Source organism: Paramisgurnus dabryanus, chromosome 23, assembly GCF_030506205.2.
Source record: "Paramisgurnus dabryanus chromosome 23, PD_genome_1.1, whole genome shotgun sequence".
Classification (NCBI taxonomy): Eukaryota; Metazoa; Chordata; class Actinopteri; order Cypriniformes; family Cobitidae; genus Paramisgurnus; species Paramisgurnus dabryanus.
In genome coordinates this window covers 8,720,397-8,846,614 of record NC_133359.1, presented here as the reverse complement: position 1 = coordinate 8,846,614, position 126,218 = coordinate 8,720,397, and the positions used below count along the sequence as shown (strand labels likewise).

Here is a 126,218-nt window from a genome sequence, read left to right as displayed (position 1 = left end):
CTTGATTTCCTGTGGTTTTCCCCACACTAATCTGTGGTTCTGTAAAAACGACAAAGATATTAATATTAATCTTGTTGAGTGTTAATATAACAGTAAATTAACACAAATGGTTATATTACACTCTTTAAAATAAAGGTGGAAATAAAATCAAAGGGTTTCACAATGATGCCATTTTTCATCTTCATAGAAGAACCATTTTTGGTTTTTTAGAGCACCTCTCAAGTAACAAGTTTAAAAAAAATCACTTCTTACTTACACTTTAATCAGAGTTGTAAAATACTCAAGTATTTTTACTTTAATCAAGTAACATTTAAAATTTTTCATGTGTCTGTACTTCAAAAAAACATTACATTTAAATTAACTTTCCCTTTCAGGAACCAAAAATGATTCTTCTATGGCATCGCTGTGAAGAACATTTTAAGCCCCTTTGTTTTCAAGAGTATATGTGAATATTTAGGCTAAATATTGCAATTTTAATTAATACATAACATACTGTCTCCTATGCCAGCTCTGACAGACTACACGTTAACTATTTATCAGCTGACACAGAATACAGATGTAAATACAGTTATTATATTTGCAATTATGTTAATGCCAGTGACACTGAAATTGAACAAATGTTTAATTAAAGTGAGTTTTACAGGGACCGATTTGCTTATATTATTTTTAACCAATTCAGAGTGTAAATACAATTACATATTTCAGATGAGTGTCAAGAGATCTTGAGTCACCCGGTTTTGTTTAGAACAGGAAAAATCTTTTTCACAGTCTTTGTCTTCTCAGATTCCATTAGGGTGTACTTACAATTGGACCACGCAAACACAATCGGTTTCAGAATGGTTCATTTGTGTGTGTTACCTCCCCCATACGCTCATATGGAAATAGTATATACAGTCAGGCACGTACGCCTATATACACCCACGCTTGCATACACATGCACGAGCACATTTCTGGCACAGGCTCATTGACGTCAAGAAACACCATCCCCCATCGCTTCTCCAGTAGCTGCCATTCTTTACAAAGCAATGCTGGCTATTTAGGCCATATGCAGCTTTGGGTGTTGATTTGAACCCTGTGGCCCAGGAAAACTGTTCCCCATAATTAGGCTAGAAGTATCAGATTACAAAGTTGACGGGCTTGGCATTAAGTGAACTGAACCGTGCAATTTTTTATCAGTTGTCTCTCCTCTGCTTCAGTTGTTGGCTAACTTGCACTTTTGTCTCTTTAAGTATCAACTTAGTCTCAAATGTTTCTGGAAAAATTGCTCAGGAGAAACAAAAATAGAAACTAACGAAACAATTGTTACATTTTATGATAATTTTTTTTTCAAATTGAAATCTTCAATAATATTGACTTTTGAAAGTCAATATTATGAAACTCTAATGGAGACATTTGTGAGATTTCTAATTTACACCAACCGCGGTAAGGGCGTGAAGCGCGAGTGATATCAATGTTAAGTCAATGTGAAGACGCGTTGACGCGCGTCAGGAGGTCCCGCGGCGCGGAAGAGGCGTTCGGCGCGGAAGACGCGTTTCCGCCTCTTTCGCGCGTGAAGCTCGGGCGAAAGGCGCGAATTGAGCGTTGTGCGCGGTACGCGCGAATTGTGCTTTTTGTGCATCTTGCGGTTCACGCGAATTTGCGGCTGACGCCCGAGTTGAAATATTTGAACTTTGGCGGAATTTCGCGCTGCGTTAACCAATCAGGAGCCTGCTTGCTGCTGTGGTGGCAGCCCCGCCCGGAGTCACTCACTAAAGCAGTCAGTCGAAGCTATATGACACAAGTTGTTATTTCTATAGTGGAGACAGGAATAAAAATGACCTCGCTTGGAAGAGTGTCAGTAAGGACTTTGGGCAACTTGGTAAGTTGTAATACACGCTTCACTTTTGAGTCACGTGACGTTTATCTACCCGCACCGTTTATTTTTCCCCATAGTAAGGTTACCCAATACAAAACTGGTAACTCTCTTGATAAATGCACAAGTAACATCAGTCATCTTGCAAACAGACAATCGCACAGCAGTTGCCCCTCCCACAAGAAGCGGATTTTGCTTCGGACGCGCGTCAAATGCTTGCTTTTTCCGCGCGTCTACTCCGCTCTACACGCGCGAATGCATCCAAATTGTTCAAGCGGCAAACCACGCGCGGTAGACGCGATTTTGACGCCCAAACCGCGTTTGGTGTAAACTCAGCATAAGTCTTCTTCTCTTGAGAAATATCTTGGACAAAGTAGTCTTAAGTTAAATTTTCCATTAATTAATCTCACTGATGTCTAGAATGTTAAAGAGCACCTATTTCATTGCTAAAAACAACGCTATTTTGTGTATTTGGTGTAATACAATGTGTTTGCGTGGTTTATGGTGAAAAACATTATTTTCCACATATCGTATATTTTTGTAGCTCCAGATTTCACTTTCTTTCTGAAAGGCATGGATTTGAAAGCTCTGTGTCCCTGATTGAATCTGTACATTGTGATTTGCCTGAATAGCTCTGACGTCAGCAGGAAATGTAACGCTTCTTACCATGTTTGAAGGATTCGCGCACATGGCAATGCCTACAGGCGTTAACTTACAGGCGGTGAGTCCGAAGCAGGAGGAATAAATGTCGTTCTTGTCTACGACACCAATCCCAGCAAGTAAACTGTTGCCTACAATCCGTGTGTTTGTTGTAGTACAAGAAAATAGATTTACGTTGGAAACGATAACTCGCGTCATTGTTTACTTTGGGGTATTTACCTTTTGCATATCGTTAACATCTACTAATACACACTTACTCACCAAAGAAAATTAAAAAAAGTGAATCGGACAATAGGTGCTCTTTAAAGTAAGATGTTTAAAGTGATCACGTCTGTGTTTTTCTTATGGGAAAGTTTTCGGCACGTTTGGAGAAAAATTCGATACCTTTGTGACGTAAAAAATGTGAATGAGTGATTTGCTATTATATAAAAGTCTGATTATTATTTATTTTCAAATTTTATACTAAGCACTTTGGCTTTAGATTTGTGATCTTAGATCCAACAGAGATTTTGTTGGCTTTTATTCGTCATTCTTGCTGTGTAGAAGACATATGCTTCCTAATCCAGAATGAATAATTCTTACATTCTCCTAATGTAACCTTTCTCCAGAAATGCAACAAAACTAGAGCCAAACTGAACCTCAGTCGGTCAGACCAACCTACCCATCATCACCCCTGCACTAGACCTCACTAGCATACACAAATGCTTTCAAACCAAACCTAAGAACCTCCCCAATCCTGAATTTAACGACGAAAACCAAACCTTTGTTAATGGCTAAGGTCCTCTATGATTAACTGTGGGCTTTGGCCTTCCTTGTTGGCTTGCGGATGCCTAATTGGTGGTGTAAAACCACTTGCACGACAAGTTTTAGTGGAATTTTGACTTTGATGGAAAGGTTAACGGTAGGAGGGTGTGTGGTACGGATAAAATTAGGGTCAGATAGGGTGTGTCCTCACCTTGGGTGCGCCGCCTGACGTTCAGACCCCAGCGACCACATCGTTTCCTCCCCCATGGTCTTTCCTTTTTCTTTGTCAGGAATTCCTATGTCAGTGTGACCTAGTTGGTGAGTGTTTTGGGAAAGGCAGGGCGGTTAATGTGTAAGCTTATAACTTGCGTCCCAAATTATCACTCACCAACTTCCAAATGTGAATAAAATTGATGGATCAAGTAGCTGTATTGGGTCTGGTTCCCAAACTGCTCAAAAATGCAAAGAAACACCCACAATCTCAGAGAAAGAAGTACAAAAGTTGTCACTGGGGCGGTACCTTTTCAAAGAGTGCACTTTGGTACCTAAAGGTGCTTTTCCATTGCATAGTACCCCACGGTTTAGGTCGAGTCAGCTTACCTCACTTTTGCTTGGTAAGCTTTTCCATCAAGTTTGGTAACACTTCGGAGTGAGAGGGATTATAGGTGTGTCGTTATATTTGCGCTGCCTACTGCTTTGACATCATACAAGTCATATAGCAATGACGCTGGTAGAGACGATTCTCTCAGACCAATCAGTGATCTAAAGTGTTTTTGCGTCACTTTTTGGTATCAGCTCGGCACGCTTGAAACCCCAACTGAGGTGGTACTAAAAAAAGAATAGAGTACTACAAACTTCACCTAGTAGAAAAGCCCCCAAAAGTAAGCCGATCCGACCCAAACCGTGGGGTACGATGCAATGGAAAAGCACCATAAAAGGTACACATTGATACCTTAGAGGTAAATACTGGGACCTAAAATGTACATATACTATAACTGTATATACCAAAATGGTAAATATTAGGACATTTTTAAAAGGTTCTGTCCCAGTGACAACTTTTGCACAACTTTTACACAAACACTGTATTTCATCAATTGCAGGGTTTGGTTTGACCATGTGGTAGATAAATCAAAATCTAACAACAAACTTGGTCAAATGGTTTGTTTGCATTGTTAACCAGGCTTTAGAAACTGCAACGGTAAATGTTTTAAACTGAGTGTTAGTCTCACATGAGTGTTAGTCAAATCATATGAGCAGGAAGAGCTTTTTAACCTAGTTTAAATACAATTTGAATTATAGAAATTAACCACATCTTAACATTTTCTACCCCAAAATTGAGGGTGAATAAAAAGCTTGTGGATTTTATAAGTTGAAAAGAAACTGTCGTCGAGCCTCTGTGATATTTTGGTTCCTATAAACGGCTTTGCTCTCACCTTGAATGTAGGTCAATGAAAATTTACTGTATGTTTCATCATCCACAAGGTTAAAGTCAGAAATCAAAATACAAAAAAAAAAGAAATGGCACATCTCTTCTTAAAGGAAAACACCACCGTTTTTCAATATTTTACTATGTTCTTACCTCAACTTAGGAGAAAATACATACATATCTTTTTTTCAATCCATGCACTTTTAATCTTTGTACAGCGCCTCGTGAATGTGTTAGCATTTAGCCTAGCCCCATTCATTCATGGCTCCAAACAGGGATGAATTTAGAAGCCACCCAACACTTCCATGTTTTCCCTATTTAAAGACTGTTACATGAGTAGTTACACGAGTAAGTATGGTAGCACAAAATAAAACTTTTGTTTGGAGCCATAGGAATGAATGGGGCTAGGCTAAATGCCAACACATTCAAGAAGCGCAGTACAAAGATTAAAAGTGCACGCATTGAAAAATTATATGTGTATTAAATCATCTAAATTGAGGTAGGAACATAGTAAAATATTGAAAACAGTGGTGTTTTCCTTTAACAAGCCATGTGATTTGAGGAATTATTCATGTCTGCTGCATACATTTTGAGGGGCGAGTTAAACACTTATGGTTGTGTAGCAAGCACTGCAAATAAAATAGCCTCAAAATGCACAGAAATGCTTGTTTTGAAAAACATACAAATTGCTGTGAATATGATAAATGCAAAAGTGAATAATAATGTTTCACTTTAGAAGCAAAGCTACCCAATCTATACTATTCACTAGTATAGACTGATGAAACAAAGGCAGGCGTGTCAGGTTAAGCACATATGGTATACATTAAATGAAGTAATTTCTCCCATACTGTAAAAGTTAAACATTCTCTCGCTGCAGGCGCAGTTATGCATTGACATTGCGTGTTGGTGCTAGCGCGTATGTGTGTATTTGCATGTATGCGTGCACACACATCTTTGTCAGATTGCCAAAATGGAAATTCTGTCACAGTTTTCTCAACCTCATGTTGTTTTAAACCTGTATGACTCTTCTATTCAACACAAAATGGATGAGGAATATAACCTTACTGCTCTTTATTACATAAGCCTAGCGAAGACAATTTGCTTAAAAACGCCACTGTAAGAGTTTATAATATATTCCTGTGGTATATTATAAGCCTTCTAAAGTTGAGAAAGAAGATGGTTAACCATTGTAACTTGATCACTGATTCAGTAAGATTGAGAACCAGATCAGTCTGATTTCGAATCACTTACACTGTTTTTGTGAATTGAAAATGTAAATTTTTGTTTCTTTGGTACAGCTTCAAAAGTATTAAGTTGCATTAGTTGTTTGGACCACTTTTAGGACACTTTTATGGTGCTTTCTACAGTAGTGACAGCCATGGCCCCCATTCACTTCAACAGCAGTCAGGATATTCTGGAGCGGCATGAAGTTAAATTTAATTTCAATTGTGAACTGCCCCTTTAAAAGACAGACGGACAAATGCTGAGAGATGGATAAGATGGAGAGAGCAGACAGAGGAAGAGAGAGGGAGTGACTGAGACGGAGGCATCACGTGTATGCTGGAGAAGTGCGTAACCCCTCGCAGGGCAGTCCCTATAGACACAGCACCAGCGTGTGCCCAGACAAACACGTTTGTCACGTCCTGTGTATTTCAGTCTCATGCTGCTCAAACAGACTCCCTCTGCCCTGTTTTTTATCAGATCATTTCCTTTAGGCAAATTGCTGCTACGGACCCACAAAGCCTCAACCAGATGTGTCAGGTTAAACCCAGAGCAAACTTCAGATTTGCTCTGAGCTCTTGCTTAGCTCAGGGGTATTAGCTGTGTGTACATTGCATAAGTAAGCAAGAAGATACATGCTAATAATAATAAATATTAGTAAGCTGTATAGCACTAAGTTGAAATAACACCTCCAAATTCCAATGAGGAAAACCTCAAAGCAAGAGGTTAAGCATTTTTTTATGGAGAGCTTATGACTTGTTAGATAAGAACATTAGGATCATATTTAAACTACTTAGTTACAAACTAAGCAGTAGTTGATAAACACAAGTGTGAAATTCACAAATAATGCAACCCTACTTGAGATTTATCTCGAGATTGATCTCAGATGTTTCTCCTAAAATGCGTCATGAGAAAAAAACTGTGATACAGTAAGCATATTTTCATTAAATAAATCCTTTGTCATGGAGGAATGTAATGAGGAAATGTTTTATATTGAAATCTGATTGGGGATTTTAATTCCTGCAGATCTGAACACTGCTGAGATCTCTAAGACACATGAGAGGTCTTTATAAGGAGAGATATCTGACAAGCCAATGCAATCTCATAGCAATTCCTATGTATTTTTAAGAGGTGGCTAATTCGTATAAATTCGCAATTTGCTTTTATTAGCTTTTTTATGATAATTGTATGTGTATTGTTATGTGCAATTCACTTCGTACGAATTATTATGAAGTAGCCAACTTGTAAAATATGTACGAATTCCAGACTGGAAAAGCATTATGCCAATTAATTACATTCATGTTATTCATTTTATATAAATAGTGTCTACCGGAAACAACCGAGACATCAAAGAAAAGTCATTTGTTATCCCTTTTTCCTTTAGGAAACTGCACAAGTATTTCAATTGAACGTGCTTTTCATAAATGCGTTAAACAGGATCTGAAGATCTTAAGCATTGTGTGTAAGACAGGGGCACCAAAGGTCGAGGGAGTCTTGAGGGTTTCGTAAACAAAGCGCCTTCACATCCCTCTAAATTCGTTTTTCACACTCAGCAGGATGTATGTTTGAAAGAAAACTCTGCCTACGAGTCTCAAGGCTAAGCTACAGAACCGAGTACTGGAAGCGAGCCAGGAGAAGTTTAAAACGTGGGATAAGCTCCAAACAAATGAATTACAGCCTCCTAAAGTTATGTAAGTCTACGAGTGTAACAGCCCAATAAAAAACTGTAGAGAACTTATGTAAAGCTCTCATTATTCGTGCCCAGTAAGGAGGGGACTTGGAGTCACACAACAGGGGCTGAATGGCAGAACGTATTGTACGTTTCCCACAATGGCCATCTCCAGTTAAAAAAGTTTGCTTCTTTACTGAACGCAATCCTGTATGGAAAGTTTTGCAAAGTATTCAGGCTGTTTGCAAGCCTTGCTTATTTCTGTTCTGTTCTCTGCCCCTAAAACTATAAGTAAGCATCCTGAACACGAGCTTTTAATGCTCGCGCTATCTCCTGTGGAGACTGCTGGAAGCTCAAGGTTTTGGAAGGCAGGGTGCCGCCTATGCCAATCCACGGGCCGGGGGCGACTCTGCTTGCTTTGCTGTATCAGAAAAACCCATGGCCATGTAGCTCGGGTCTGATCTAGTAGCGGAAGAACCAGAATGGTATTTTCTGTCTCTGTGTATGCACTCCTGTAGTCTGCTGTTTACAGAGATCTTGTTATAAGGACATTCATACATCAACAGGTCTGTGCTGTCCAGATCAGATCGTTCCAAGCTGGAATCTGGAATATTTATGGAAACTGGAACGTTTCGAATGAAACTAAATTCTTTGAAAACGAAACATTTTGATATGTGATATCACTGGATGCCTGCCTAATGAATTAATACAAAGTCATTTTCGAATAACTACATTTATTTTTATGTCATTATTAGCTGCGATTTTTACTATCTCTTTCCAGAGTTATTATTTGATTAGTCTGTTGAAAAGGCGTTTTTACAAAAAATGTAAAAAAAAAATGCTATGATCCTTAAAGGATTAGTCCATTTTCTTTAAAAAAAAAATCCAGATAATTTACTCACCACCATGTCATCCAAACTGTTGACTTCTTTCTTTGTTCAGTCAAGAAGAAATTATGTTCTTTGAGGAAAACATTGCAGGATTTTTCTTATTTTAATGGACTTTAATGGACCCCAACACTTAATGCATTTTAAAAATTACAGTTTCAAAGTACCCAAACGAGGCATAAGGGTCTTATCTAGCGAAACGATTGTCATTTTTGGGAAAAAAAAAAATCACTTTTAAACCACAACTTCTCGTCTTCCTCCGGTCCTGTGACGCGCCAGCGCGACCTCACGTAATTGCGTGATGACGTAGAAAGGTCACGTGTTACATATATGAAACACACATTTGCGGACCATTTTAAACAATAAACCGACACAAAGACATTAATTAGTATCATTCGACACACAACCACATTGGAACGGTCCTCTTTCTCCACACTTGTAACAACTGGGGCGTAGTTTCGCATACGCCATCCATAACCTCTTGACATGATGACGAATTACGTGAGGTCGCACTGGCGCTTCACAGGACCGGTGAAAGACGAGAAGTTGTGGTTGAAAAGTGCATAATTGACAAATGACAATCGTTTCGCTAGATAAGACCCTTATGCCTCGTTTGAGATCATTTAGAGTTTAACTGCATTAAAACTGTTAAGTATTGGGGTCCATTAAAGTCCATTAAAATCCTCGAATGTTTTCCTCAAAAAACATAATTTCTTCTGGACTAAACAAAGAAAGACATCAACAGTTTAGACATTACATTTTATGGATTTGACAGATGTTTTTATTCAAAATAACTTATAGTGCATTGAAGTGATACATTTTATTAACAGTAACTGATTTACAAGATATTTGACAGTGAAATACCGTATAACAATGACTGTTAAATCTTACAAAAAAAATCACAAATAACGTCATACAATTGTCCAACGTCTAATCCCTTCTACCATGGTCTCCACAATAGCCACCCCTATCAATTCACCAGACCTCTGAATGAACCCATTGGTCGTGTCAGCTGTGATTAAATTAGGAGGATGCAGAAGGATTGTGGGTGATTAGTTTGGTGCTATGCACTGGTAGTGTTGTATCCTTTTCTGTATCAGTGTGCAGCTGACCATAAACACTTCTAATTGATCCAGGTTCATTTCACTTGACTTCACTTAACGCAAGAGTTCACCTCCCTTCACACCACAGGACAGGCGCTTCCACAGCCTTATAATTATGCAATGCTTAAAACGAATAAAAGCAATGATTCATTATAGGGGTGCCACACTTTAAATATAACATTAACAAAAATACTTTTGTCGGAAAATGTAAAACGTAAATTGGGGGTAAATGTTTAAGTAATTATTAAATGCTTTAGACACAAAACACACAAACTAGCCTAATTAATCCAACAATGGCGAGTGTTTTGAAATTTTGGTGGGGCCATATTACCCCCCTTTAACTGTAATTTCAGATATTAACCACTTTACATTTGTACATTTGGCAGATGCTTTTATCCAAAGCAGCTTACAGTGCATTCAATATATACCTTTTTATTACTATGTGTGTTAGCTGGAATCAAATCCATTATTTTTCGCAATGCAACGCAATGCCAATTGAGCTGCAGGAAAACTTAAAAATATTTTTATAGCAAAAGCAAACATTGTAAAAAAATACTGTCAAACAAACCCTACACAGAAATCATGTTTAAGCCTATGGTGTGTTGCAGCTCCAGGCTCTGAATTGTAAATGATCACTGCCAGAGCGCATGCACTTCTCTGAATCATGTATAGCCATCTTTATCTGTGCACCGTTCAAGACTCGGCCCGAGTGCTTACATAATCCAGTTAAAATACACCCCCAGTCACATGTAGCATTCAGCCCTGTGGAGCGATATCCTGCTGCCGCTAGGGCTGTGCTGGCAGCTGTTCAGACATTTACACACACACACACACACACACACACATAAACACATACACACTCGCACACAAAGCCATTAAAGATTCAACTGTGATTCGTTGCCAGTGTTTTAGTGCCCTGCCTGCATGTGAACTGAGCTGAGAGTTCTCCCTCTGAGCACTTCACATGTGACTGTGCTGTGTCTTTGCTGGGAAGTGATAGGAGCTGTGTTGCCAGGTCTTGCGAGAAAAAGCGGAGACCTGGTATGACATGCCAAAACGAAACATCTTGCCTCAAGTGTTTTTTAGTTTGAAGGGGTGTAATTATATTCAGGAGACTTTCTGAAGCATAAAATTTACCACAGGTAAGGGTTTTTCATAGCCACAAAGCCAAGCGTACAAGTTCAACATCCTAACTGTAGGCTGTTTGTGGTTGCCAGGCAACTTGCATTGATGTGAAATGTGTGGTCAAAGGGGAAATATTTTACAATGGTTTCAAATGTGCTTGATTGAATGACAGTAAACATCCATACATTTTATTGTGCCTGCAAAGAAAATATATTTTCGATAAACACCCTGCATGGAAACGCAGAAACACAAGAGGAAAGTGGTGATAAATTACGGCAGTTGGAAATGATACGCCTGAAAACTGCTGCTGCTGAAGTGTAATACATTTTTGTGCTATAGGAGCTAAGCACTAGCAAGCCCACATATATACAGTATAATGTAAACATGAAAACACTTATACTAAAAGTAAACTGAAAACAAACCAGAAATGCTTAAAAGCTGACATGGTAACACTGTGTACAAAAAAACACACCCATAGACATTGTAAGTGTAAAAATGAGGTACAATTGCTACTCAAAACCAGCCCAAAAACTAACCTAATCACGTTTCGAGGGGGTCTCCGGTAAAGATTTTGTTCTCGGGGTAAAATCTGCATTTTTGGCAAGGTTCAAAATCTGCATTCCTGGGGGCTAAATATCACATTATTGGGGTCGCCTCAACACACAGACAAGAAAAACAGTGGCAACAGTATTAAAGTACAGGGTTCCCACACCTTAGTTAACTTCAAATTTAAGGTCCTTTCAAGGACTTTCCAGGTTCAATACCCTCAAATACAAGGACTAAATGTGGGGACACATTTCAAGTGAGAGCAAGGTTACATTGTGTTACCTTTTAAGATACATTGTTACAGTTCCTTTCGAGGGAACTTGCGCTGCTTCACTGCGGTGACACTTTGGGGGCAAGTGCGTCTGAATGTGTATATCTAATTGAACCAATGGTGAGGCTTAATGTCAAAAACAGGGTGACGCGGGAGCCAGGAAGTATATCGCAATCTGAAATATTGCCAAAGATGGCGTTACAGTGATGCAGGAAGTATAGCAAGGGAGACGCAGCGTCTTGTTCCCTTCTCAACGAAAAGCAGTTACATACGTAACCCGAGACGTTTACATTGTCAAACACAACTATGCAAAAAAGCATTTGGGTATGAATCAACATTCCCATACAGAAGATATAATCATTTAAAGTGAACAGTTTAGCATGTGTGCTTAAAAAGTCTAGAATTTTTCTGACATTATCCTACACTACACAGGGACTAATATGGAATTTTTTCCCAGAAAACCTCTTGCATAAAATAGATTCAAGCACTCTCAATGACCTGTCTATGACTATGTAGATTTTCAAAAACTTCCCAGGGCCTTGAATTTTTTCCCCCAGATTCACAAACTTTTAAGGAATTCAAGGACCCGTGGGAACCCTGAAAGTAGCACAATTCTGCTGGAAAGCCATGAACTTGGCAACCCTGGGTACAATAGACAGGATACCCAGCACACATAAAATCATTTACATTGCATCTATGCATTTGGCGGTATGTGTGACCTTTGCACTGCTAACACAATGTTCTACCAGCTGAGTTATAGGAACACTACATGCTTTACTATAGTAAATAAATATTTTTATAGTCACAATAAGGCTTCCTGAAAGGGTAGGTTTCACTTCTATATCAACCAAACACCAAATAAATTATTGCTGTAAACCATACCTGTGAATAACCTAACATGTGGGAAACCACAAATTACATCAATTTAAAATATCAACTGTTTCTGCTAGCTAACCAGCAAGCATTGGCAGTCATTTTACCATCTAAGTTAACTATAGACCCAGCTGAGCAACCTTAATAAACTTAAATTTGGATATATGCCAATTCTGCCAAAAATAACTTGCAAGATGTATAATATTTCATCATGTAACCATATTCAAAAGTGATTACAAGGTGTTTGGTTTTATTTATTTTTTATCTATTTTTTGGCTATGGTTAGACATCTTCATGACATCCCAAATTTTGCCTATTAGGTTGTTAGACGTCTTTTGAATGCTAAATGGTTCAAATGATTAGTTAGAGAGCAACAGAGTCTCAGAGAGCTCAACAATGTCACCAAAAGATACCTAGAATAATTTGGACTTCAAATTTAGTATTTAAATAAGCAAACATTTTCATCCGTACTGGACAAATGTATCTGTTATGCTGTCTGCTTTCATTTCATAGCTTTGTCCTCATAGCTTGGTCTCATTTGTTTCAGTTTATACTGTACTAAATAACTGTAGGAACCGCATTCATGCTTTAGTGAAAATGGCATCAAATCTTAGCTCTGCAAGAGCGAATCCTTAACAATAACTTCACAGAGATTCATAACGTAGACACTTCGGTAAAATACATCTGAACATGTTCAGATTAGAATTAAAGGCGGGTGCACGATCTCTGAGAGGCTGTTTACACTTGGCATTAACATGCGTTTTCGTCGATCGGATCACAAGTGGACGGCGTTAATGCCAGGTGTAAACGGTGTTCAAACCGTTTTGAACGCGTCCACTTTAGACCACTTTCAACCACATTCAGAGGTAGTCGAAACCCCTTTCGATCGGATTGCTTTTTTAGTGTAAACGCACATGTGGTTAAATGTGTTCGAACAGCCACACGCGACCGCCTTCTCTCCGCCCGTTTATCTAATCTGAGGTACTAAACACACGTTTTACGTCTTTTCTGACTTCTGGCGTGAAGACACCGTGAACAGCGCTATTTTTAGCCTTTCATTGATAAAACCAAAGCGGCTGATCTCCGTAGTTGCGTTTTGAAAGCGTGTGAAAGTTGCGTGATCTGATTTCATCAATTGCGCTGAAAATTCAGATAAAGCTCTAACATATACATGTACAAAACTCTGTGCAGCATATGCGCGTCCATATAAACTCATAATTACTCCCGCTCGCGTTTGAATGACAGCAGAGCGACTCGCTCACCGTCTCACAGACCACCCCCTCACAGTATTCAGGACAGAAGCGGTTGAAAGTGGACAAAAGAGACGGATTTAAATAACAGGTGTAAACGTAATGTGTCTCTCTTGTCCACTTGTGATCCGATCGATGAAAACACATCTTAATACCAAGTGTAAACAGCCCCTGAAAGCCAATGTTGACATTTGAAATCACCTAAACAAACAAAAACTCTAGACTGTCTTTTGATAGACCTGCCCCACACATATGCAACCCAGGCAACAATGTTGGTTAGTAGACACGCCCCTAACTGCTGATTGGCTAAAAGTGTGTTTTGGTCCTCGGCCTGACTCCCTTTTCCAAAGCATTTCTCAGAAATTGTGCACCTTGCCTTTAAGATTTGTTTTTAAATTTGCAGAGATGCATAAAGGCAGTACAACAAATATCACAACATTTTATAAACTCTGCATAATTTAACAATAATTGTTTTTATTTCACATTCACAAACACAATAATGGGAATGTTTTCACTTTAAAATAATGTTACAATGTAGGAAGTCCTTAACGGTCTTATTCATTATGCAAAAGATAATTTGTTACAATTTTCAGTGTACTTTACAATATATGCGTCAGTCACACTCCTTTCTAGCCTGGCTCCGCCCTCCTACGTGCTTCCGCTTATTTTTAATTTCGCTTCAGCAGTACGTCTGGGATTTCTCTATAGAGTTTCGTTTTCTCCTGCAAAAATCTGCAGGACCAATCAGCGAACAGATGGGGGTGGCTAAGAACGATGACGTTGAGGTCGTGCGTCAGTTTGAGTTGTAGTTCAGTAATGGCAGCGGAGAAAGACGTGAGAAAAGCTATTCGGTCCGTTGTTGCAAAACTGCCGAATATACAGAAGTTAAAGCCGGAGCAAGAACCAGGTTTGCTAACTTTTGTTTGTCTGATTATTCTGACTTCTTGTTTCCGGACGGTTTCGGTGCATGATATACGTCACGACCACATGTTAGCGATTGGCTTTGGCAGATCCTGAGTGACTCTGGGCAGATCCAATAGTTTTAAACTTCAACAATGGACCCTCCTTAACGGAAGTAACGCTTTGCTATGGAGCGTGGCCAGACTCTCTGTACAAATGAAATGAATGTACGAGATTCTGGTTATACCAGGCTAACTCCTTTCTACAGCAAAACCACAATTTTTTTTCTGTCCACCTATGGAGTTTACAGAAATGATGTGGGCACCTACAGTGTTATCTTTTTGTAGTTTTATGAATGAGGAAGCCACCATTCCCCCGCAGCCCTCCATGCTACTGAATCAACAATGCCCATCTGACAGCACTTGTAAATCACCAAGCCAATTTTCACCTGTGACTCACTGCAGGCCTTCCTCAAGGACGAGGGACCGAACATCACTGTTCCATGTGAATATACTTGTAAGAGACACCAGTACAAAAAAACGTGTTGGAATGCGCACAAGTGCGCGAGAGACATTGTAATTTGCGGAGCGTGGAAGCAGTCACCCCATGACGCCATATCAAAGCAATTGTGATTCAGGGAGTGAAGAATATAGCTACTGTCTTCAGCTGTGAATGACAGTTCATGCTTATTAACCCTGCCAATGGAATGTGAGAGGTATAACAGCATGAATCTGGGAAATCAGATATGACCGGCTGTGCATGCATCAGTCCCTCGGGGGCAAGTAAGGATAAATCTAGTGTATCTAGTACACTATCTTTATCTAGTGAAACAACTGCAGTAAGATGTTTATTGCAACTGTTCTGTATTAGTAAATCAAAAAGGTGGTCTAGACACACATCATGTCCAGATAATGTGTGTGTGCACTGCAGAATAAATGTTTTACCGTGAGTTCAAACCAGCCGCGTTTGAGGCGTCAAATTTTTGTCTACCGCGTATAGTTTGCCGCTTGAACATTTTGAGTTTAATCGCTTCATTCACGCATGAAATTCTAGTTATCGAGACATTCGCGCGGAAATTCGCATCGTGGGAGGGGCTTCTGCGACTCCGCTCGCTTTCTGTAATCACGTCACTATTAGACGGCGTGTTTTTCCGCCAAAGTTCAAATTTTTCGGCAAAGCTAGACACGTGAATGAGGCGGAATCGCATCTACCGCACTGCGTTACACGCCTCATTCACGCCGCAAGACCTCCAGATGCGCGTCAACGCATCTTTACATTGACTTAACATTGAAATCACGAGCGCTTCACGCCTTTACCGCGGCTGGTCTGAACGCAGCATTAGGGTCAGTTTGAAAAAAAACTGTTTATTAAAACGGTTTATTAAAAGGCATTACAACTTATACTGTGATGTATAAATTATTAACTATTTGAATATTTAAAACACTGTTTAACTGAGATTTGTTGCATTATTGTAATACAACTTTTGGGTGTCCCTGTAACTCAACTGGTATATGCTATTTTCATCCTAACATTGGGTCAAAATAAAATAAAAAACGCTTTTAAATTAACCCAGGAAATATTTGCGTTTGACCCAACAATGGGATTAAACAAGCCAGCATAGGTTAAATAACAACCTAGTGGGTTGGGTTTGTCTCTTTTTGACCCAATGCTGCATTGAAAATAAGTGTACAGCATTGCATAATTCACAGGGAACACAAATAGTGAAAGAAATGCATATCTTGAAGGCATTTTTTATGTAGGCTACTTTGGATTAAAGCGCCTGCCAGATGCATAAATGTAAATAAAATCGGTTTTAATACTTAATTGTCAAAAATGCAAAACCAATGCCAAAAATATTAATGTTTCCAAATCAGGTCTCAGATTCTTTACAAAAAAGATTATAATTATAATGTAAGAAGAAATTAACATATTAAATTGACAATTATCTTAAAATTTCAGATAAATCACAAGTTGGTTCACCACTATAATATATACAAGTTTTAAAAAAAGGTAATCCAAATATTTCTTTAATACATATTTCGGAGTAATATAAATCATCACTGATTACCCCATTGCGGTAGAGAAATTACTTTAGAAACAATCTCTGAAGTTTCATGCCATGAAATGACACTAGACTTTAATCTTCACAAGTTGCTAGCTTAACTGGTGTGTCATTTGTTTAGTCTGTAATGATGAATCAGTCCATGTAGGACTTAGTGTTCTTGTTGTATTGTACATTTTAAAGCAGCCAAGCTGATTGGCTCAGAGAGAAGCCCTTGTGTAAACAAGCATCCAGTTGTTGGCGTTAAATCCTTTTTATGTGATATTCTGATGTCGTCAGGGTATTTTGGACACGTAACTGAGTAAAGAATGTCCAAATTTGGTCCAAACCACTGACAAAGTACTCTGAAGTCAACAAACAGTACTATGTGCACTGTGTTCCACTGAGTGGATAAGACTCAGATAGTAAGGATTGTGCCAACCAATAGCGTATTGTTCACGTTATCAGTGTTTTCGACTCACTCCCACAAACGAGTGTAACCTCAGCTGTTTTTAGCAGCTAATCGGTGTTTCTGACACACCTTTTTCACAACCAAGAGTGCTTGAGGATACAGTGGTGAGAAATACAGTTATTATTGGTTGTCTCTCTTTCGCTAACCTCAAACAGATTTGACGCAGATGAGCCACACCTATGACCTTGCCTACACCATCATCTTGTTCTGACAGTAAGACATTAATCAAAAGTCGCCGCCTAGTCATCACTCCATAATCTACAGTATTCACTATACAATGAACTTGGGAAACCCGCAAAGAGAGATTAAAGAACAATCACTTGGCTGGTTTATTATGGTCCACATTAGGACCTTTTCCAAAAAGACGGTACCAGACTGGTTTGCACACAACTGTTAATCAATCTGGGTGGTGTCTTTGGCTCAGCATAGAGTGCACAATGTTTTGTTTATGCTCTCTTGGCTATCAAACACTGTAAGAGTTGGACAGACATCGAAGAGACATTCAGGTGGCAGCTATTCTGATTTTTAATTGTGCAAAGCCAAAAAGAGAAACTGTGTGGGTTTTCTTGTTTTCTTCTCACATGTGATCACGTTTTCCGGGGAGGAGGACTATGAGTCATTGACTCCGGGCTGTGATTCTTTGTCTGGACTCCAATCAGAGATCCCACCCCCCAGTAAAAGATGCAGTGAACGTGTGCCCTTATATGCTCTCTCGTCGTCACATCCATCGGCCACAACATGAGCATGAAAATGCCACCGGACACAGACCACCTGCCTTGTCATTTTCTTCTCATTCCAGCTGTCTGATAAAACCAGTGTGTGGAAGGTAAAATGTGACACGCTGTCCTGTAATACAACAGCAGACAACTTCACCTGCTGTGGGGGTTTTAGAGAAGGTGCAACATTCTTCACAATGCAAATGTACTACTTTGGAATGCTTTCCTGCCACCCCTTCCCTCACCATGGAAACGGAGGGTTGTGTAAAAACAGCGTAAAAGACATCACGTGTGAAACCCCACACGAAACACGGTGGCCTATCACGTTCAGCCTCCTTCATTCATTCGGTTTGGTTCACATACGACCAGCTGCGCACATTGGAGTCAGTCAAGAGCAGGTAAGGATAAACCCAGCGACGGGGCTCCTGGGTATTCGATGATACCAGGGACCGCAGCAATGTACACACTGAATTGCTTCTTAGACACATGTAACACTGGCTCATGGTGCATGCAAATGTTTCCATATTGGTCTGTTTGCAGTTGCGAAATGATAAGTTACATGAAAGTATAGCAGAAGAACAATAATGGTGAATGTCAAATTCAATAAAATGTATATATTATATATCAGATTTCCTAGTCACATTTCATAATGCATTCAAACATAAACAGAAAACTTTATAATTATATGCAGCTTTTATAAATTCTCAAAAGTAATTGTTATTGCTTTAACTGTGATTGTTTTGCTTTGGAATAAATACTGTAATACATTTTTATTTCACATAATCACGTATTACATAAAAGGTGGTCAACAATACCATCACGATGTATAAAACTATTTTACAATGTATATCATATTGTTTTTGCAATATTGTAATGTTTCAAAATGCATTTTTATTTCATAGCTCATACTGTAAAAAACTGTTTAGATAAAATTATGTCTTTATACAATAATAAACTGTTATGAAGCATATTTATCTCACACAGATAGCAGTCTAAAAAACTCTAACATATTAGGAAGAGGTACATCACGCACAAAATATCTCACGTAATCCCATTCGAGCTAATGACGAATACAAACTTGGCAACTGCGAACAATAAAAAACACGGAGTTGACACTCTGTCCGCCTGCTGGAATGAAACCGATCCGCGTGTCCACGTGTTTTGGCAATTTGCATTTCATTTTAATATGTAAGCGCGTCTCCCCTATCAGCCGAAGCTGGCTTCAAACGCAAACTCCATTTGTCGGATTCGGGTGCGGACGCACAAATCGGAAAGCCCGGCGTTTTTGGACCCGCCCTCTCAGACACGTTGCCTTGGGAGAAGTAACACGGGGCCACACAACTGCAGGTCTACATCACTGAAACCACGTACACCTCTGAACAGAGGCTTGGTCGCGCGCTCCGGGTGTCTTTGGATATATTGCTGAAACAAAGGAAATTTAGGCAATTCGTCCCATCTGGCTTGAGGTAAGACAAACGATGTATATTATAGAGATTTGTTTTCTAAAATGTATTTTTGGGAGGTAAAAATCGCACGCGTGTTTAAATTAGGAAACATCACTGGGTTCATACAAGGCTTTATGTATATGTATGTAGCCTACGAGATGTGTAACGTTAGGCAGTGAAGATGCCGCTGTGGGAACAAAGACATCCACCCGTTTTGTAAAATGTGTAAATGATAAATTACGTTTAAATGTAAGGTAAACACTTTTAATGTTTGTTAGTTGTTGCCTGTAGTAAATAAAACAAAATAGATAGCGGATTTTGTTCACCGTACTGATATAAATTGTTTTGGTTTGTCGTTCCCGTTAAGCCCGACGACAATACATTCAGTTGAAAAATTATATATATTTTTAAATAATATAAAATTGCAATGGACTTAAATGATCGTATTAAGGTGTTAGTCATCAACACGGCCCCACCCTCGGTTATCATACAGGTACATAACGCTACTCTCGTTGTCTATTATAGCTACTAGATTTAGCGGTAATATACGTGTTGCACACAGCAACCGATTTTATAGGCAGCAGTACGGTAATAAGTCTCAGTAACATGACTTCCTACAATTGACGTTCAAATTGTTGCGCTAAACGGGGCTAATAAAAACTGTCACGTGCCCTTTGTCTACGGTTATGCTAGTGGCGTAAAAACTGAACTTACTCATTTCGATTTTTTTTTTAAAGGATACTGTGACAGTATATATTTTTTTTAAGTTAACTAATAAAGGACCTTTTCATTCCCCTCAGTGACTGTCGACAAAACTTAAACAAGTATTCAATATAGCAGTTTTCAGAAATGAAAGAAGAGTTTGTTCGCCATAAACTGCGTTTCTTCTATATGTTAAGTGTTGCATTTATTTGGCAGGTTTGCTTTTTATAACTTTAAGCGTAAAGTCAAGAAAAAGCTTGTCAGCAGTTACATATATTTGGAAAAGCTGATCTTTGCGACCGTTATAGAGCCAATTAGTCGCGTGCTTGAGGTAAAGCTATTACATAATGCCTTTATATTGGCAGGGGAAAACTCTTTGGCACAGCAGTTTATTTGTTTGCAATGATACCGACCAGCTGATGGATTAAATACCCAGTGAATGTGCTTGGTCAGTGTAAAAACCCAACACTGATTATATGTACATACATACTTACAGTTATAAGTTGTACAGCATTTATAGTTGAGTCAGAGATAGTTATAATTAGTGGTCCGATATGGTTTTTTTATGGCCGATACCGAAATTAAGAAAGCTGTATGGCCGATGTTAGGCCGATATAACTGAAATGTTATTACAGTAAATGCGAGATGATCAGAAAATTGGTGAAACAACAAAAAAATTGTTATGCATAACATTTATAAATATACCCTTTTAAAGTAGTTAAAACACATTTACAAGACATAAATAATCTGACACATCACAGTACTGTTTAAATAAGTGTGTTGAGCTATAACGTCATGTAAAAAAGTGAATAATGATTGTTTATTTTACTGTCTGTCAGTCAGACTTTATACATTGAGTGACATGGAGTTTCTTTTATATTACAAACATCAAATATAGGTGAAAGAGAAATTTACTGGCCGATTTATAGGATTTATCGGCCAATGGCAATAATAATAATAATTAAAAAAAACAGCCGATATATCGGCCTCTGCAATATATTGTCCTATCACTAGTTAAAATATGTAAAAGTTGTGTTGTCAGCTAGAATTTTCAATTTCAGATTGCAGTGAAAGAGTAATGCACACATTTTTTTTATATACAAACTGATATAGGGGGTCTTAATGAAATGTAATATTAAACGGTTAAAAGCTATTTCTACTTGGATGTATATAACCCAGTGGTTCTCAAACTTTTCAGCGTGCGCCCCCCTTGTGTAGGGTGCATCCCTTCGCACCCCTCCACAAAGAAAATTCATGATGACACAAAATAATTTCAAACTTAGAATTTAAATCAAACAAAACATATTAATTTATACAATGTACTGTAGTACTGTTGGTCGGTCACCATGGTTGCAGTGTTCTGGTCTCATTGCATAAACAAACAGGCCTTTGAATGTGTGCTTTTTAGTGTGTCACCTGCTTCATCACAGCATGATGTTCAGTACAGCTTCATTTTCAAGTGTTTTTCAATTAGATGCAATCAGAACAAACAGTCTATGCACTGCAAAAGGTACAGATGTCTGCCAAAGACCATGTAGCTATAAATAAAATAAAACCCCTTATCTCGGTTTTGCATAAAGATACTGACCCTGTTATGCTTTAACAAAAACAACTATTGCAGCATTCTTTTATGGTATGTTTTGATACAAATTATAGAATATACTTATTTTGCCATTGACTGTAGTATTATCTGTAATATCTGTAGTAGTAAATCTAGTAGTTTTTTTCACATTTTAGAAAGCTAACAGTAGATTTCCCGGCAATGTTTGTTAAACAGCAGTTAGTCTTTTTCAGTGGTTGCTGTTTATCTTTAGTCTGGGTCTGATGTTCAGGTGTTGTGACTGGAAAGCTGGCTGGTCTAAATGACACGAGTTTAGTATCCCGCTGGATTTTATTAGGGGCACATGCTTAGGTTGGCATGTTTGACCACTAGTGTCTGCTTGACTATAAATCTTCCAGATATATTTCAACACACTGCAGTTAGATTTTGTTGTTATGTTCCCGTCGAAGCAAAACATTCTTTCTCCATTATCCAATTTTACACCAGCTCATGTTCCATTCAGTGTAGTGATGTTCTTGTTGCATTATGGCAATTGAAGATTTTAATAGTCCACCCCTTTCCCTCCCACAGGTCAGTGATGGTCCGTTCTGGTTAGATCCTGCTTCCGAAGATGTCAGCTACAGATTCTGACTATTCCATTGACTGGCTGGCCAGTGATGATGAAGATAATGATAGTGAATTAGAGCCAGACTGTACCAAAGCACAGGGGAAAACCACACTGCCCAAAACCCCCTCTTTTGGGGTCATCCAGGTGGTCCAGACTTGTCAGTCACTCACAAAGAGAAATGGAGATAAAGGCGAGGTGAACGACAAAGAGAATATGAGCTCTCCTGGAAGTTCTCCTTCCAGCTGTGACGGATCGGAGTACAGCAAGGATGAGGGGCTTTCTCACCTGGGAAGAGAAGATCGGTCCAATTACAGCAAGTGCCCTGAGAGCCCTAAAGGCAAAACGAGGCAGGCATTGAAAAGAACACGGAGCTCCGTGGTGCTGGAGCAAAGGGAGAGGCAGCTCACACCCGAACAAATGGAGAAAGACAGGCTATTCGCATACAAGGTAAGACGTGCCACATTTGATTCTCTAGGCATGCCAGTGGAAAGCACATGGTGTTCTTAAAGAAACCCTTATCACCTACATGATCTATCGCCTCCCAAACAGCCTAAATAAAAAAGTACTCAGCAGAGCCATTTCCAGGAAGACCCCCTCCTCCTTTGTGTGTTTTTTTTCTAGGTGAAATGTGTCACAATTTTTTGATTTAAGAAACTGAGTTATCATACATAGTACAATTTCTGATAACACATTCCATTTAGATGTGTGTGAAAGGTTAGATGAGTCATTGTACTTAAGAAATAATAAGCTGTATGTCCTGATTTGAGATTGTCTGTGTATAGTATTTAGACAAGTGTAGTAAGTTTTTAATTGCTTCCTAAGTAATAAAAGTTAGAAATGCTGAATGACGTTCTTTGTTTTGCAGTGCTTGGAGCTGCAGTGTTACATTCATCCTCTATCCTCAATCCTTAATGGCCTCCGATCAGGCAGATACAGAGAACGTAAGTAATCCTCCATGCATCTGCCCTGATCACATCTACTTACTGTGTTGTATCAAAGTTTGCCTAGTTAGATTTTAGATTAGATTAAAGTATAAACTTCTCATGAGAACATTCAGACTAGTAGGTCACGAATGGCGATCTTAGGTGTCATATACATACATTACTTGACGCCGGACTGACCACAGTTATTTCCTCTGTCTACATGTGGCTGCCTGGCTTAGTCATAATGGAACGTATATGATTGAAAGGCACACGTCTATAACAATACAAACCAAAAATATACCAGAGCCATGACTGAAATACCTAAAGCATGGTATAGATGAGCTCAAGGGTGTCTCCTTTGTGCCCTCTACTGCTGGGGTGAAATATATTTAAAACTAAATTCTTTATTTTTACATGGACTTTGTAGGAGCAAATAATGTTACTTTGTAAAATCTGCACAAAGCTCAAGCAGCCATTGCTAAAAAAAACACAAACAGATGATATTTGAAATGTTAGGTGCTTAAAGATAAATTTTTATGGAATAATTTAAAGCCCCACACGTTCTAGAACGGACCCCATAGTGAGCGCTTGGTTTGGAATCACTGTCAGAACGAGCTCTTTGGGCGACCCCAAACTTCCTGGCCACAGAGACGGAGAGTCTGTCTTCCTACGCGCTTTATAGGAATCCATCTGCCTCACAGACGTACGACAGCCTGTTAGAGACAATGAGCTGGTACTTTTAAAAAAAGATGGTTTAAGCATTTTCTTCTTCTTCCATAGGCCTCAGCACTTTCCAGGAGAGTGTGGCCATGGACCGCATCCAGAGGATAATGGGGGTCCTGCAGAATCCATGCATGGGGTGAGTGTCCTGTTGTTTCTTCCTGCCTCACTCACAAGCTGCTTCAGGGTGGGCTTTAATCCGCACAGTACTCCATCGCGAATCGATCTGATGGATGTTGTGTCCATTTAGTTAATCTACTTCAATCCACCCTCTATTCCGTCTATTGTGCCTGCAAGCTGCTTTCTGTTAGTTGATAAAAGCTGTGAGGGAATTTTGCTTTGGTGCACGTATGTTTACACGCATTACCGATAAACCAAGGCTAAGTTGTTCCACATTGCTTGCAGATGACTTGTGCAGCCTCAGATGTGTCTTGGCTTTAAGGGGATAAGTGAGTGAGTCAAAATTTTAAAACACATGGCCTTGCAGCATGACACTTGATCCAAAGCGCCAGGCGGCCGCTGGCCAAATGCAGACCTGCAGATATAAGAGTGTCTGGGTAAGAATAGACTTTACAAACGTCCAAGCTCCTTTGAGGAAACCTGTTGTCTTCCTTTAGATAGATGGCGTAATGGCTGTAGCTACATTTCTGTTGTGTTAAATGACCTCATAATAGGTCAGGTTGGGTTTAGGTTGCAGAGTTTACTTTCCCACTTACTTTACATCACCCAGATATCTTTTCGTTTTGTCATTGTATTGTGCTAATTTGTAAAGTCCAATATTCACGTGTTAGTGCAGTGTCTAGAATATCAACTCCGTTGGTGTACTTTGGGATGCATCTAGCCATGTTGTAACCTGTGCAGTTTGAAATAATGGGGTTTTGGATGGAACCATGCAATGAGCAAAGATAGCCTTTGCTTATATATCTATGCTGCCACAGGTGACCACATGGAGGCATGGCTGCCTCCCACCAGCAACCTCAGAACTTCAACAGTAGTAGCAGTTTAAATGTAAAATCCTGAAAATAGGGCAACAGCGAATACTTTGTTCATGTGACTACTAATCCTCATTAACCATCTGTTGGGGGCTGGTTTGAGTCACCATGTGCTTGTATGCATGTGTATCAATGGTCCTCAGCACAACTATTTTTTTTCTCCTCCCCGTGACGTGGACGTCAGTGTCCTGCTGCAGGCTTATGTGTCTATATTTAGAGGTAGAGGAAACGGTTGCGCTCCATGCCACGTGTGGGTTCAAACATGTGTGAATCGACACGAGCTGTTCTCATTTTGAGAAACACGTTTGTGTGTTGGTGCTTATGATGCTGAGTACATGTGGTTAGATGATCTTTAAACTCGCTTGCCACCAAACAGGGTTACGGGACGTTTTGTAATTTAAGGTCAGATCTGGTAAACACCAGATCTGGCTAAATGTTTACACGTGTCGTTCTTTTTGTGGGTTGCTGAATAGCCAGACTTAAATGTTGATTTTTTTTTTTGCTACACAGAGAGCGATATGTCAACATTATTCTGAAAATGGAGGAGATGTTGAAGAACTGGTTCCCTCACATAAAACCCCAACGAAACAATGAAATCAACACCACAGAGCTTATGGAAGAGACGACCCTTTCTAAGAAACTCAAGGTAACGCTCTATTTTATAATCATTTCTTAGTTAAAATAAGTTAAAAATGAAAGTCTTATCTACCTATTCTAATCACTAGGCCAGCGCAGTCAAAAAGGATTCAATTTATTTTTAAAGGTATACATGTTCGCTAAAAATAATGACACAAATAAACAAGCTTTTAAAAGACGGATAAATGAAAGTAAAAGAACATTCACAAACAGATTTTAAACCTTTTCCAAAATATATTCAGTTATTGTTACTTCAATAAACAGTAGTAAGTTGATTTAGGTGTTCCTGTAGAACTTGTGGAGCATGATGCTAGCCCATACTCGATAAAATTTACCTTGAATACAACATTAAATAAAAGCATCTGTCTAATAAATAAATATAAATAAAGTATTTTTTAACTAAATATTTGCTGCCATTTTAACTAATAAACTAATTGAATAAATTGACAAGTATACATTTGTGTATGCTTTTTGTATTTGTCCATTTGTTGTGTTTTTTTAGTTAGAATACGTGTGCTAATGTTTTGTGCTAGGGATGCATAACAATTAATCGTGATTAATCTATAGCAGAATAAATGTTTTTGTTTAAATCATATGTGTGTGAACTGTATATAATAACTTTGTATAGATAAATGCATGTATACATTTAAGAAATGTTTACATGTGTATACATTTGCATAAATATTTATAATTTATGTTATGTAAATATAAATACTTAATATATAAATATAGTTTTTTTCTTAAAATTATATATGCATGTGTGCATATTTATATATACATAATTGTTATACACAGAACACACACATATATGATGTAAACAAAAACTTTTATTATGCTATATCGCTATTAACCGTTATGCATCCCTATTTTGTGCCGCTTATTTGGTCACCATTGCAATTATAATAAGAGACCAATCCATTTTGTTTGGTGAGCATATCATGTCCTTGAGATCCCTTTTTTTGAAAATCATACGAGCATACAACCGGTTGTTATTCCCCCACAAGGTGATCAGATTACTTAATGTATGGCGCTTGCAATTTTTAAAGTACACTTCTATACATTAATACTCTAATTTAGGGATTTATTTATCTGTAATAAGTAAAAAAAATTATTGCATATTGTTTTGGTTCTATAAAAAACAACATTGTCCGATTAGTTAAATTAAAATATTTAATTTGTCTATTAAGACCTGGCATGAGAAAAGATTTGAACAGAATGATTAAAAACATAAGCAGCACCTTTCAAGATGACTTGCAGTATTCGGATGAACGGTGTGTTATCAGTTTTAGAGGTTGGGAACAGACATTGTCACAACTGACCAATCAGATTCCACATAGACCTAATTATGTGTTTGAAGTATCAAACTTAGTATTATACAAATTTCTTGACATTCACATAATATATGCACATTTTAAAATTATATAAATTCATGAAGCAAAATTAGTAATTTTCTCTCCTTCATTACTTTACAGTTGTCTCCAGTTGCATCTCCCCTGCTCAACACCTTTGCAAACCCCACCACCACAAGTACCCCTATCATGGGTAACAAGGCAATGAGAGTCAGCGACCTCACCCCTCCTGGTCCCTACTCGGCAACCAACCTAAAATGGCTTCACACGTCACCCATATGCTCCCCAACGGCAGAACAGGCTCAGGGGACAGTTCGCAACTATTTAACAGCGCACAGGGAGAAGGACACAACACAAGACAACTCTGTGTCCTCCAGCACGGACAGTGCGTACACTAAGACAGACTCCACTCCCAACCGAGCACCTCCCGGCAAAATTAACGCCCCTTGCCTTGAGAGACTCCTTAAATCCACAGAGAGTATAATCACCCAGAAAGGGTCAGTGGGCATGGCAGCCAGCGGTTGGTCCTAGTCTTACGAAGGGGCTCCGGGAAGAGCCTTGCAAATGCGTGACTGCCCCCAACTGGTCTGGAGACAGTTGACTCCGGCACAATTCTTGCCTCCATTCTAGCCTTGGGGAGAGGCACAAACCACAGCAGAGGGAGTTCAGAAGTTCAGAGCGACACATTCAGTTACGTTTTGGAGTGTAATCTTTGTGCGTGTTTATCGCAACTGATGTGTACGTCTGCATCTGTTCCGTTCTGTTGGACTAAAGATGGAGTTGTAGCAGTGTGTGTGTGTGGTGGGGATTAGAAAGGTTCTTGATCTTGTACTTTGAGATGGTTTCCTTTGGAGTCGAACCCAGAGGATAAACCTCCCGTGGTGGCAGGATCCAACAAGACAGTGTTTCAGTATCTGTGAAAAGCAAATCTCTAGACAAAACAAAGCAGCCTTTTTTCAGAAAGGGAAGGGAATAGAGGGAGGAATTTATTCTGGGAACACTTCAGATATTCCAGCGTGTTAGTGATCTTTATTGTAGGTGTGATTGAATGTGAATTTGTTGCTTTAGTTTCCTCTTTAAATCCACTCTAGAGAGTTGACTGATGTGACTGTTACTTCTAGCTACGTTTTTGGTACAACGGTTCTACCTCAATCTGACACAGCATCTCCGGTAGTGTACAGATACTGTAAGAACGCACGTACACTTGTAGACTCAGAGCGAGGAAGCCTCAAAAAGTGCATAAATGCAGTGAGCCAAACATCCCTGTCATGCCAGGGTGTAAGTTGTTTGGTTAGGACTTCAAACAATAGGCTCCCTTCAAACAAGGAGCCCTGGAGGTGGGACTGGTGCCATTGTAAAGAATGTGAACTGAAAGTGAACTTTTTTTTAAGCCTCCCAGTTCAAGGGCATACAGTGCCTGTCAATTTGATGTCAAACTGTGCCTCTTCGCTAATTTTGAAGGGAGAATGAGAACCACCATGAGTACCTGACGCCTCTGAAGGATGTACAAAAAAAAATCAGGAACCTTCGAAACTCCTGCCATTCGTTGTTATTTTTTTGCTATCAAGTAAATTATTGAAACTCTTGCCAACTACTTCCTGTGGTCATGTGAGAAATTGACATTTCGGTTAGCCACATCTGGACAATATCTAAGAGGGAAAAGGTATTAACTGTGTACATATTTGGAAAAAGTTGTTAATTTACCCTTGCAAAGTGGCCTTTATAGTGTAATATTTTATACTTTCAGAAATAAATGTGGTTATATTTGTTTGCTGTATTCTGTTTGTCTTTAAGCGTTTTGTTTCTACTGATCAAAAAAAAGATTGACCAGTTTAGTAATTTTTAGTGATCAATACCAATGAACAGGCTGGCCAACACATGCAGACATGTGAAATACAGTCCCTTCAGAAAAACGAAGTTATGATTCAATGCATAATCAGCCAAAGTCCGTATATTTATACGGGGGCTGCATTTTTTTTTTAAATACGCCGCACTTTCGCCCCATAAATTGCAGATTTCTGCTAGCAAAATATGCGGGGCTTGCATGATTTCATAATCCCCGCATTTTCGTAGCAAAAAGTCAAATATATCTTAGCAGAAAGTTGAAAAATGTTGCATTTACTTCACACATGCACAGCCATGTTCCCTGTTGTAATGGGAATGTTAGGAAGTGATTAGGAATGCACCGATAGGATTTTTTGGGCCAATACCGATTTAAACAGACAACTTCTGGCCGATGCCGATATTAAACACTTGTATACAATACTATACAGCTGGTCTATAAGCTAGTTTATTTCTGCATCAAATTATTTTTACTGAACATGGATTTGATCTAATTAACATTCAACTGACCAACACAATAAGAGAGGCACAAATGAGCTAAAACAAATATAATAAGACAGCATGACAACCTTCAAAGGTGGTTTTTGCTATTCAGCATTTATTTTATTAACAACATTAACTCATTTTTTTTTTACATATAATGGATTTCTTTATGCAGTTAATTAATAAACAATCGGTATCAGCCTTGCTCGTGCTATTGCCGATATGCCGATGGTCTCAAATTCATCAAAAATCGGCCGATAAATATCGGCGGCCGATACATCAGTGCATCACTAGAAGTGACGTAATTACGCAACGTGAACATCAATGAAAAGCTACAAACAGCTTTTGCAAGTTTATGCAGTTTTTGCAAGTTCCTGCAATTTCATCACATAAAATTGCATAAATATCCATCGCACTTTTTAAGAAAACGTGCCGCAAGATCAAGGATTTTTGCCCGCAACAATCACAAAAAAAAAAAACTCTGCATTTCTCTGGATGGACTGGAAATTTACTGTTTATAAAAAATTACACGAGATGCATACACACAAATTAGAAAAACTAAGAAGGGCATTTTAGTTGGTATCATAATAACTGAAAATATCATGTCCAATACAAATATTATACAAGGATTAGCCATTAAAAGAATGTCACACAATGTCTAATTTGGCTGCCTGTGTGTCTGCATTGAATTCATTGCTTTGATATTCAACCAGGGGACAGCTGATCATAGACCGCTTTGTTTCCTGTTCTTATTGACATTCTGATGAGAAGACGTCTATTCAAATATCAAAGCCTTCTAGTCACTCTAGTCTGTATAAACAACCTCCCTAAAACGACAGAATCGAAACATAGCTTATACTATAACACATCTTGACCTTACAAATGGAATCTATTATCTGTCAGAGAATACCGAATAGTACAGAATTGGTCTCGGATGATTAACCGCTCTGGTTTCTGGGAAGGATGAGGTTGAAGATTGAATGGAGAAATGCGAAATACAACCCACATCCTCAGGAGTATAGAAAAGCAAACGTTTTTCTGGACAGTGAGTAATTCAAATGTGCCCCTCCTTGATCTCCCTTCCTTAAATTTCCCCACTGTGCACAAAATAAAAATCGAGCAAGCACGTTGTGCAACGGCACTCTCATTTCTCATTGCCGTTTTCAGGAAATCTTCTCAATAAGTCAACAGAACATTTGTAATGAGAATGTTCTTTGAGCAGATTAAAATTGTACTTGTTTAAAGGCAAAATAAAAGAAAGATGTACCCATCTTGTCTAACTGAAAAATGGGACTGGGAAACTGATTGTTCCTTATTCGTAGAATAAAAGCAGAACATGTTTCTGTGTAAATAAATTGTGACCCAGTCTGTGAAAACCTAGCTGAAGCCATTTCTTTTGTGATTTCCTTGATAACTTTAATATTGACTGTGACCATGTCAAAGATTAAAATTAATGGCTGAAATCATGGATTCAATGGATTTCACAGACTGACTCACATTTGTGAAACCACTCGTAAGTAAAGTTTTTCCATTACATAAACTATAATTTCAATGGTCAAGTAGCCTGTCATTTCTGTGCAATTGGATAAAGAGATAACCGCACCTCCAAACCCATGCTTTGATAAAGGCTTGTAGCAAATGTTGCTGTGTCAACCAATAGGCTTTACGCCCAGCTGCACTACTTCCTGAACTTCAACCAGCTCCTTGTTTCCTGTCTTCCATTATTGGACAAACTGATTAATCCAGGTGTGCCTGACCTCAGTAGTCACAACAACAATAATCAGACACACCTGCATTAATCAGTTTGTCCAATAATGGAAGACAGGAAACAAGGAGCTGGCTGAAGTTCAGGAAGTACTGCAGCTGGGCATAAAGCCTATTGGGTTGCTTAAGCAAACAGAATATGCTACCGCCACAAGAATATTTACATTTTTCAGGTATACATACAGCATACGTACTGTATATTAAAGTGCACCTATTTCATTGATAAAAAATGTATTTCGTGTATTTGGTAAAACACATTATTTTCCACATACCGTACATTTTTATAGCTTTAGATATACTGTCTTCCTCAAACGCATTGATTTTGTACAAAACTCATTGATCTGAAAGCGTTTTGTCCCTGATTGGCCAGCTAATCTATACGTTGTGATTGGCATGAACACCTTTGACGTCAGCCAGAAATGTGACGCTCCTTACCATGTTTGAAAGATTCGGTCCCAATGCTAAAAGGAGTTAACTTACAAGCTGAGAGTCCAAGCGGGAGGAATTATGATAATGCCGGTCCTGTCTACATCAACAGGCCAAGAAAGTAAACTGTTGCATACAATCCTTGTGTTTGTTTTAGTCAAAGAAAAGAGAATTACGTTGGAAACGAAAACTTGCGTCATCATTTACTTTGGGATATACCTTTTGCATATCGTTAACATGTACTAATACACACTTACACACAATGTAAAAATGTGAATCGGACGATAGTTGCTCTTTACGATGATGTAGGACAGAGGCATATATATTTTTATCAACTTTTTAGTCACTAAACCTAATTTCTTCAGGATACAGTGATTAACGTTATAAGACTGAATATGAACAGCTGCTCAAAATAAAATAACATCACAGAGCTCAGTTAGGGAAAATGTTCTTATAGGTTGGTCATTATCTTGTAATATGATTTCAGACAGGCCCTTAGGAACATCTATCTTTGGCGGATACAATTGAAGAGCTCAGATGAAAAACCCTCTAAGTGGGTCTGACATGTTTTCTTATAAATGAACAATTTTTTTAGTCTGTTAATAGATTCTGCCAAAAAAACGGCATCACTGAATGGTCTGAGGATGGGATTAAGCGGATTTGACGGGAAAGTTTTTGATAAACGTATAATACGTGCCGAGAGCATTCTGTTAAAAGGTGACATTTTAACTGATTTGCATCTGAGCTCCTAAATTGTTCCTCAGCTGGACTCCAGCCATGACAAATGTAATCAAATATTCCGATACTTTTTTGATAGAAGATGCATGAATGGACGTGTAATTATTGGCTTACAGGCTTTATGGGGAGTTTTGCGCATGCTGACTGTTAGATTTATACATCCCCACCAGGGTACAATTTAGTTCAAGCGTTTTAATGAAATGCCGAGATTAATTGAAATGCTGTGCTCTCCCTGTTCTTGAAAATGTACTGTTTATACTTACTTACATAACGGTAAATTATCAAATCAGATGCTAAGTGGTGCTAACATTTGGCTAGCTACAGAGGATCACATCTGTAAAAGGCCACTACCGCTGCCAACTCAGTCATATCACACGAGCTCAGATTAACAGTAGGAGGTGACTTTAGTTTCTGTTGGGATGAGGTCTTTTCACCATCAATTTGTATGCAACTCTTGCAAGGGCGCATGCAACTGTCACTAATAACCTAAGAAAAAGAAGGAAGTCCTTAGAAACAGGAGGAAGAGCGACACGCAGAAGTGAAATTGTTAGTCAGAAGTTTGCATTAGCTGCTTCCAGAAAACAACTGTTGTTTTGACATCGAGGGTTGCCTGAACGAAAAAACGCACTTCATTCTGAAAGAGGCCACAATTCAGAGGGCCGCTGGTGTAAGTGCTAACATCTGACATTTGTGTCGCCATGGAAACACCAATAAATTGACAAACTTCTCCAAAGGTCACTGCTTCTTTGAAGTTTTAAGTAACTACTGATTCCTGTATGTTTGGAAAAGTGAACGGAGAGTGTGGAGAAACTCAATAAAAAACATTTGGTGTTGAGAAATATCAACATCTGTTAACATTTGTTCAAACTACACGGGTACTTTTTAATGACTGTCATTTGAAAAACATACTTTATGCTTGCTCAACCACTAAAAAAAATGCTAGGTTATTTTCATCCTAGGGTTAAATTAACCCATAAAATGTTTAGATTTGACCCAACAATGTGTTAAAACGTTAAAATTACAACCCAACATGCTGGGTTTGTCCCTTTGTGACCCATAGTTGGGTTAAAATTAGAGCCGGACCGATAAAGGATTTTGAAGGCAGATACCGATTAGGGGTGGCACGGTCCATGAAAAAAATCCGAACCGTTCGGTTCGCTTGTCTCGGTCCGGAGCGCGTGTGTACCGCACGGTTCAACGGTTCATGGCATGCGCAATGTAGTCTCATGCCCTGTATGTGACCTCAGATAGCGTGTTTCCCTTTCGCGCGAAAGAAGAGGTGACTGGTTTCGAGTATAAGTACTGCAGGTTATGTTACGTGTAGAAATGGCAAGTGGGAGAGAAAAGGAAGTCTGCCCGCAGTTGGAGGATGCGTCAGCGTCGTATAAGTTTGGTGTGTGGAAACATATTTTTATTTCATGTTACCTATGATGACAGCGGAAATAAAACAATAGATTGAACTGCAGTCTATGGGTTGAATGTGCTCAAACAGCCGCAGGAGATCGCCTTCTCTCCGACCATTTATCTAATCTGAGGTACTGTTTTACGTCTTTAGCGCTATTTTTAGCCTTTCATTGATAAAATTAAAGCGGCTGATTTCCGCGTAGTTTCATTTTGCTAGCGTGTGAAAGTTGCGCGATCTTATTTCAGAAATTGCCCCTCAAAGTAATCAGGACAGAAGTGGTCAAAAGTGGACAAAAGAGACTTAAAGAGATTTTAATATTACAGGTGCAAAGGTTATGTTTCTCTCTCATCCACATATACTCTCTGCAGTATTAAAGCAGCCTCTCAGTGATAAATCTAAGAGCTACACTGAAGTTGGCATTTTAATAAATGCAAGTTATCTATGTGTGCTAAAAATGCTCATAAAGTTCATGTAGATGGCAATACACATTCTCTTTTTTGCCAAATAAATTAAAAGCATGTTGAAATCATCAATGTCTTCCCTCTTGCTGTATCAAAATCTCATCTGGCTTTCCTCAGGGATGGTCCCAATAATCAAATTCAGTTTGTGCATGATTACATGATATAACTTTTTTTTAATACTGTATCCTAAATTATGGATAACTAATACATTAATAAGATAATACATTTCTGAAGTGTTAAAAATTTAAAGAAAAAATAACAACAAGAACCGTACTGAACCGAGAACCGTGACCATAGAACCGTGATACGAACCGAACCGAGGGTTTTGTGAACCGTGCCACCCCTAATACCGATACAAATGTTTGTTGGTTTTAAAATCCGATATTCCGATATATCGCCCGATATTTTTTTTTCCAGCAACAAAACATTAACAGATTTCCCTAACATTAGTTATTTGTAGTTATTTATGAGTTTTAACTAAAATAATATGATAATGCACTTTAAAAAGAAACTTGTTTCTTTTATTGTCACAACAGAACAGAGGAACATCAAAATATATTAAAGTTCTGATAAATAAAATGTACAAAAATACAAACTTAAGATATGAAACGTAAAGGCCTTTGAACAAAAACACAAAAACAACAACCACCAAATCAAAGTTACCAGTTTTAAAAGACTTGGTTCATAAATATAACTTTGAATAGGACTGGAGACAAATTCTGTTAAGTTCTGATAAATAACAACAACAGCAAAATATAAATTGCTGATCGTTTAACTTGGCAGTGGCTAGACGCCTAAATCTGGACCCCACCAGCAGCTTCTCGTTTAGAGCGCTCTGTCAAAAACACCAACAATGAGGAAATATAATGAAGGCTGTTTCGTCCGGTTTTTTTTATATTCATTTATCGGCCATTATGATTGCCGATACCGATAGTTTGGAAAATTACTAATATCGGACAATAATATCGGCCTGCCGATATATCGGTCTGGCTGTAGTAAAAATATCCCACCATTATTCTTTCATGCTATTTTTGAAGGATGACCTTTAATTTCTCAGAATTAATATTAGTCTTAAGTTGTAACATTATAACTATTTTAATTCACAATTTTATCAGCCTGCCATCTTTTAAAATTTTCCACAAAACAGTATTGTTTACTAAATTGTAAACTATGTTGTATGCCAATATTCCACTTCAAACACATCATTACACATGTATCATGTTTTTATCTGGGTCATGATGCATTTGTGGATGTGGTTTGTTTCTATGTGTGTGATTATACTATGTCTTCATTGGCAGTAGCATTTAACACTGTTCTTTACTTCCTATTCTGTTATTGCATACTCAGTGCATGTTTCTCACGATATTTTCTGCATAAAGACCACTGTGAAGGCACAAAGCTGAACTGTTTATTTTGAATTGTCCTCATTGGTGCTCTTTCAGGTCTGAAATGACTGGTGGCCGGTGGTCTCATGTACTGATTGGTGAAAGAATTCATGAAGCATAAAAGAGGCAATTTGTCTCCTCTAAGCTCTATATTTGTTATAGGAACCCGAGAATGGCATTGGCTTTGGACACTCATCCATCTCGGTATATTCGGTTATGTTTGTATTTCAACAAAGGAAACTGGAAAAGCTCTACTTACTCAAATGAATATATATAAAAATCACCATTTAACACTGACTAAGAGCCAAAGGTAACATTAAAATTGATGCTATGACTACGGAAAGACCGCAGGAAAGACAAGAACGTATAACTCGGTTAGGTTTTGATGTTTATTCCATAGGCCCAATGCTCATGTATCAGTTTACATCAAAGCAGGATAATGAAAAGGACGCAGTTTGGATGTAAAAAAAAAAAACTATAAATCTGATTGATGGACATCACTTTGATGTTAACATAAATACATTTTGATTCAAAAGTCCATGCTATTTATATGAAAGTTTAAAATATAAAACAAAATACCTTTCTGCCTTTACGTAATATTGCTCTCTTTTGTCTGTGGGACGAAAGGCATCCCATCCATTATGTTAGAAAACTGTTCATTAACTTGTTAAGTAATTCAACAGGTAATTCATCCCCACCAGAGAGATAATGATCTCATTCGTCACATAGGACCCCTAAATAACTGAACTGGATCAGGTTCCTTTTACGGATACAAAAATAGCCCTGTCTGTTGTAATGATTACACCTTGCTTTCAGCACACCATAACTGCTCCTATTGACATAATTGCTACTTAATAACCTGCTTATTGGTAGACTTTGACAAGTTAAAGCACAAAGTAAATTCATACTTATATGCAATATATAATTATATACAGTATGAGGTGGTTTCCTGGACAAGGATTAGCTTAAGCCTTACTAAAAATATTGCTTGTGTGCATTTTGAGGCAAACAAAGGGCACTGATGTTTTTTTAGATATGTCAGTACAAGTTGTTTTCGATTTGGACAGCTCTTACATTTATTTTAGTCTAATCCCTGTTCGGGAAACCACCCCTATGTTTAGAAATAAACTAGGTGGAATACATTTTACATGTACTATTTTAAAAATAGATTAAGATTATAGCTTAATAGGTTATTTATGGCCGCTGTTAGTATCTTCTCTATATTAGTTGCATCTAAATCAACATAAACATTACAATACAGTGAGGACTGAGCTTATTTAGGTCAACATTTTCAAAGTTTTGAAGTCGGGGCTTAGTTTCAGTCGTGATGTCAGTGTGTTTATTATGGGCTCTGATCCAAACACAAAATCTATTAACAGGCAAACAGAATGATGATAAAAGAAAGATAAAATATCTGCATTAAAAGTTCACCCATTAAGCTTCAAAAGAAAGTTTTTTTCTCTGGAGAATGGTATTAAAGGATTAGTCCATTTTCTTAAAAAACAATCCAGATAATTTACTCACCATGTCATCCAAACTGTTGACGTCTTTCTTTGTTCAGTCGAGAAGAAATTATGTTTTTTGAGGAAAACATTGCAGGATTTTCTTATTTAAATGGACTTTAATGGACCCCAACACTTAACAGTTTTTTTTCAACAGAGTTTCAAAGGACTCTAAACGATCCCAAACATGGCATAAGGGTCTTATCTAGCGAAAAAAAATGTAAAATATGCACTTTTAAACCACAACTTCTTGTCTATCTCTGGTCCTGTGATGCGCCAGCGCGACCTCACGTAATTGCGTAATGACGTGGAAAGGTCACGTGTTACATATATGAAACACACATTTGCGGACCATTTTAAACAATAAACTGAAACAAAGACATTAATTAGTATAATTTCACATACAACAACATTGTAACGGTCCTCTTTCTCCACACTTGTAAACACTGGGGCGTAGTTTCGCATACATCATCCGTGACCTCTTGACGTGATGACGTATTGCGTGAGGTCGTGCTGGCGAATCATAGGACCGGAGATAGACGAGAAGTTGTGGTTTAAAAGTGCATATTTTTCTATTTTTCTTGTCAAAAATGACAATCGTTTCGCTAGACAAGACCCTTATATTGGATCGTTTAGAGTCCTTTAAAACTGTTAAGTGTTGGGATCCATTAAAGTGAGAAAAATCCTGGAATGTTTTCCTCAAAAAAACATAATTTCTTCTCGACTGAACAAAGAAGACATCAACATTTTGGATGACATGGTGGAGAGTAAATTATCTGGATTTTTTTTAAAGAAAATGGACTAATCCTTTAATAGGTCTAATAAAGGCCTCAAATCTACATTTAAAGTCTAGAAAATAATTTATACATTTTCTATACTTTATATTTTTTACAAAGTAGACTTTTTTAGGTGAGGGTTCTTTTGTATGCCTCTGAATGCGTTCAAAGAACTGAATGCCACTTGAGACCAATTAACAAAACACACAACCAATGACATCAACAATGACATCAGCACAGCTTGCGTTAGTAGTTCAGCTCTTCAGAAAAGCACAAGGACACAATGCCGTCTCCCAAAAAAACTAAAAGCTTCACTAAAGAAAGCCTGGATCAAAAGCCTGATTCAGTTTAGCTCCTTGTGTCTATTCTGATTAAAATCTAGTTGTGTGTCTGCAGGTGGATGCTCTCTGAGAAAAACAACTGTGTGTGTTCGTGCAAGTAATTATTTCCCAACAGAGCTAATTATCAAAGGGTTAATTACAGTTTCCCCTTCTGAATAAAGTTTATTTATATTATTGCAGTGTACCCAAAGCTTTTTTGCAAGGAGATTCACACAGCTATACCTTTAACCCAGAAAAAAGGCAAAAGGCCTAATGTGCCTTCAGAGATCTAATGTCCCAATTTCTGCCAGAGAAAAAACTCCAAATCAATGCTATTGGGAAACCAATTAATCAACTTTCGACTGGGTCAATAATGTAATCTTATCTCATACTGCGATGAAAGGAAAGTGCCCTGTCCCGAGACTGAACTTCTGGACAAATCTCCATGGGTGCGTGACTGTTATCAATAAAATCGACTGAATCGGTGCTAATATAAGATCAACCTCCCCTATTTTGAACCCTGCCTTTACTGGTAAGGCAAAAAAACAACAAGCAAATGCAACAAACCTGACTTGTGGCAAAGAAAAAACATATGCCATCAGTGATAAAGTATGTGAAGCATTAACAGGTAGGGAACATGACGATCTGAACAGATGTGCACATTAAGAAACAATTCTAAGAATAGGAGACACATTTGAGTCGTAAATGAGTAACGGAGAGCTCCCTATGGGAACTCATTTACTTATTGCCGTCATCCGAACAGAGCCCAACCTAATGATGACACACACAGAGCCAAATGATGTCTTGCATTATTAATGACGACCAGGTCATCATCTACAGATAACTGTAGCAGAAATCAAACATTTTTAAATATTATATAAATTTTAATCTCATGATGTCAGGATGATCGAGTAGCTATGCATCAGGAATATATATTTATTTATTTAAAGAAGCTTAAATGGTTTTTATTTGTGGTGCAACTTTAGCTGTGCTGAAATAAGTGTTTTTTAAAATATATCCCATAAAGTCGCTTTAATAATACACCCTTACATACATTTTTGTTGGGAATTATAAATGTAATTATTCCATAATGTTATGTTATGCATAATCTGCGCCTACTTTCTTGTGAGTGTTATAATAGTGCTGTACAGTAAAAATGTATATTTAGCTTCAGGGTTCTCATTCCTTAGTTAACTTCAAATTCAAGGAGGTTTCAAGAACTTTCCAGGTCCAATCCCCTCAAATTCAAGGACTAAATGTGGGGAGACATTTCAAGTGAGAGCAAGGTTACCTTGTGTTACCTTTTAAGATACATTGTTACAGTTCCCTTTCGAGGGAACTCGCGCTGCGTCACTGCAGTGACACTTTGGGGACATTTCCAGGAGTAAGTGCATCTGAATGTGTATATAAATTCAACCAATGGTGAGGCTTAACGACAAAGACAGCGTGATGCTGGAGCCAGGAAGTGTATCGCTATCTGAAATATTGCCATAGACGGCGATACAGGGACGCTGGAAGTATGGCAAGGGAGACGCAGCGTCTCATTCCCTTCTCAGGGAACAACAGTTACATACGTAACCCGAGCGTTTTTATGTGTCAAACACAACTATGCAAAAAAGCATTTTGGTATGAATCAACATTTTCGCATACAGAAGATATAAGCATTTAAAGCGAACAGTTTACCATGTGTGCTTAAAAGGCTTGAAATTTTATTATAATATGCTACAATATACAGGAAATTATATGGATTTGCATAAAATAGATTCAAGCACTTTCAATGACCTGTGTCTATGTATGTATATTTTCAAAAACTTCCCAGGTCCTTGAATTATTATCCCCAGATTCACAAACTTTCAAGGATTTCAAGGACCCGTGGGAACCCTGTAGCTTGCTTATTTGTTAAATATCTGTCAGTTTAAGGCCTATATTAAACTACAACATCTTCCCAGCATTTGGTGAATTTGCCCCTAAATCACACCTAAATCAGCACAGGGTACACAGGGTGTCCTTCAGTCAGACTAGTAGTATTGCACATTCCTAAAATCTGATATTGCTCACCTGAAATGAGTTTCTCAAAACCTGATGTTGTCTGGAGAACAGCGTAGCCTGTGGCTAATTTCTGTTCTGATGTAAAGAACAGAAAATTGCTGAAATTAAATAAACATTTATTAGTCAAATATATTTACTTAAATTTCACAAAAAATATCGAAGACAAAAAGTGCATTATCTTTGTATAAGAGTGCCAATTTAAAATGGCAGAAAATCAAACTGAATATAGGTTTATCACAAATAGTGTGCAGCTGTAACATAAATGCTATAAAATATGAAAGATTTTGAGTGACGCTTGTTTTACAATCATCTAATGTGGAAAATGTGTCATGATCTACTTAAAATTCACCCTATTTGTGGTTTATTTAAAATATATTTTTGCAACTGCTTCCTGATAAACAGGGCTTTTCTTCAGCATTTGTCAAATCTGGCAGTAAAGTTCATTGGTGGGATTTCCATGCCATCCAAATAACAGTAACAGTTGCTCACTAACATGCTGCCCACGTCCAGATGGCAGTCCAAGAGAAAGAGTGCACAGAGTGCGGCCCAATTTTACAATCTGGTGCCCTCAATCTCTATGAGTGACATAAGACCTATAAGATCGATTATATCCTGTTTCTACATTGACCATATAGTCTTTTTGATTTCCATTTCTATTACCATAGTTTTACTACGAATATGATGGTTAAACTATGGTTACGGATGGTTAAAACATGCTACAAATAACCATTTTCGTTATAGCTTATCTGTCCACCATTCTTCGAAACTTTCTACAGTAACTTATATCATAAAATAATTGCAATAATACTATGTTTTCTGGCTAACAAATGTTTTTGTTAGTAACATTAAATTAAATAGCATGATTCTTTTCCTGTGGTAAATCAGTTGAAGTGAGTCATTAAGGCACACAAACGGAAATGGCTCTGTTTTAACATAAGTTTTCTTATTGTAAATTACCTCTGTTGTAATGCGGCTTGTAGAGACGATGTAAATGAAGTTTGAAACGCTAAACCCGGTAAAAACAATTGAATGACCCTCAAGAACGCAACGTGTCACGTGACCCACAGAGAAGCGGGAAAGCCATCAGGAATTTAATCACGCGCTTCCGTTTCTGGCCAACAGAGGGAGACATTCATTATCGTTTCAGTGGAGAGAAAAAACTTCAAATTGGATCCTCGATTTTGTTTTAAAAATGTATAATTAAATATTTACAAGAAAAATATAGATTTTTAAAATATATTTTACGATCTCTACTTGCGCACCCGTGCGTACAATGTCAACCCAACCATACAATGTCAACCCACTAGATGTCGCTCTCTTCACACATATCATAACTCACATTTGGGTATAATCGTCTCATTTGATAATTGACAGGCTTACTCAAAATAAAATATAGAATTTTATGCAACAGCTAAAATATAAATAATTTTTATGTATATAAACGTATTTTTTAGACATTTATATTACTCTGTGGCTCAGAATTAATTGTTCAAAATGTATTCTTAGCAAAAAGGCCCATCCTTTGCCAAAGTATGTTGCCACTAATACATACAATGTAAAAATGTATGGTACCTTTATAGAAAAGTAAGGGTAGCCTACCTAGAATGTATTTGCAATGTTGTCTTATATATTTAGTGTGTATATATATTTTCCACATTTTTGGTTGCACAATCTATATACCAGATCCACATTTCACTATCGGATCTGTGTGACAAATAAAAATCTTAAATCTTGCTATCAAAGATCATATGTAAACAGTTGGTGAAACTGTTACAGGTTGTTATGTAAATGATGACTCACCTATTGTTTTAGGAATACACCTTCTCTTAGGACAATTAATGCCATACGACCTAGGGCAACTATCTGTTAACACTTTTGGCAAAAGCAACATTTTCACAGTAATCCACCCACAGTTTGAGGTTAAAGGCTATATTTCTCTCAACACATGTCATGCTTCTTGTAAAGCAGTAACAGATCTGCTAGAGGCACTGGGAAAGTAACATATCTAAGCAATTACGCGGACATCAGATTGAACATCTGTTAAGTATTTGTGAGTTTGTGAACCAAGAAGTTATTATTGAAACTTCTGCTTAAATAAATTTGCTTTGTGACAAAAGAGATTAACATCTTTAGTACAAAGATAAATTACAAGGACAGGTTACTGACGTATGTAGGCCAATGGAACAAACTGTAACGAATGGTTCATAATTTGCAATATTGAGTAATTAAATTAAATTATAGTAATTAAGATTTAAAACTTGAATGTTTACTAGTCTACCATTACCATGCCATTTATCACATAATAATCTCTACATTTTTTAAATTTTGCAAGGGCTTAAGTATTAAACACAAGAGCAATGGCCTACTTATCTAATGGAAAATAGTTTTGTTTACGTCATGTTTTCTTTGAAATTGCATTTAACTTAACCAAGCTTAAACAAACACAATTTTTAAGAGGATGTCTGACCGGTTGGCACAATTTTCTTACTAATAAAATGTGTGGCACAAAAGATCTGACCATGTAGAAATGGCTTAAGATAAATTTTTTTTAATAAAAATAAAAAATGCTATTTTAAGACCATAGTATTGGATTATCAATGACAAGAACAAGCAATGTAATAAATATAATAAGTATTTATTACTTTTTGTACAAAAGGGGGCATTTTATTTTTATATCTCGTACAGTGTCCACATATCCAGACATGACAGATATTTTTCTTAAAGCACTTTTACAAATACTTGACATTTCTTAGCAGATTTACAATTATAAACTTTATACTTGTAAACAATACTGTAGTCATCGCTCATTCAGTCATGTGGAAAAGATGATTGATGCACAGGAAGTGATGTAATGCAGGTGGAGATTAATGCGTGCATTCAACATAATCCTGCATACAAGTAAACAAAACATTTAAATACATTGTTCAAATATGAATTGTACAATTTGTGAAAACATTACAACCCCTTTTGTACAGAGCACATTCCTAAAAACAATAGGATACATCTTATCTTCCTGATGGTCACTTCGGTGGTACACAAAGTGCTGCGTATTGACCAATGAGAGATATCAGTTCAAAGGAACACTCACACAATTCAAATAACAGGTGTGCATGGCTCTACAATATGTAATACAATTATTATCATACTAAAGTTTTTATACTGTTAAAAATAAAAGCAAAATTGTAAATGATTAAATAAGAACATTCAGAGAGATTTCTCCAATTCCATAAACTTTCTAATGCTGAAATAAATGAAGAATATTGTACAGGAGTTCAAAACTGTTGAGTTCAACAGGTTACAGAAGCATAATCCCTTTATCCCGAAATTCAATAACACCAGATGAATTTTGTGATCATCCTCTAAACTCTAAGACGACTTTGATAATTGACCTACATTCAGGATCAGTAAATAAACACTATTTGCACTTTGCCAGAAGCAAACTTTAAGTCAATCTACAAAACAAAATGATTCATAAAACAGCTAATATCATACACAGTATAATACACAATAAAAAATAAAGTTGGCTATATATTTTGTGAACCTTCTGGCATCTGTACAGTCTTAGGACTTTTGATTACATTTATAAAAAGGAATGCACACGTGTGTTATGGCACACATTAAGACGACAGCCAATGACTGTAGATTGTGAAGATCCAAGAAAAAATGACACATTGTAGAGGTACATTTTACATACAATCTTCTAACGTAGCCACTAAACGCTTCCTCATTCCATTATGTACATGAATACAAGTATTTATTTGTCACAATTGCACGTTTACAGACTAATGAGTAATAATTAGACTCTCTATAAAGCCACACACAGATTACTGACACCCTGATGCCCTTTCTCAAAACAATTTAAAATGTGTGCATTGGACATAGGCACACTTGAAACCAGCGTGCACTGCAGGTGTGATGCTTGTGTAGCCGTGTGAAGAAGTGGGAGGTTTCAGGAGGTGCCGCTCCTCTTTCTGGTCATGGGTCTCCTATGCATAACCTCTTCCTCTTGATCGCTCTCACAATCTCTTTCAAACATGGCCCCATTGGAGCCAACATAGCCTATCTTGGGATTTTCCTGTGAGCAAAGACATGTTTACGCTTGTGTGTTGATGTATAGCAATGAAACGGTACTACAGTATAAAAGATATCAGCATTACCTGTGGTTTGGGATTGCCTTTCTTCATCAAGCGTGTCAAGTGGTTGCAGAGGGCCACGATTCTGAACGTAAACTATAGGAAATACATAAGTTAACTGTTAAACGGGACAGTCATACATTTTTATATGGGCTTTTGGACCACTGTATTTACTTAGATGATACTTAGAAGTGTATAATAAACTTTTACCTGCCACCTTCTCCTGGCATATTGTTTCCTGAAGTTCTCAATGTTGACCACAGATTGTCGCCGCACAAAAACTTGTCTGGGATTAAGAGGCTAAAGGAAAAATAATCACAATTAGTTCAGTTAAAACCATGGCAAGAAATGAGCGTGAATATAACAACCAGTGGGATAAGAGGTGATGAAGAAATTAACATTCAACCATCTGGCATCTTGGGAAAAAGCCGTCACACAGCATACACAGTAAAACTAGAATCTACATGATAACAGGTATCGTGGTTGATAACAGGTGTATGCATTGTTATGCAGTTGCTAATGTGTACTTTTTGGTGTGTAACTATGGTGTCCTGGTTGTTTGCTTGCTGTTCCAGGTCAAAAGAGACACTTTATGGCTTAGGTCCCTCATTACAATGAGGGGTTTGTTCAAATCCTTTAAAGGGGCCATGGCATGAAAATCAGACTTTTTCCATGTTTAAGTGCTATAATTGGGTCCCCAGTGCTTCTATCAAGCTAGAAAATGTGAAAAAGATCAACCCAGTAAACAATTCTCTGCAAGCATGTGAAAAAATAGGGCGTTGAAATTTGGCTCTCCTTATGATGTCATAAGGAGCTCTTGTTATAATAATACAGCCCCTTAATCTGCACTATCCAACCACAGCACTACCATTTAGTGCAGAGAGGGAGAAACAGAGAAAATACTTCACAGCACAATTAAGTTTCAATTTCAACAAACCACCATCATTGTGATCAGTGTTTGCACTTCATCCGCTAATTTGCATTTTAAAGGACACACCCAAAACGGCACATTTTTGCACACACCTACAAAGTGTCAATTTTAACATGCTATAATAAATTATGTATATGGTATTTTGAGCAAAAACTTGACATATGTGCTCTGGGGACACTGAATATTTATTTGACATCTTAAAAAAGTCTTGTGACATGGCCCCTTTGATTCTAAATATGCTTTCTAAAAAATACAACAATACAGGAATCCTTAGAGACTGCTTACACTTTATATCCCTCAATCCCACAATGCAACACAACCAGCTGTGTCTAATGATCAGCGTAAGGTATATAATCATCATTGCAGTGCTTTATTAAGTGTAGACAGACACAACATCACTGTTTACGTCAAGCATGCTGGCCAAAACATCCTGAGGAAAAGACGATGGCCAAGTGCTGGAGGTTCAAAAGTTAAAGATAAATGTTTTGATGAAATAACTGACTTTATATAAAAAGCGACAACAGCATATGGAAGAAAAAATATTTTTTTAATGTACTCATTTATAATAAAATTTAAATAAATAAAATAAATAAGAGAACTTTTGACACTACTTGTGAGAAACATCCAAAATCATATTCGGCATCAATAAACAAAATGCATAAAGATAACAAAGGAATGAAATCATAACATGGCCTAACATTATTTTAAACTGGTCACTTTGTCCATTAATAAAGAAAACGTGTGTGGATGTTTGGTCAGTGTTTTACCATAAATGCAATAAATTCTAAAATAATACTGACAGGAACCAGACTGATGATGTAATTATTTTAAAGTCTCCTAAATGCACTTAAAATAATAACTTACAATAAAAAACACAATATGCATGTGCCCTTGCCCACATATCTAAATATTCTTATGCTGCGTTCACACCAGCCACGGAAGAGGCGTCAAGCGCAAGTGATTTCAATGTTAAGTCAATGTAAATACGCGTGTCTGGGGGTCTTGTGGCGCGAATGAAACATTTAGCGTGGGGTGCTAGTTGACGCGCAAATGACGCTAATTGAGCGTTGCTGCATTAAACGCGCAGGTTGAAAAATCTGAAATTTGGCGAAAATCACACAGCGTTAACCAATCAGGAGCTTGCTCCAGTAGTGATGTTATTACAGGAAGCAGAAGCCCCTCCCATGAAGTGCATTTCCGTGTGAATAGGCTTGTTCAAACAATTGAAAACATATTCCGTCTGCCGGCGTTAACACTTTGATGTACACGCTACCTAATGCTGGATTCACACAAAAAGCAGAAGAGGCGGCAAAAATGCGTTATTCGCACGTAGTTGGATGCTTGAACATTTTGAGTTTACTCGCTTCATTTGCACGTGAAAGCCACACGTGAAATTCTAGTCATTCGAGAAATCAGGCTTGTTCGACTTCATGCGGGGCTACATGCGTTTAACTTTGGGTAAAACGCTCAGCACGTCAATGTCACTTCTAACTCGGTCGCCCACTCACAGTGGAGGAGGGGCGGGACAAACATCACAACACCCAACTGGCGCATCGATCAATGACTGATAAACAAAGCAGAAGTATCATGGCAACCAAAGCACTCAGCTGAAAAAAGCTGGCGAGCGCCTACAGTCAGCATCTGCCTGCCATTTAAACGCTTTGGTGTGCGTGCCCACTTAAAGTACATGTAAAGTCCGATATTAAATGTGTTCTCGGTTTGTCAAACCACAGAAAAATGTGTCATTAAACACCCAGCCAAATTTGAATGATAAAAAAGCGCTAGGTAAATAAATAAAGTTATCAAAATCTTGGAAAAACAGACAGGATTCTCCACTCTCAAACGCTGGGGCGTGTCCGCTGTCAGAGCTGAAACCACGCCCACTTGCGGAAGAGCTGCCATCTCTCTCAACTTTCAAACACTGCTACAACCTGATTTGTGTAAGTAAAGAAAACCTGTTTGCATATACATTGTGAATTAAAGGGATAGTTTACCCAAGCAAAAGAAAATGTGTTAATTATTTTTGAGCGCCGCATAAAATCATTGCGTCTCCTGCAGCCATGTTACGGCAGCAAAGTCCTTGATTATTACGCCAATTTTGAGAGTATAGTTCCTAGACATATCGGCCTAGAAAATCGCAACTTTTAATTTTCAGTCGGTCTTAATACACGATGTAACTACAGAACAGTCAAGTTTTAAATTGGAAAAATATCGAAACTCTTTGGTTATTTTTAGAGTAATGCTAATGGTCTAATCAGATTCAATGGATTATGCTAAGCTATGCTAAATGTGGTACCACCAGACCCAGAGATCAGCTGAATGGATTCCAAAACGGTAAGAATCAAATGTTTAACTCTAGGGAAGCTGGAAATTTAGCAATTTTCAAAAAAAGTGTCTCTTTAAGCGTATTTTTCTGATCCCAACAGCACTGTTTTTTGATTTTATTAAGTGGAAACCTTACTGAATTTGGTTAGATTTATGTTTAAAATACGCGAAAACTATTTGCCAGTGAGGTATAATGACATGTTCCCTGAACAAGCCTGGTCATTTTACCCAATTTTGCTTAGCAATTTTACTAAAACAAGACATAAATAGGCCTACTGATTAAAAAATGTTTTATGGTCAGCTACAATGTTTATCTTTGCATTGCAGCCAAGCAAATCAAAACTCATAAAATATAATGGTCATTTATAATGTGGGGGTAATGACCCAAGACGTTTCAGACATGTCCTCCTCCAGTTATAAGTGTTGCTCTACCTCTCATTAAACAGCATGCACAACTTCTATCTCAATGTATTACAACCATTAGTCCGACTCTGAAATGTGTGGCTGTGCTCCGGGACATAGTTGGCCATCACAGTCCCTGCTCAACAACTTCTTCAGTGCCTCGTTCACCTCACTGTTCAATGTTTGAATCGAACCCAACCCCCCATTCTCAGCTTCTCCATTCAGTGATTTCATAACATCCTGTAACCATTGAAGTTCTGCATCCATCTCCTGTCTGAGGGAACTCAGATTGGCTTCTCTCGTCAGGTATCGTCTGCTGATGTTGGTTAAGCCGTCGTCAGTTTTCTTCAAGTCTTCCTGAAGGCTTCTTCTCAAGCCCTCTGCTTTACGAAACTCATATCGCACCTGCGAAAGTTCCTGCCGTATGCTTTCGCTTTCCTCTTTGTACCAGGTTTCCTTCTCGCTGTAGATGGACAAAAGAGCCTCGACGTCCCCCTGAAGACTTTCACGCTTTTGAGCCGCATCCTCCAGGCCCGTTTCCATCAGTGAGATGTCTTGGACCACTCTGGCAAAACGCTCAAAGTTGATGTAGGTATTGTTGGGTGTCATGCTGGAGTGGGACTCAATGGTGTACTCTCTCAGCCTTTTGGTCTTCAGCTGACCTGATTCCACTGTCGTCTGCGCCTCTAGGGCGGCGCTGCTGTCCTCCAGCCATTTGTGAGACTTTGCATGGAGAGATTGGAAGGAGGCATAAGTAAGAACCAGTTTCTTTGTCGAAGCATTCAACTCACACGTGCATAAAGGCACAAGGAATGAGCAAGTGGAGTTAATGTTGACCTCAGGTCAGGTCAGTTGGTGTCAGGGTGAGGGGCACAGCAAAACTCACCATCAGTTTCTCTTCAATCCATTCATTGATTAGAAGAACCGGAATGCCAGACATGCTACTGCTTCCATCATGAGCATCTGCATGCATACATGCATCTAGTAGTAGTCATCTTATATACAGTATATGGTATAATATATATAATTTGGTGTTTGATTTCACGCATTAATTTCAAGACCTTACTTAGTCAATATTAAAGATATTTTTTCATAGAGTGATCTCTTATGTAAAAAAAAACGATTTTAGCTTGGTTTTTCACAGTAAGGGTCATGTATTCTTTTCTGTGTTTCGTTGTTAATAGTGTGTATACAACCAGTCAGAGGTCAGTTTACTCTGTACACAACGGCAGAGCAAAGTTCAGGCAGCTTTATAACACCAGTTAGAAGCATTTGACTCAAATAAGTCACTAAAGCACACAGTAGAAAACCATGCTTTCAATTGTGTATAACAAATGTACAATAATCCAAGTTTTTACCTTTATCCATGGGTGATTGAGCGCATCATTTATCTTAAGTCTCTTTCTAGAAAACATAAACAAAGCAAACTAATGTAAATGCAAAAGAACAACATATAGGGACCGAAAAAATAGGACTTAGCAAGTCTACTTAAAACGTTATTTTAATAAACCTTGGTGGCAACAAAAAGCATTAAAGTTTTGGTGGTAATACACACAAAAATGAATCATAGAGGAGGGAAAACGGTATTAAATTAAACTAGATGTATAAACTTTGAAAAGGGAGGAGAAATGCTTCTCATATCTAGCTGTCAAAGGTCATTGTCCAATTAAACATTTTTGCACAAATTCATCAGTCATTTTGTTGACGCTGGACAAAATTGGCAGATGGACTGCTCATTTGACCTGCCCTCATCCTTAACGTTATATAATGCTAAACTTTATGGTCGCATTAATGCATTGCAAAGTAGAGATACACTGATATACATTTTTATAAATGATATCTGCCGATACGACAGTTTGATGGTTATATTAACTTGCAGTAAATTCTGAAGATTACATTTATTTTATTAAATTATTCAATTTAACTTACTAAATGGCTCTCTAAAATGCTTCATTCTGATTGGCCAGTCGCAACATTTCAAGGTTTGTACCGCTCAAAACTAATAACACACTGTAACCCATGCTGCAAATCATTTTGACAGGAAAAGCTTAATATTACACAAATTAAAAATCTAAATATGTCTTTTAAAAACATATACGGCATTATATTTACAAATAATAAAACTGAATAGCGTGTTCATAACATTTAAATGTCTTTTCTTATCTTAAAACCGAAAGTAAATGTGTTTTCCTCATGGAAGGTCTGCATTCGTTAAAAATTTGCGAATAAATATTTCAAATCAATATTTTACATTCCTTACCTTACTTATAAGGTAAATAGCCATGTAATAAGTGGGATAATGTACAGTTAGCAGGTTGTTATCATGAAATAAGCCCCTTCAGTGTGATACAAGACCCTCTGCTGCTGCCTATACATTATCTTTTACATATAATGATCATTAATATGTAAGGAATAATTGATGACAGGCCGTTGAATTATCAAAAAATTATGCACACCCAAGGTGGCAATGCGGGTGTGCATTATTTTCAAATAAATTAAAGGACCGGAGTTAATTATTCCTCTTATACCACGGTCACAACAAACATTGCTATGGTGTCTATTTTTAGGAAATTTGACAAGTTAGGAGTGTGGTTTACAAAAAAATAATAAACACCCATGAAACATATCTCAGCCAATAAGAATAAAGCATTCAACAGGCCCATGGTATATTGATCATTAAACTAGTGAGGTTTCTTTTGATTGGCAGGGTATATCGGCCATGACTGCCGGCTGTTTATAAACTATCGTCTAGAGCTGCAACTATCGACTATTTTTTCAACCGATTAATCTATCGATTATTTTTTCGATTAATCGAATTGTCTAATGATTTTTTTTTTACATATAATTCACCAACAAATGATAAATGTAACATCTGCCATTAATGCCAACATTTTATTTAAGCATTTTCTCAAGAATTAAACAAATACACAAACCAAAATTTTCAACATGAAAAATAAAGTGGCAGTGCCAAGGAAAATATAACAAATCACATAAAAACAAGTCCAACAAACATAAACAGTGCAAAAGGGGCATTATTCACCTTAAACAATAAAATAGGCATATATTAATATTAAAGAAGTAAAATAAAAATAAATCAAACTTAATAATAACTCCTTATTAATATAAAAACATTGTTCCAGCCATAGTACTAATCATAAATTAATGAAGAGTCATCATTAACTACAACAATTACGTAATCGACGTAATCGACTACGTTGACGCGTCGTTCCAGCCCTACTATGGTCCGATAGCTGATACTGTGTAAAATTGCTTTTACCGACCAATACAGATTGTTGGCCGGTATATCGGTGCATTTCTATTGCAAGGTTTTATCAAACTGTTTGTGCACTGATTAATTTAGAACCAATGCTTCGTGATGTGTTTTTACTGAAAGCTGATCGGACGTCTCACCTCGTATCTTTGACAAGCAGTTGTTTGATGAAACTTTTGGCCAGCTCACTGGTGCTTCCGAAAAAGTCCTCGTCAAATTCATAGTTGACGGCTGAAATGTTCGCGAGGGTTTCCTGCTTTGAGTCGCCAAGGAACGGCGATGCCCCACTTAATCTGAAAAACAAAGACAAATACTTGACCTCCATACAAGCATGTTAAAAATTCCTGTTAATGAACATTGCCGAATCTGATCCGGTGCTGGAAACCAAACACGTGTGCTGGAGCTTAAACATCAGAGAACTGTTAAGAGCTCCGATTATGTTCATGACAACAACAGACTTAACTTTGCCAATCCAAAGCATTTAGGTTTACTGATTTGATTAATGAATCATCTATCTATTGGATTTTCAAAGTGTGGAATAATTGCATGTAATAATATAAATCACAGGATATATAAACAACTGTTTCATATCTTTAACTGATAGCTATATTTTTAAATATTTTTTATTTTAATTTCCGATAAAAATATGTTGTTTTGGTCACACACAGCTTCCCATCCCATTTCTATTTCACTGTGGATGGTTGCCAGGGTATTAATATGTGGTAAAATTCCTAAAATTTCTTGCATTTTTACTTACAGGATATATGTGATGACTCCGATGCTCCTAGAGGAAATTCAGGGAAAGAAGAGAGCACATGGTTAAGCCATAGCCAATCCCTGATGCTTGCTGTACATGTTTGTGTGATGTGATTAAGAGTTCTCACCACATGTCTGCCTCTAATCCCAGCGGCTCATAATTGACGATCTCTGGAGCTGAGAATAAACGTAGTTAGAAGCATCACTGTACAACTATTTGTATCGAAACAACAATGTCAAATGTCCAAAGATGGTTGAGAATCTCAGCTGCATCTGACACATCGGCGTCTTTCCGGTAATGCGATAATGAATCACTCGCTTGTCTTTTCACATCGTGTACTTTTGTACACCCACAGACTTACCAACAAATTCTGGAGTCCCAAAAATGTCCTTGAATTCAACTCCGTCCTTGATTCTATGCGCCAAACCGAAGTCGATAAGCTTGATTCGGGGTGTTTGGACGTTGTTGTCCAGCAGCATGATATTTTCAGGCTGAAAACAGATCAAATTTACTATTAAAATCAGATCAGCCTCGAAAACTACAGTGTGTCGGTCCATTCAAGATTAAAAGTTACCTCTTTGCATACGGTACCGATTAAAATCCTGGAGGTTTTACAGTAGTGCGAAAAAGTCTTAGGCCAGCACCAGCTTTGTTGTTTTAGTAAAGTTTTAATGTCCATCCATATTAATTTTTCACTCTTTTTATTAAAATACAAACAGAAATTACAGGAAATATGTACACACAATTAAAAACAACACAATTTAATAAATGTCTTCTTCAGGCATCAGTCAGTATTTAGTGTGACCTCTCTTGGCACGAAACACATCTTGAGCTTTTTTAAGGAGATTTAAGTCCTGAATTTATTTGATTAGAAATTAAGATTTAATTTTATTTAGGTTTAAGAGCTCCTACTGTACAGCTGCCTGCTTTTGCTCAAATAGAAGGGGAGTTTACCCTAAATACTTGACACTTCAGCTTATACTTTTATACTGTTTTTAATACTACATATACATTTCCTGTATTTTCTGGTTGTATTCTAATAAAGAAATAATAATTATATATGATTACTATACAACTCCAAAAACAACAAATCTGATGGTGGCATGGTGTGCTAAGACTTTTGTACAGTACTGTATATATTTCTGAGGAAAGTTGCGTGGGACTCAACACCTGTTATGTTCCCCTGCTCATGTCTTAACATAGACAAGAGGTGAAATGAGGCATCCAGCTGACTTCAAGTGCGGAGGAGGACACACATTATGTTGCGTATGGAAGTGTGCCATCTTCTCCGTTTACAAGTACATTAATATTTTCCCACTTTTAAAAAGAACAATAACTGGAACAATAGCAGAAAAGCTGAAATCGGTAACATGTGACTCTATAGCGCCATCTCTGCTTGAAATATAAAATTGCAGGTTATTTTTACATCCTCTGTTTTTGTTATAGGGGGGGTTCAATGGTATTTCAAGCATTCTGACTTATTAAGACAGTTATAGAGTTGTTTCCTCATGCTAAACGTAGGCAAAGTGTCAAAAAAGCAGTTGGATGTGTTACAGAGTATTTCTGTGCCGAATGCACTTCGCCAGGGTTCGTACAAGTTTCGGAAAGTTTTTTTCGATTACAGGTCCAACTGACGTTTCAGGGGTTTTCTATACGTATCACTTCTTTATATGGGCACTTCCCCCGGAAAACCCCGCCCACCCGTCAATCAGCGGGAGACGCTAGAACTTGCAAACATCTTATCGCGCCACTCAGCTTTGTTTAATTTCAATGGATATAGTTTATTATCCGGAGTAGCAGCCGAGTTTTGCGTGTGTGTTTGATGCGGTGGATTTTCCCAACCGGGTCATGACGAGTTACACGCGGTAAGTAAGACTTCTGTCTTATGTTGAAATAGTCGCGTGCATATTATATAAATGACACGAACATGTAGTGAATCGTAAGTTAAAACTGTGTTGTATAGTGTTGCATGACTCGTACTCGCTCCTCCCGCGGTATAACTCATCCTTCTTCATTTTTCTTTTATAAATCTGATTAAACTAAAAACTCTTCGGAGACATAAAGGATGTCATACTACTCTATAGGTGATCCAGATTAACATCAGAAATGCAGAACCAGAGTGTGTTACGTGAGCTTTAAGTATGTAACTTTTTAAATCATGGTAAGGTAATGCAAGAAGTATAGATAATTTTTTTTAAATCCACGCATTACAGTGTGCATGATGCACATTTTGTCATCAGAAAAGTACACATGCACTGGAGAATGTAGTATGTAACCCAGAAAATTCATTGCATTTTGTCGCAATGCGCATTAGGGCTGGGTATTGGCAAGGGCCTCACGATACGATACATATCACGATGCATATTGCACGAAACAGTGTATCACTGTGCGATGCAATACGGTGCATGTTGCAATACATTGCAATACTTTTTCTTTTTTTATTATCAAAAATGTATAAAAATAAAGCAGTTTTTTTTTTTTTACTTTTTTTTTTAAAGCCAAAGTGCTTGCACACATTGGCTTTGAAAGCTGCAGGTGTTTTTACATTTCTGCCATTTTCTCACTCCCGCTAACTTCTCAGACATTGGCCGAATGGCTGTATATGACAGACAACTGGACAGCGAAAACTACAACAGCGGCGGATGAGGTCATTTGACGCACACAGAGGGTTTTTATTTTAAAAAATTAATAAATATCGACACTAGAGATCGAAACACTGATACACTATCGTGAAAAAATTGATCACGATAGTCGATAGCTAGCTGTAGATATTTTTGCACAGCCCTAATGTGCATGTATCAAATGTCTGTGAACACTATGCTTTGCAAGGCTGTGCGTTTGACTGTGCGCATATGTTTGCATGCACATAAAAAACATACTAAACTGTGAGAAGTTTATGTAATTATTCAATAACTATTTTTTTATTTTTAACAAAAGAAAATACATATTGCAGTATTTAATCACTTTTCTGAAGTGTCCCGTATAGGCTCTCCTGATTTTGCCAAGTGGTTGATTAACATAATGTTGTTAACCCTGGGACAACATTTCAATCAACCAATCAGATTTCAGAAATAAGTTTACTGTTTGTTTTACGTTTAATCTTACAACCAGGATTAGCTGTTTCTAGACCATTGTCATGTCCCTCTGATTTTAGGGTTTGATTATGGTTGGGGTGGGTTTAGGTTTTATTTAGAAAAATGTTGTCCTTGGGTCAACACAATATGTTGCCGTGAGGACATCTCTCACTTGGCAAAATCAGTTTGAGCATCCAGTATACACTATGCTGGTTTGTGCTGGTTTGTTTTTGGTCTAGCTAATGGACAACCATTAAAAAAAAATGTTGCTGATCCAATCATGGTCTTTACTGGTTAAGCTGGTTAAGAAACAAGGACACTACCATTCAAAACACAATGCAATTCTGATATTTGCATCATCTGGGATACAGTCTAGGTTGCCAAGTCTGTGGTTTTCCAGCGGAATTAAGCTACATTAATATTGTTGCTGCGGGGTGTTTTTCATGTCTGCGGGTTAAAGCAACCCAAATACTGTGATATTTAGCCCTGGGAATGCAAATTTAAGCAGATGAACCCTGCCAAAAATGCAGATTTAACCCCCGCAACACGATTTTTAACGGTGGAACACCCTCGAAATGCGATTGGGCTAGTTTTGAGCAGAATTTGGGTGGGTTTTACTGTGAAAACCTGTCAACCCTGGATATAGTGCCATGTCAGTGGGTACATCCAAAATCGCTGAAGTTAGCTAAATTATCTATTTTATGAACTGTACTTTTACAAGACAAGGCAAGCTTTGTCGACAAGCACTGAACATGTGTTGACTGCTGTGAGAAAGGGAGTAACGCAAGATATCTTTAAGCATGTCTGCCTGCCATTGTGGAGTTAAAGGATTGTACAGAGACGCAGCTCTTAGAAAAACAGGATGGAGATTATCATGGAGAACGGCGTGGGTAACATGTCTCATCATGTGCTGTTGATAACCTCGCCGTGTTAAAATGTCTGGAGTCGGGCCAGCTGGGACGACAAACACATGTGAATGGCGGCCAAACTCACATTCCCTCCAAGCTAATGATGCGACAGCATTCAACGCAGTGATTAACAAATCCAAAAATTAACAGAGGAAGTCTGTTTGCAAAGGTTTAAACGGTTTACACTGGAAATATGACAGGAATTTCTAGAATTGGGGTTGACTATATACAATGGTTGTTGTTCTTGTTGTTATGCAAAGTTACAAGTGTTGCTATGCAACATAGAGAATTGTCCCTTCACATTCACTGTAGAATAGATAAACTGTTGCCATGGCAACCATTGTGGCTGTTTCTCGCCTCCGCAACCAAGCTGTTTATAGCAGTCTATAGGACCGGCTGGATGTATGTTCTCTAAACATTCCTGAGAGAGCTTGACAAGACTTGTGTCGTACCTTAAGGTCAAAATGTGCAATTTTCTTGGAGTGGAGGTATTGAACTCCGTCAAGGATCTGTTTGATGAAATCTGTAGCCTCTTCTTCACTCAATGACTCCTTTTGGGCCAAGAAATCAAAAAGTTCGCCTCCAGATACTCTGTGAAAAGATTTTATGCGTTTCAAGTTGGATACTTGACTAGTACACAAAAAGATACATAAATGCAGTTTCATCCCTAAACCATGGCCAAAACGACATGCAAAATGTCGAAACTAAGGATGCACCGATACAAAGTTTCTGTGCCAATATTTGATTACTTAGAATGACATTTTCTGATACCAATAGTTTTGCTTTTTACTGCTTTTTTCAAATTATCATAATGTAAAAACCTACCGAGCCCCTAAGGTGACATTGGAGTAAAAAAATCAATAGTTTAGTTTCATGTGCTCACGTTTAACTTTCATGTGCAGAAATTTGTTTAAGTTCAGTTTCACGTGCTCGCGTGAAACTATCGCGTGCTCGCGTGAAACTATCGCGCGCTTGCGTGAAACTATCGCGCGCAAGTGAAACTTTCGCTTTCACGTGCGCGCGCGATAGTTTCAGGTGAGCAGGTGATAGTTTCACGTGCTCGCGCGATAGCTTCAAGTGAGCACGCGAAACTAAAATTCTGCACATGAAGGTTTCGTGTGAGCACATTTCTTTATTTAATTTTAGCTCCATGTCCCCTTAGGGGCTCCGTAAAAACCAAACGGAATTTCAGTTTTTTTGTCACCAAATACAAAATAATCCCACAGCATGAGTTCTGATGCGTTATTTCCAACCCTTTTGATTGCCAGTATATAATCTGCCCTGATCATTTAAAATCTTTTCCCGCCATCGACGAGTTAACTCCTCAATTCAGAGAAAACGTTTCACTGTCAATGATGAGTTTTTCCGGCAATCCTTATTTCCGCTATTATCCATCAGGTGGCGCTCTTACCCAATTTATAAAACCCGAAAGTATTCCCTAATGGCAAACAGTTCAAACTCCATGTACGTTTTGATGATCGCTCTGAATCAGCGCTGGCTGACAACTTTTTTAAAAACGCTGGCGGGGAAAGAGTTTAACAATCGGCCGATGTCCCATAGTGAGAAAACTAGCTTTTATCTGCTAATACTGAGTACGTTTACATGCACAGAATAAGCGGATAACTATTAAAAAACTGCTTATTACAGAAAACTGTTTTCATGCGTTTACATGAAAATCAATAAGCCGGCTATGCAGACAAATGCGTTTACATGGGACTTATCAGTTGTATCTCTTCTTGTGTGTGCAGAACCTGTAAATGTAACATGAGCTTCTATTTTAACAGTTTCTCTGCCAACTGCTTTTGTCGAGCAGAGACTTTTATGCGTTACTTTGCGCTTACTTCCGCGTGTGACGTTTATCTTTCATACTCGGAGACATGCGCACATGGACAAAACCGTGAGAAAGCCGGTTAAGGTGTTTACATGCCACGCAAAATTGGCGTAATGAGCAAAAACTACCTGTGCCGATCGGTTTTTGCTTACGCCGTTTATGAGCTTTCCCCGATTAAAGAAAACAGTTTTCCGCGTTTACATGACCCCACGTGCTATCAGTTTATTAAGCATAATCGGCGTAAGACTGTGCATGTAAACGCACTCATTGATTCATAGGTACATCCCTAGTCAAAACACAATACTACAAAATCACATGCCTGTCAGTTGAAGTATACATTCAAATGTAAATGCAAAATATTCCAGGAACCATGAAGATTACTGTATCATCCATTCATGATGGCAACTGCACCAGTGCTATGAAAACAACAGAATGTAAATTTGGAAAAGCACCAAATTTTGCCATCATTTTTCCATCAAAACACAAATCGCTACATATGTACAATATAATATTTTACACATTACTACGATCTAATTACTAACCCATCACTGCTGTTCATCTCAGAATAAGACTAGTTAACTTCCTCTGAGACGGTTAACCACATGGGGCTTTTAAAAGCTGAGCAAAACACTTCTTTATCACTACCATCAAGACATTTTATCACAACTCTGCAGAAACGTCCCCAACACAAATAAACACTTTTGGAGAACGGCAGATTCTCAGTCAATACTTCCACACTACAGATTTAGATTTGTTTAGATTAATCTAGGCATTAGTTATATTAGGACATTTAAGTAGTTTTTACAAACATACCTTACAAAAATCATTACCGGTATTCATCTTGATATATTTTAAGATCTGTCAGTGCAAGCTGATTTTTAATTAGGACAATTCAAACAAGCATTTTAGTCTTGGACTAGACTTAAGCCCTGCCTGGGAATGCGCTCCTACATGTATGTTTTGTAAATTTTTGTCCATTTAAAAACAGCCACCGACAGTCAATGCCATTGAACTGCATTTTTAATTGGATTTAAGCCACAGTTACTTCTAATTAAGCTTTAATGCTCCAATGCACACATTATAAACCAGAGCTGGGCATCCCAGCACCTTCACAACCCTGACATTCACTGGGGTTTTCCCTGAGCTGCTCATTCAGAGATGGGCAAACACATGGGACTCCAGATCACAAGGCCTATCAAAAACAAATATGCACACATGCACAGGGATACAGTAGCGGGACTGAAAAATGACGTAATAGAACAGTCAACAAACGCAGGCATGGACAGTGATGTATTGAATTTGATATCGCTTCTTTATGTAACTGGGTTCAGTCCACACTGTTATGTATCTCTTGATGGTAACTTTCAATGGCAGGGGACTATTTTCAGGCACTGCGTAATATCATTGTGCTTGCTGCAGCCATGTTACGGCAGCAAATTCCTTGATTATTACGGCAGAATGAGAGTATTTCCTAGCCATATTGGCCCTGGAAAATCGCAACTTTTAATTTTCAGTCGGTCTTAGTACACGATGTTATTACAGAAGAGTCAAGTTTTAAATAGGAAAAATATCGAAACTCTTTTGTTATTATTGAGCACGATGCTAAATGGTCCAATCAGAATCAATGGATTGTGCTAAGCTATGCTAAAAGTGTTAGCGCCAGATCCGGAGATCAGCTGAATGGATTCCACAAAGATAAAAATCAAATGTTTAACTCTAGGAGAGCTGATAAATGAGCATATTTTCCAAAAAAGTGGAGTGTCGCTTTAATAAGGTACAGTATGTAGTGAGTACAGCTGTGTTTGAGCGAATAATTGCAGTTCATCACAGACGTAGGAGGAACTGTATCACTCACAGCTCAAGGATGAGCACTACGTCAGTGCGGTTCTCGTAAACGTCATGTAATGAGATGATGTTGGGGTGTTGCAGTTCCTGAAGGATGTCCACCTCCCTCTCGATCTCCTCTCGCCGTACGCCCCTCCGGCTCACCCGATTCAGCCGCTTCTTTATGAACTTTGCAGCGTACTCCACACCTGTGCTTTTCTCCTTACAGCGTTTCACGATAGCGAATTGTCCACTGAGAGAGAGAGAGAGAGAAAGAGAGAACTGTCAATTTTATTTTAAATGATTGTTAAGACTTGATCACATTGTAGCTCTGAGGTACTAACATGAATTGCAAAAGTGTACTTTTTGAAAGGGTACCGCCCCAGTGTCAACAAGAGACAGCTTTTCGCACAGTGTAGCCCTCTTTAAACACCACAGAAAGCACATGACCCCCCTTCATTTGAGGTGTAACTGTGCAACATCCTTTCTTAAGTGCAATCTACAAGAAAACCATTTTTTTCACACATAAAGCATTTTCACACACTAAGTCTCTGTGCATGGGGTTCCAGTTTCACTAGACAATCATTATGGATTGGACTTTCAATGCTATAGCAGGGCTCAACGCAAATCATTTTTTTTATACTGGCCCAGAGGTTTTCACTGGAAATTTAGAATGGCCCCACCAAAATAAAAAATTCAGTGTCACATATTTAAAATAATAATTCAAAAGTCAAATATAATTATATACATATAATTTTTTTATAATTTGGCAATTTTAAATGTAAACTCCAATTCTGAAATTTCACAATACTCTCATCATCAGGGTCAATAGTTTCAGGGATTTAAGTAATAACTACGTACAGAATTGGAAAACTCATATCAAAGGAATCTTGTTGTAAGTAGGGATGCACCGATACCGATACTGGTATCGGGTATCGGCCTCGATACCACATTTTCTAAAGTACTCGTACTCGTTAAAAGTCCCCCGATACCTGGAATCAATACTACGGTTTGAGAAATGTCTATGTTTGAGCGGCGTGTAAAGGGTTAATGCCTCTTGTGCCTCTTGTCCAAAGAGCCAGAGTTTACAACAAACTGGAAAACTAGTCCTTTGTTTTTTTTGTGAAATTATATGACTAAAGCTCTTACCTGTAAATTTAAATCATGTTTTTTAATTAAGTACTCGGTATCGGTATCGGCAAGTACTGAAATGCAAGTACTCGTACTCATATTCCAAAAAAGTGGTATCGGTGCATCCCTAGTTGTAAGGAAGATAACAAAACAATATTAATAAAACAGTGTTATTAATATGGTGTGTTGATATGTCTCTCGATGCGCTTAAAGGAAAACACCAAAAATTTTCAATATTTTACTATGTTCTTACCTCAACTTAGACAAATTAATACAAACCTATCTTCAATGCGTGCACTTATTCTTTGTACAGCGTGTCGTGAATGTGTTAGCATTTAGCCTAGCCCCATTCATTCCTTAGGATCCAAACAGGGATGCATTAAGAAGCCACCAAACACTTCCATGTTTTTCCTATTTAAAGACTGTTACATGAGTAGTTACAGAGTAAGTATGGTGGCTCAAAGCAAAACGTGGGGATTTTTTAAGCGGATAAAAAATGAGAACTATATTGTATAGCGGAAGAGCACTCAGCGCGCAGTAACATCATCACTCCCGAGTACTCCCCCTCTCGCTCAAACTTCCGTCAATATTTCTGCGCCCAAGGTCAAAGTGCTGCAGACTAAAGCCGCCTTCAAACTGCACACGACATACGGAAACGACAGTCGGAGTTCTCCCCCTAGTGGCAGTCGTAATGAAGTTTCAGTTTAATCGTATATGGGAGAGGCTTCATTCTAATATATTTACCATGGTGGAATAAATAATGAATGAAACAATAAACAGCTATGCATATATGACAAAGATTGCCAATATTTTTTTGAGAGAACATATGAAGACAAGATTAAAATAATTACATACACAAATTAAATGAATAATGTATTTATTATCAGTAATCAAAAGTTTTTTTAAAGGATTTAAGTGTTACTAATAAAGTTAAACAAAAAGGATTAATAATTTTTACCTCACAAACAGTTTATGATTGGAATACAATGAAATACATAACTTCCGGTCGGCATATCGCATGCGGTTTAGTCGCGCAAGTTCAAATTTTTTAACGGATCCAACGCTCAAAACGGATCCGATATTTACGCATCCGCAGATGGTCGGCACTTCACGCAGACCATTTGCGACTCTCCATAGAAAATGAATGACTTCCGGCTTACCGGCCGTTGTTTGTCGTGTGCAGTGTAAAGGCGGCTTCAGTGCTCTCCCGCCATACAATATAGTTCTCATTTTTATCCGCTTAAAAAAATCGCCACGTTTTACTTTGTGCCACCATACTAACTCGTGTAACTACTCATGTAACAAATAGGGAAAACATGGAAGTGTTTGGTGGCTTCTAAACTCATCCCTGTTTGGATCCTAAGGAATGAATGGGGCTAGGCTAACACATTCACGACGCGCTGTACAAAGATTAAGTGCACGCATTGATAAAAGATAGGGGTGTATTAATTCGTAAGTTGAGGTAAGAACATAGTAAAATATTGAAAAACGGTGGTGTTTTCCTTTAAAATTCTCTTTATTCATACGTCTCGCCATCAAGTTCAGTGGACCAGATGAAGGGTTATCGGCAATCCTTTTAGACACCTTGCATGCTATGTGCTGTCTGCTTTTCTCATGAGCTTCAAGGTTTCGTTTACGGTAGTTTACGCTTTTTCCAACGAAAAAGGCTCCCGACTTGTCTGCTTTACCTGGAAACTGACGGCAAAATGTGCAAAACACAGCATCGTCATGTTTTACCCAAGTAAAGGTTTGCTTAAGATGTTAAATCATTTTCGTTTAGGCATAATTAGAGGGCACCGGCGCCATCTTAACATCTCTTTGCTCTACAAGCTGACGTAACACGCAACAGTGTCCACAACAACCAATAAGGTAGAAGAAACCTCAAGACATTGCTGAGAAGTTAATGTTCGCGACGCTTAAAATGTGTTTTGATGGTAACATTACATAAGAACACTTACAAACAAACAGCCACAGGCAGAAAATATATTTTAGTGACTGAGGGCAAAGCACTGGCCTGACTGACAATACTGCCCTTACGAAAACCAAAAAACCATGGTTACTGTAGTAAAACCATGGTAACCTCAAAATAACCGTGGTTATAGTTTCAAAAACCATAGTTAAACCATGGTTAGTGTAGTAAAACCATGGTTTTGCTCATAGTAATCAATACACAAAAAAACATCAATACACAAAAAAAACATACTACACTTTTATCACAATAAAACCATGGTTAATTTTCTTCAGGGTGATCTTAAAAAAACATCTTTCATGCTGACCCCGGGCCACCAGGCAGTCCTTTATGTTGAGCCCTTTTCAGTGTGTCTGCATGGGGATTCCCCCTTGCACTTCCTATAGAAACTCAAAACAAAACATTTCTCTTATAACTAAAGCCTAGGAGGAAATCCTGCCCCAGAGATGTGCGAGTCAAGGGTCACGATGTGGAGGAGAGAACAGGAATGCTTTTCTTCCTCATGCATACTTTCAACATTTCAAACAATATTTATCAACAGATAAGTCATATTTGAAGATCAAATAAACAATGCTTGGGAAACAAAACTGAGTATAACTGATATATAATGTGCAAATTATACATTGCATATTACGCCTTACGTGTTCAAGTGCATTTTGGAGCTGCTAAACAGTGCTGTATAAACAGCATCAACACCCACTGAGTATTTGTCAGCTTGGCAGAGCTGCTACATCTCATTTCACAAAGTGGTTAGCTAACAGTAAAGCTTATTTGCACCTATCCTAAGTCCTAAAGGTGGAATTATAAGTAAACTTGATCATAAATAATCCGTTTAGTGTTAGAAATCATTCATATAGTTAATTTGTCTGTTTACAGTAATGCATGCCTGACGCACATACAGTAGATAGACAATGCGAACATATTTAGGAAGTGTCTCTGAGTAAGAGCTATTTTCAACTTGTGTGTCTATGTCGATCAAGTCTGCAATGACGCAATGCTCAGGAAGAGAATCTGTATGTGAGCTGTATCTGGGTTTTATATGAGCTGTGTATGAAGCTGACACCATGCTTTATGATTGCAGCTGTACAGTATGACCAGGACATACCAACTGGACCATCTGTAACTTCACTGGTGCTTATGACAGATGGCACGTATCCGCACAGAGACAGAGACGAGCGGATACCAGGATGAGAGTCAAAAGAAGAGCTGATGTGTCCTCTGTGAAATGTGGAGAATGTTTAAAGAGGTTTTTGAGCATTCATCAGTATGTCAGGGTGAATAATGGACTGACTGTGTTTTAATGTTGGCACTCATTAAATATCTGTTGCAATGAAAAATGATTTATTGTTTATTTTATTGTTATTATTTTATTATAACCATGTCGTGAAAGTCCCTTTTGGGAAGTCTCACCACTAGGCGTTCATGTTTGCAACGCCTCCGTAAAAGTTATTTCAGTCATGCAAGACTAAAGTGCTATCTACTTGAAAAGAAAGATCTCTAAAATCATGTGCTAGAATCACAATTAAACAACATTTTCTGTCCAAAAATTACACTTGACACCCACTGTACCATAACTTGGTTCTTAAGCACAAATTGTGCTAAAAAGTAAATCTTTTCGATGCATACAGGTTGGCAAGCGCCTCACGGGACTTGTATAGAGCCCCTCCCTCAGAGAAGCATCAGTCTTTATGGATTCATGATTGGTTCTTCTTTTAACTGGAAGGCGGGGCTACAGTCACCAAAGCGGCCATATTGAGCATCGCATTCCCCTATTCATGGTAATAGGAGTGCCCAATCTTGTTATATCCAATGCCTTTAAATTCATTCAAACCCCCATTGACTTCCATTGATCTTCTGAATTTTTTTTAACCCCATAAAGGATAAGTCCATTTTCAAAAAAAAAAGATAGTTTACTCACCATCATCTCATCCAAAATGTTGATGTCTTTCTTTGTTCAGTTGAGAAGAAATTATGTTTCTTGAGGAAAACATTCCAGGATTTTTCTCATTTTAATGGACTTTAATGGACCCCAACACTTTTAATGCAGTTTAAAATTGCAGTTTCAAACGATCCCAAACGAGGGTCTTATGTAGCGAAACGATTGTCATTTTTGACAAGAAAAAAAATGCACTTTTAAACTACAACTTCTCATCTATCTCTGGTCCTGTGAAGCGCCAGCGCGACCTCACGTAATTGCGTAATGCCGTGGAAAGGTCACGTGTTGCATATATGAAACGCACATTTGCGGACCATTTTAAACAATAAACTGACACAAGGACATTAATAAGTATAATTTCACATACAACAAGGTCTTAACGGTCCTCTTTCTCCACACTTGTAAACACTGGGGCGTAGTTTCGCATACGTCATCCGTGACCTCTTAACGTGATGACGTATTGCGTTAGGTTGCGCTAGCGCGTCACAGGACTGGATAGCCTAAAGACAAGTTGTGGTTTAAAAGTGCATTTTTTTTTCTTGTCAAAAATGACAATCGTTTCGCTAGATAAGACCCTTATGCCTTGTTCGGGATCTTTTAGAGTCCTTTGAAACTGCAATTTTAAACTGGATTAAAACTGTTACATGTTGGAGTCCATTAAAGTCCATTAATGAGAAAAATCCTGAAATGTTTTCCTCAAAAAACATAATTTCTTCTCAACTGAACAAAGAAAGACATCAACATTTTGGATGACATGGTGGTGAGTACATTTTCTGGATTATCTTAAGTTTCAATGTACCGTGTGAAGAACACTGCATTATTTGACAGAAAACTTCACCAAATACAACAACTCAAAAACGAAAGGCTTAACATGTCACATATCTTTGGAAAGCTGAGATTCTTGTGATTCGAATGATGTAAACCCTTTTAAGATACAATCAACACAGCAGGTACAATTAGTATCCTTTTTAGGCGGGGTTTTTTTAAGACTTTTTCAGAAATGCTTTAAAAAAAAGTTGAGTTTGGTTTTTTTGTTACAATGAAATGTGGATGGTGACCACGTTTCTCAAGTTTCAAAATGATGCAAGGGTTATGAAAAAACTACACGTGACTCGTGCAGTATTTCAAGCGTCCTGATAGCATACGAACCAGTTTGGTGCAAGAAAATAAAATATATTTAACTTGAAATTTTTGACCTGTGAAAAGAAAGCCAACTTTTGAATGACATAAGAGTAAGTAAATAATGAAAAAAAATTTTTTTTTGGATACACGATTCCTTTAACTCTAAAGTGTTTTACTGATGTTTAATGGGTGAAGAATTTGACGTCTTTTGACGTCTATTTTGATGTCCATTATAAATTTACAGTTGTAAGTGTAAATTTACAGCACATAAAGTTCACATGTATTGATTCTTTAAAGTAGGCTACTTCTGTTTTCTTGTTCCTTTTAATTTGAGCTCGCAAGGGAAGTTTGTACAGATATGATGTAGCATAAAGTTGTGTTTGTCACCTGCCGTTCTCGTTTATGTGCTAAAGCTCCAGATGCAATGCGAGGACAGACAATGTGGATTACATACAGGGATAAGATAGATGATGATTACAGCCAGATATTTCCTGTGTTTCACACAAAGCCCCGCTGAGAGCTTCCACAAAGGCTGTGACTGACTGTCTGTACAATATATGTGTGTGTTATCAACACAGCCGGGCTAATTTTAGCTGCCACCCTATTCTTTTTCTTCTTCATTGGTAATGGGCAGTTACTGGGGTACTGTGGACCCACAAAGTGTGACCTGTGAAAGGGTCATACTGTCATAGTTTACAAAATCTGTCAAAAGCATGCAGGTGATATTTAACCCCAAAATAAAAAGCAAATATTCAAAATGTTTGCATAGTAACTATTGTTATGCACATTTACTTCACAAAGAAAAGTACAAAAGCTGTCACTGGGATGGTACGTGCCTATAGACCCTTTTACAGCCCACGTCACTGTGACGTCACCGCTCTAGCTGGAGGCAAAAAATAAGTAGGAACTCATAGCCGGCGCGCTAAAAGTTTGAGTTTTTGACTTTACAATGTCATCTCGTTGTGTTTTTGGCTGCCAGATTAGAAGGAACAGGACTTTTGGTTCAAAAATAAAGTTTTACCGGATCCCGGCAGACATTTCTTCACAGAAATCAAGAAGACAATTGTGGTTGAATGCAATACGGTGCACAGACTAGACGGAGACGATCATAAATAATACTCGTGTTTGCAGTGCACACTTCATATCAGGTAAAATAATCTATGCATATGTACTGTTGTGTTGGTTTTATCTAGTACAAATCAGCAAGTTTCTGTTTTATAGGTGAAAAGTCGCCAACCGCGCTATTGTTTAGCTTAAATGTTAAACAAACATACAGCGATAGATGTGTATGCCATCGTTTGAATAGTCTCTTAAAATAATCCACATTGCTAATCATAGTTAGCCCAGTGATAAGTTACATAAGACAGTAAGCCTAGACAAAATTACCCAAATCCACCTGAAAGTAATTCATATGTTGTCTATGAAATATCTAAAACCTGGTTAAAATCGCAAGAGTTAATTTACAAAAATACCTGTCACGGTCCCGCAGAATCAGTGACTGTACATATTCGGACAGATCCGAAACTAATTCTGCATCCATGTTTAATAAATCCCTCCTAAAACATGCTCGTTTAAGCGTGTCAACATAGCCTCTGCGGCTCTTTCTGCCTCCAGCTAAGCCCCGCCCACACAAATACGTCACAATGTTTACCAACTGTAAAAGGGTCTATTGGGTGGATATTAGTACCTCAAAAGTACATATTGGCACCTCAAATGTACATATCTGTACCTAAATGGTACATATTAGGACCTTTTTAAATGAGACATATTATGAAAATCTGACCTTTACTATGTTTAAGTGCTATAATTTATCAACTTAGTTTTGGTAAACCATTCTCTGCAAGCATGTGAAAAAATAGGTAATTGACATTTGGCTCCCCGTGTGATGTCAGAAGGGGAAAATACCACGTAGGGCTGGGCAGTATGAGGGTATATTCCGTTACCGTGAAATAAAATCAAGACGTATCAGATTATTCCATCCCGTCTATAACGCGGAATGTAAATAAGTGGGTGTGGCTAACTCTGCATTCCCCCATGTTAGACTGAGTGTGACGGAAAAACATGTAAATAACAACCTGATCTCACGAATTTCCGTGGGATAGTCACAGAATATTTTGCAAATTTTTCCGTGGCATTCTCACGAATCTCCGCATTTTTCCGTGGCCCTACCACGGACTTTCTTTTCCGTGGCATTCTCACGGATTGGTTGCTCAACTGTTTTGTCCTATTTTCTTACCATTGTTGCTTCAGTTTAGGGTTAGTTTTACATAAAATGACATCCTTACCCAAACCCAACTCTAACCCCAATGCCAGGCGACAATTGTTTAAAGTTTAGAAAATATAAAAGAATAAATCAGAAAAAATAGTATAAACCAATACTTAAAGTGACATACTAACGCAAACACCAAATCTAACCCTAAACCGAAGCGACAATGGTTTGAAAATAGAAAAAAAGCTGTTGAGTAACCAATCCGTGAGAATGCCTTGGGAAAAAAAGTCTGTTGTAGGGCCACAGAAAATTTTTGCTAAGGACTTCACTTGGACAACTTTAAAGGCGATTTTCTAAATATTTAGATTTTTTGCACCCTCAGATTTTCGAAAAAAAAAAATGTTGTATATCCGCCAAATATAATCCTAAAATACCATATAACTTTTAGATGATGTATAAATCTAAATAAAAATGACTTATTTTGTTGTCCAGGGTCAGAAATTATCTTTTCATTAAACAGTGAAATGTGACGTTTTCCTCAATGTCCCACATTCACTCACAAACCAATATCTTTATTTCTTTTTCCACCAGACAGTGATAATCCATTTTTGGATTTCTGTGGGGAAACTTGGCCTCAAGGCCAAAAGCCGTTATCTACACCTTTCTGTTTATTTAATTGAAAACCACAGACATAATAAAGACTAAGAGCTGTGACCGCTCGGTCAAAGAACATGGATTTGAGAAAAACAATGTTTTTTGGGCAGATGCTCAGTTTTCTGTCCACATAACAAAATCAGGAAAGTAATCACTTTAGAGTTTGTACCAAACAGAACTGAATAAGTTTGATTGCTAAATCAAGAGGCACCATTGGCCATATCAATAAAAATGTTCCTAACAACCAACAACACAGAAGACATCGTGCTACAGATATCAGGATGGCAAATACTAAAAGGTCCCCACCTGGAAAAAAGGGGTGGAGCAGATAAGATAAACACAAACACATGCACGGCACAGGCTTAGGAAATCAAAACAGTCAGGGCTGGAATGTTTAGCCGCAGGGGTGGCCGTGTCTATTCTTGAGCCCGGAGGACACAAATCGAGATGATCAAAACAACTCAGCGTCTCATGTTCTTCCCATTTATCACATTAGTGGGAATTTCACCTCTGGAGACCTCAGTAATGTCAATGCTGCCTTCTCAACTTTCAATTGGCAACAGAAGCTAATGTGACGGGAATCAATTATTTAGCTGTTTATCGTTCCATATTTGTGTCATCGTGTTATTTGCAGCATATACTGCAGAAAGGTTTGCGTTTGTCTAAAAGTTTTAACATATTTTGTTTAAATGTTAAACATGTGTAATGATGACACATCTGTTTTTATTTTAGTGTCTAATTTGATTTGTGCACATCATTTAAATCTGAAAAGGGTCAAAGTGTCATTTTTACAATTAATAATAAAAACATGTAGTGTTGCAGTTTCCCGCCAATTGGTAAGTATCCCCATTTGCTCGCCAAAGTAAATTTTTACTCAAATTTGGCACTTACTCTGAATTCACTTTGGACACTGCTCATAAGACATCAGTGTTTTCGCAAAAATATATTAACATTCAAAAAGCCAGGGGAAAGAAGCTGGCGTGGTTTGCTTTAATGCATCATTAGACGGTTTGTTGGAGGTTCGATTAGTAGGAAAGCTAAGGAATTCAAAAGGAGGCGTGCCGCAAGTCTTTGCTCTAAGCCCGCTTGTGTTTTAGATAACTGGAGGTCTCAGTGGACTCTCCACTCCCAACAGCTGTAGGTTATTAGCCGGAGGGTCTTGCCGGTTATGCGGCTGACTCAGTGGCGCCAGCCCAAATATTCAAATGCATGTCCAGGACACTGGTCTGAGGGGACACCATGACATTGAGTTTTATGGTGCGTATGTGTTTGTGCATATGAAAACGAGTGACCTTAACTGATAACAAAATGCAACAGATGTTAATATATTCTTTATCAGGGAAAGATTATCGAGTTTAGTTGTTCTTATACCATCGCAAAGTGCATATTTATGTAACATCTAAAGAAACAATAAACCTTTCCCCACAGAATTAACTAACAACAGCTATCTTTACACAAATTCATGCTCCTCCGTTTAAAACAGCACTTAAAGCTGTTATATTTTAAAAATAGTCACATAACTTTCCACTAATAAAATTCATTTTGCCTTCCTTCTGACGTCTGAAATATATAGTGCATCACATGTTTTAAATTAAATCCAAAGGTCTTTGAGATTTACCTTCTACCTCAAATGTACATTTCAGTACCAAATGTATACATTTCTGTACCTAAAACTGATGAACTGATGCTTACTTCAGCAGTTATTATATGGTGTATTTTACCATGGCTACAGTGCTGTATCGACCAATCAGCATCCACGGACAGAACTATCCATTTTACATGAACAATAAAACATTTTTGTATTACAGATGGCATTTTTTACAGGCGCTGTATACTGCCAGCCCATTCCTCTTAAACTCCAAACAATCTCATCCTCCCACAGACACTTCAATAAAGCATAACAGCTTTCTCGTCTCCTTTATTTCACAGCTGACACATGCTTCCTTTTTAACACTTTGGACAGATGATTTTTGTAAAGAAAACATTACCAGAATTTTAATCGAAAGCACGCATCATTATGACGGATGGTGGGATGCAAGAATGCAAGGAATGCGTGTCGCGGATGTTTTGACAAATCTCCCTCCGATTCCTTCTCTAAAAATAAAAATGTTTAGTTGTCTCTTGTTTACCTACACTAAAAATGAAAATAATCATGCTGGTGACTATGATGAGTTATCTAAAAATAGCGACATTTACCCAGATACCCCCTAGATTACAACTGTGGGACAGCTCAATGCGGGCATCAACCCACATACTGTATGTGATCCTGTCCTTAAAAAAGAACATTTTGTCCTGTTTCGACTTAAAATCATCCTACATAATGTAACGAACATAGATATCTGTATATTTCTAAAACAAAGTCATGTTAAAGATTGAATTTGATATGAAGTCAATGAATGAAATCAAACTTTGATGCTCCTAATCTCAAAATTAGATTATGAGACTTTAGCCTGGATTTCACATATACAGGATCACATATTTTCTGTCTAAAGCTTCGGATCCAAACCATAAATCAAACCTTTTTAGTGAAAACTGAATTGAATCCTCTAATTCTCAAAGATGGCTGAGCCCAGGTACACAATGATACGAGTTTTTGTTTCAAATTAAATGCACCTTCAGCAAGTAAAACAGAAGGTGTGTAAGTATAATTTATGTTAAGTACTGTGTGCTCATGTGTTGCTTACTGTATTAGTCACTCACAGCGGTGTTTACTGTATGACTCACAAAGATACTTTGACTGCTAGAAGAGTTTGACGTCGTGAGATACTTTCTAAGTATATCAACAAAGCTGTTGCTTAAATGATCTGGACAAATGTTTTATAGGTGTGCCCCCCTTACCCCCATGCCCAATGTGTTGGTCAGACTATAGGGGGCATTATTGAGCCCTTTATGTCATAGGGCCTGGGATAGCATTCTGTATTACCTTCCCTGACAACAACCCTGAATATAGTATGAGTATATGATGACCACTGAGATTATGACTGACCACCCAAAAAAATATAGCCAATTGCACATACCATACCGCATCCACAAACCTATAGCTGTGGGTTTGAATCTAAATGTATAGCTTGCACCGTACAATGCTTTGGATAAAACCATCATTCAAATGCATAATGAAAATATGATATTATTTACCAGTAATTCTTTTAATGAAGGGAATGCATTCGTATTAAAAAACGCTAGCTATCATAAACACAGATCTTTCAAAACAGACTAACCAAACAATGCTTTCGAATTCTCTCGTGTTGATTGGCTTTCTTCACTTCCTCTTATTGCCTAACATCAGTCAAAACAGAGAGTCAGAGTAGTTTTTATGGTTCATAAACATGTTTGACATGTACAATAATAAATCATTCCATCGATACATCCATGACCTCAATAGAAGATGTTTAATATGCTATAAACTGCGTGCTTTAACCAAATACAGATTTAGAGAGTTTGAAAAACATAGTTAGGCAATGTTAAATGTCTTGCTTTGTACTGTGCATAGATACATAAGGGCTCTAACTGTTCAGTTCAGTTCATCTTTATTAATTTCTCGGGACAATATGGTTACAGCATACAAGCACATTCCCTTACAAGACAACTGTCGACTAACAAACCAGCTAAAACCGGTAGCTTTCTTTCTTTATAGCACATTTTTACACAACTTGCTTTAAATGGCAAGTTGCATCACAGTAAACGTCAATCTTATACAACATTTGCATCATTCGCTTTCAAAGCGAATGTGCCTAACAACCTTTACAGTTAACTTTGCTATACAAATGTCTGATTTACATTGCATGTATATCAAAAGAGACAAATATGGCAAACTTGTACGCAGTCACCGTCCTTCCATTATGAAGTTAGTTAAGCCCATAAGCAAATAAAGCCCACCCCTAAGGAACAAAATGCTTGTGCAATAGGGTCTCATTTGTCCCACATCATCAATCTATAAAGCAGGTGATTCATGCAGTGGTAACAAGCCCCCTCACACCCACATGGAAGAGTTTGTAAGGGGGGTTTCTCTTTAGTTTCGAACATCCCTTCTCAATTTTAGCTTGGTTCTCTTCGGCACTTCTAAAAGAAACGTCTGTAGCTCTAAACTTGGTACTGATCATAACACCTAGCTGTGTGAAACCACACACAAGCTATTTCCTCTTTCTTAAAAGAGGTACGTGTTTGCGTGCACTAGTATTTCCACCTCGGATGTGTCTGACCCTCTGTGAAATGTGTCTGTGGTTGCTGGAGGCGTAATTTTGAAATTAGAAAAAACAAAACATCGTCAAAGATGACAATTTTCTTTTACTGAAATTATAAGGAAAAGTAATATCAGGCTTTATCAGTGTCATAAAGACACAATTTATATTAACACAACTGCAGAAATAGCTATTCATGCAGACTGTACAAAGCGTGGTGTTTAAGTTAAGGAAAGGGTCATCGCATTAATGCTGATAATTAGAGTTCAGGGATTGTTTAATTTTCTAATAATACCATAAGTACAAAACGTAAGATCTTTGCACACTGAAGTCAGACATTTTTATTTGCATTTTTTTTGTATTCAGAAGTCATCACACTAGACTTTGAACATGCAAATATTTTTCGACGTATTTCTGCGAATATGGGCAGGGAGGGCTACGTCAATTACATTTTTTTGCTTCGTCCATCTTTGCTTTCAGTAGATGGAGAAAATTCATGACGCGACGTACCGGTTTTCTACTGGTCACATATCTTCACAAATATGAATTCGCAAGTCAGAGTTCAACAGACTTGAACTTTGGTACACAGCAAAATGCTAAATATCTTCGCACAAGTTTCGCATGCGTATAAATGAAAGTCAATGGAATAAAAAGTGTAGTGTGATCGCCCCTTTCGTCATCCTAAAAATTTGTCATGCAAAATTGCACACTAAAGGGCTCGTTATAGTTGTGCGTAGGTCCTACGTCGTAGTCGCGACGGCGTAGGTTCCGCGTCGGTTTTCATTTATACTTTTGCGTCGTCGTCGACTTGCAAACACATGCGCAGACCGCTGGTAGGCAGTATCCACGTGTGTAACCACAGTAGCAGCGCGACCGTCAGAGAAGAAGAAGTTTGGCAAGTTAACCCACAAACGAAGAAGAAACAGCAACTTGTTGAGTATGATTTGAGAAGACCAGCAATGATGGAAGTAAATAAACAGTGGCTTTTGTTGCAATTTGAGTTAAATCACTCTTCATCTTGGCTCATCTTTGTTTTCACCGTCGCAAACGGAAATACCTATGACGCAGTTTTTTTTTACCTGACAGGAGGGGTTCTGGTGGACCAATTACAGCACTTGCGGTCCGCTTAGAACTGACGCGCCGTTAAAAATTTTGCGAGGTGCACGTCAGGCTATGCAGAGCTACGCACAGGCTACAGATAGCCGTAGAATTTACGCACGACTATAAATCGGGCTTAAGTCTGATGCATGCAAATCAATCTCTTGCAGAAAAAACAATCGCAATACAAAACAAAACTTTGTAACAAATCTTTATAACGTTAGCACTGTTCTCTACGAATGGACGAATGAAATAGCAACAAGCTATTGTTTAGCTAACTTGACCACAAGACTATCATTTTTTGCATAATCTTTTCTGTTTTGGAATCAGTAACTACTATTTTGCTTTCCAAGGGCTTGTAACCCGAAGGTCATCGGTTTAAAGACCACCTAAAAACAACGTTATTTTGTGTATTTGGTATAATACAATGTGTTTGTGTGGTTTATGGTTAAAAAAACACATTATTTTTTAAAAGATTTCAAAAGCGCTAAGCCAGCTAATCTGTTTGTTGTGAATGGTCTGAATACCTCTGCATCAGCCAGAAATGTGGCGCTAATTACCATGTTTGAAAGATTCGCGCACAATGCAATGCTAACAGGAGTTAACTTACAGGCTGTGAGGCCGAAGCGGAAGGAATTATGATAATATCGATCTTGTCTACATCACCAATCCCAGGAAGTAAACTGTTGCCCACAATCCGTGTGTTTGTTGTCGTCCAAGAAAAGAGATTTACGTCAGAGACGATAACTCGTGTCATTGTTTACTTTGGGGTTTGTACCTTTTACATATCGTTAACATGTACTAATACACACTTACACACCAAAGGAAATGTAAAAACGTGAATCGGACCATAGGTGTTCTTTAAGTTTACAGCCCAACTCCAAGGAACAGATTGCAATGGGTTAAATACACAGATATGGGCTCCCATACTTGACAAATCATGTCACTTTCAATCTGTCTTTATATTCCACAATTTATTTGTCATACAGTGCTTTGTGCTGCGAAAAAACGTGGATCAACTTGTCAGACGCTATTTTGGGTTTTTGACGTTAATTGTATGATGGCTCTAAATAGTCAAAACACCTCTCAAAATGCCCGGATTCAAACAAGCATAAAATTAAACCTGATGATCTAAATCATTTTATGACGGACTAACTGTGCGATTGACACAACGTGAGGTCGTATTTATTTTATAACGTGTGAAAATTGTGGACTCTGTGTGCAAACTCCATTACAGTCCAGCACCCACACCATATGAATGACACCTTAAACTTTACGGATTCTTAAGGAAATGTGCACCTCATTGATGATTGGATTTGATTTTCACATGGGAGATAATAAAACAGTGAGGTCAACCTTGGTCAGGTATCTTATCTAATCCAGGGTGTGTCATAGAAACCTGTATCTGCTATTGAGCGGGACACAAAGCCAGCCAGGCAGATGGCTGAGCCTGTTACATATTCCGAACAATAACCAACATCTGTTCAGTTCTTCAGCCAGGAGGCTTCCGTGACAAAAGGGAACGACCTCTCCGAATCAGAGGAAGACGCCTTTCCGAATTGACCTAAGAACATCTTTCTAAGGGATATTAAAAACCGATGACGGATTAATGCCGAAGGGTGACTTTCACCTGCGACCCGTAACCAGGGGCAGAGAAACGGGAGTCACCTGGGCGTAAGGCTACACCTTTCCTGAATGTGCACATGCAGTTTAAAGCTTCCTTTTCGGATAGATTTGTAACTTCCTCCTGCTCAAAAGGTCCAGACAAAGTGATTATGACAGATTTTTGTGTTCATGTCATAATAAATGCAAGGCTCGCCTGTTGGGACAGCTTTTACGGGGAGTGTGCTTTTTGAGAGCGAAACAAAACATTACTCAAGAATGAGAATGGGTGCCAATAGAAAGGGGTGGGGGGGCTTCATATTTTGTTTTATAAGCAGAGAGCCTTTTCAATATATTTAATGACTACTATGATAAACGGTGTGCCTGTCCTTTTAAACATTAGTATCATGAGGGTTGGTAAGAAAATAATGATGTTTTGAAATTCTTTGCAGATATTTTAAATATATTATATTTATAATTTACACACCCTCATGTTGTTACATACCTGTATGGGTTTCTATATCTGTTGAACACAAAATAAGATATTTTGATAATTGATGGTAAGCACTGACTTCCATTGTATTTGTTTTTCCTACTATGGAGGTCAATGGGTCCCATCAACTCTATGCGTACTATCACTTATCAAAATATCTTCTTTTTGTGTTGTTCATCATAAGAAATAAACTCATACAGGTTTAAAACAACATTATCAACATTAACTATCCAATTAACCAGTGATTTTACTAACAAAGTTACAACCTGTCATTTTGTTAATTCCACTCACGGCACTATTCATAGATAGCCTTTTCTGAACAAGCATATTTAAAAAAAGAAAAAACCTGGAATCAATTATAAGATATCCTGAGGCAACCCATCATACCGCGGTGCTTACCTTCCAAGGTCTTCTCCAATATCATAGAAATCCTCCACTCTTTGTTGCTTCAACACAGCCATTCCTAATGTCCTCATTGATGATGATTGTGTCAAACGACAGTAAGTCAAATGCGTCTTGCAGTGTCCCTCCCTCGTGAACCACGCAGGTCTGGGAAGGCTGTGTGTTTTTGAAGGAACAGCTCTGAAACAGGCAAAATCATAGACGATCACATCTTAAGCACATGTTTCAGCATGCTGCACCACATTCCTTCACTTCCAAAAAGCTGGATGCATGCATGCATGGCATATTCCTTGTTTAAGGTCAACGATGAAATCAGCAAGTAACTAACAGTTCTGACCCAAAATGCAATGTGACCGTGTGACATAACGTCCTTTGGCACATAGTAGAATGACGTGCATGCCAATAAACAAACAAACAATAAGCTTGTGTGCAGATCCAGAGGGTATAATGTGGGTTGCACAGAGTTAGAAAGAAAAGTGATCAAATGATGTCTTTAAAGAAAAATGTTTCACTGGAATTATAAAGTGAAGCTAATTATTCCATTAAAATTCCAAACATTCTCGTTAGAGATAAGATTCCATGTTAAGTTTTATTACTGCTATGACAGGACTGCTTTTGTGATAATACAACAGAGATATGCGGATAATATTATGATGTTATTATGTCTATGCTGTGATCACATGGTAACAGGTAATGCTTGTTATACTGAATTTCTAATGAAAAATGCGCTTCATGATAACCGTGAGAAATATTCACATGCCATATGTTCCTTTTCAATTGCCATTGAAACAAACAAAACAAACTTAACTGCAAAATAGAAGTCATTTTGAAAGTTTAGAGTAGTAACAAAACGCGAGGTTTCTTACCTTAATTGAGCAGTAACGCCTAAAGAAATGTATTCCACTGTAATTGAAACATATTTTTGTGTGAGCGTTCGCTCGCGCGAGTACTGTTCAGCTGAGTGCGAGCGCGTATGTTGTGGGTCTCGCGCTCACTCACACGCGCCACCTGTTGAGCGCCGAGCTGATGTTCGATTCACAAACGAATCGTTCATTTGAGCCGGTTCTTTTAAATTGATTCTATCTGTTCTTTTCGATGATTTTAATATGTTTAATGATTTGATGTCGAATCGTGGGGTTTGAAATATTAGAAAAAATCACGTGTTTCATGTTACCAATAATTAAGTTTATCATAAACATTTTTTTTTACTCAATTTGATAATTTTTAGTCTTGCAGCGATTATATAGCTGCCTGCTGGATACAGAAAAGTTTGCAGTTTAAATTGGTCCACAAATTATTCTTTGAAATAATGACTCGCTCGCGTACCTGTGGGAGTAAAACATAGGCTAATGCAAATTAAATCCAAAATATCGGTTAATAGGATTATGAATGATAATAAAATATGATACACTAAAATATCACCAAGTTGAAATGTGTGCCATTGTTCACTATTAAAATAAAAATAATTGTCGTCCAGAATTGTGCCTAAGTTTCGAAGCATAGGCTATCCTCCACTAAATAAGTAGCTACTTCAGTTTTTATATTTTAGATGAGGGGAACTCACCTAAGTTGAATGCGGTTTCACAGCTACCTTATCATCCAAATGAATTTACCATCAGTATTATATATATATATATATATATATATATATATATATATATATTATATACACTACAAACGAGGAAAAAAAACTGAATATTATTGCTGTTTAAGTGTTTGAGAGCTTTTAGTGCAAACAACTTATGATTTTGGCGCCCCCTTCCGTGTGGAGGGCGCAAGTGCCAAAAACACACTGCTGTTAACTGTACACTACAAGTGTAATTTTTTCCACCTTTAGAATAATAATAAACTCACATTATCCTATATAATAACACAAATTAAAGTTTGGGAATTGTTTTGCGACAAAAATCGAAAATTAAATAAAATCTGTGTTATATTTTAGCTTCTTCTGTGAAATTACCTTTGGTAGAATCTGCAGAAATGTTCCCATGGCATTTTATCACTCAGCTTCTTGAGGTTTCATCCTGAGATTATTTGAAACAATACTGTATAAGTTCACGTCTATTCTGGGATCTTATTGCTTTCTTCATTATTCAGTCCAAGTCATCCTTTAAAAAATAAAAAATAAAATGTTGGCACAATTATAGCTTTGTCTACAAAACTATTTTCAGACTTTTAAGCATATGCTTTTAGATCAAAAGGTTTGTAAAGTGAAACATTTCAGTAATCGTAAACATTTGAGCGGTTGGGTTTTTCAGAATATGATAAAGGATACCTGTTTTTTTTTACTTTTAATTAAATGATAAAACTACAAAAACAGGAAGGAATACAAATAATGTTAACCCTTGTATTGTTGTGCTAACTTCCTGTAGTATGATTATTTTGCAATTGCAAAACCTTGCATCATTTGTAACACTATTATTTATGAAAAGCCAGTTCAAGTGTTTTAAAACATATAAAGACAGAAACCTACTGTTGTAAGCAATAACAGTTTATTGTGCTAGATAGTCATGCAAAGTAAACAAAAACATTCATAGGAATGTAATGTGATAAAGATTTGCCTCCGTAACATTCAAAGGATATTCATCAGAATTTGTGCACAGCATAAATGCGTCACAGATAAATGCATTGCATTGAACAACAGCAACATAGACAATTAAATCATAGCTTACTCATTCTGTGCTATAAACAGACATAACAAAATAAAATGAATACTACAGAATGAAAGATCTTGAATCGAATGTGTTGAAACTCAAAATTGTCAAATAATTTTTTTTTTTAAATTGGGTTGGTAACATTAGTAACATTACTACAGAAATGACCATTAAAACAAATCAGAAAGCAAGTGCTAGTGGAAAATAGAGATTATGAGAGACCAGCTCTCAAAGTGAATTCATAGAAAATCTGAAAATATAGAAAATTATACCGCTCAGTCAAATAAGCATTGCCCAAGAACACTTGACAGAATCAATACCGTATTGGTAAGATGAAGGAATAATGTTAAGTGTACAATCACTCCAATAATAAACTGCAAAGTATTGTATGTGTATTAATAGGTAATAACAATAAAGCAAACACATGTAAACGCCTTTAAAATGATTATGCAAAGCGAAGAGCTTAGAAAATTGTAATTGATGCAGAAATCATCTCATCATTTATGCCTTTGAGAATGAATTTGACATTTTAAGTACATTTCAGACACATTAAACATAATACATGCTCGGCACCCAACAAAATGCTAAGTATTTTTCACATCAACATGGTCATTTTGAGCAGCGTCTGTTGACTGTGATGAAAGACTTTTAATAATTGAAGCAAAGAACAGACACAAAAAGAAGTTGAAGTTTGAAAACAACACAACAGGTACCAATAAAACAATTTAGACGTCAGCAATTGTGCATTGTGCTCGTAAAACCTAAACACAGAAGTGATGCTTGCGAAACCTGACGAATAGTCATTGATTAATCATGTCCATAGTCGACAAGATGTTCTCAAATGAGTCTACTTGATAGATAAATCTTGTGAAATTTCCTTAACTATGCCTGCAATGTTTGGCAGGTTCATCCCTGGATTACCTAAGCCTGGTTTATACTAAATGAATCTTGCCATTTCCTCATTTAAGAGCATGTAAAAAATGACTAATAAAGTGGTTTGTAAAAGTACCTTGTAATTTGCAAAAATGTGATTAATATCAAATTATTTTATTACAAAGGTGATATAAAGTGTTGATATACAATCTACCAAGAGTATGTAAACACACAATGGACTCAGTCTGACTTATCGGCAGAGGATACGTTGGTGTCCGGGATTGTACACCTATGCTGTATTTTGTCCAGCATAAGTGTGTACACATTTTGACACTTGTACAATCCACACCTGGCTCAATATAAAGTACTTTAGTTCTTTTATTACTTTGTATGTACAAATGGATGGAATGTCAAAGCATTCAAGACAATAAAAAAGGTAAATACACATTGGTTGATGTAGAGGAATACTGTTCTTACGTCCCTGAATGCCACATTATGATTAGCTTTGCTTTTTCACACATAAAAAAAACCCCAATACTGATTTTTCATCAAATCTAATCCAAAAACTAAACATGGACAACTACAGAGGACTCTTAGATTGGCTATCAGATGTGCAGGTCTCTTATTGGCTGTTTTATCCGTCTTCCTCATCATCACTGATGAGTGTTCGTCCATCCAGGGTTGTATCTCTCTCCCGCAAAAAGGTCTGGCGGATGGCTTCCAGCTCTGTGAGCTCCAGACGAACTTTCTCCAGATGGAACGTACGCCGATTTTGGATCTGCCTCAGTGGGAAGGGATTCATGTCCACAAAGGCAATGCTCATCAATTTCCTATGAGAAACACAAGCTTGCATTAGCTAAAGCATTTCAAGGTTATCCATGTTAAAATTGTTTAACTGCAGGTCCATCAAAAGTCCAAACCTTGAATCCAGGATGGTACGGGTGAAGTAGCGAAGGTACTTGAAAATGGCCATTGTATCCTGAAGCTTCAGAAATTCATCTTCTTTGTACTTGAAGAGTGCAAGAGCGAATCTGAACATTATCTGCCAAAATAAAAAGGTGCCAAAGTTGTCACACATATAAAATATCAACATTAATGTTAGTTACAGTAGTTCATGAAGCTCCAGAGCATTGTGTTAGTAGCGCAAAAAGTTGTGGGTTTTATACCAAGTCTTCACCAAATGCATAAAAGTAACTGTAAAAAAAGGAAATCATGAGTAGTACATTCCCTGGGCATCAACCTTGCAGTCTTCACAGGTCCACTTAGATCCGAAAACCCGAGGTACGACCCGAGCTGGTTCGGGTCTAAAAGTTTCACGTATGCCTCGGACACAAGTCAGGTATATTAGTGGCCGCGGGTCTCAGGTAACTTAGAAAGAATGTGTTTTTGCTGAACAGATCCGAACTCTCTCGTGTGTGTGCATCGAGTCCTTTTCCAACCACCCCGCCTGTTAGCCAAAAGCGTTTGCGACATCGTGTGGCTGGCAATAGGTTCATTTTTTATTGAGCCAAGCCTGTCAATAAATTGTGAATGCACATTGTAGCGGTTACCTTGGTGTCATTGTCAAATAACAAATGAAAACTAGATAGAAAAGTTATGATTTAACATGATTTACATGAAGCTAGCATGATTTAACATGAAGCTAGCATGATTTAACATGAAGCTAGCATGATTTAACATGAAGCTAGCATGGTTTAACATAAGGCTAACATGATTTCGCATGAAGCTAACATGATTTAACATGAAAGCTAACATGATTTAACATGATGCTAACATGATTTAACATGAAGGTAACATGATTTAGCATGAAGCTAACATGATGCTAACATGATTTAGTATGAAGGTAACATGTTAGCATGATTTAACATGATGTTAACATGATTTAGCATGAAGGTAACATGATTTAGCATGAAGCTAACATGATGTTAACATGATTTAACATGAAAGCTAACATGATTTAGCATGATTTAACATGAAGCTAACAAGATGCTAACATGATTTAACATGAAGGTAACATGATTTAGTATGAAGGTAATGTTAGCATGATTTAACATGATGTTAACATGATTTAGCATGAAGGTAACATGATGCTAACATGATTTAACATGAAGGTAACATGATTTAGCATGATGCTAACATGATTTAACATGAAGGTAACATGATTTAGTATGAAGGTAACATGTTAGCATGATGTTAACATGATTTAGCATGAAGGTAACATGATTTAGCATGAAGGTAACATGATTTAGCATGAAGGTAACATGATTTAGCATGATGTTAACATGATTTAGCATGAAGGTAACATGATTTAACATGAAGGTAACATGATTTAGCATGAAGGTAACATGATTTAGCATGATGTTAACATGATTTAGCATGAAGGTAACATGATTTAGCATGAAGGTAACATGATTTAGCATGAAGGTAACATGATTTAGCATGAAGGTAACATGATGTTAAAATGATTTAACATGAAATCTAACATGATTTAGCATGATTTAACATGAAGCTAAGATGATGCTAACATGATTTAACATGAAGGCAACATGATTTAGTATGAAGGTAATGTTAACATGATTTAGCATGATGTTAACATGATTTACCATGAAGCTCACATGATTTAGCATGATGTTGACATGATTTAACATGAAGGTAACATGATTTAGCATGAAGGTAACATGATATAGCATGAAGGTAACATGATTTAACATGAAGCTAACATGATGTTAACATGATTTAACATGAAGCTAACATGATTTAGCATGAAGGTAACATGATATAGCATGAAGGTAACATGATTTAACATGAAGGTAGCATGAAGCTTGCATGATTTAGCATGAAGTTTGCATGATGCTAACACGATTTAACAAGAAGCTCATGATTAAGCATAAAGCTCGCATGATTTACCATGAAGCTAACATGATGCTAACACAATTTAACATGAAGCTCACGTGATTTGGCATGAGGTTAACATGATTTAACATGAAGGTAACATGATTTAGCATTAAGGTAATAATAGGATTCAACATGAAGCTAACCTGAACCTTTCATGATTTAGCATTATTCAGCATAAAGCTAACATGAAGCTTGCATGATTTAACATGAAGCTTGCATGCTTTAGCATGACGCTAGCACAAAAAAAACCTGACATCTGGGTCGGGTCGGACTCGGGTCTAATTTTGTCGAGTTTGTCTCGGGTCCGGACTTTCTTTTTAAAAAATGATTTATGCACGTCGGGTTCGGGTAAAAAGTGATTCAGGTGATTCGAGAATACCTCTAAAGTTACATCAAACCTATGACCTTAGCATTGCTAGCTTAATGTCCTACCAGTCGAGCTACAAGCACAATGCATACGTTTACAACAAAGCACTCTGCACACCTTGGGTCCCTCGTAGAGAAAAGCATCCCAGATTTTGAAGAGGATGTCACTGACCACGCTGTCCACGAACACCACCAGGAACCAGTTAAAGGTGATAAGAGAGAAGTCCACCTTGTAGTGCTCAAAATGAGCATGAAGCCTGGGTAATTTCTCATTCATAAGGTCCTTAAACACACGCTGATCTACCTGTACCAAAAAAAACCCAAATCATCAGCTGAAGATACAAACAATGTTTTTTTAGGTCACATAACTTATCATTTATCACTGACTAATAACTATAGCCACATGTTAGCAATAAATGACTCCAAACTAGTAGTATGCCAATAATATGGCCTTAATTTAAAAAGCCACTTTGGTAACCATATAGTAAGGTTTAACATGTCGTGTAAGACCACAATATGCAGATATGTTAAGTAGGAACAGACACAGAAAATAAAACAAAACAAGAAACTGTTGAACATGACTGAATAGAAAAATGTACTGTTAGCATGATGCTAGTGAGTCATACACCGTAAACAACGGCATGCTCAAAGGCTCACATAAAATGTTAAAACCTTGGCAGCGTTCAGGGGGATTTTTTTTTTTTGACTGTGAGCAAGAAGTCAAGCTTGTGACCAAACCTGTGAGCCAAGCAACGTTTTCGTGTAATAGTCCCGTGGCATGAAAACCTCCACAATGGCGACGAGACACCAGAAAGCGTCCTCTTGATCCAAATAAAGAAGTGTAATAGCTGCCAGTCTGAAAGAGTAAAAATATCCCCCCAAAACAAAAGTCAGATCTGTTTTTAATGAATTCTCTTTTACAGTACAGTACAAAAAGGAAGATATTTGTAACCAAACCATTTCTGAGCCCCATTGACTTCTATAGTATTTGTTTTTCCTACTATGGAAATCAATGGTACTTCTGTTTTCTGCTTCATTACAAATATCTTCATTGATGTTCAGCAGAGCAATGAAATGTATACAGGTCTCTTACAACCTGAGGGTTAATAAATTATTAAACATTTTTATTTTTGGGTGACCCATCCCTTTAATGTCTTTGCAATGGAGCAACATTACTATCTTCACGAGTATAATTCATTCCCCATGGAGTCTCACAAATACCCAACGAATAAACCAGAAACCTGTAATTGTTTAGATCCATTACCTGTTGAGACCTTGGCAATATCCGATATCTGGATTCCTCCAGGAAAAAGCCAGCAGGACGTTCCTGAGTTTCTGGATTCCCTCTGAGTCAGGGGAGGCGTAATGCTTATTATTAGGGAGCGTCCGCAAGAGGTCAAGTTCGATCTGCTTGCAGGCCGGGTTGGGTTTATCGCTCGCCATGCTCAGTAGGTTCAGATAATAATCCTTCGGCTGGCTGTCGCGCATCTTTTTCACGTGGAAGTTCACGCACCATCTCCACACCTTTGAGCGATGGGTATGGGGAACACCGCTTCGCATCAGCGCCTTCAGCTCCGGAGATCGGACCATCTCTCTGTTCATGGTAATGGCCAGGTAGTTGTCCCACTTCACTCGAACAGACGTCTCATGGTCTGTTAGGGAGAAAGAACGGAGGTCCAGCGCTCTCTTTTTAGCTTCGAGTTTTTCCTCGTCATCTTCCTCCTCTGGCACCGTCTTGAAGCCATAAACGTCATACTCACTAATTGAAAATAGTGAGAAGTTTTATGTTGTATGCTTTGAGAGACTGTCAAGTCTGTAAAACCTACATAAAACCATTTTGTAAAAATATAACCTTGATATCTTTAATATTGTCTGAGTAGGTCATGTCAAAATATTGAAATCAAGTTTCGAGTTTAAGAAAGGCTGTGGTACCTGACAGCGTTAGGTTTGAGGATGGGGTGCTCTTGTTGGTCCGTGCTCTCCACCTGTAGTGCGTCCTCCACCAGACGACTGATGAATTCTCCACTATGGCTCTGTTCAGATGAGGAGCACACAGGATTCTTCACTTCCTGCAGAAGAACCAGGTACTTACTCTCCACCTGACACAGCTTGGCATCCAAACTGGTGCACTGTTGGAGCAGAGAGAACAAAAACGATATCTCAGCAAACAAAAACTTTTTGCAGGACAAAGGAATTCTGCGAAAAGGTAAAAGGAAATGTTAACACGGCACAAATGCAATGAGTAGCTGTCATTTTGTACTTCCTGTAGAAGAATTAAAGACTGTACGACGAGACACACACAGACCTTTGCTTCCAGAACCTTTTCTCTAGCTTCAGCATTTCTTCGCAAGACTGTCAGCTCCAGGATTTCTTTGTTCAGGAAGTTATTTTGGGATTTATAGCCCTGAAGACTGTCCTGAAACAATGCAAAAAACAATGTTGGATGTAGGGCACTGCAGTGCATGTAAAGTAACCAAACAGAAACTTTATATATTATCATCACTTCACAATCCCAACAGTCTTTTCTGAAACAATCAACTAAAGAAATTAACTTCCTGCCAGCGTTTAAAAAAAAGTTGCCATGATTTTCACAAAAGTTTAATGCCTTCTAGAAAGGCATGTTCTTCTTCTTTAAATATAAAAACATACAATATTTCAAATGAAAGAACAGATCCCCTGCTTTAAAAAAAACCCTGTTTCATCCTACCTTAACTCTTTCACCGCCACTGACGAGATATCTCGTCAATTAAGAGAAAACGTTTCCCCGCCAATGACGAGATTTTCCGTATTTCCGCAATACCGCTATTATCCACCAGGTGGCGCCCTTCCGCAACTTTTTAAACCCGGAAGTATTGCCCTATGTCAAGCGGCTGCATGTCCGTGTCTGTTTTAAAGATCGCTCTGAATGGGATCTCTATGAAAAGTCCGTCACAAAAATTGAATTATCTCTGCTTTTTCCTTAAAATGTGGTGCTTTTGCAGAAACCTACCCATATTCAAAAGCTGATCACAAAAGAACCACTGAAGGTAGGATGAAACGGTTTTTTGTTTGAAAGCAGAGGGTCTGTTCTTTCATTTGGTATATTGTATGTTTATATATTTAAAGAAGAACATTTTCTGGAAGGCATTAAACTTTGGTGAAAATCATGAAAAACGCTGGCTGGCAACTTTTTTTAAAAACGCTGGCGGTGAAAGAGTTAAGAAAACACGCAATAGCACGATTTATTGTCCCATCCCTAGTGGATAATATCCAGAAATACGGATTGCCGCAATAACTCATTATTGGCAGGGAAGCGTTTTCTCTTAATTTATTATTTATCTCGTTAATGACGGGGAAAGAGTTAATGTTTATAATCAAAACATTATTTTATATGTAATATAATATTAGTTTAACATCATTATTATATTTATTATTTATTCTGTAATGGTTTTAAACTGTTTCATTATACTTCAACATAGGGCTGTGTATCGGCAAGAATCTCACATTACGATACATGGGTTTATATTGCATATATTTTTAAAGCAAGGCATTATATTGGGTTATTTCCTATTTTAGGATATAATTTTAGAAAAGCTGTCATTGAGATCACACCAACATATGCAAACCTTAGCAAAAAATAAATGAATGTGGTGTGCCACCCCTATGCTAGTACTTCCTGCAACTATCTAAGTTCAGAGATAAGAAGAATGCTATGTAGTGGTCATGATTTAATCTCCAAACGAAGCAACTGCCATGAATCCTGAATGATTTTTATAAAAAAAAAAAAACTATATTTTTTGTTGCCACAGTGTTGCCAAACAAAATACTCCAACATTCTGTTGCACATCTAACTAGGGCTGTCACGATTATGAAATTTGTCTGAAGGTTAATCGTCTAATAAATTGTGACGATTATGACCATTATTTGCCTGTTTTAGTGCTTTGATAATTATGACGATTAATTGCCTGTTTTATTACTTTGACATTTAATTCTCATACAATTTTTGTTTGTTTATTAAATAATTTTCACACATTGTTATGATTATTTAAATTAAATATTTTGCAAGGTTTACCTTTCAGTAAATTTTAATACGCATAACACATATTTAAAAGTAATCTGATAATGTCTCATTAACACAGGCGCTGCAGCTCCCCCTTGTGTCTTTTAGAGAGATGTGCAATCATTGCGGTGATCTGAAATCATCGCGATGAGGTCAAATAATCACAAAGAGATGATTATTTAATAATTGTGACAGCCCTATATCTAACATTAAATACCATAAACATTATAAAGCAAACTTGTATGTAACATTTACAGTTGTGCATACGGCAAACGCTTTATTTAAACTGACCTATTATACTAAATTTGATCAGTGTGTGTGTGTTCCCTGGGAATCCAACCCATGACCTTTGAGCTGATAACACAATGCGACAGCAAACTTGATACTTGATATTTAGCCCCGAAATGCAAATTTTAGCAGATGAACCCTGCAAAAATCTGCGAAAGATCTTACCCCTGTAAAGCGCTAAGGTTAGTTTTGATTAGCAATTGGGCAGATTTTGCTTTGAAAACCTGGCAACCCTGCTCTTATTCCACCATAAGCTCTAATCATACATTCATAAATATTCACAGTGCTGGTTGTTATACTACCTTTAGGATGTCCAGCTCTTGTTTCTCTCTGCTGCCACCCGGCGAGCTGCATTCAGCAATCTGCGTTTCTCCTTCGTCGCTCTGCTGTGAAAGTTTCATGATGACTTCATCTTTAGCTTGTATGGTCTCCATAAGCATGCCGAGTTGCTCATTTATCTCCCCCACTTTGATCTTCAAACCCTTCAGCTCCTTTTGAAGACTTTCCTTCTCCAACGCCAGCCTCTCCATACGACAGCAGAGCTCACTGATCTGTCCGTCCCGCTCTGCCAGGGCGTTACATTCCTCACTTTGGTCATGGTTTTGAGATCCCGTTGAACGCCAGTCGCACTGGGAGCTCCGTAAGGTTTGCTGGAGGAGACGAACCAGCTCCTGATAGAGGAGGACACAATGGTGCATAAAACAAAAACCTTTAAGACATTTCATTACAGCACAGTGACCCGTCAACACACATCAAGTGACCAGGCCAAACAAACTCAGATTCCTCTGTTGTCATTGATCTATATATTTAAAGTCTGATCATGAGGTCAAAGGTTGCTGCAGAAATGCAGACCTTTCTTTGTATACAACTGGCAAAAAAGTCACTCAATTTAATTATTAAAGCATTACACCAAATGAATTCAAACATCTGTCTAGTTTGGTTGGTTCTTGATTTGCATGCGTGTCCCTTGAGGTAGTATAACAAGTTTTATGACAAAAATATATTATACGGTAATGAAGACTGAATTATCCTGGGTTTGATATTTATTTATATTGAATGCCTTTGGCAGACGTTTGTATCCAAAGTGACATACAGTGCATTCAAGCTGTACATTTGATCAGTATGCATGTTCTCTGGGAATCGAACACATGACCTTTGCACTGCTGACACAATGCTCTTTACTGAGCTACATAAATAATAAACATATTTTACCAAGTTCTTCATGTTAATAATAATAAGATATATTAGCATTGTCAGTCATTAACAGACCAAATTAATTGAAAGTGTGCAAATCCTTAGGAGTACTTGTTAATAAAACAATGTGTGTTGAGGTAAGAACGGAGACAGGAATATTAAAGTTGTTACGGACAGCTTATAACTACAGGGAAACGCTTTTCATCTACACACAAAACCAATACCCATTCTGTTGTTTTCAGACGGCTTGCTTTAGATGTGATGAAACCTTTACAGAAAAGCACACAGTAGCACAGTCATGAATGAAAAGTTCACAATGTACCTAAAGTTACAGGGATGTATTGCAGCAAAGTTTATGGCTGACATAAGACAATGTTCAAATGTAAGTCTTACAAACGTAGAAGCAAACGAAATAAGAGACTGTGTCAACATTTGCATTCACAACACACAAGGGAAATCCTCATTTTACGCATTAGCACCAAAATGAGGAACTGTGGGCAAACAGCTCTGACACGCCTGCTGAATAAAAATATGATACGACCCAGGGTAAACATTTAACCAGACTTCATGCAATTCTAGTTTTTAACCTGATCCCTGATCTAGCATTTATTCATTAAACTCAATAAATCATTGATTCATTCATCCTTCAGATAATTTGTTTGTTCGTTCAACCGACAATCAAATCAGTCAATCATATCCTTCATTCATTAATTCTTTCTAACAAACCATTCATTCATTCATTCATTCATTAATCCAATCAATCAAACCCTCCATCCATCCATCCATCCATCCATCCAACCAACAAACAATTCATTCATCCATTCCCTTTATTCATTCATCCACCAATCCATTCATCCATCCAATAATTTAATCAACCCATCCAACCAACCATTCATCCATCCATCCATCCATCCATCCATCCAATCACTCAACCAATCTCTTTATTTATGAATTTATTAATTCCATTCATCCATGCAATTAAACAATCAATCAAATCAATATAAAAAAATCAATAAAATCAATTAATTAATTCATTCATTCATTCTTTCCAAATCAATCCAATTAATCTATTAACCCAATCAACCGACTCAACCCATGCATTCATTCATCCATCCATCCATCCAACCAACCAACCATTAATTAATTCATCCACTCATTCATTCCCTTTATTCATCTTTCCATTAAATCAGTCAAATTCTTAATGTATTCATTCCTGCATCCATCCATCCATCCATCCATCCATCCAATAATTTAATCAACCCATCCAACCATCCATCCATCCATCAATCAATCAATCAATCAATCAATCAATCAATCAATCAATCAATCAATCAATCAATCAATCAATCAACCAACCAATAAAATCAAACTCTATGAATAATATTTATTAATTCCTCCATCCATCCATCCAATAAATCAATCAAATCAATTCATTAATTCAATCATTCATTCAATCAATCAATCAATCAAACCCTTCATTCATTCTTTCGATTCAATTAAATCAATCCAATTAATCCATTAACCCAATCAACCGACTCAACCCATGCATTCATTCATCCATCCATCCAACCATCCAACCATTAATTCATTGATCCACTCATTCATTCCCTTTATTCATCCATCCATTAAATCAGTCAAATTCTTAATGTATTCATTCCTCCATCCATCCATCCATCCATCCAATAATTTAATCAACCCATCCAACCATCCATCCATCCATCAATCAATCAATCAATCAATCAATCAATCAATCAAATCAATCAACCAACCAACCAACCAACCAACCAACCAACCAATCAAATCAAACTCTATGAATAATATTTATTAATTCCTCCATCCATCCATCCATCCATCCAATAAATCAATCAAATCAATTCATTAATTCAATCATTCATTCAATCAATCAATCAAACCCTTCATTCATTCTTTCGATTCAATTAAATCAATCCAATTAATCCATTAACCCAATCAACCGACTCAATCCATTCATCCATTAAATCAGTCAAATTCTTAATGTATTCATTCCTCCATCCATCCCTCCATCCATCCAATAATTTAATCAACCCATCCAACCAACCAACCATCCATTCATTCAATCAAACCCTTCTTTTATTAATTTATTAATTCCATCCATTCATGCAATCAATCAAACCCTTCATTTATTAATTCCATCCATCCATCCATCCATCTATGCAATCAGTCAATCAAACAAACTCTTCATTTATTCATTTCTCCATCCATCCATCCATCCATCCATCATCCAATAAATCAAATCAATTCATTCATTCATTTATTCATTTAATCAATCAAACCCTTCATTCATTCTTTCCAATCAATTTAACCAATCTATTAACCCAATCAACCATTAAATCAATTTAATTCAAAATTAATAATTTAATCCATCCAACCAACCATCCATCCAATCAATCAAACCCTTCATTTATTAATTCCTCTATCCATGCAATCAATCAAATCGATCAACTCACTCAATCTCTTAATGTTTTCATTCCACCATCTGTCCATCCATCCATCCATTTCAATCAATTCAATCATCATTCAATCAATCCTTCATTCATTCATTCATTCGTTCATTTGTATGGTTGTTCTTTTGCTTTGCAGTTTGTTGTCTGTGTGGTATTTACTGTCTGTTCTGCAGAACAGGAACCTGCTGAAAACCAGTTTAATACTGAGTCAGGCCCGATTGTTTTAATCCTTCCCTGTTTAATAAATAAAATAAAAAAAATAATTTATTTATTTATATCTTACCTTCTGACTGGCAAGCTCCTCTCGGAGGCGGTTCTCTTGTTCTTGTAAGTGGCTGATCTCCTCCTGCTGGCTCTGAAGGCGGAGCTGAAGTTCGGAGGTCTTGGTCCCGTTGCATTCTAGCGGTGAGGTCTCTGTGCTGCGGCTGGCTTTCCCAGAGCCCACGTGAAAGGGCCGCTTCATTCGCGACGGGTTGCGGAAATCAAACGTGAACGCTGAGCCAATGGAATCTGGGGACAGTCGAACAAGCAGATACAGAGGGGTTGATAAGAACTAGGGTAGTAGCATTATTTTACCATGCACAAAGTCTTAATATATCAATTATGAAGAGCTCAGATACAAAAGCCGCTAATGCCATTTCTGTCAAATAAGAAATATTGATATTAACCGAATGCTCACTCCACATATTATACGTATATATCACATATATCAAATACTTTTGCTTTAAATCTGCTTAATCCCAGCCTCAGGCCATTCAGAACTTCTGGTTTGTTGGCAGAATCCAGAGTCTTATAAAAATGCTGATTTACAAGAAAACAAGTCACATAAACTGATACATAATGACTCGACAGAATGGCCTTATACATAACTTAAGGTATAACACAATTACTAATAAAAACTCTCTTTAATATTTGACATTTCTGTTACACTGATCAATAATCCTACCCACAGTATAATATAATTGGTGGAAAAATCCGGCTCTATAAAGCTACAATATCACAAATGCTTTGATGAGCTTAACAGTGAACATGTCATATCACGCCTGGTGACGGTGTGACAGTACTGACAACAACTGTTCTTTCATAAACAACATCTCTCGCATCTCACAGAACATCAAAACAAATCATAGATACTGTTGTCTTAAAAGAAAAAACAGATTGCTAGAAAATAAAGCAGATGTAAAATGATCTTACATCTTTGATTGTGTGAAGGACTTTCTCTCCGCTGGATGTCAGATGAGGGTTTGTGCTCTTGTATGTCTTTAGTTGGAGGGTCCACCATCTCCCACTCCTCATTGCTGCCTGTATAAAACACACTGCGTCTGTTCTCTCCTCCCCAGCCAGCTCGCAAGTGGGACATGCTATTTCTGATACAGGGAAAGAGACATAGACATGCAAATTATGAGGAGGCAAAGTTCATTTTATCTTAACCACCATGACATTTGTTGTTTTTGCAATGGTATAGTGACCAATAAATATTGGCAGATATTTATGCTCGTTTTAAGCACAAATTCACTTAAATTGTATATTTTTAGGTCATTTTGCTCATCAAGAAAATAAATCTTGATTTCTGAAAACAAGACAAAAATACCAAGTAAGAAAGTCATTTTTTACATTGTATATAATTATTTCTTAGTCTTTTTTATTAAAAATACAACAGAAAATACATGAAATTTGTCATCTGCTCACACTGGAGTAAATTGATAAAAATTGTCTAATCTCCACAATTTAATAAAAATTTTTTTGAGGACATGGTTTTGGACACGCTGGCGGGTCCGCAGAGTTAAAGGGTTAAATATAAATTAAATGAAAGCCACATGACTTCATTCTCCTCGAAAGAGTTCAAGATGTATGTAGTGCCAAAGGAGATCACGCTTTTGTTCTCAAAATTGTATTTTTTTTACATTTTGTGTACACATTTCCTATATTTTCTGTTTGTATCTTAATAACACTGCAAAAATGACTTTCTTAGTTAGTATTTTTGTCTTGTTTTAAGCACGAATATCTAAAAATTCTCAAGTCAAGATGCATTTTCTTGATGAGCAAAATAACCTAAGAAAATAAGTCTAGTTTTAAGACAAAATATCAAATTTAAGTGAATTTGTGGATTAAACAAGCAAAAAAATCTGCCAATGGGGAAAGCAAAAAAAGATTGAACTTTTTTCTTAAACACTTAATTCAAGAAAAAAATCTAGAAAAATTAGCTTACCCCATTGGCAGATTTTTTTGCTTGTTTTATCCACAAATTCACCTAAATTTGATACATTTTGTCTAAAAACTAGACTTTTTTCTTAGGTAATTTTGCTTATCAAGAAAAAACATCTTGATTTAAGAATTTTTAGATATTTGTACTGAAAACAAGACAAAAATACTAAGTAAGAAATTTTTTTGCAGTGAAGAGAGGGAAAATAAATATGGATGGCCGTTCTAAAAAAAATCGAACACATTGTTTTCTATGAGTATACGCACACCGGCGCCGCCAGGTGGCGCCTGTCCGTGCCGCCCAGCTGTGACTCAGGAAGTTGCTCAAATCCCTGTCGCGCCACACAGCGCCACTCACATAGTTTAACATTAAATAACATCATATTTGTACCAAATCATTAAGGATTAACATTGGCTGCTAACGTATATTTTGCATTTTGAAGTAGACGCTATCTGACGAAGCTCGCGCTATTTAATGTGCACTTCCGGTTTACAATACCTCCGAGTTGTCCTAGACGCTACTCGACGCTGAGCTGCGCGGCCGGTGTGCGATCCCCTTAAAACTTTGCTTACAAAAACTTTTGCATAATACTGTACAGTATGCGATTTTATTAGATCAGGTTTTTATTGCTACACTAATCTTTTATGTATAAGCAACATGTCCAGACACTAGAGATTTAACATCACATTTGTTATGAATAATAAGTAAAGAAGTTAAATCTGCTGGAGAAGGTTGGACATTTTTAAACCCCATCACAGAGACTTCTTAATCTTGATGTTCTGGAGTTATGTCTCTCACATATGATATTTATTAGTCTTCTTTTATTCACATCTGGGGTCGAAGAATTCGATTCCAAGCCTCTTGAAACTAAACTTAGGCTTGTTGCACCATTTCCAGTCTGTTGAGTTTGTTTAGCTTTGCTGAAGGCTTTGTTTCAACCCTTTGGCTGCCTTACAAATTACATCACCTAACGGATCTTTGGAGGGACACTATGCACAACATACACAATTTACAAAACTACTACCACAACTTCATAACAAAATCACTGTATTGCATGGCCAGCTGAGTTTTTTTAGGATCATACGGTACCTGAGCCCAGAGCCCCAGTGTCTGAGAGAGTTAAGAGCTGCTGTGGGCGGAGCCACAGGGCCACGTGCCGACTGGATCCCGACCTGTCCATCACTGTCCATATCCAGGGCAAAATCACTCCGGACGCTTTCCATAGTCTCGCAGGGCTTCTCGAATTGTGTTGCTTCTGAAACACACAACACACGGTTTGAGTCTCTGACACTTATTTGCCAATCCTGTTAATTCTGTATCACTCAGTAACTTAAATGTTATACTGACTTTATTAATAATTCATTATATCATGGGCTGTTGAATGCTTTATTCTGAAATGTTTCATGGGTATGCATTATTTTTTGATGAACGCACACTTGACCTGTCTGGTAGTCTTAAAATAACCACAAGAGCGATGTCTGTTGTAGCCGTGGTACAAGCAGAATAATTGACTCCGGTCCTTTGACTTATTTGAAAATAATGCACACCTGCAATCAGTGTTGTGGAAAGTTACTTTTAAAAGTAATGCATTACAATATTGAGTTACTCCTCAAAAAAGTAACTAATTGCGTTACTTAGTTACTTTTCATGGAAAGTAATGCCTACGTTAATTTTAAGTTACTTTTGCGTTACTTTTTCTTACTTGGCTGAGGCTTGATCTCAAACTCTGGCCTGCAATCTCCGTTTCTGACTCAAACTGTTCCTTTATTATTTTATTTTTAAATTGAATTAATTTAACTAAAAAGTAGTGCTGGGCAAAGATTAATCGCGATTAATCGCATACAAAATAAAAGTGATTTTTGGCATAATATATGAGTATGTGCTGTGTGTAATTATTATGTATAAATAAATACACACACATTCATGTATGTATTTAAGAAACATTTACATGTTTATATATATTTATTGATATTTTTATATATTCTATATTAAAAATAAATTAAAAAAAATTATATATAAGTAAAACAATTCTGAAATGAATATATGAATGTGTGTGTGGTTAAATATACACAATAATTAGACACAGTACACGCACATATATTATGCAAAAAATCACTTTCATTTTGTATGCGATTAATCGCGATTAATCTTTGCCCAGCACTACTAAAAAGTAACTCGCATTACTTTTTTAAAAAAGTAACTCAAATATTAATATGTACATTTGTAAAGTAATGCGTTACTTTACTCGTTACTTCAGAAAAGTAATATTATTACATAATGCGCGTTACTTGTAATGCATTACCCCCAACATTGCCTGCCATGTAACGGCACGGCGCAAAGGTGTGCATTATTTTCAAATAATTCAGCGCCCCGTCATTCATAATTACTTGCATAAATGGCTTTAGGCAATGTTTTGTGTTCACATTTCTTTTTCAACTTCCTTTTCAATTTTATTATTATACTTCATGTTTTGGAACGAGTGTGCCAAATTTATAAATCAACCCTGTTAACCTTATATTCCCTCTTTTTAATAATAATCTACGAATAAATAAATTCAAAGCAAATAATACAGCTGTAACTTTCAAAGCTCTACATCACCACGCGTCACTGTGCTATGAGTTCATTTAAACCTCTGTGGATGTTGTTTGGATAAAAAGTTGCATTGCATATGCAAACAACTAACATTACAAAGGTCAGTAGGAACATTGCTGCTCACTTTAATTGAAAAACAAATGCAGTGCCATCCACAAAGGCATCTGTTTATGCAAACTGAAAAAGCCAAAGTGACAGTAAGGAGGAAGCAGACGGTCTCTCTTTGTTTTGCTTCTGTCTTTTGAACTGCTAAAATAATGCGCAACCCTACAGACGTTCCCATGAAGCAAAAAACACTGAACTATTTATAACTATCTATATTATAATATCTCATATCAAAAAAATCATCGTGTGCGTGTGATGAAATCTATAAAATTTATTTAAAATCCAAGCATAATATAAATGTTGTAAAGTGAACTACACAGGTAAAAAGTGTGGACACAACATTTTTACAATTTACAAAATTCCTCCCAGCAGTGAGTGACAGAGTCTATCTGAAAGGTGGCAGATATGCATCACATGGTAAGAGGAACTATGTGCCTTTGGGACCTTTGACTCACTTCACATGACTACACCCATAAATACACTATAGGTTAACCGTTTGTTTAGACTGAGCAATGTCTGTTATGGCTAACAGATAGCATCAGACATCAAAGATAAATGGAGGGCTGTTATGTTATCTATTGGTTTGTGCTACTGTGAGTCTCACCTGCATCTTTGGCCACGAGACCCGTGTGTGGAAACGAGGGGGTGGGAGAGTACCAGCTGTCTCTGTGGCCGGCCGAGTTACTGAACTCCCAGCGTTTCTGCTGCAACTGCTGCAGCCAGTAATGCATCACCTGCCTGTTGGGTGCCTGCGTGCAGGAAGAGAAAAAAGGCAGTGTGAAACCAAAGCTTTATTTTGGAGTTACGGTATACCCCCAGCCTTGAGAGGAACAGGGTCAGGTGTGTATGTGACTGTCTCCTTTGAGAACCGTCATGCTTGTTTCGGTCTCAGTTCCAGTTTATGATTCAAGTGATGATGGTGTGGTTGCACCTTTACTGTGAAATACATTAACAGCGCAGGAGCTGCAAACACAAATTAATGGTACATACAAAAAGTCTGATAACAACTAACAAATCATTCCCACAAAAAATTCAAACTGCTTAAAACTAGGGATGCTTAACGATTAATCGTGATTAATCGTTAGCATAATAAAAGTTTTTGTTTACATCATATATGTGTGTGAACTGTGTATAATAACTTTGTATAAATAAATGTCCACACATGCATGTATATGTTTTAGAAATGTTTACATGTGTATATACATTTGTATATTTATGTATAATTTATATTATATATAATTATAAATACTTAATATATACATTTTTTTTCCCTTAAAATTATACATGAATGTGTTCATATTTATATATATACATATTTATTATACACAGTTTACACACATATGTGATGTAAACAAAAACTTTTATTCTGCTAACGATTAATTGCGATTAATTGTTTAGCATCCCTACTTAAAACTATTTAAAAATGTGAACAATTAATCACATCTTTCTGAACTGAATGAAGTGATATAGTGCACAGTAAGTAATGCACCAAATGTTTGGAAACTGATGCTATTTTGCCAAAAATAGCAAAAACATGCAAAATATTTAATGCTGAAAGAGTGAAAATATTTTACCGAAAAAACAACGCATTTAATGTAGTGATGCTTAACGATTAATCGCGATTAATCTATAGCAGAATAAAAGTTTTTGTTTACATCATATATGTGTGTGTGAACTGTGTATAATAACTTTGAATAAATAAATGTACACATATGCATGTATATATTTTAGAAATGTTTACATATGTATATACATTTGTATATTTATGTATAATTTATATTATATATAAATATAAATACTTAACATATAAATATTTTTTTCTCTTAAAATTATACATGCATGTGTGCATATTTATATATACATATTTATGATACACAGTTTACACACATATATGATGTAAACAAAAACTTTTATTCTGCTATAGATTAATCGCGAATAATCGTTAAGCATCCCTAATTTGATGACACGATCAAAACAGCATAGACTAATGGTGTTTTCACTACAGATACGAATGAAGCATTAAGCGAGTCATTTACATATTAAGTCAATGTAAAGACTCGATAGAAGAGTAGGTGTCACGATTCTCCAAATCCTCGATTAGATTACATTTTCGATTCTAAGGTTACGATTTGATTCTCGATTTTTACCTTTTTTTTTTTGAAAGCACAAAAAAATGCAATGCCATTTTTAGACATATACTATCTGACCTTGAACCCGGAGATGCCCTGCCATGTTCTTGTGCTGTCAGTGAAAAAATATGGTACAAGCAGAGACCTGATAAAACAAAACTTTCTGTAAGATGAACATTCCTGTCAAGTACTAGTTTGCACCTTGTCATTTAACTCTTTCCCCGCCATTGACGAGATATCTTGTCAATTAAGAGAAAACGCTTCCCCGCCAATGACGAGATTTTCCGTCTTTCCGCAATACCGCTATTATCCACCAGGTGGCGCCCTTCCGCAACTTTTTAAAACCGGAAGTATTGCCCTATGGCAAGCTGCTGCATGTCCGTGTCTGTTTTAAAGATCGCTCTGAATATGATCTCTATGAAAAATCCGTCATAAAAATGGAATTATCTCTGCTTTTTGCTCAAAATATGGTGTTTTTGCAAAAACCTACCCATTTTCAAAAGCTGATTGCAAAAGAACCACTAAAGGTAGGATGAAACGGTTTTTTTTGTTTGAAAGCAGAGGGTCTGTTCTTTCATTTGGTATATTGTATGTTTATATATTTAAAGAAGAACATTTTCTGGAAGGCATTAAACTTTGGTGAAAATCATGAAAAACGCTGGCGCTGGCTGGCAACTTTTTTTTAAAATGCTGGCGGTGAAAGAGTTAAACGCGAGCGGGAGTAATGACGAGTTAATATGGACGCGAACTAATATTATTATTCGAACACATTCAACCACATGTGCTTTTACACTACAAAAGCTTGGCAAGCCGACTTGACGTGACATGGGGGCGTGGCAGCATCGACGATTCCATTTTTTAGTTCGAAGTTCGAGGTTGTGACTTAATTTCGATCGATTTCGATTTAAAATTGAAATCTTGACAGCCTTAATATACATCCTGCAGCGCGAATTATGTGTTTTGCACAAATGACATGGCGTGAATTGAGTGTTCCGGACGATTGACGCATATAAAGCGTGATTCGCGCAAACCGTGCAAGTTAAAAATTGGAACTTCAGCAGATATTTGCAAAACATAAAGCAATCAGGAGCCATCTTTAGTTGTGACGTGATTACGATGAAGCGAGCAGAGGCAGAAATACCAAACAACAATGGAGGACAAAATCATTGTCACTGTATGCAGACACCCAGATCTTTACGACACATCTTTGTAATTTTATAGAAACAGAAATAAAAGGATCTTGCTTGGAAGAAAGTTAGTGAAGAAGTTGGACAATCACGCTCTTTATAAATGAATACATATATACTGTATATATAGAGAGAAAGAGAATTTTACGCGCATATGTAGTGATTTAAATAAAAATGTTCAAGAGTTCAATAACGGCGAATCGTGAGATTTATTCGCTTCATTCGCGTCTGGTGTGAATATATGCTTATAAATGCAGCGAGCATGTCGGCAGTGTGAACGCATTTAAAATTTTCTGAAATTTCATTTTTGGATGAATAGTTTTGATTGCCGAACATTCGACCACCAAAGTCACATTTAAAAGGCGAATTAAGATTCAATATAAACCCTGATAGAATTTTACAATTTTGCGATTGCTTTTTACCAACTTTACCATTAAGACCTATTAAGTGGATGTACTGTATGAAGTCAGTCCCTAAGCTCAGAAAGGTGAAGCTGTATTACATTTTTAAAAACATTGATATCCAGTGGCAGCTGGTGACTTCTCTTCTGAGGGGCGCAAATTCAAAATAAGTGTTCGGAGTGTCATGTGTGTTGCTCGTGTTTTCAAAATATGTGTTTGTTGCGTCATGTGAACCATGTGCATCACGTGTTTTGTCAAAATAAGTGCCTGCTGCACACGCGTCAAAACCGTTCATGATAAATGAGACGCTCATGTTCACAAAATATACGCAAGACACTCCCTTAAATGTAAACTCTGATTACGCATGAGATTATGTGAGTATCTGGCAAACGCGAGCGTCTCTTTTATCATAAACCCTTTAGACGCGTCTGCAGCAGGCACTTATTTTGACAAGACATGTGATGCACATAGGATCGCTCGACGCGCAGAACACATATTTTGAAATGACGAACCACACATATGACGGGCTTAGTACATGTTGTGACGAACTTTGCATCATGCGCCCTCGAAAAAAGAAGTCACCGGCCGCCACTCTTGATATCTACTTACAGTACATTTATCCATATTGGCAGACACTTGTATCCAAGTAACTTCCTGAGTATTCAAGGTACACCTTAACAGTATTTGTGTTCCTGGGAATCCCATGACCTTTCTGCTGCCAATGCAATGCTGTACTACCAGTTGAGGCCATATTTTTTGACAGTGTACTGTACAAGCTACAATGATGTTCAGTCATGACTCAGTTCAGTCATGAGCTGTCAAGTCACAAATGTACTAACAAGAAAAAGATTGCAGTGTACTTATTATAGTAGCCAATGCAGTATAGTAAACTTCAGTAAAACTTAGTACAATGTAGTAGTATGTTACAGTAATCTACTAGTATTAACCATAGTAAATTGATAAACTGTTTTTCTACACAATAGCATCTCCTAATCTTACTATCAAGAATTTTACTTCAGTTTACCATAGTAAATATTAATGTATACTAGTTTTTTATATGGAGAACTGGCTATGTGCTTTGTTCTTGTTGACAGATTTCTGTGTAAATCAGACATCTGTGAAGTGTATCTAACTTTACCTTAAGCAGAAACTCCTTTCCCTCGGTGCGTATCTCAAAAAGCCCCTCTTCTGCCTCGACATCATATGTGAAACACGCATCTCCTATCTCAATGTGTCCTAGTGGAAGGGCGTCTTGAGGTGTTTTAAAATAATATAAGTAACACCGTCTCGGGTCGTACACAAACCAGCGCGTCTTGAACCCTCTGAGCGGCCCCTTCCCCGTTAGTTTGTTTAGATAGCCACATAATTTGGGAGCCTGCTCCGTCGTTACATCGCAGTCGGCCACATCCAGAGACTTGGTCGCCAGGATCCGAGAGCTCCTGTTGGGATTGGCAGCGCTGTCATCCTCGTCGTGCATCTTTCTCGCCACTTTCTGCTTTTCTCTCTGTCGGCGGATACAAAGTTTTCATCCGCGTGACGTCACGTGACTTCCATTCTCGTGCCGCGGCGAATGGCCTGATGGGAAATGCAGTATTGAAATACGATCGCGTTTACAGAACTAACCTTTGTGGGAAAAACACTAAAATGAGGATCTATTTAATGCATTTGAACACAGTTAAATATAAAAAGTCCTCTCTAGCAAAAAACATGTTGTTGTTCAATTCGGTGCATACGATTTCGAATTTCGTGTAGATAAAATGTAGGGGTAATTAAAAAAAAATAAGAAGAAAAATGAAGTGAAAATTGAAGAAAAATAATAAAATTACAAAAAAATAATAAAATTACAAACAGTATGGGTGGGGTTGAGGTAAAATATATTATCCGTTTCTGGATCCTGTTTTTTTTTTTTGTAAAAGTTCAATAAACATATTTAAAAAATAAATTATTAAAAGAAAGTATAAAATAATAGTATATTTAAATTAATTAAAAATGTTGTATTACTTTTTTTTTTACAAATAATTACACATATGTGAAAATTCACATTGATTTTAATCTTTGACATGACCATATTCAGTCAGATTTATTAAATATATCAAGGTTATATTTTCACAAAATATTCTTAACATTATTATTATTTTTATTTTATTTTAGAACTCAGTAAATCACAAAAATACTTTGTCTGGGTTTTCAGCTATGTAATAATAATACATTATTATGACATGTTAATCATAATAATGACTTTATTATTTGATATATAATATATAAATTACTGCTTCTCAGGAGGATATTTCTCGGTTTACTCTTAGGGTCTATTTAAAGTACATGTTTATATATTCCTTGTCATGAGCAAAGGCATCTTAAATAATGTTGTTTTTTTAACCTCTTGAAATGCACCCCCATTCTGGCCCAAACCATGAAAAGACCTACTTTCACTAAAAGGGTTGTTTTTACTAAACCATTTAAAGTATGAGAATAAAAAGAAGACACTTTGAGCTTTATTTTCCAGGTTTTCAAATTATTTTAAGTAAAAAATTAAAAAGTTAGAGAGGATGTACATTGGAATAATATTTTTTGCATAACATATTTTTATTACTAAAAATCTTAATGATAAGCATGTGTGAGACACCTAGGTCAAAGAGACAGATTAATTTACACCATTAGGGGGCGCAATAGCGTCATAAGAGCATTCCTCCATTCGCCTTACAGCAGTGAAAATCGACCTTTTTGATTTTTTTAAGACCCTCCCACTGCCCACAACAACATTCAAAGGCTTCCTATTTACAATTTATAGTTTCTACCCAGTAAAATATTTTACAGCTTGGCATAACTAGAAAGATGAAGAGTATATTAATAATAAATAAAAAACAAACACTACCAAATATCAATTGTTTTAGTTAATTTATCTTATTTTAAAGCATGTTTTGTCTTATTTTGAATAATTGGAAAATGCCCCCCCCCCTGTTGACTGATTAAGGTTTCATAATTTTGGAAAATGTCAATAATGTAATCTGATAGTAACATTTACATTAGATGAAGTCAGCATATAAGTTAGATTCTCAGATCACAATCAACCTCAAATTCCAGTAAAACATAGTTTTGGGAATTCCTGTCCAGTTCCAGTTTAGCACCAGGAATTAAACATAATGCAATCTAATGAATAAAAAATGACTGATCCAATACTGAGAGTGAAAGTGGGTCTTGATACAGGAAGTGTCATACAAATGAGATGGAAGGGCTTCATTGTTATCTCATCTGAAAGATACTGTAACTGTACTGACCCTTAATAAATATATAATTTAACAAAGTCAAAAACATAACTGAACACTTACAGCAAACAACTTCACATACTACAGTCATAACAACAGGATGTTTTCTGTGTGACTCTTGGCCTCTAAATCTGATATTGTGGTTTACAGTTAAGTATGTCAGAACTAAGATCAAATAATCATTAACTATAATATAAAATTGCATGGTTAAACAGAGCGTTTCCAAGTTTCTAAATGTCACACAGTTACCATGGCTCCTATAGCAGTTTAAGATGAAATGACGGTGGGAAATACTTTGGTTTCCTGTTCCACATGACAGCCTTTGAGCTTTCCTTATGGGTAACATCTGTGTGACACCACTGACGCAAGAAACAAAAACTTCAGCAGACCAAATAATAGAAATGCACCAGAAATGAAACTTTGTTTATTTTGCACACATAGAAACGTGTAATTTATTTAGTTATTCTAAGCTTATTCTAAGCTTATTATTTTAATAACAATTGCTTAATTGAAAGTCTTCTATATTGGTTTGGTTGAAATGCACCATTTAAATACTGTAATTTTTTCTCATAACCCCATTGTGTGTTTTTTAAAAGATGGCACACTTTTTGCACAAATGGAAACAACTGTTACAGACATTCAGCACTGTCTTAACAGACATCTGACCTTTAGAAATGTCAAACCATCTGATATGCAAGCCTCCACTTAGTCTCAGATAAAAGTAATTTCTTAGCGTCTGGCCTCTCTCCATTAAGGTCCAAAGGAAAGTTTCTGCATCTTACCACTGTCTTTACCAACTAACAGTGAAAGTAGAGTCATTTTTTGTAGTATGTCAGATAAATAAATGTTAGACATCCACTGGTATGTGAATTGATTTACATTATTTACAGGACCTGGTGTGTCGGATTTACAGTAAATGCCGTGACTAACCTGTTGAAATTAAATTAAGATCTGTTTTAAAAAAAATTTTGGCACTGACAATAGAAAAACTGTGTAATATCTCCCCCACAGAAAAACTGATTAACCATTAAGTCACATAAACAATTTCACTTTTAACTTTGTACAGGAAGTTAAAACGAAACGTAAGCGTCTCACAGAAGCACACTGATATATTCCAAAAAACTACAATTTGTACCTATACAATGAAAATCAATGGGGATGACAGTGATTAAAGTCCAATTGTCCTACAAACAACTTAAAAAAATGCTGGGTTATTTTCAACCCTCAGTTAGATCAAAAAGGGACAAACCCAACCACTGGGTTAAATTAACCCAGATAAACACACAACAATGGATTAAAAAAAATTTTGGGCTGTAACCTTGATATATTTAATATGGACTAACGTCATGTCAAAGATTGATATCAGTGAGTGAAATTAAACTTTGATGCTCCAAATTTCATGATTACATTATGTTTTGTTAAAATTAGGCATGAACTTTATATACCGTAAAAATTATTTACAATCCAGTGTTGTGTCTAAAGGAACAACCCCAATCCACTGTGTTAAATGACCCAGAAAAAGTTTATATTTGACCCAACAATGGGTTAAAACAACCCAGGATAGGTTAAATTACAAACCAAATACCTTAGTTTAAGTGTATCAAAATAAACTACAAAATACAGCAGCCAAAACATGTATCAAAATAAACTACTGTATTGTGAAAATACTAAAAAATACTTTTACAAGGGAGCACAAAATTTCTTTGCAAACCTTTCATCAGTTGGACTATTTGATCTATTGTTTCACCATTACATCTGTTTGAGTCATGCAAAAATCTGACATATGCAACCGGTAACGAAGGGCCTACTTTGCATTAGTAACACACCAATATCGTGGCATTAAAATAATATAAATAATGGCATAAAAATCCCATTGTTGTTATACAACACTAAAACGCTTTATGTTTTTTTTGTGCACAACTAACATAGGCTGAAAGTAGCATGCTAAACTATTTAGCCCATGGCTACTAAAACAAACACCAAAACTTACCATTAACTGTTTAAAATTAAATTATGCAAAGAATGATTGAAAAGTTGGCAGCCTACACGTTTCTTACCTTGACCACCTTTCATATGGATACATTTTCTGGTTTGGTGCTGGGCAAACTTCTTAGTAGGAAGCGGGAACCAATCAAAGGCCGCATTTCTATGATGTCATCATGTAGACATCTTACAAAGTATTTTACAGTATTTTAAAAATATAAAACACTAAAGTATTTTGATATACAAAGGCATTTTCATCAACCCTATCAAATACAAATTACAAAATTCTATTTTGTATTTAAAATGCGTATTATATAAAATATTGCCCATCCCTGCTAACAGGCTGTTTTCGTCTTTTTTTGACACAACGTTGGATTGAAAATAACCCAGCATTTTTTAGATTATAAAAAGGATCCATCGCATGATGCCATGTTGGGTTCCCCAAACCCTTAATTCAAATGTTCTTAAAAGAAGCATTTCTTAACTTTTCATAGTCTTTTTTTGTGCATGCATGGGTTCTGTGAACATTTAAGGAACCTTTATTTTAATGCATATTTCACAAAGTGGTGGACAGCAGTGAAGTATTTTTACTTTACTTAAGTACATTTTTATGAGTGTATTTATTTGAAAAATGTTAACTTTACTACAAAGCATAATATTATTTACTGCATAAATACAAGTTGTTGTTTTACATTTAATACCTCATTACACTGAACATACAGTAGCCTAGTCACCAACATGATGCCCGCAGGAGTCTGTGAGTTGCCAGCAAAAAGCACATACTATAAATAGCCTCAATTTTAATATTTATTTATTCATTTTTTTAAATTAGCTTGGCTTCTTTATGGTAACATTTTAAACAATGATAAAACATATCAACAATTAATATAAAATAAAACCCACAAGTAACACAAAGAAGTTTTAAGTAGATTAAAGTTACCCTCCAGAATGTTTTATCCATTTTGGTAGCCCTTGCTCATAAAAATGTTAAAAACCCCTGATCTAGTACTTTCTTACTTTTACTTAAGTAAAGCTTCTACTTACTTTTACTTCAGTAATATACATTTAATAATGTATTAAATGAAATGTAATGAAAATTAGTGGAATAAAAATGTATGAAATTATGCTTTAGTGTAGTGAAGCAAACGTTTAAAAAAACAACAACAACACTCTGATCAAGTATAGACGGTTTCATCGGACGTACGTGCGGTGACGCGTCTGGTCGGAACTTAACTTCCGGTTTCAGTTTTTTTAATAGTCTGACTAAACTTAACTCTTGAACAAATACCTCTTCAAAAATAACAAATGTTTTGGTTTCCTAGGTAATCAACGTGTTGTTTATTTTGTTTGTTATATAAATAAACTACTTTAAAAGGACTATGTTGTTATTTATTACTAGCGGAGTTTACCAGAAGTTACGTGTTGACTACGAAAGCTGCTTGTTTATGTTGTTACTGCTGAAACCGTCTATATGTACTTTACTTTAAATAATACATTACTTTAACATACACCTCTGTTCTTTAGACCAAGGGTTTTCAAACTTTATGATGAGAAAGACACCCAAATATTATGAACCTTTTGGGAGGGACCCCCTATTTTTATGTAGCCTACTGTATCTAATTGGCTATACTTAGAGTAATGCGGAGTAAAGCAAATATAAAATAAACAAATGTGAAATGTAAGTAGCAAAAAATGAGAAATAAACATAATAAATTAAATGTAAAACATTTTGTGTTTTTTATTTGGCACATGTCTTGACCCTTTAATAGTCTAAAGTAGGGGTTTTTAAACTGGGGTCCGGGGGCCCCCAGGAGGTCTCCATGTAGTTCTAGGGGGTCCCCGGACCCCAGTTTGAAAACCCCTAAAATATTTTTTTAAGAACCTAACTGAATGGTTCTTTGGGGAACAATTTTTTTTTTCTATTGCGGTTTGTTTACATCACCTTTATTTTGAAGGGTTTAAGTACAACACCCGAATTTTATTTGCAGGTGAACTGGCTCTTATGAATGAAACCATATGAATTGCACGTGGTTGTTTATGTTAGGGGGGATTACCATATCTTGTCAGTTGATCATACAAGGTGATCATACAGTAAACTCTTCCCTTGAGCCCCGGTGATGTACAGACAGTACAGTGATCCCACTCCACTGTGACAAAGAGACCGCATTTCAGACTCCAGATGGAAGATCTGAAGAAAACCCTGTTCACGTGTGACACACTGAATCTATGGAGGCCGTTGTCCTACACGTGGAGGGTGGGGGAATAGATGAGAACAACCTGTACAAACCACAGATCTACAGTAGGTACACTTTAACCATGATGACTCAGCCATGTTTTGCTATGAATGATCCTTTATGCAGAGTGGACAGGTTAACAACAACTCTATGCCAACATGATGCAATTTGGGGCGCTGATTTTTAATGCATTGTATTTGGTATATATTTAAGGTACATCAAATCAAATCTACAATATTGAAATATACACTGTAAAAATGCAGCATGAAGTTTAAACAACTTAATTATGCAAGTTCAACCTATTTTTTAAAGTTTTGACTTGTGATAATTTGGCATAACTTGCACTCTAAAAAATACTGGAATATTTTCAACCCAGCATTGGGTCAAAAAGGGAAAAGCCCACCTGTTGGGTTAAACCGGCTGAACCAGTTTAATCCGCTTACTCGCTTCCTATCCCTACCGTGTGTTTATATATATATATATAAATATATATTAATTTCTCCCAAGGGTTTTTGTCCTTCTAGGAGTTTTTCCCACCGGGTTTTCTCCTAGGGGTTTTTTCATCCCCGGGAGAGTCAGACAACTTTGGCTTAACTTAGCACTTTACTGTATACGTTACATTATTAATACGCTCGCTTGTACGGTTTAACCTTAGCCGCTATATTCTACTTCATATATTATCTATTGATTTTCTGTGTTCTCCCCTACATCTACTCATGTAAAGCTGCTTTGCAACAGTTAACACTTGTGAAAAGCGCTATATAAATAAAATTGAATTGAATTAACCCAGAAAATGTTTATATTTGACCCCACAATGGGTTAAAAGAACTCATTACAACCCAAGGGGCTGGACTCTTCCCTTTTTGACCCTACACCGGTTTGAAAATAACCCAGCATTTTTATAGTGTAGAAAAACAAGTTGAAATCTGATTTGCTAAATTAAAGTAACATAAAAACATATGTTGATATATTTTTTACAGTGATTTACCGTATGATTTACCACTGAAAATGCAGCCTTATTTTTTTATTTGATAAATGCTGTAAAAATTTTGAGTAGTGATAAGTTACTGTATCTTATAACAATAAAAATATTAAAAAAAAATTTACTTACTCTGATAAGTAATGTAAAACACATGTTGTCATGACTTATTGACATTATTCACATATTTTTTATAATGCAGGTCGGAAAAATTATGTTTAGCAATTTAAAACAGTATACCTATTCTTTATAATTAAAGATATTTGGATGATACCATTTGTTTGTGCCATCTTATATTACACTGTAAAAAAATTCTGTAGAAATTGCAGCTGGGTTTCCGGTAACTTACAGTAGATTTAAATTTATGTTCTTTACTGGCAGCATTGTGTTCAAAGATCAATGAAAATTAAGCATCTACAAGTCTTTGTTTTTACAGAGTAAAACTTAAAAAACAGCATCAAGCAAAACATTCTGGGAAACAAAATCTGAAGCAAAAAACTGAAAAAGGTTGATGATGATTTCTGGTTCCCAGAATGCTTTGCATGAAGCTGTTATTGTATAGTTTATTCTGTAAGGATAAAGACTTGTTAATATTTAAAATGTATTTAACTTTAAACAAACTCTTGCCAGTAAATAACATAAATTTAAATCTACGGTAAGTTACCGGCAACCCAGCTGCAATTACACTGTAATTTCTACGGATTTTTTTATAGTGTGGGTTTTACTGGCAACTAGCTCCCAGTAACTTACTGTAGATTTTACATTTATGTTATTTACTTGCAACAGTTTGTTCAAAGTTAAATTAACATTAAACATGTCTTTATCTTCTACAGTAAGTTACTGGCAACCAGCTGCATAATTACAGCAAATAATTTACAGTATACATTAGCAATGTATTTGTTTTAAATCTCATTACAACTATGGCACAAGAATACAAATACTCTGTACAAAGACTGTTAAAAATTTCTGTAGAAATTACAGTATTACTGGCAGCAGTTTTCCAGTAATTTACTGTATATTCAAATTTATGTGATTTACAGGCAGTAGTTTGCTCAAAGATAAATGAACATTAACAAGTCTTTACCTTTACAGAGTAAAATTTAAAAAAAAAACATACGAAGCATTTTGGGAAAAATCTGGAAAAAAAATTATGAGGATTTCTGGTTCCCAGAATGCTTTGCATGAGGTTGGTTTTCTATAATTTTATTGTGTAACGACAAAGACTTGTTAATATTTAATGTTCATTTTTTCTTTGAACAAACTGTTGCTAATAAATTACATAAAAATAAAATCTCCAGTAAACTGCTGCATAACTACAGCAAATTTTTGTACAGTGATATCATAAAGAGTCACCGTGTTTTCATATTTGCCAGTGTGGTAGTCATTTCTTCAAGCTTACATGACTTCCTGCAAGTATCTTATCCACTGCTATAAACAGTAACATGCGTGTGTATGTGTGTGCAGTCAGACCACATTTCTTTCCTCTGCACCGTTCCACTCTCTTCAGGAAACTCTTACCTGCAATCTGTTTGAGACTGTTTACTTTCTTTCCCTCCCCTTATTCATGAGCTAAGCAACTTGCCCTGCGTTCAACACACTTTTTTTCCAAACCCTACATGGAACATTGTGTGAGTGAAGTATATCAGTTTTGTAACCGTCAGCACACCTTCACAATGTCCTCTCATCTTTAGAAGTTTATCGGCCGTGTGAGAGGCAAAGGACGGTTTTAATCTTGAGCAACATGACACTCAAATCACACTGCACGCATCAAGGCATGGCTACAGGTACGTACAGTGAACGCTGTTCTTTGTTATTGTACTTGAGACCATTTGAAGGATTTTGCATTTATTATTTATGGTAATATTAACAATTATTTCAAAATTATTTATTTTAGGATTGTGGTAGAATATGAGTATTTTTTGTATACATTTGCATGCCTAGACATTGTATGGTGGTGTGATATTAAAGGAAACAAAAATACTTTAAAGTAGTTTATGAAATGTGACCCACATAAAGTAATTTTTTGTGATTTAATATTTTCCTAAAATCAACTTACGTGTTGTAAAGAACATTTTGTGAAGTTTATGTCAAATATTGAAATCAATGTGAAATCAAACTTTGTTGCTATTTGTATGATAGGCAGGGTCACAAATATTTTATTTGAATTAAGGTATGAACGTGAACTTGATCTAGAGGGCTATTTTTGATATAGTCTACTTAAAACCTTTAAATTTTACTTGTTGATTTTATTTTATTGTACTTTTTGATAAATTGTTTAAATTGTAACACATAAAAGAAGCCAAAATATGTAATAAATATATATAAAAATTGAGGCTTTTAATAAAATGTCCTTTGGCGGGCAATTCACAGACTCCGTGCGGGCATCATGTTGGAGACCACTGGTATAAAGTGTATGGAGCTATATTCTTTCTGTAAATAAAATATATATTTTTGAGATTTTGTGAAAAAAAGCGGCAGGAGACTTCAGCAAAATTTTTATTTTGCTCATCTTCCAAAAACAATGGAGATGTTATAGATCTCATTTCTGATTTTTATTCCCAGTAGGTCCTTACCCAGGAAAACGATCATTTATTAGATCAATAAATAAAATTTGCATTTTTAACTTTATAGTTAATGCATTAGCTAACATAAACTAACAATGAACAATATTTCTACACCATTAATTAATCTTTGTTCATATTATTTATTAATACAATTTTAAAATCAATTTTTTTTAACATTAGTTAATGATAATGAACTAACATTAAGATTAATAAATGCTAAAAAACTATATTGTTCTTTGTATGCAAGGTGTCACCAAAACATGTTAGATGTGTTTAATCAAGTTTTCAAAAGAAATAACTGTACAGTATTGTTTCATAAATCTGTCATTTTGTCTTCTCTCAGGTTCTCTATGGAATAGCACACAGTGTACAAGACAGCATAATACTAAACCACAACACATCTACCTCACCAAAACACATCCAATGGACCAAAGGAGACCGAGACCTCACAGGTTTCACTCCTGTCTGATGTTTCGCTTTAAGGTATGGCCTAAATTTTTTATTTTGGTTAAAGAGACATATGCAATGGCCTCAACATTTTTAGTTCGTCTATATAGTAATTCATCACCTTTCCCATGGCTATATTGCTTGCTATATAATTTATCCAGATCTAGCTGTAAGGGGCCACCTATTGAAATATGACCGTAATAGTAAAAGGCTACCGAAATCTGATGCACTGATACATAAAATTCATGGGAAATTTACGTGACCTCAAAACCTGCTCACACTCAGAAAGGTGCATGATACAGAGGTGATAAAATGTGTCCAATGTCAAACCGTTTCGCCATTTGCATGATAAACAAGAACAATGGCTGTGTTGAGAAAGCCACAGGCATTTTATGACGTCGCCTGGAATATAGGCAAATGAGACTGTTGGTGTGGACGAACACTTTTACCAGGTGTACTAAGTTGTCCCTTCTGGACTGACACAGGAGCGGGTGAGGATGGACCAAAGATCGTGTGGAGGAGACGTCCAGGGAGAAAATACTGAGAGCAGATTGAGGGAACTGGCCCTAAAGTGGTTCACAGAAACCCAAGCTCCTCTAATTCTCCATAACGGCAACTTTCCAGAATGGTTCCAGGGATTTATCAGCAGAAAGTAAGGACAGCTTCTGACCAAAGATTGACAAATTTTTATGCTTCATATATTGGCACAGACAATAGATGTTAAGTGATCTGTTTTGAGAAGCTTTTTAGGGATGAAACACATGAACATTGATTTGGAAATTGTATTTTTACTTTTCAAAATATTTGTTTTCAAAACCTTAAAATTTGACGTTGAGCTTTCAGTTAAAACATGCACTTTCACACAAAAATCATATTATGTGATAAGTTGGATAGGTCTGGCTATGTTTTATAACTCCCCATTGTGTTGTGTTTCACAGGGAAGCAGAGGAACATCTAAAAGATAAGACCTTGGGCTGTTTCCTCATTCGACTCAGCGATAAAGCTACTGGATACATTTTGTCATATAAGTGAGTCTGTCTCCACACTTAGAAACAATATAAAGGATGAAAATGTGTCTCTTAGTCCCTTTAGTTCACCTTTTGCACCTTTTGTTTTAAAGGACTAAATGACTACATGTATATATATCAGAAATTTGCATTTCCTTTACCAAGGAGGAAGCTGTAAAAATTGCACCATTTTCTAAGGGCAATTATTATTTAACCCTTCAGGGCTTTAACAGGGCTTATCCTAGTCCCAGACTAAAAATGCATGTTTGACTTTGGCCTTAATTTGAAAAACACCTTGTACTGACGTATCATAACACATATCAGTTCCATTGTCTCAAGATGCACAACAGTAATGTCCTGGATTAATCTAAACCGCCACTTAGTGTGTTAATAATATTAGTTTGAACTAATTCATAATATTTGCTATCAAGTGTATACATTTCATTAGTTTTAACTGTCAATAATTGATTTTCAGAGGTCGTGATCGATGTCGACACTTTGTCATCAATCAGAATAAAGATGGACGTTTTATCGTGACGGGTGACACAGAGAAGCACGATTCACTAACCAGCCTCATTGAATATTATAAGATCAGACCCATTGAGCCATTTGGAGAATATCTGACAAACTCATGTTGTGAGGTGAATGCTACTGTAAACAACCATTTAAATGTTTATTTTACTTAAAAAATAATGTTATAAATAATTATTTTCAAAATCTATATTTGAGCCCAATTAAAAGTTTTATACTTTATAATATTTAGTAAATATATATAAACTATACTTATATAGTTATGAGTATAATAAAAAATATACTAATAATATATTTGCTAAATATTATATAAATAAAATATTTTATAAAAACAGTACTACAGTGCATGATGTTAATATGATGATATTTTGTATTACAGTCTTCCACAAGTGAGTTGTATGATGTCATTCATGTTGACCTAAGGGAAAAGCCAGGTGTGAGTGTTAAAGCTGTGAAGCATATTTGGAACCAGCACCGTGAGATTTTACAGCCCCCCGCCCTGCCACCCAAAAGCAACAGAAATATGCAGGTATGATCAAATAAATTTTTATTAATTTCAACGTAATTGTCATAACTTACCTTACATTAAAGGTTCAGCTAAAATAGAAAATTATGTGATTATTTTTTCCATTTGCAGTTTTACTTTGCATTGGATAATTCATCAATGTGATAGCGCTAAAATAAAAAATAATTTTATGTTTTTGGGTAAACTATTTTTTTAAATAATCTTTGTTGTTTCAACTAGGGCTGCATAATGATTAATCACGATTAATTGCTTGCAGATTAAAAGTTTTTGTTTACATCATATATATTTGTGTACTGTGTATAATAATTATGTATATATAAATACACACACATGCATGTATAATTTAAAAAAATATATATATTTAATATAATATATATTTTTTAAATATATACATGCATGCATGTATGTGTGTGGGTGTGTGTGTTTATTTATATATAAATAATTATTATACACAGTACACAAACATATATGATGTAAACAAGAACTTTTATTCTGCAAACGATTAATCGCTATTAATCGTTATGCAGCCCTAGTTTCAACACATGATTGGGTCAAATATGGACCTAAGTCCAAATGTTGGGTTTATTAAAGAGGACATTTCACAATACTTGTTTAAATAAATATGTGAAGTTTCAGCTCAAAATACCACATAAATAATTTATTATAGCATGTTAAATTGCCACTTTGTAGGTGTGAGCAAAAATGTGCCGTTTTGGGTGTGTCCTTAAAATGCAAATGAGCTGATCTCTGCACTAAATGGCAGTGCCGTGGTTGGATAGTGCAGATTAAGGGGCGGTATTACATCACAAGGGGAGCCAAATTTCAACAACCTATTTTCACAAGCTTGCAGAGAATGGTTTACCAAAACTAAGATAGTGGGTTAATTTACTTCACATTTTCTAGGTTGATAGAAGCACTGGAGACCCAATTATAGCAGTTAAACATGGAAAAAGTCAGATTTTCATGATATATTTCCTTTAACCTAGAAAATTTATGTTTATGTATTGAAAAAAAAACAGCATTTTTAGTATGCATTAATCATCTATATTCCTTATTACTGCCGACACATTGTGGCACTTAAACATCTGTCTGTGCCTTTACATCTGCATAATTATGATTCTCTTTCACAGGCAGTCCCTGCGGTGCCAAAAAAAGGCCCTCCTCCGAAAACGCCCTCGGAGGAAACAAACCACACCTCGGAAAATGTGCTCTATACCCAGGTGGACCTGATGAAGCCCAAAGAAAGAGCAAGATCGCCCACTGAGGGCGGGGACATTTCACACACAGCTTTTAGGGTCAACCAGGATGGAGAACCCAAAGGCCCGAGACAAGGAACTGTATACTCTGAACTCGTAGTGCCAAACTGCAGAAGTCAATCTCTGCCTCTCCTCGAAGACGACACTGTGCCAGACAAACATTTCTACAGTCGAACCCAATCTCAGCTCAATAACTCCTCCACTAATCGGTTGCCAGGTCTCAGCACCAGTCTGGATAAGCTATGCAATTCTTCTCTCTACCAATTAGCCGGAACATCTGGCAACCAAAGCATGGTTGGGAAGAGACTGTCAAAGGTCAACACGGATGATGTTACATATGCTGAGGTGCCTGCCGAACATGTTCCTAATCACTTCTGTATTGACAACACATACGAGCAGATTCCCGAGTCAAGGCTTGCAGCCACAGCAGCGGGTAATAGGACACACACTAACACCTACGAGACGCTAACAGACCTCAGACCAAAGCAGAACAATTCAGCTCGGGCTGTTAAGGTTAGTGTTTGTGTCAAGTGTGTATTAAAAATAAAGGAGAAGTGTATCATTTCTGGGCCCCTAGTGTTAACAAATGGAAATGTTTTTAAATGGCCTATAGGTGTCAGTTCTCTTAAAAATTAAGGTGCTTAACAATGCCATAGAAGAACCACTTTTGCCTTAATGGTTCCATAAAGAACCTTTTACATCTGAAGGACCTTTCTGTTTTAAAATATTTTTTAAAAACGGTTCTTCTTTGGCATCACTGTGTAGATCATTTAAGCACATTTATTTTTAAAAGTGAATGCTTTAAACATAAAAAATATTGCTAATATTGCAAAATTCTCAAATTAATTCTGTTGTAATTTAATAACAAACTTCTTTATTTCTACAGGCTGAGAAATGGAAATGGCTTTCTCCGGAATACTGGAAAAAATGATACAGATCGTTACAGGCCTGAATCACATCATCACAAGATCACACTAAATAAGAACATTAATAAAAAAATAAATTATTAAAACCTATTAACCATTATAAAGAATTTAACATATTTCAGATTATGTAATATCACAAATACTTAAGCTTTATATTTAACATACTGTGCTGTGGATCTTTTGTGTTTTTTGTTTGTTAAATATTTTACTATGTATGTGTTTAATGAATATTTATTAACTTAATAAACTTTAAGTTCTCCTCTTATAGTTCATTGACATTAACTGACAAGAAGTAAACAGATATCATAACTGGGTAATAATAACCAGACAACTGTAGAAGATCATATGGTGACACTGTGGATGAGGGTAATTCACGAATGTGTCATCATTATACACCTACGTGTCATAAAATATAAACTGTCCTGATTCATTCTATATCTTCCTGATTCATTACATCTAGACATGTTACATTTTTGTGGTTCAAGTTGAAAAAAAAATAGAAACTGTATTTTGTAAAAGAAAGGGGGAATACATACAGTACAGTATGTGGGTCATTCCACCGAATCGGTGCCATTTGCATTGTGTAACTTGTCAAAATTGAAGTTGATATTTATTGGTTTTTTTAACACTAAATGTATAGGTCACATTCTTTCTGATCTCATTTTTTAAACCCTATTAGTGTGTAATGTTGCTATAATAGCATAAATAATACCTGTAAAATGAAAAAGCTCAATGTTCACTGCCAGGCGAAATTTTTTCTTTAAAAGCGGTTGGTTTGAACTACAGCCCTCTACTTCCTGCTTTAATGACGTCAGTAGAACAGTTTTTGACTAAACTCCGCCCACAAAAATACGTCAGTCGCCAGCTAAGCTAACTGCAAGCTAAGCTGCTATCGAATTACAACACACTAAAAAGCTATACAAATCAGAACCTGATACGTATTTCTGAAGAGGGATTTTATACAACAAGGAAGACATCAGCACGTTTTGAGGACAGTGAAAACACAGCGCTATTGAGTTAAGTAAATGTGTGAAAAATACCGTGTTTTTTACACGTGAAACATGAACACATGTTATATTGTGCACTGTAAATACAATCAAAGCTTCAAAAACACATGTTTTACTTTCTAAAGTGAGTTTTGGTCAATCACAGGTAACTAGTTTATTTTTTTAAACATGGTTTCTAACATGGAGGCATTTTGATAACAGGACTGAGTTTTTAGCATAGATTTAATTAAATTTAGCTGCAGTAAATACAGTATGTGCTTATAGCATAAAGACACTTAGCAAATTCTAGTGACTTACCCAAATGTTTTATTTTAAAATAATCTGATAACGTCGGTTGACATTCACAGTCATACCATCAATATCATAAAATATACAGAAAAGAAAATGAGAAAATGGACTTTTGATCTTCACCTGACCTTCAGAAGATCCAGATGATGTCACTACTTCTTGAAAATGTGACTTGTGGGATATTCCTAAATTTTCAGAGGGGGGAACATGTTGGGTAACAGGACTAAGTGAAATCCTGGAGACATGACTAAAATGTGCATTTTATCTATATATGACTTTCAAATTTTAAAAAAAATATTTAAAGCAAAGATGTAATATTGACCCATACAAAAATGCAAAAAAAGATATCTGAAGAATTCTTTGCTTTACATTTACAAGTATAGAAAGAGAGCAGGGACAGATAAAAATGCAATTTTTTAGTGTTCTGTATAGTTTTTAATGTTAGATTAACATGCAGGGCACTTTAATAAGTTTTATTTTGCAGTATGTCTTTTATACGGAAGAAAAGAACCAATCATAAAGATTTATAATTCTCAGTCACGTGAAGCGCTTGCCACCATGTACAAGAGTTCAGACACAAACCCCACTAAATGCCACCGTCGTGATTGTAATAAAAATGCTCTCGACACTATACGTTCAAATACTTTCGTGTCAAATCTGCCCTCAGGTCATTCAAAAATACATTTTTAGTCCATAAAGAGTCTGATAATGATGGAAAAACAAACAGTGCAATAAACACGTGCAATAGCAATATTACTTATTTAAACTAAGCACACTATTTGACAAGTAAGTGACAAATAGTGACATGTTCTGATTCTCTCAGTTGAGGCTTTGGCGCCCTCTGCAGCCACATTATTGCTATACTCTCAAATGAATTAGAAATGGATGAATCAAGTCACAGTAGTGAAGTTGTGAAATAAAAATGATCCAAACACCAATACATGCATATTTAATAAAGACCAACAGACTTTGGTATTAACACACACATAGGCATTACTCCCTTAAACAAATACAATCCACAAAGACAAGTATTAAAATGTAAATATTTTATTTAAAATAAATAAATACAGAGCAATGTGTCCCTCAAGAAAATTAGTCCATAAATGACGGTTTAATGCATTTTGTTGCATGGGAAACAGAAAGGAAAGAGTTAATTTATTGATGTGAATATTTAGGAACAATTGATATTGTTACAAACGTGAATACATTTTTTTCAAGGGGGCAAAGCGGTTTGGTAAAATTTACACAGTAAAAATGTATACAGGTTAGTAACATTATTTTGAGTAAGCCATCCCTTTAATAGTACAAAATTGTCTTATGATGCTACTATCCACCTGTTTCTTCACGTAAATCTAGGCGCCGCCATCTTTGAGCTTTCCTGTTTATGACTTCCGGTGAGCCACTAAAGCTATTGGTAGTCTATTGCGAAGGACACAAGTTTGCCGTTTTGACTGGCTGTTTAATGTTTATTATGAAATCCAGGAAGACCGACATAATTTGTGCAGTTGTTTGCGTGGTTTATGGTAAAAAAAAAAACATTATTTTCCCCATACCGTACATTTTTGTAGCTCCAGATTTCACTCTCTTCCTTAAATACATGGATTTGAAAAGCTTTGTGTCCCTGATTGGCCAGCTAATCTGTACGTTGTGATTGGCCTGAATACCTCTGACGTTAACCTGGAAGTGTGACGCTCCTTACCATGTTTGAAAGATTGGCTCACAATGCAATGCTGACAGGAGTTAACTTACAGGCTGTGAATCCGAAGCGGGAAAAATATGATAATATCATCTTGTTTACATCACCAATCCCAGGAAGTAAACTGTTGCCTACAATCCGTGTGTTTGTTGTAGTCCAAGAAAAGAGATTTACGTTGGAGACGATAACTCGCGTCATCGTTTACTTTAGGGTTTGTACCTTTTGCAAATTGTTAACATAATACACACGTACACACCAAAGGAAATGTTAAAACGTGAATCGGACAATAGGTGCTCTTTAATATTTCTTGGAAACTTGAGAACATTGCAAATAAAGTTCTTCACTATAGAAAGTAGGCGTGAAATTCACAAGTGTGATTAATGTCAAGAAGAAATTTACCGAAGGCCTTATGACTTTTTGGAGGCTATGATTTGCACACTTAAGCACAAAGTCAAGAGATGGTACTGGATGAGATTTTCATGTTAAAGAGTATAATAAAGCTGCCAGCTATAACTAATCCTGCTTTTCTGGAGAGCAGCAATCGTAAATAACAATCCTCGCATAGACATCAGGCAGATTTAAGCATAGATGAGAGGTGCACCATGCACAACACGAGTTGGCCAAGTTGGATGTGTTCCTGAATGGACATTTTTGCCATTCATTCTGTGAAAAATAACTTTGATATCTTTAATATTGACTGGGTAAGGTCATGTCAAAAATTTAAATTGAAGTAAAATCAATGAGTGAAATCACAGGATTTCACAGATAGGGTAATAAATGAAAAATTGATAAAATGTTGTTAAAGTTCACCCCCAATTTTTTTATTTACTCACCGTCATGTCATTCCGCCTTTTATTATTCAAAACATATATTTTATATTCCGAAGAATAAAGATAGCTACAGTGTACAGTAAGAGATTTGTACCATAGAAGTGTACACATGGATGCATAGATTTTACCGCTCCATATGAAGACACATCCGCCATTTTGGAACGGTCCTGATGAAAACGTCACTCACAATCCTGCCAATATTTATATTCCAGAAAAATTGTATAACTTTTTACAGGTAAGAATGGGTTATTTCTGTAAATGTATGAACTTAATTGTTAAATTGTTTATGTCTACACAACATTACATGTGTATTACTACAGTTGTGGGCGCACAGTCAGCTTGCTCCCAAGCAGTGGCGGCCGATGACTTCTTTTTTCGAGGATGCACGATGCGATGCCCGTCAAAACATGTATTAGCCCATTGTGTGTGTGGCTCGTCATGTCAAAATATGTGAACCTATGGCATCACGTGTCATGTCAAAATACGTGCCTGCTGCAGAAGCTTCGAATGGGTTTGAGGGTCAGAATGGGTCAGATACTTGCTTAATCTCATGTTCCGCAACTTATAGACGGTTTCATCGGACGCACGTGATACACGTAGGCCTATGGATCCGAACCTTACTTCCGGTTTCGTTTTTTTAATGGTCTGACTAGTTACTAAACTGATCTCTTGAACGAATGCCTCGTCGAAAATAACAAATGTTTTGGTTTCCTAGGTAATCTATGTGTTGTTTTGTTTGCTTGTTATATAAATAAACTATGTTTAAAGAATTTGTTGTTATTTATTATTAGCGGAGTTTACCGGAAGTTAGGTGCAAACCGCGACAGCGGCTTGTTTATGTTGTTACTGCAGAAACGGTCTATACAACTCGGAAGTAGCGCCTCACGTGAAAGAGAAAGAACTCCGTGTATGTTTTAAAGATCGCTCTGAATGGGTTCTTTATCAAAAGTCCTTCGCAAAAATTGAATTATCTCAGCTTTTTGCTCAAAATTGGGTGTTTTTGAAGAAACCTACCCATGTTTGAGAGATGATTACAAGAGAACTAATGAAGGTAGGATGAAACGTTTTTTTTTTTTGTTTGAAAGCAGAGGGTCTGTTCTTTCATCTGATATATTGTTTGTTTATATATTTAAAGAAAAACATTTTCTGGAAGGCATTAAACTTTTGTGAAAATCATGAAAAATGCTGGCGCTGGCTGGCAACTTTTTTTAAAAATTCTGGCGGGGAAAGAGTTAAACGCGTGTGCAACAGGCACGTATTTTGATATGATGCATGATGCACATGGTTCACATGACGAAACAAACACATATTTTGACATGACGAGCCACACACGACATTCATATTTTGAATTCACGCCCCTCGGAAGAGAAGTCACCGGCCGCCACTGCTTCGAGTAGCCTACTCACGCACTTGCTTGGTAGGGTTGCCAGATTTGCGCAACAATCAAATCTATCCCAGTGATCCTTTCCCAAATACCAAAACTTGACTTTCATTATTAAAATAGCAACAATTTTAAGGTAATACGAAGATTCTGTGGAAAACTGCAGACTTGGCAGCAATAGGGCGCACAACTTGCTTATAACGGCTCATAGAAACAGGTGCTAATGACGAATCTATGTATATACAATAAATGATTTGATGTAAACAAACTTTATTTTGGATGAACTAAGGGAATGTGCACACCAAAGCATTTACACCAGCGGTTGGCACATGTTTTCAGTTGTTTCCAATGGAAGCGCAGCGTTTTTCAAAACAGCCAGCAGCTGGCGGATTTTTTCCGCGCTGAAAGCCGGCGCTAGGCAGTTTTTCAGCGCTCAGCACTGAGCGTCGAGAGTTGATAAGAGATTCAGCTTTGGGTGAAAAGCTCCGCTCGTCAATGTCAGTTCTCACACGGCCGTCCAATCACAGTGGAGGAGGGGTACCAAACCACTCAGCTAAAAAAACAGCTGGCATCTGGTTTCAGCCACGTAAAAAAGCTTTTAGGGGCTGGACACACCAAAACTTTTAAACGCGGCTGTGATACTTCAGCTGTTAGCCGGTTGGTTGCTGTGGTAATGTCCCGCCCCTCCTCCACTGTAATTGGACGGCGGTGTAAGAACTGACATTGACGAGCGGAGCTTTTCACTCAAAGTTGAATATTTTTGAAAAACTTGAAAAAACCCCGAGCGCTGGGTTTCAGTGCGGAAAAAACTTGCTAGCTACTTGCTTATTTGAAAAACGAATTTCTATTGGAATCAACTGAAAACATGCACCGGCCGCGGGCGTAAAATCCCTTACACTGGGTGGCTGGTGCATGTTTTCAGTTGTTATCGATGGAAGCGCTGCGTTTTTCAAAAAAAGCCAGCAGCTAGCTGTTTTTTTCTGAGCTAAGTGCTGTGAGTTGAAAAATATTCAACTATGGGTGAAAAGCTCAGCTTATCACACAGCCGTCCAATCACAGTGAAGGAGGGACAGGATAAACATTACAACAACCAACTGCCGCATCGTACATCGACTGATAAACAAAGCAGAAGTATCACAGCAACAAAAGCGCTAAGCTAAAAAAAACCTGGCATTCGGCGTCCGCCTGGCGTTTTCAGCCGCGTTTAAAAGCTTTGGTGTGCACACCCCCTAACTTTTAAAGAATTTAACCCTTAACCGAAACCAATCTTGAATAATTGATAGAAATGTTATTTCTGGACAAACATTTACTAAATCATGTTAGCATATGATCACACTGGCGCGATAAAGAAAAAGAGACAAAGAATGCTATATCAATACAAGTGAAAAATCGTTTAAATGCATTGGGTTGAACTAAGAAACGTGTATTCAGGGACTCACATTGCATTTATTATTTCCTTCTATAGCGTTATTGATTACTGTGTTTACCTCCATGACAAAAAGCTATTATATGATTACCTCCACCAATACCGATGCATTTCACCTCCTGTAAAAGCTATTGAACCAATTCCTAAAAAAACACCAAAACGGATCGTTTGCAAACTCCTGGGACGCCACATTGGCCGGTAAAACAAGATTAAAGGGCACCCAAGGCCATCTCACCAAGTGTGTGCGGGAAACACAGCTCATGTGTGAGAGAACCAGTAGTCGCTGACGGCCCGTTTTATGCCCGGCGTCCTGAAGAATCGATGCTCTAATGCCTACATTACAGTCGGCGGGCAGAGTGGCTGTATCACACCGGAACAGAAGCACACCTAAATCACCAGATGCTCAGGGCGAGAGGTGTAATTAACAGAGGAGCATCATCAGCACTTACATCCTGCTGGAGTTTTTAATACAGTCCTCATAAAGGGAGTTAGAGGTAACTGGATAAGGAATTAACTGCATATTAGCGCAGGCCGCTTCCTCCCTAATGGCAGCGCACCGCTGTGATATCACCAAAGCGGTCGCTCACCGGTCCACCCAGGCGTGTCTCGTTTAATGTCTGAGAACCGTTTTCATGGTTATGTAAGCCGAGGAACTGGAAGCGTTTGTGCTTCCTCTAAAGCCCAGTTTAGGCACTTCGGGTACGTGAGTGTGTTTTAAAGTAAGTGGCTTACAATATAAACAACGAGTGAACCCTGCTGAAAAAACAATAGAAACCATCACAGAAAATCTAATGGTTTCCCATTAAAATACCAGGAACCATAAGCTTTTATAATTTAAATCACTACAAAATTCCTTTTTGTAGTGTGTTTTGGGACATATTCCAGTAGGATTTAATTAATGCCCCCACCAATAGAACACAACACATACCAGTAGAGATCCACAGAGACCATTATAGTTTCCATTACAACCAATAAAATTCCCATTAAAACCATTACATCCAATAGAATATCTGTGATGGTTTCTATTGTATTTTTTTAAGCAGGTAAATCATTTCAGGTCTGAATAATGATCATTTTGCTATGTTTACTCTAATGTTGGATGTCTAAGCTAAACAAATGTGTATTTCTATATGAATGTATGTATGCATTTGGTGATTTGAGCAAATTTACCCTAATGTTGACGTAACTCATCCTGCTTCATATGTAATACAGACACAAATAATAGGATACCATTTACCATTATGCATTTGGCAGATGTTTTTATCCAAGTGACTTCAAAATGAAAATTGTGTAATTCATTACTCACCCCCATCGTTCCACACCCATAAGATAACTAGGATAAGAGCCAAACTAGGATATTTTTAAGAAATCTGAGAGGTTTACCCTATAGACAACAACACCACTCACACCTTTCAAAACATAATGGTAGTGCCGTGGTTGGATAGGGCAGATTATTATCCCCTTCTGACATCACAAGGGGAGCCAAATTTCAGAGACCTATTTTTTCACATGCTTGCAGAGAATGGTTTACCAAAACTAAGTTACTGGGTTGATCTCTTTCACATTTTCTAGGTTGATACAAGCACTGGGGACCCAAATATTGCACTTAAACATTGAAAAAGTCAGATGTCCCCTTTAAGGCAACCAGTTAACTTACTTTTTTAAGTTGAACCAACAAATCTTTACAGTGAATACGGTAATACTTTTTGTGTTCATAAACTCAGTCTCCGATGCATATTCACAAAAACCGCACAGCCATTGTGCATTCGCCATCGGTAAATGTATACATGATGCCTCATTTGACCGCTTTATAGATGCATTCGGGGCATTTATGCATATTTATATCTATGTGGTGCTTTCGTTAATACACATCGAATAATGACTTTTTGAGCACCAAAAGTTTTTTCCCCGCTTCATGAAATGAACATTGAATGTTTTAAAGAGATAGTTCGGCCGAAAATTATATTAAAACCATGATTTACTCACCCTCAAGCCATCCGAGATGCATATGTTCATCATTTCTGACAAACAAGTTTTCAGTTATTTTAGAAAAAGTCCTAGATCTTTCAGTTTATAAAATATAAAGATATGGGGTCCAACTCCCTTAAGTTCAAAAAATATGGGATTATCCCAGGAGGATAAACAAAGGCTTTCTGAGGGTAATCCGTGCAAGTTTTGTTGTAGAAATATTCAAATTTAAAACATTATAAATGAAATAACTAGCCGCCATCTTAGTCATGTCCACAAGATGAGAGTCTACACAGATTGCGAAGGGTTCATCATACGTCACTAAGAAAAGTGCGGACACACACTGATACTCTCTCCTGATGGGACTAAGGCCCTGTTTACACGAGAACGCTTGAGGGTGAAAACGTAACAGGCGTTTACGTCACAGGCATGTGCCAGTTCAGGAAAATAACAACAAACATGTCGGATTATTTCCATATGTCGGACCTTCAAGTTGCCATAGCAGCTCTGATAAATATACAAGTCTTTCCAGCAGTTGTACGAAATATTCACAGCTAGTATTACTGATCAGAAAAGGTGCATTTATTACCTCCGTCAAATTGTTGATGCGCCAATTCGTCGGAGGCAAACCAGATGGCTTTGGTCGAGACCTGGGAGAACAAGGAAGCAGGTTGTAGGCAGGTGCGTGGACTTGGTGTTGTTGTGCGTCAGTGCTTCACATTGCCACCTAGCCACCTGGAGTGCATACTACATGGAATATCACGGACTTTTGTGTCACCATATGCATGCAGATTTCCCCCCAAAGCGCTCGTATTAAAGCGGAATAAAAAGTGATAATGCAACGCCACTTTTGCGTTTTCTCTTCAGATCGTTTCCGTGTAAACGTAGCCTAAGATGGCGCCGTTACCGAAAGCTAGTTATTTTCGTTTTTAAAGTTTTAAATATGGATATTTCTATGACAAACCACACGGATTACCTTCAGAAGGCCTTTGTTTATGGTTGGATTACTTTTGTTAAAGGGATAGTTCGGCCAAAAATGATATTAAACCCATGATTTACTCATCCCCAAGCTGTCCGAGTTGCAAATGTCCAAAAAAACTTATTCAAGTCGAAAAAAAGTGCATCCATCCTTCACAAATTAAATTCAAACGGCTCCAGGATGATAAACAAAGGTCTTCTGAGGGTAATCCGTGCGGTGTTGTTGTAGAAATATATATAGAAATATACTTTATTAACGAAAATAAATTCCTTCCGGTAGCGCCGCCATTTTATATATTTTATAAACGTTTTATAAAATATCCGAAAATGGGTTTGTCTGAAAAACAATGGACATATGCAACTCGGACAGCTTGGGGGTGAGTAAATCATGGGTTTAATATCATTTTTGGCCGAACTATGCCTTTAAGGATGGATGCACATTTTTTGGACTTGATGGAGGTGGACCCCATATCTTTATATTTTATAAACTGAAAGATCTAGGACATTTTCTAAAATAACTAAAATGATTGACATATGCATCTCAGATGGCTTGAGGGTGAGTAAATCATGGGTTTAATATCATTTTAGGCTGAACTATCCCTTTAAGTTGCATTCAATCTATATGACTCTTTTATCAATATGGGTTTAAACCAATGATCATTGTTCTTCAAATGCAAGCTCCACCCATTAAGCCCCAGAACCACATTAGATCCTCTAACCAGAACACTATAGCATCCACCAAATCATGCAGAAAATGACATATCAACACTCTAGTACCCACCAACAGCACACTAGCATCATGATATAGCAAATTTAGCACACACAAGTTTTTATATTTTTATCAATTATTAGGCTATACATTTTATCATTACTGTATGTCTGTAAACTGGGATCGAACCCATGACCTTTGCTTTACCAACTAAACTACAAGAACACTCCATACATTGTTCCTTACTAACAGGCAAATTCCTAATTTATAAGCCATTTAACCAGTGAGGATCTCAAATGCACTCAATTTTTTGACGACACTCCCAAATATCTGACCTTCAAAGGTACAGCCAACCTGTACAGACACCCACCCAAAAAACAAAGCACAACATGAACATTCACCACCTCAACACCACAATCTTCCGCCAAAAACATTATAATCAATGTCGAAGCCTCACAAAAGGACAGGACAACGTTGACCCAGTAAATCTTCATGGGACCTAATACGGCCAAGGACAGTTCTGTGCATCCCGGGTGGAGATTTACCGGACCCCTGATGCTCGGGGTATAATCACACGGGTGCTGATGCAGCGCTGCTCCTAACGATCTCATTCAGCTTAAAAAGTCATTAAAGCGGAATACGACAGGACGGCCTGAAGAATAATTGTTGGCTGCTCTTTATTGTTAAGGCTGGTTGGTTTGCGGCGGAATGGAGC

General features: G+C 37.0%; 4 protein-coding genes across 5 annotated transcripts; 2 read left to right on the top strand and 2 right to left on the bottom strand.

Annotated features, from left to right (window-relative positions):
- The first annotated feature begins 19,065 nt into the window (after nt 1-19,065).
- ciartb (circadian associated repressor of transcription b) lies at nt 19,066-28,468 on the top strand. The gene is made up of 6 exons (XM_065292073.1): nt 19,066-19,222; nt 22,035-22,518; nt 22,937-23,012; nt 23,775-23,853; nt 25,217-25,352; nt 26,815-28,468. Exons 2-6 carry the CDS (start codon nt 22,075-22,077, stop codon nt 27,220-27,222), a joined length of 1,143 nt encoding a protein of 380 aa, XP_065148145.1. The 5' UTR covers nt 19,066-19,222; nt 22,035-22,074; the 3' UTR covers nt 27,223-28,468.
- Nucleotides 28,469-42,461: 13,993 nt separating this feature from the next.
- dapk2b (death-associated protein kinase 2b) lies at nt 42,462-77,099 on the bottom strand. Of its 2 annotated transcripts, XM_065292074.1 has the most exons (12): nt 76,959-77,099; nt 76,090-76,272; nt 59,330-59,551; nt 56,096-56,234; nt 52,023-52,152; nt 51,789-51,837; nt 51,662-51,688; nt 51,045-51,197; nt 48,992-49,037; nt 44,186-44,275; nt 44,000-44,071; nt 42,462-43,917 (listed from the first exon to the last, which is right to left on the bottom strand). In XM_065292074.1, exons 2-12 carry the CDS (start codon nt 76,164-76,166, stop codon nt 43,792-43,794), a joined length of 1,131 nt encoding a protein of 376 aa, XP_065148146.1. In that variant the 5' UTR covers nt 76,167-76,272; nt 76,959-77,099; the 3' UTR covers nt 42,462-43,791. The 2 variants fall into 2 exon arrangements, with proteins under 2 accessions (XP_065148146.1, XP_065148147.1); XM_065292075.2 differs by lacking the exons at nt 42,462-43,917; nt 44,000-44,071; nt 44,186-44,275 and adding an exon at nt 47,274-48,356.
- A 1,468-nt stretch (nt 77,100-78,567) lies between these two features.
- Nucleotides 78,568-101,054, bottom strand: tbc1d2b (TBC1 domain family, member 2B). The gene is made up of 13 exons (XM_065292076.1): nt 100,640-101,054; nt 96,389-96,533; nt 94,177-94,342; nt 92,079-92,251; nt 91,168-91,394; nt 87,510-87,878; nt 85,186-85,296; nt 84,813-85,009; nt 84,145-84,639; nt 83,619-83,736; nt 82,999-83,184; nt 80,540-80,661; nt 78,568-80,449 (listed from the first exon to the last, which is right to left on the bottom strand). Exons 1-13 carry the CDS (start codon nt 100,976-100,978, stop codon nt 80,254-80,256), a joined length of 2,844 nt encoding a protein of 947 aa, XP_065148148.1. The 5' UTR covers nt 100,979-101,054; the 3' UTR covers nt 78,568-80,253.
- An 8,458-nt stretch (nt 101,055-109,512) lies between these two features.
- Nucleotides 109,513-115,528, top strand: LOC135781853 (uncharacterized). The gene is made up of 8 exons (XM_065292424.2): nt 109,513-109,747; nt 110,871-111,010; nt 111,460-111,626; nt 111,913-112,002; nt 112,457-112,622; nt 112,892-113,041; nt 114,169-114,807; nt 115,181-115,528. Exons 1-8 carry the CDS (start codon nt 109,705-109,707, stop codon nt 115,223-115,225), a joined length of 1,440 nt encoding a protein of 479 aa, XP_065148496.1. The 5' UTR covers nt 109,513-109,704; the 3' UTR covers nt 115,226-115,528.
- The last annotated feature ends 10,690 nt before the right edge of the window (nt 115,529-126,218 follow it).

Coding starts and splice junctions, on each gene's coding strand:
- ciartb (XM_065292073.1), top strand. CDS start 22,075: ATGTCAGCTACAGATTCTGACTATTCCATTGACTGGCTGGCCAGTGAT. Junction 23,013..23,774: donor ATCAGGCAGATACAGAGAAC/GTAAGTAATCCT, acceptor CTTCTTCCATAG/GCCTCAGCACTTTCCAGGAG. Junction 23,854..25,216: donor CTGCAGAATCCATGCATGGG/GTGAGTGTCCTG, acceptor TTTGCTACACAG/AGAGCGATATGTCAACATTA.
- dapk2b (XM_065292075.2), bottom strand. CDS start 76,166: ATGAGGACATTAGGAATGGCTGTGTTGAAGCAACAAAGAGTGGAGGAT. Junction 56,235..59,329: donor GTAGTGCTCATCCTTGAGCT/GTGAGTGATACA, acceptor ATCTTTTCACAG/AGTATCTGGAGGCGAACTTT. Junction 51,838..52,022: donor TGGGACTCCAGAATTTGTTG/GTAAGTCTGTGG, acceptor GTTTATTCTCAG/CTCCAGAGATCGTCAATTAT.
- tbc1d2b (XM_065292076.1), bottom strand. CDS start 100,978: ATGCACGACGAGGATGACAGCGCTGCCAATCCCAACAGGAGCTCTCGG. Junction 91,395..92,078: donor TCCTTCACACAATCAAAGAT/GTAAGATCATTT, acceptor GACTGTCCCCAG/ATTCCATTGGCTCAGCGTTC. Junction 83,185..83,618: donor AAACGTTGCTTGGCTCACAG/GTTTGGTCACAA, acceptor TTTTTGGTACAG/GTAGATCAGCGTGTGTTTAA.
- LOC135781853 (XM_065292424.2), top strand. CDS start 109,705: ATGACACTCAAATCACACTGCACGCATCAAGGCATGGCTACAG. Junction 111,011..111,459: donor GTCTGATGTTTCGCTTTAAG/GTATGGCCTAAA, acceptor GGACTGACACAG/GAGCGGGTGAGGATGGACCA. Junction 111,627..111,912: donor CAGGGATTTATCAGCAGAAA/GTAAGGACAGCT, acceptor TGTGTTTCACAG/GGAAGCAGAGGAACATCTAA.